General features: G+C 36.3%; 6 protein-coding genes and 1 non-coding gene across 8 annotated transcripts; 2 read left to right on the forward strand and 5 right to left on the reverse strand.

Moving 5' to 3' along the window:
• Positions 1 to 15,655: 15,655 nt before the first annotated feature.
• Positions 15,656 to 25,511, reverse strand: LOC120274611 (the record flags this gene model as incomplete). The annotated part of the gene is given in 7 exon segments (XM_039281153.1): positions 15,656 to 16,369; positions 16,789 to 16,985; positions 22,689 to 22,843; positions 22,846 to 22,999; positions 23,001 to 23,337; positions 23,633 to 23,745; positions 24,957 to 25,511. Coding segments are annotated over 7 exon segments (1,893 nt in total), but the record flags the coding sequence as incomplete, so codon positions are not given.
• A 17,598-nt stretch (positions 25,512 to 43,109) lies between these two features.
• Positions 43,110 to 46,921, forward strand: LOC120274819 (guanine nucleotide-binding protein subunit gamma 1-like). The gene is made up of 4 exons (XM_039281353.1): positions 43,110 to 43,290; positions 45,966 to 46,018; positions 46,154 to 46,198; positions 46,595 to 46,921. Exons 1-4 carry the CDS (start codon positions 43,213 to 43,215, stop codon positions 46,677 to 46,679), a joined length of 261 nt encoding a protein of 86 aa, XP_039137287.1. The 5' UTR covers positions 43,110 to 43,212; the 3' UTR covers positions 46,680 to 46,921.
• A 1,862-nt stretch (positions 46,922 to 48,783) lies between these two features.
• On the reverse strand, positions 48,784 to 49,530 carry LOC120274612 (agamous-like MADS-box protein AGL61). Its single transcript, XM_039281154.1, has one exon. It carries the CDS (start codon positions 49,528 to 49,530, stop codon positions 48,784 to 48,786), a length of 747 nt encoding a protein of 248 aa, XP_039137088.1.
• Positions 49,531 to 54,225: 4,695 nt separating this feature from the next.
• Positions 54,226 to 79,613, reverse strand: LOC120274863 (iron-sulfur protein NUBPL). Of its 2 annotated transcripts, XM_039281404.1 has the most exons (8): positions 79,456 to 79,613; positions 79,237 to 79,360; positions 78,173 to 78,295; positions 77,778 to 77,875; positions 75,727 to 75,853; positions 74,681 to 74,766; positions 62,336 to 62,461; positions 54,226 to 54,433 (listed from the first exon to the last, which is right to left on the reverse strand). In XM_039281404.1, exons 1-8 carry the CDS (start codon positions 79,525 to 79,527, stop codon positions 54,263 to 54,265), a joined length of 927 nt encoding a protein of 308 aa, XP_039137338.1. In that variant the 5' UTR covers positions 79,528 to 79,613; the 3' UTR covers positions 54,226 to 54,262. The 2 variants fall into 2 exon arrangements, with proteins under 2 accessions (XP_039137338.1, XP_039137339.1); XM_039281405.1 differs by lacking the exon at positions 77,778 to 77,875 and having other exon boundaries at positions 78,183 to 78,295.
• Positions 79,614 to 92,621: 13,008 nt separating this feature from the next.
• On the forward strand, positions 92,622 to 92,727 carry LOC120275027. Its single transcript, XR_005541053.1, has one exon. It is a non-coding gene; the product is annotated as a small nucleolar RNA R71 (small nucleolar RNA).
• A 3,623-nt stretch (positions 92,728 to 96,350) lies between these two features.
• On the reverse strand, positions 96,351 to 99,226 carry LOC120274502. Its single transcript, XM_039281042.1, has 2 exons — positions 98,686 to 99,226; positions 96,351 to 97,168 (listed from the first exon to the last, which is right to left on the reverse strand). Exon 2 carries the CDS (start codon positions 96,906 to 96,908, stop codon positions 96,366 to 96,368), a length of 543 nt encoding a protein of 180 aa, XP_039136976.1. The 5' UTR covers positions 96,909 to 97,168; positions 98,686 to 99,226; the 3' UTR covers positions 96,351 to 96,365.
• A 10,844-nt stretch (positions 99,227 to 110,070) lies between these two features.
• On the reverse strand, positions 110,071 to 119,204 carry LOC120274714 (CWF19-like protein 2). Its single transcript, XM_039281243.1, is given in 12 exon segments — positions 110,071 to 110,548; positions 110,550 to 110,747; positions 112,732 to 112,944; positions 113,204 to 113,552; positions 114,158 to 114,237; positions 114,570 to 115,127; positions 115,201 to 115,407; positions 116,376 to 116,527; positions 116,603 to 116,957; positions 117,046 to 117,157; positions 118,963 to 119,035; positions 119,142 to 119,204. Coding segments are annotated over 10 exon segments (2,286 nt in total). The 5' UTR covers positions 117,091 to 117,157; positions 118,963 to 119,035; positions 119,142 to 119,204; the 3' UTR covers positions 110,071 to 110,419.
• Between the last annotated feature and the right edge of the window lie 24,975 nt (positions 119,205 to 144,179).

A 144,179-nucleotide genomic window follows, 5' to 3' on the forward strand; every position in this document is an offset into this window, starting at 1 on the left:
AGCTTTTGTCGGCACAGATCCGGCGTGCCCTAGGCTTGACGAGGGGACCTTTGGAGAGGACGAGACTACTCCATAAGACCATCGACACGACTACCTAGGGGGTTTTCCTATGGATTATTTATTTTTACTTTTGATTTTACTATTTATTGTATCTTGCTCCATGGAGAACTAAACCCCTAGTGGGCACTTGGATTTGTGAACCCTAGGATGTATTTGTTTCATTAACCTTTTATTATGATTTCCTTAATTGATGTTTTAATTGAGTTCCAATTTTGAATGCTTGTTGAATGATTTCTCCCTTAGAGTGACACTAGGGTTGAGAGTTCACATTGGTAATCCTTGTGAGTGAGTGACACACCACGAAGGTTAGACAAAGCTAGATTGGAGAGGGTCGAGAGGTAGCGGAGCGTCCCCTTTCCCCTCCGCCATGATTTATCCTACCTCCATTTCCTAGAGTTCTTTGCAATCACAATAAAGTGAAGTACTAAAAGAGGAACTCCGTTGGGGCTTAGTTATGAGAGCAATAGAGTGAAGCATTGAAGTAATCTTTAGTATCTGGGGCTTAATTGTGACTAGACGCCTTTTGCCTAGACCAAAGGGTTAGGTCTACATATAGGAATAGGGTTTATCACTTGGAATCCCTAGAGCGTCTTGCAACTTTGCACAGTGTGAGGTGTTGAGACTGATCGATTTCTCCGCTGGGGCATAGTGTAGAGTTAGTCACAGCTAACACCGTGTATCTTAGGATGTCCATGACTCATTGAGCATTAGTTAGGAAACATATTAGTTGGTTTTGCACTTGAAGCGATAATCCTAGGCGGAACAATATCCGAGTACCCCACTTCATATCGATTGTCTTTCCTCTCACTTATTTGTGCCTCTCTTTCTTATTTCTTTTATTTTTGTCTATATTGCATCTTATCAACACAATCATTGTTTCATCTTCGCTTGGTTAAGTAGAAATCTTGGTGTTTTTATTCCCTACTCCCTGTGGATACGATACCCACTCACCTGGAATTTATTACTTCAATAAACACGTGCACTTGTGGGTCACACGCAAGGGGTGTGTCAATAGCCAACTTGGGAAAAAAATATCATATGTTTATATATAACAAACAAGTTCATAGTGCATAATGTATTAAAAATCATGTTCATCATCATCATCATCATCATCATCATCATCAGATTGTTCATTTTCTTCATCATCTATCAATTCATCCTTTTCGCTCTAACCCTCTAATATGGGTTGTAATATATCAGATAAGTCAACAACAAGGTGTATGCCTTGTGGGTCAAAAAATGAGAAATTTCTTCCATAACATTGACGCCTGTTAAGGATTGAATTTCCTTCATTTGATATATAGATCCATACTTTTCTAGCCAAGTTGCCTCAACCATTCTCCTAGCTTTAGTCTTAGACACAGCCAACCAATCAACCTTATCCTTTTTTGTACTTGTGTAGTCAATGTAGTTCACTTGAATAGCTTGTTGTGCCAACACAAATGGATCATACTTTCGATAAATCATTTTCCGATTAATATCAACCAACTTATATATAGGATGAACTTTGGTGCCATTTATTGGGTCAAACCATGTACACTCAAAAAAATGACACAATTCCATCTACTACCATGATACTCAAGTTGGACTATATCTCCGAGTAAACCATAGAAATCAGTAGATGAATCATCAGCATTGGTCCCTTGTACACAAACACCACTATTCATGGTGGTCTTCTCCATGCCATGTGTGACAGTATGAAAGTTATAACCATTAATAAAAATATCCCGGCCATGTTGTTGCTTTCTTAGATGGACCCCAAGCCAATCTCTGCAAGAGAGGATCCGTGACTTGATTGATCTCATTTGCAACCTACATCCCAAAAATATTTGTGAAAATTTTCACTAATTTTTTATGTAGTTTCAACATATTCGTATCATTACTTACGGAACTTTCAAACCACTTCGCAAAATGCTTGTCAATCGCCTTATCGATAGCATCAGCGGGGGTTACCTTGTAGATAGTTGACAAATATCCTAAGAATATGTAGTGCACTAATAGTTAAATATTTAACACGTTGTATGGTTATACATTTTAATAATTGACAATATCTTACTTGTAATATGGTTGTACTTCCAGACAACTTCGCAATATGTATGTATGTGCTACATGTAGCTCATTTTTTGATAGCCACCTGATCTTTGGACAACCCTGAGCTCGACCAATGTAATTGAATATGGAGAAAGGTGGGAAAATGTCATTACTCACACCCTCATCATTTCGTCGCAATCTCCTCCTCCTACATGATATGTGAGGTTCAAAGTAATGCTCTTCAAAAATGTTGATTTCCTACGCAATATATGCTTGATAGATTGAACCCTTAACATGTGCTTTATTCTTTAAAGTTTTCTTTAGTTCTCGAAGAAACCTACAGATATAAGAATGACTTACCGTTATATAAACTAAGCCTAAAAAAAGTATATTGTAGCATTGTAAATTAGATTATGGCTTGTATTACCTCTCAAAAGGATACATCCATCTATATTGAACAAGGCCTCCAATTCTAGCCTCATAAGGCAAATGAACAACAAGGTGCTCCATAGAATCAAAAAATGCCAGTGGGAAAATCTTTTCCAAGTTACATAAAATCACTACAACCTTTTTTTCTAAATCAAAAAGTTTGTCAATGTGAAGCACAGCAGAACATATAGTCTGGAATAATAAGCTTAATTCTGTCAGTGGATTCCAAATAAATGATAGCTCCTCTTTAAACTCAAGCCACGAGGTATATAACAAGTTCCTTGCACCATGGTCATGGATCAACACACAATTATATATATATTTGTATTATATTATTTATGTCCATGATTCAAACTCTGCACTAAACTAATAGTATTTCAAAATGAGAGCTGGGGTGCTTTGGGGTTGGCCTTAATCTAATGTGGTGAAGAAAATAGTACATTTAATCTAGCATAACTCAAAACATGAATTTTGTATGTACTGCCACTTTGAATCTCCAAATAGGGGTGGTATCTTGCAAGACATTCTCTATGGGAAACATACACAGTATTCTAAAAACCCTAATGTTGTTGTATATGAGCTTAATTGGTATCGAAAATAACTAAGACAATGAAAGGTTTTACCATGGATTGAGGGGTCATCCTCAAAGTAAAAGCTGAAATGTTCTTTGCTGAAGCTTCAGATATTGTTCTGAGTTCCTAAAGGAAATAATGTGATTTCTGGTTGTAAGGATGTGATGCAACCATTGGTGGTAGCTTCCTAATTTAAGGGGGATTGGTGTTGCACCTGTACAACAGGATAAGAGAGGAGTAAATTGTTTATATAAAAAAAAAAGGAGTTTTAATTTGAATAAAATTGGAAGCATTATCCCCACTCGGATAAGAAGATTATATTTGAATTTTGGGCTTATGAGGCTAGAATTTTGGGCTTATCCATGCTTAAAAAAAAAGAAAAGAAAAGAATTTCAATATTAATAAAAGCCCGATTCTATCTCTAATCAGGCTAAAAAAAGGTTTGATTCTAATTTTAAATAAAATTTTATGGTGATAAAAATATAATAAATAAATAAAAATGATTTTAGAGACTCAAATTTAATCCCAATTCAGATTATATATATATATATAATAAAATTTAAAATTTGAGTTTAAATAAAAAAATTTGAGTCTTATTTGGATAATGATGTCAAAAGAAAGTTTAAAATATATAGGATGGATAAGAATTTAAAGAGAAAAGAATTAATGATCAAATTCAAATTAAAAAAAAAGGGCTCCGGATATTGGAGAAAAAGGAATCAGGGAAGTTTTTTTGAAAAAAAAAAAAAATCTAAACAACCTATTCCATGTGCATAGTGGGCCCGGGTCTCTTGGCTTTTGGTTAGAGAGGATGTATGGATGAGAGAAAAAGGGTGATGAGGGACATCTCTTCTTCCATGGTGGGACGGGCAGTAAAAAAAAGAGGGAAAAAAATGAAGGAGCATAGTGATGCATGAAGAAGGCTCTCTTTCATGGTGGGACCGGGATGATAAAAAATTCATGGATGAATGAGAAGTGCTCTCCTCCATGGTGGGACCGAGGAGATAAAAAAAAAAAGAGAAAACAAAAATTCATGGATGTTCTCTCCATGGTGAGACCGGGGGTTAAAGGAGAGGAAAAAATATCAGCATAGCCATGCATGGAAGAAGGCATCTTTTCTCCATGGTGGGACCGGGGAAAAAATTTCATGCATAAAGAAGAAGGCATCTCTTTGAATGGATCCCAATGAAGCTCCTGCCAAGGTCGCCATCGTCATTTCCAAGCTTGGCGGCTACTCTACCTTCATCGCCAAAGGAGGAGAGGAACCACGCATGATGGCATGGAGGCTCTTGTATGCATCGTTCTCTTTTTCTTTCGGAATGCTACCACGAAATAAGCTGGAGAAAGCCAAAGACAAGATGGAAGACAGCAGCATGGTGGTGACGATATATGGCTTATGCCACTGTCACCACCTTGGCAGAACCCAAGAAGCCTCGTCGCTGGTTCTCTTCTCCGATCCCAAATCTCAATCTTCATCCCATGGCAGTGAGAAGATCTATGGCAAGAAACAACATTCGATCATAAAAAAATATTCTTCAAGATTTAATGTCTTGCCATTCGTTGAAACCCTTATCATGGTTCGTCAATGAAGTTCTTCATCAAATTGATCTGTCGGCATTTTGATGTTTCCCCAAACAAAAAAAGAGAAGAAAAAGATTGATTGCTCCACCACGATAAGCAAGAAGATGCTCATAACTCTAGCACAAATCATGAGGTAGACCTTAAGAGATTAGTCAAGTGCCTACAGCTTCAAAGAGGTAGATATTCTTATGAAATTCCATGCAAAAAAAAAAATAATTTCTAACTACATCCATGCAAAATGTCTGGAAATATAATCTTCATTTATTCCCATGTTAATCTTTATCATAGTGGAACCCACCCCTTAGATTGTTTTATGAACCATGCCCTCTTTAATCAAATGAGAAATGAATAGTATATCATGGTAGTATGCCTTTGTGTATTACATGCCATCATGCTTTCTCAATCAAAACATCCATCTCATGTCTTGGCCTTTAGATTTGGCTAATGTTTCAATATAATCCGAGACAAAATGTTATCGTTCGATATTTGGATTCTTTGTTAAAGAAAAAAAGAGAGTAGGGGCTCTGTTACAAAATTCGGCAAAAAATTTGTAGAAAAATTGGGTTTCATTGCAAAATCTATGAGAGAGATAAAAAATGAAATAATTGATGACATATATGCAAAAATGTAAAAATGTGTGAAAATACGAAAGCTCGAGGGTTTAACTGCAAAAAAATAATAAATATGAAAAATATGAAAATGTGAAAGTTTGGGGGTTTATTTGCAAAATTTGATAAAATGTGATAAAAAATGAAAAGTTGGAGGATCTAAATGAAAAAAGAAAAGAAGAAAGAAAGGGTTTTTAGCGAAGATAAGGGGTATTTTGGTAATTTCACAAGACCCCCCTAAGCTTACCGTGATGTCTAATGCATGTCGACTGCTCTCCTCGAGAGGGTCTCTTCATTGCCTCTTAATAGTCACTGAAGTGGATGGGCTATTGAAGACTCTTAAAAATGCTATTGAAGATTCTTAAAGACACTCTTGAAGCTAGTTGTGATGTCCAATGCATGGAGACTGCTCTACTCAAGAGAGCCTCTCCATTGCCTCTTGATAGTCACGGAAGCGAATGGACTGTTGAAGACTCTTAAAGATCCTCTTGAAGCTAACTGTGATGTCCAATGCATGGTGACTGCTCTCTTCGAGAAGGCCTCTCCATTGCCTCTTGACAGTCACATAAGCTGAAAGAGTTGGTAAAGACTTTTGAAGAACTCTCTTGAAGCTCGCTCTAATACATGTGATAGCTCTCTTTGAGAAAACCTCTCCATTGCTTCTTCACAGTCACACTGTGATGTCCAATGCATAGCAACTGCTCTTCTTGAGAGGGCCTCTCCATTGCCTCTTGACAGTCACAGAAGTGGATGGGCTATTGAAGATCATGTTTAAACTCCCTTTGAGCTCATGGACCCTATTTAAGGTCATTTACTCTCTTAGGAGTGATGAGAAATTTTCAATACCCTTAAAACTCTCTTTGAGCTCATAGACCCTATTTGAGGCCATTGACTCTCTTAGGAGTGATGAGAAAATTTCAAGATCCTATTAAACTCCCTTTGAGCTCATGGACCCTGTTTAAGGCCATAGACTCTCTTAGGAATGATGAGAAAGTTTCAAAACCCTTAAAACTCTTTTTGAGCTCATGGACCCTATTTGAGGCCATTGACTCTCTTAGGAGTGATGAAGAAATTTCAAAACCCTTAAAACTCTTTTTGAGCTCATGGACCCTGTTTGAGGCCATTGACTCTCTTAGGAGTAATGAAAAAAAATTCCAAACCCCTTAAAACTCTCTTTGAGTGCATGGATCCTGATTGAGGCCATTGACTCTCTTAGGAGTGATGAAAAAAAATTCCAAAACCCTTAAAACTCTCTTTGAGTGCATGAATCCTGTTTGAGACATTGACTCTCTTTGGAGTGATGAAGAAATTTCAAGACCTTCAAAAGAAAAGCATTCTAAAACAAATGGAAAAAAAATCAAATCAAAATCAAGGCATTAAAAAAAATGATGGATCAACAAATGAGCTCAACAACCTCATGGTTAAAGCGTTGAAGAGTGCACAAGTTGCAAAAAGCTTCCCAAGCATAAAAGCCAAAGCTCATGAAAAGTCAAACAAAGTTTGTGATTCATCAATACAAAGAATTCACAACTTAAAATCCAAATCAAAGTCTAAGATGCAGAATCAAATTCCCAAGGAGCAAGTTCAAAGTCTAAGACCCAAGTTTCAAACAAATCAACAAATGAGCTCAATAACCTCAAAGTTAAAGTGTTGAAGAATTCACAAGTTGAAAAAAAAAACCTCACAAGCCTGAAGGCCGAAGCTTATAAAAAAATCAAATCAAGTTTCAAATCAAATCCAAGATCCAAGTTTAATGTTCAAGTTTCAAGTTTTAAACAAATCAACAAATGAGCTCAATAACCTCAAAGTTGAAGTGTTGAAGAGTTCACAAGTTGTAAAAAGCCTCACAAGCCTAAAGGCCAAAACTTATAAAAAAAAATCAAATCAAGTTTCAAATCAAATCCAAGATGCAAGTTCAATGTCCAAGTTTCAAGTTTCAAACAAATCAACAAATGAACTCAACAACCTTATGGCTAAAGTGTTGAAGAGTTCACAAGTTGCAAAAAGTTTCACAAGCCTGGAGGCCGAAGCTTATAAAAAATCAAATCATGTTCTAAATCAAATTCAAGATGCAAATTTCAAATGAATCAACAAATAAGCTCAACAACCTCAAAGCTAAAGCGTTGAAGAGTTCACAAGTTGCAAAAAGCTTCACAAGAATAAAAGTCGAAGCTCATGAAAAGCCAAACCAAGTTTGTGATTCGTCAATACAGAGAATCTACAAGTTGAAATTCAAATCAAATCCAACATTCAAGTTCAAATGCCCAAAATTGAAGTTTCAAAGTTCAAGATACAAATTTTAAATAATTAACAAATGAGCTCAATAACCTCAAAATTAAAGTGTTGAAGAGGTCACAAGTTGCAAAAAGCTTCACAAGCATGATAGCCGAAGCTCATGAAAAGTCAAACCAAGTTTGTGATTTATCAACATAGAGAATCCACAGCTTCAAATCCAAATCAAATCTAAAATGCAAAAATCAAATGTCCAAGTTTTAAATAAATCAACAAATAAGCTCAACAACCTCAAGGATAAAGCGTTGGAGAGTTCACAAGTTGCAAAAAGTTTCACAAGCCTGAAGGCCGAAGCTTATGAAGAATCAAATCAAGTTCCAAATCAAGTCCAAGATGTAAATTCAAATATCCAAGACACAACTTCGCCAGTTTCAAAGTCATGTTCAAGATGCATATTTCGACCGTTGACGAAGACCAAAAGTCAACAAAAGTCAAAGTGCGATTTTCGGCGAAATAGTCAGAAGAAGATAAAAGGCTACAATTATTGTTACGTCAAGATTATTAAATTCTGAACTTCTTGTACTTTCAATGAAATCTATGAGTTCATGGATAAAATTCATTTGTCATAATTTTGTTTCTCTTCTTCACACTTATTTTCTTAATCGGAGGTACTTGCGATAATGTCCAGGATAATTAACGTTAGAGGCTTGCCCCTAATGGAAGTCATGAACCCACAATCCCTTGAAGTCTACAAAATATTAAAATTTGATTTGTGATCCATGTTTTTTGACCGGTCATATCCTAATCAAAGGCCGGGTGGAAAGAAAGGAGCCCACACAGATGAAATCAAAAAGTCACTGGAATCCAGCAGTGAATAAGAACCTTTTCAAAAGTTAGGGAAAAAGACCATCTAGGGTATAGGTACAAACTCTTGCAAACAAGGTTCAACAAATAAGAAAATATGGGCTATTAATGGCAGCCAAATACAAATGCAACCAATATGCAAAAACTTTATAAATCCAAATTGCTTATAAATATTGTATAATAATATATGAACTTGACAACAGTGATTGATAAACTAATCCACCAAACACAAACCTGGACAATGTGCATAACGCTCTTCAAGAGAAAGATGTGTACCCGTCACCTGGAGGAAGAAAAAACATGGATAAAACTCAATAAATTGAATGAAGTTACGCCAATTCAAAACATCAAACATTCTATCTTTATCCTTCATATGCAAACATTGCAACTCATGCAAGAGCAAGAACAATTGCTAACTCTAAAGAAATCAAAGAAAATCTATTGGAAATTCTATTCCATTTAAACTGGATAGGGCACTTGTTGACCATTGTTGTTGTTGAAGATGTTATACACATCCAACACTTGGTTGGCTGAGAAACTGGATGAAAATCTAAGAACTAGAACATTTTTAATAGATTGAAAAACTTAACTACAATGAATCTTGCAAGAAGAAAAGATGAGAATCACACTAATTGATGAAGTTGAAGGAAACATAGCGCAAATTAGTTGAAGGAAAATGCTATCAAAGAATAGATTTCAAAGACAAAACACAAACCTGGACACTTTGGTGGTGCTTATTCCATCGAAAGTGAAGGGAACTCCTCGCAAGCTCCAAATCCACCCGCCGACGAACTATAACCAAAAAACCACAGCTAAGCTCAAAATCCATGCCCCAACACCACCACCTTCACTATGTTTGATACCCCAGAGAGGAAAACAACCAACTAGAAGCCAAGATCTTCCACTATCCCGCCACTCCTCTCAAAAAAGCACTTCAACAACTCCAAACACACAATTTCCTCCAAGATCTCCACCGATCTCGAACTCACCACCCAAAACTTCCTTCAACGACGCCGTCCATAGCACCCAAACCCTAGACGTAGGCAACTACTACACCTGAATATGCCAAGGAAATATGCTAAGGAAATAGTTCAGCTGTGACAGGGTAGAAGGAACATGATCGTGCGTACTTCGACAAGATTTCCAAGATTTTGGCTTGTTCTTTTGCCGGACAGCCACGGGGGCGGCGAGTCGGTGCCGTCGACAAGGTTTCCAGGACTTTGGCTTGTTCTTTCGCAATAGTGTTGGGTTGGGATTTGGTGGTAGGCGGTGAAATTTTGAGAGGGTTGGGAAAACAAGACCTAGGGTTTCACTTTTTCCCATAACCAATATTATTATTATATATAATAATTTATTTATTTATTTATTAATAAATATATATATTTATTCCTTAATTTTTAATAGAAATACTAAAGAATTATAAATCTTTAATTTGTTAATTAATTTATTTATTATAAATTTTTACATATAAATATTATCACAATTATATATATAAAAAATTAATATCAAAACTGATCATGATAGCAGGATAGTTGCTCACACATCTCACAACTTTACTCCATCTGACGCCTATGGAATAGCCTCGCACGGTTCCTTTGCTCAACGCCTGCACAATGTTGAAGAACTGTTTGAGCGTCATCATAAGTCGTCGCCATGTCTCCATATACTCCATACCTCCTGCGCAGTTGCTGCATGTGTCTTGGTTCAATATTGTACCTTTCCATGTAAATGTCTTGCAGCTCTGATGCTATGATCATGCTCAAGTCTCTGGTGTTCATGCTTACCACCAATTGAGTATGTGGCACCAAGATATGTGCTTGAGCTCTCTCCTGTCCAACAAGTTCCAGACTAGGTTGATCCATCAGTGCGGGGCTTAAGGTTCCTTGTGACACTTCATGAGCTAAACTTTGCTCTTTAGTAGCAATGACGGCAACAACAACAGCAGTAGCTCAAGCTTCTTCTTCTTTCTCCCTCCTCTGCTCCTTCAATAGGTACATCTCCACTCTTTGTCTACTAGACATAGGTGAAGCTTCCCCTCATTGCTATCTGGATGCCATGGCTCTCCAAGTGATTGGTGATAATAGAACACAACTTTGGCTATAGCTCAATTGAAAGGCGAGCCCCAACATTGAAGGTCATGAAGTCCACAGCTTCCTTCTGTGAGTAAGTAGGTAGAGCGTTTGTCAGGTAACTTCGCAGTATTGAGCTTTGATGCTATGAATAGTATGGGAGCACATCTTTTAACTTCTGAAATGCACGTAACTCAAGATTTAGTATTGTCATACCAAACACGTACGTAGATCAAAACATTAGGCCTCTGTCCTAACTAGAAGGCCTAAAAGCAAGACGAAAGGACAATGATGAAAAAGCAAGGCGGGAGTTTTGCAAATTTTAAATTATAATATAAAAAAATATTATAAATAGAGTATAAGTATTATAAATATGGAATATCATGTGTATAAGTAATTAAATTATGCAAGAAAATTCTCATACATCTTTGTGAAGCATAGTAGAGAATTTCTAAGAAAAATATTATGCATGAAAAAAATTATTTTTTTATTGTGGGTACGTAATTATTATAAAAAGAGTATAATTATTATGAAATTATTATAAATAGAGTATAAGTATTATAAATATTAAATATCATGTGTATGCGTAATTAAATTATGCTAGAAAATTTATACTTATCTAATTTTAAATTATAATATAAAAAAATAATTTTTTATTGTGGGTGCATAATTATTAGAGTGCAATTATTATGTAAGTATTATAAATATCGAGTAAAATTAAGTTTTTGGTACGGTTTTGGGTTGATTGTGGCAAAAACCATGACAAATCCTTTCTTTGTCACGGTTTTTAGCACGACCAAGCCAACACCGTGCCAAATGCATGTACTCCATTTGTCATGAATTTTGGCACGGTTTAGGCTTGACCATGCCAAAAACCGTGACAAACACCATCATCTTGTCACAATTTTTGGCACGCCCAAATTTAAATCATGCCAAAAACCATGTCAAATGTCATGTACTCCATTGTCACGATTTTTGGCACGGTTTTGACTTGGGCGTGCCAAAGACCATGCCAATAACCGTGATAAAGAAATAAATAGTGTGTTTGTCACGGTTTTTGGCACGACCAAGCCTAAACTGTGCCAAAAACCATACCAAATGCATGTACTCCCTTATCAGTCCCGTGCCAAATGTCATGCCAAAACCATGCCAAAAACCATGACAAAGAAAGAGATGGTGTGTTTTGTCACGTTTTTTAACACGACCAAGCTTAAACCGTGCCAAATGCCATGTACTCTATTGTCACAATTTTTGGCACAGTTTTGACTTGGACGTGCAAAAAACCATGACAAAGAAAGGGATGGTGTGTTTGTCACGGTTTTTAACACGACCAAGCCTAAACCGTGCCAAAAACTGTGCCAAATGCCATGTACTCCATTATCATGGTTTTTAACACGGTTTTGACTTGGACGTGCCAAAAATTGGGACAAAGAAAGGGATGGTGTGTTTGTCACGGTTTTTGGCACGGTTTTGGCATGGGATTTTGTCTAAATTTTAGACGAAAACATAAATGATGCTAAATACCATGACAAAATTGCCACGCTTTGGTATTAGTGCCAAATATAGTGACAACTTTGTCACTGTATTTGAATTCGTGTCAATTTCCGTGACAAATTTGGCACAGAATCAAAACCGTGCCAAATTCCTGTTTTTCTTGTAGTGTATATAATAGGTCCGTATCACAACATGTGTCAATCAATGATCTGGATTTATCCATGTAATGTACTGGATAACAATCAATGGCTCAGATTCATCAAGAAAAAAAAATTAAAACCCTGGATCTATAAAGCCACTTTTTCTTTCCAAACCCTAAATCAGCCACCTCCTTCCACTTCCAAACTCTAAATCAACTGCCTTCTTCCAAACTCTAAACCTAAAATCAAGCCACCCGCAGCCGCCTCTTTCCAAACCTTAGTGCGAACTTCATCATCAATCAGACCACCCGCAGCCCCCTCCTTCCTCGGCTTTTCCAACTAAGGAGATGGCGATGAAGGCAATACGAGCTTTGATGTCCGCTATGGGCGAAGCTCTGCGAAGGATGTCAAACATTTTCCAAGTTCAGCAGTGTCTGGGCCATGTCAAGAGTTCTCCATTTCATTTAACTATATTTTACCATATCAAAGGCTGTCCTGCACCGTATCCGGCCGTGTCGATGACATATCCGTGTCCGACACTAGGGAAAATGATGTGTTCGTGTTTCCCAGTCTGGGAGTTTGTTTTGACATAAGTAGTCAATAAGTTTCGGCATTACCTACTAGGTCACCAATTCATTATTCGGATATATCAGCAAGCATTAAACCATTTATGTCAACAGACAATACAATCCCCGAAACAACAAAGTTGGTTACCAAAATTATTGGGTTTTGATTTTTGCATATGATACAAACCTGACAAAGAGAATCTAGCAACAAATGCACTATCGAGATGTTTTACACTGACTTCTTCACAACCTCAAACTTCATTCTTATCTGAACTTCAAAATCTTCAATATCGAGATGTTATCTATGGTCTTATCATTCAATCTTTACATAAACATTCCACTGGGGAGTCTCCTTATACTCTACGCCATGGGTTATTATGATGGAAAGGTCGATTAGTGATTCTAAATAACAATTCCATAGAGTAGTGGTTATTACATAACTTCCATGACTCTGTGATGGGAGGTCATGCTGGCTCTCTTCGCACATATATGAGACTGGCTGCCCAGTTTTATTGGAAGCATATAAGACATGATGTCCAATCTTATGTTCAATGCTACCTCATTTGTCAACAAGCTAAGGGTCCAACTACACCACCTGTTAGGCTCTTACGACCTTTGCCAATTCCTCAGCAAATCTGGAAGATATTACTATGGAATTTATCTGTGGTCTTCCTAGCTTAAAAGCTTTTTACTGTTATCAATGTAGTTGTGGATCGTCTATCTAAGTATGCCATTTTATGCCACTTAAAGTGGATTTTTTCCAGCACTTCGGTAGCAGAGGTGTTTATTTATTCAGTGCTAAAGTTGTATGGCATTCCCAGGTCTATTGTTTGTGATCAAGACAAAACATTCACTAGTCTGTTTTAGCAATATCTTTTCTCAAAGATGGGTACTTCAATTCAGTTGTCTTCTGCATATCACCCTCAATTCGATGGGCAAACAAAAGCCTTAAAAAAATGTGTTGAAATGTATTTACGCTGTTTTACAGCTGAGAATCACAAAACTTGGGTTGATCTATTACCTTGGGCCAAGTATTAGTACAACACCTCGTACGAAATGAGTGCAGACATGACTCCTTTTTGCGCTATTTATGGAGGAGATCCACCACAGTTGCTCACCTATAAAGCTTCAGTTGATGATCCTCCAATAGTTTCTCAGTTGCTACAACACAAAGATAAAATACTATCTCTATTGAAATCTAATTTGTTGAAAGCACAAGTTCGCATAAAGCGGTTTGCTGACGCTCATAGATTGGAGATTTCATTTGTGACAGGAAATTGGGTTTTTGTGAAATTAAAACCGTATTGCCAGCACTTTGTCTCTTTTCAATGGAACCAAAAATTGGGAATGAAATACTTTGGACCCTTTTAAATTCTCCAACGTAATGGCGACGTGGCTTACATACTTGAATTACCACTGAAACCAAAAATACATCCTGTCTTCCATGTTTCTCTTTTAAAGAAATGTCAAGGTGAACTGGGTGCCGCCTCGATTCCATTATCCTTCTTAACTTCTGAAAAAGGGCCTCTGATTCAACTGGCTACTATTCTACAAGTTCCCCATATATTTCGTAAAGGACAAAAGGTTTCGCAAATGCTAATTCAATAGCAGGGATTGGGTCCAAAGGATACAACTTGGGAAGATCTATCTCATTTGCAAACTCAATATCCATGGCTGGACCTTGAGGACAAGATCCTTGGTTATGCGGAGGGTATGTTACATTACCTATTATGGTGGTCAACAATTAGGAGAATGGTCAAACAGAGGATGGACTGGTGGATGGTCAAAGAAAGGATGGACGGATATGTGTCGACAAGGCCTGTGCAAGAGAAGGTTAAGCACAAAGCTTCACGGGTTTATTGTATTGGTGGGCAAACAGAACATTACAGCTAAAGAAAAAGAAGAATGGGGATTGACAGTGATTGGAGTATTGGGCCGTGGTTTCTCTCTTGCTTGAGAGCGAGGAGGTCTCAGTGGAGACCATGGATTTCTATGGAATTCTTTTGGTATTTCTTTTGAATTTCTTTTTAGTTGTAGCTGTAAATAAGAGGGAATTGTAAGGTGAAATCAGTGATTGATCCCTTCTGAATTTCTCATTATTGTTGTTTCGATTGTAATTGAGATTTTTTCCAAGATGAGCGGCTAAGCTATTAAGAAAGGTTGGGGCGTGCACTAGTCTCAGCAGAGCAAGTAGGGGTGAGACCCACACACATATGGGTGGTAGAATCACCAGTATACAATCACTACTCACATTCTCAGAAATGTACCCTCACCCATAATTTGCACTTTCACCACTTGTGAAATGTTCTAATGGTGACCTGACTAGTAATGAACTACTTAGTCGTTAGTGCTTGTAATTGAAATGTTAATCATGAATATTTTCTAGCAAGGCAAGGTACTGAATAATCAGTTTTATTGGAGAAATTAAACTACAATCGCTTGTTCTCAGTTGAATTGTGTATGAAACTTTGAATGGTGCTCATTCATTCTCTGTATTGGATATGAGGAGAGTTAGTCCATGACAAGTATCAGCCAAACAAGCGACTATAAAAGTCCGTGGTCTTTTTACCAAATAATCACATATAAATTAAAAAATCATCTTAAAATCCAACCGTTAGAATTTAAGCCTAACTGACTCTTAATCTATCAGTATCAAGTCTTTCATATAAGATATTCGTTTAAAAAAAAATAAAAATTAAACCTCAAAACTCACACAAAATAAGAACATAGACGTGTTAAAGTATTAACTCAACATTTATACACATTCTTAACTTTCCTTAAATGGAAAGTGTTTGCTGCATATTTGCCTAAAAATAGAACAAGTAGAATTCCAAGCACTGGACTCCTGAACATAATGTTTTATCCCACACAAAACACACTGGACTCCTGAACATAATGTTTTATCCCACACAAAACACGCATAGCTTTATCTGTGATTCAGTGCACAAACTCTTCAACATTATTACCCTCAATTCAATCAAGGTAAAAGGTCTTCATATAATCAACAGCTGAACAAAACATCATATTCATTAATTGCTTGAAGAAAACCCAAACGGAACAGAGTTCCAAGTTTTTAAGTAACACTAGTTCCGAGTTTTTTAGTAACACTGTATCCTCCAAACCTTCCAAATACAGGTTCCAAATATCCTACAAATCCAAAGTTGTATAGTGCAAAACAGAGAGGAAATAACATAACTATATATATACCAGAGGATGAACTGATGTAGTATGCATCCGGTGCTAGATCCTTATCATATAAACAACATACGAGCGAATACTCATGTAAGGTGAGGGAATACCGATCAAAACCTGTATGCTCTCACTACATTAATTTACTTGTATTAGTTCTGTGATTTATCAGATGGCCTTTTGACTGCTCGGAGCTGCACAGAATTTTCATAACAGTGCTTGAACCCAAAATGTGGGTACTTCTCATACCAGGTCTCTTGCTGCACATGTGTATCCCAGTGTTCGCCAGAGCTGCTCTTGCCATATTTGTGCACCCATCCGGAGCCATTGTGCTGCTCACCCCATGTGCGGTTCCACCGCTCGCAGGACTTCCCTTCCCACCAGGTCTCACCCTGCTTCACGCCAGAGCCACTAGAATCAAAGTGCTCATCCCACTTGTCTCCCCATTTCGACCACCCATCACCTTCTGAACGCTCTGCCCACTTGTCAGTGTATTTCATGCTACTACCTTTTCCATCATACTTCTCGCCCCACCTACGAACAAACCAACCAAAAGGAAATAACATATATTAATAGCTATAGCCGAACAACACTGTTTGGTGAAGATGTAAAAGTTTTGAAGAGGAAGAATTTGTCTACTTCACTAGCGAAAGTTGTGAAACATAAAGTTCTGTAAGAAAATAGAAAGAGGAAAATAGAAGAGTAAAAAACTATAAAGGTAGATACTAAGTTGACCCCATAACTCAGTTTTGACATTCACAACATTCCAATATCATATGAGATTCAGTGTATTTAAATTTAAGCCTACAGGATACCAGTTCCAGATCATAAAAAAGAAGTAGCTTGGTATGTGCGTGAAATGTTTGTTGTATTTGAAGTAGTAACTTTTACCATTTGGAAGGCAAGAAGTTTAATTCAGAAGATATCAAACAGAGAAGTTCAAGAAATCTTACTTTTCATGCCAAACATGAGCGTGACCAGCCTCTAAGGGCGTATTTGGATCTATGCAGCACCATTTGTGGGCCCATTTTTCAGCTTGATCAGAAGCATCATAATGCTCCCACCACTTCTCTTGCCACTCATTGCCGATTTCATTCTTTCCCCACTTGTCTGCGGTTTTCTCCATATGTGTAAGCCCAGTCCTTAGATCCTGGAAGTCAGATAAATCCAAATTATAGGCCTCACTACAATCAGTTGCAATACAGAAAAACCACATACTATCTTTTTATGTTAAGACATACACAAACAAATGCAGTGCTGGACAAGCTAATGGAGTATTCCAGTTATCAAGGGGTTTGTGCTGTTACTGAAAAAGCTTGAAGCCTTGTACACATTTACAATCATGTTGCAGACCTTCATTTGCTTTCTTGAAGTGGTTCTCACTGACAAGAAAGTCATGAAGGTTTCTTTAGAAAAAGTGAGCCTCAAGCTTTTGTTGCATTTTCAATCTAAACCAAGCTGGATTCTTATCTATGAAAGAAGAATTCATACTTCACTGGTACTCAAGACTACATTCTCAAAAAATCAAAGAAATAAATGAACTAGGAGCTATGAACAAGGAAACAAAGACTGGTAAACTACCGTGCTATAAGCAAAAAGAATGAAGATCGAGAATGAGTGTAGAACATGGTATAAAAGTCTACAAGAAGACCCACTACAAGACAACAATAGGAGACCATGAGTTGGGTGAAGAAGCTAAGCATGGCAATAAATAATAATATGAAAATGATATCCTAGTTAAGGAAAAGAATTAATTATATGTTGGCCGATATCTTAATTTGAGGAAAGAAACAATCATATGTTGGTCAGTCTATCAATACGGGGAATAAACCAAGGAGAAATGAATGAGGCTGCATGCAAGGGAAGAAATCAAGCTGCATCAACACCGTACCTAATTATAGGGGGGTCCACACAGGGATCTCTATGCAAAACTATGGATATAAAAAGAGAGTAACCCTATGTGGTTTGTCATTCAAATTTTCAAAATTGTTGTAGCAATTGTAGTTTTTTTTTATTTCCTGGTAGTGAAAAATTTGCATTGATCTTGTTTCATGGTATAAGCTTAAGTTTGTACCTTAGACTAATGTTAATTAAGGGTTCCAACATTAGTGCTTTCATTGAGAGGTGCAATTTCGGAATTCCTTGTAAAGAGCAGACTTTTTCCGCATACCAACCATTAACATCAGCAATCAACAACCCGATGACAGGGGATAGACATATAATCTGGTAAGGAGCTTGAGACACTTGAAGTCCAAACTATGGAGGAGTGACTTGAAGAAACAAGGCAGCAATTTCAAGCCATGTTGAAAGCGATCCAGTTAACCGTGCAAGCAATATGTAAGCAGCCATACCAGGGGATAGACATATCCTCTGTCAAGGAGCTTGAGAAACTTGAAGTCCAAACTATGGAGGAGTGACTTACCCAGAAAATGAGGCAACGATTTCAAGCCATGCTGAAAGCCATCCAATTAACTGTGCAAGCAATATGTAAGCAGCCATACAAGAGCAATCACAAAGCCTGGAGTAAACCATCCAGGCCTTGCAAGTTCATCTTCGAAATGAGTCAATGAGCATTCATGTTAAGGAAGACACTTTAAAAGAGAAGATAATGAATGAGATGGAGGAAGTCGCCAATAACAATCTCCATGGGCTATAAATGATGAGCATCAAGTCCACCAAGACCCAAACTAAACGGTAACCCAAACCCCTGAATTTGAGTGCGAAGAGCCCAGATTTGAGGCTTTTGTGAGCAACCCTAACAAGAGAAGTATCTCAAAACTAAACCTTTGAAATTTTCCTTACTTTTGAAGGCCAAGACTTAAAATTCTGGATTACTAAAGCACACCAATACTTCAGATTTTATCACTTTGAAACATAAGAAAGTGCAACGAACCACTTACACCTTTAATGGAAATTACTGTCAAAGTCAATTTCAGACGTGAGAAGTGTTGGAAATATAGTCCCACATCAGTTGTGATAGAAGTGTAATGGATTTATATATAGGTATAGGGGTTGAGCCACTAAGTCTTGAGATTTTTTGGTGTTAAGACCCCCAAGCCCATATAGGGCCCACTAGTACCAAAAATATAAAATCTAACATGGTATCAGAGATCCAGGGAAAAAATGATCCTTGTAAAAAGATAGTTATAGTGGGACCTAGTAATAGTGAACCTAGTAAAAAGACCTCAGGTGTACAAGTCTGAGTAAGTTCAAATTGAAAAAAATGACCCAATTGAACTTGAGGGAGAGTATTGGAAATATAGTCCCACATCAGTTGTGTGATAGAAGTGTAATGGGTTTATATATAGGTATAGGGGTTGAGCCACGAAATCTTGAGACTTTTTGGTGTAAGACTCACTGAGATTAAGTATAGAGCAAGTATAGACCCACTAGTACCAAAAATATAAAATCTAACAAGAAGGATGTGACATGGCAAAAATTCAGGATAGAGGTCATGAAAAGGTTTAGTATGTCGGTTTTCATTGGTGACAATGGTACATGCAAATTTGTAACAAAGCATATAGAACTGCATAGTCATGAGAAAATATAAAATAATAGAGTTTAATGCTTCATAATCACCATTGCATCACAGCCACGCAATTAGGAAGACTGAGTAATTGAGGCAAATGTAGGACTGAGTAAGTGAGGCAAATGTAGGAGCCGAATTCCAGTCCTTACCTCCAATGTTTAAACTATCATACAAGAACATTGGACCATAATGGAGGAGCCCAAGATTCTACCCCCAAAAAGGGTGTTTGACCACTGAATTATATCAAAAAATGAGGTTATCTTTATTAATGTACCATCTTACCAGTATGCTTATTTCTAGAATATGGAGATTGAGAGACAAGTGGACATGATGATGTTAAACAAAGTTTGATCTGCCCTAGCCAAAGACTTTTCAGCTACTTAGTCTTACTAAAAAAAAAGACAGCACATCACACTTTTGCACTGATTACTGGAAGCTCAATAAATCAATCGTGAGCGACAAGTTCTTGATCCCTACAACTGACGACATGCTTAATGAATTAGGAGGAGCTCAATTTTTTTCCAAATTAGATATGTAGGGTGGATACTGTCAAGTTCGAGTTCATGAGGATAATGTGCACAAGATTGCTTTCTAGCCTACTTAGACCACTACGAATATTTGGTGACGTCATTCAAATTAAGCAACGCAGCTGCTACCTTGTAAGCAGCTGTAAACAACAAATTCTAGCTATTTCCCAGATAGTTTGTACTGATATATTCTAATGACATTCACATGTATTGCACCGATTAGGGTACTCATATGCAACATTATAAACAACTGTAGAAGATACTAGGATAGTATTTATTTTACATAAAATTAAGTGTGCTTTTTCTCCAAAAAGAGATGGAATACATTGGCCAAAAATTTTCTTTTGCAGTGGTAGAAGTTGATGATCAGAAGATAAAGGCAATGAGGTGATGGTCAATTCCATAAAATGCCATATATGTATTTTTTTCTTTTTAATGGCTACTACAGGAAATTTGTCAAGAATAATGGAACAATTTTTAAGTCATTGCCTAAACTACTCAAGAAAAGGGAGTTTCACCAGGCAGATGAGACCCTGAACACTTTTGAAGCCCTCAAGGAAGCCATGTCAACCACCCTGGTATTTGCCATGCCAAACTTTGATGTCAATTACAACTATAAGCCACACTTCAATGTGAGTGCTTTTAGAATAAGAGCAATATTGACACCAAAGTCAAATGTCCTTTGGCCTATATATTATCAAAAGCCTACGTTCCATGAGAAAGAATAAAGTATCTATGCTTAGGAGATTTTAGCAATCATTGAGGCCATACAAGCATATAAGGCCTCCTTGATTAGGTGAAAATTTTTTACATCACCAACCAGCAACCAATCAAACATCTTATTTTCCTTTCTACAATGGTATTTCAGTCGGGGACTGGAGTATGCAATGAAATACCATTGTAGAAAGGAAAATAAGATGGCAAGACAATCCCCAATTGACAATGAGTCTGGGGTCTTTTTGAAGAATCTAGGATAAAATTAAAGCTGTCAGTGGAGTAGATACATAGGCCCAGGAAATACTGACAAAACTAGAGGTTAACCAGGCTGTTTTTCTAGGGTTTAAGTGAAGCACGGCTTAAGCTAAGTTGTGCTGTAGCAAGGAGGTACCCACAAGCAACTACCATGCCACTTCCATGATTTTGTTGATCGTCGACTTTCAGGGGAATATCCCACTTGGATGCAAATCTCTTGAAATTTCTATTGGCCAGGATTCCGACAAGATGTGCTACGATATGTCAAGAAACGAAGTAATGTGCCATTTACCGGTAGATGACACATGACTCCCAGAATCCTGGCGGTTTACTCCAACCATTGTCAATCCACAATAGCATTAGGAGGATGTCCCCGTGGACATCATTAAGTAACTCCCAAATTCAAAAAACTACATAATCATTCTGGTTCTCATTGACAAATTGAGCAAATATGCTCAGTTTATGTCCCATCTCACCCTTATACCATGAAGGCTGTAGCCATTTCTGGAAGGAATTATGGATTTATTCAAGATGCAATAGGCTAAGTAAGCTATGGTTCAACCTTTCATCCTCAGACAGATCAACAAACTAACATGACAAATTGAAGTTTGGAACAATACTTTAAGTGTTTTATGCAAACTAGACAAAGAGAATGAGTAAATTTCTTGCTTTGGCTAAGTGCTGGTATAACACCATATGCCACAGGTCCACTAAAATGATAGCATGTGCAAGTGTATGGCGGTCCTTCTCTAACACTTGTAGGCTACCCCGGCCCTGATAGGTCTTCTCCCCATGATCTTGTTGAACAGAAATTGAAGACTCGTGACTAGATTTTACATGAGTAAAAGAATCAACCACAGAAAGCTAGAATGGCCAAAAAATCATGCAGACCAGTGAAAGCGAGAAGAATAATTTCAATCGAATATGTAGACTTGAAGATACAAGCCCACCAACAAAAATCCATATCTCTAGAGACTGGAAAGAAGCCAGTTAAGGAAATTCTTTACAACTTATAAGGTGGTAGGGTAGGTTGGTGTGGTATATACAACTTGGAGACACCAAAAAGACAAAGAATTCATCCACTTTTTCATGTGTCTTGCTTAAAACCAAATATAGGAGATTCTAGCTTGATTTTTCTTAATTTTCCATAAAAATATACAGACGATCAAGTGTTGATATTGATCTAGTTGGAAAAACAGTGGGTTAAAAGAGCATCAGGAGTGGAAATCAAATAAAATGGGAGGTATTGATTTTGTGGGAAAAATTGCCAAGAGATGATGCCACTTGGAAAGATTTTGAGACCATTAAACTCCAGTTTCCAGATCTCACCCTTAAGGACAAGAGTGCACTTGAAGAAGGAGGAAATGCTGATCATGGTTTAAAGGTCTACAAAAGGACACCTTACAAGATTTAACAATAGAAGAAAATAAGTTGAGAGAAAAGGCTAAGTATGGCAAGAAATAATTATTTGATGAATGGTATCCAACTTAGAGAAAAGAAATATCATACAATGAATGATATCCTTATATTTTTTATCATTTATTCTTTTCAAAAATGTCATAGCTATTGTAGTTTCGTATTTTCTAGACCCAATAAAGTTGCACTGGTCTTGTTTGAGTTTATATTTTGGATTGATCTTGACAAGGGATTTCAACAATCAATAACAGAACAACGGAAAAAAATACTATAAAAAAATGGGGAAATGGTTATAAATAAAAAGCGATAATTGTTGCATCTGTAAAAGGCATGCCCATTGGCCTGATGATATGGCAATAGTGAGCAGCAATTAGAAAAAAACAATGATAATAGATAATAGTGGCGTTACCTGCCACATTGATTCCCTCCAATATTCACGCCAAACATTACCGGCAGCATCACGACCACATTTCTCAGAACCAAGCTCTTTATAATCAAATTGATCAGAAGCCTCCCAAAACTTATCTTCCCATTCAACAGATCCATCGGCACTAACTCCCTTGTCAATGTCCACCTGCAAACCACCCCATCTGGTCTTTGTTCTTTACCTGTTTCTCTCCACCATTTTGAACCATCTGGGTTTACCCCATGCAATGATGCCTCATTAGCCTTACCAAGTGCTTCAGCAGCCTCTGTTGCATTCCTTGAGAATAGCACCTCAAAGCTTATGTTCATTACTTGCAGAAGAAAGATCCGAATTAGAAATTTTGCTATCTGGTTTCTCAATGCCCATGAGTGATTGAAAAGGTGGTAGAGGAGGACTATGTTCCTGTTCTGAACTCTCAAATGGAATAGCTAAAAAAACTCTAAAAGCAGGTTCTTTCTCCAGCAATGAGCCAGATGAATTTGGAGATGAACTTGAGCTTCTAGCTGGTTCTAAAGTGAGGTCTTCCTGTGGTGTACTCTTGGTGTCAGGTGGAGGTGACCATGACCAAAAAAATCTGGACCAGGAGTTCTGGCATCTGATTGAGCAGGAAATACATTGCCACCCTGTAAACCTATCAATAATCATCTCAAAAAGTCATAATATAATTTATTCTCAGACTTCGGCCTAAATAACGCTGAAGAAATATCAGGCAGCAGTACAAATCATGGGGGCTCAGGCAACAAAGCGATAATAAAAAAATGATAATGGACTGTTGTTATTTTAAGACAGTTTTGCACCTAGTTAATTTGAAGTTGAGCAGTCTAAGGCAAAGTTTCATACATGATTTTGTTTTAAGTTGAGCATTATAAGACAAAGTTTTGTACAAGATTGCGTGAAAAACAAAAGCATCCGTGTAAGTGAGGTACATGAGACTTGCCTCATAATCAGTGTGCTCAAAAGTTATCAAAAGAACTGAACCAACAACACTCAACAATGAAAATACAAAATACTTTCCAAGCATATCACAAACACAGTCTAGCTGTCACAATCAAATGCCTGATACCCATAACAGCTTAAAAGTATCCAAATAGTAGTGACTATGTTTTCATCAACACTGAGAAATGCTACCAACTGGGGGTGCATAATTGAAAAGCTATTGTGGAAAACTCAATGATAAAATAAGAATGTCAAACTATATGATCAAATAGCAGTTAAATAGTATATATTATCACAAAAATGTGAAGAAGAAATTCATTACAAGGAAAAAAATAATACATTAGGATTAACAAGTGCTAAAATCCAATAGAAGACACATGTTACAGTGGATGAATGCTAGAAGCATGCAAGAATCAAGATATATAGCATATACAAAAAAAGAACTTCCACGAATTCTTTGATTTATGGAGTATACTTCTAAAAACTCCCAGGGGGGTGGTCTCTTGTATTTAACTAATGTCCTCTTCTTAAGGATGACTTTCCGGAAGGAATAATTAAATTACTCAAAAGGAGAAGGGCAGACAACTTCAAGAATTCACTCAAGAACACTTCTTTATCATGGATATCAATAAAAGGAATAGAAAGATCAGATTAAAAAATGAACACAATAAACAATAAAAAAACAAACAACTAGAACGATTTAAAATACTTGTGCCAAATTCCATGTTGCTTACTCAGATGCACATAGAATAAGATTCATGACACTCTATTTATCAAATAATTCAACAACTATCATACCAAATTAAAAAGTAATAGCTTAATAAATGACTTCTAAAGTCAATTTAAGCTTCATCTCTTGGATGAGGCTTGTGAACATATCCAGGTACCTAATTTAAATTGTCACCCTTCATTCTTGAATATCTATTTGTACCATTACTAAGATAAAAACCATGAAAATAAAGGATTTTTCATTACTAAGATACAGGGAAGTATGATGCGTGAATTTTTCAAACAATTACGATTAAAAATTAAAATGTCCACATAAAAGCACATATACGATGCACACTGTCACCCTTCATTCTTGAATATCTACATAGAACAGACAAACCCAAAAAAATTACAGTAATTATCAGATGGAGAAGAAATGCACGAATTTCATAATAATTCAAATATATATTCAAAAAATCAAACCATATACCAGATGGCGGGGGGCGTCGGAAGATAGTTTCTCCGCCGGCGGTGACGTCAAACCCACCGGAATCCGATCCAGAAGCCGCGGCAGGCTTCGGGAGAGGATCTTCATAATAATCGCACGCGCAGCGCGATCGCCGCCGCCGCACGGTCAATGACTTGAAGCCGCTGCACCCTATCCCTCTCCTCCTTCGGCACTTCAAGAATCTTATTAAACATCTCCGTCTTCTTCACCAACGTCTCCTCGCTCTCACCATCACCATCGTCATCGCCGGCTTCCGGTTCAAAAGAAAGCCTTTGGAAGTCCTGTGACATGCGGTCCCGTTCGACGGCATTCTTCCACATAGAGAGGTAGGAGTCATCGGAAGACGAACGCGAGGGGCGGAGGGAAGGGAAGCGGGGGTTCAAGGTGCGGCGATGGAGGTAGGGAGCGGAAAAATGGAGGGGCGATAGAGAGGGAGGTGGTGGGTCGCCATGGATGGGGAGCTTGGAGGAGATTGAGAGGGTTTTATGCGGGAGATTTGTGCTTAGCTTTGGATTGGGGAAAAGAAGAGTTCTTGAACTTTTTTTTTTTTTTTCTCTTTTTTTTTTTTTACTTTTTTTCTTTTGTTTTGATCTTTTTGAGTTTTTGAAATTTGGAGTGAAGTGGAGCGGAAGGGAAGGAGTGTGAGAACCGGGAAAGATGGGAGGGTTTTTGGGAAGTGGGAGGGACACGTGGCAGTGGAGTCAGGTGATGTATGGGTTGTTGTTTCAAAAAAAAATGGTATGATAGAGTCACGTGATCTATGTGGTTGTTCATAAATGGAAAGATTACCAAAACAATATTGGGTTGTTTTCAGCTCATGAAAGTGCACAAATTTGATTTCTTGAAAAAAATTATGGGTAAATTATTTAAATAGTTATTTAACTATTAAATTATAAAAAAATTTAATTAAGTAATTTAATTTTAAATTCACTTTCAATTCGATCATCCAAATGAACTCCATTAACAATGTATTGATGTGACATGTTATATCATGCACTCTAGAGGTGGGCACGGGCCGTCCGGAAAACCGGCCCGGCCCGGAACCGACTCCCGCTGGTTCAATGATCCGGCGGGCGGTTCATTGACCATGTAACAGCCCGTCTTGTAGACGGGCGGTTACGAATGAGAGTTTTCCCAAACCCGTGACCCGTGAGGTTAACCCGCAGGGTCAAAACCCGATTGAGCCGGCGAGCCGGGTCAAGCCCGGTTTAATGTTTTGGTTATGGGATTTGAGCGTGATCTTGGACTTGGATAGAAAGCCACTACTTGGCTACGTTTGTTTCGATATTTATTGGAAAGAATTATATATAGATAGATGTAGGGATATGGATCAAAATATTTTATATATTTAATTTATAAAAAAATTAAGAAACCATATAATAAATTAAAAAGTATACTAAATCAATTAGTAAAAATATCAATGTATCAAACAATAAATTTTTCATAAATATTTTTTTAAAAAAATAATTATTTTGTTAATTGTCTTTTTAGCTCATAAAGTATTAAATCTCTACATATACTACACTCTTAAATTCTCTTAAATAAGCAGACTTTTTATTTGTATCATATATATTAGATTATTTTTGTTTTCGATTTATAAAAATAAAAAAATAAAAATTACAAAAAAATTGTTTTTAAATTATGTAAATCAATTTATAAAAAAATATATTAGTAAAAAATATCTTTTGAATAATATGGTTCACACCATATTATTTTGATTATAACTTTTTCAATATGACATGATAAGCACAATAATAACCCTATTATCGGGAGACCAAAAGTAAAAATCTAGAGCCAACACTAATTATAATAAATAAATAAGTTGATGATAACTTCAATTTAAAAAAATAAGAATACTACTTGATATATACGTTTTTTGTTGCACTTAAAAAAGGTGTACTTAATAATTTAATTTGATAGATAAATAAATTAAAAAAATGTAGCTTTTTATCCTTTTTAAAAATTATTTTGATATGTCATAAAAATTTTTTTTAAGTTATTATAAATTATTTTAAATTTTTTGTTGTTTGAGATTAAATTTAAAAAATATTTTGTAACTTCTTTATATTTATTTATGTTTTAAATTAAGACAAGAAAAAAATTTGTAGAGCCAATTGGTTAATGTTATTTTTTTCTCGTATGAGAGGTCACAGGGTTCAAAACCCCATCTAGACACAATTTTTGGGTTATTTAGAAAAACCCGCCGGTCAAACGGGCTGGCCCGGACCCGCGGGTTCTGATAAGCCGGGCCGGGTCCGGTTCATTCACAAAATGGACCCGGCCAGCGGGTCTCTCCGTAGCAGGCGGGGTTTCAGATGAGCCGGACCCGGGTGAGTCGAGCTCAGCGGGCACGGTTAACCGGCCCGTGCCCACCTCTAATGCACTCTTACCACGTAAACAAATAATCAAATTCAATAAGACAATAAGAGACATTGTTGTAACTTGTCTGATAAAAAAAATTTAAAAATCAAATTATTTTTTATTTATTTGACAAGAAGGACCAATTACATAAGTTGATTATTTTCAAAATAAAGAGAGTTTTTATCCACGTGGCATGCTGATGTGGTAATAAGGCATGACATGCTTTGTCACGTCAACATACCATTAACGGAGTTAGCCTACGTGATCAAATTAAATGCAAATCTAAAGTTAAGATACCCAATTGTGTTTTTTTATAATTTGGTGATTCAAATAGAAGTAACCGAATATTTGGGTGGCTATTTAAATAAGTGAAAATTGCCAAAAAAACCTTCTAAGTTTGTAAAATTGCCAAAAACACCCCGTTAATTTTCTAGATCCCCTAAAAACCCCCTCCTTTTTAAATTCTATGTTTTTCAAACCCCCAAAGACTGTAACGGATGTGAATGGAGTGAGTTTCAAATTTTATGGATGAAAATGCCCTTGCAGTGAGGGAGTCGTGCTGCCGACAGTCTGCAGTTTGAGAGGAAGTGGGGTGGGTTTCAGTAGGGAGTAACCCCAGAGGCAATTTATTGGAGCCGTTTACTTGCTTTTTCTCAACTCGGCGTCTTGATTTTCCATTTCGAGCTGTCTCCGAAGTTGTCTCTACCGTGAAGCCTCTGTAATTAGCATTTCATCGACTTTTCCCTTTCCACGGTATCTTGAAGGAGAAGTCCCCAGTGACTAGTTGGCATTTCATCGATTTTGCGATCTAAGGTATTGAGTATGATTTTTATGTTAGCGTTCATTACTGAAAAAAGATTTTTCGGTTTTGTTTTGTACTCACTGTTTTTGTTGGAAGATATTGAAGTTTTCGAGGGGATTTCTAGTTTGGGGGTTTTTTGTTAGTCTTGCGGGAGATTTCTCGGCTAGGGTTTTGTTTTGTTTTGTATTTTCGTATGTATACACTATCGAAATAGTTTTTTTGATTGTTATGATTTGTGTAATATTTATAATGTACATTTCCCCTTTCGTTTGATATGGTTTGCGGATTTTACAAATGAGGTTGACGTTTAAGAAAATGAGATGTTCTGAGTTTTAAAAATTTGTTGTCTCGTTTAATAAAATGGGTCTTTGTTTAACATTTGATATCTCATTTAATAAGCGAGAGGTTATCGTTTAAAAACATTATATTTCGCTTAAACTTTTTGTCAATCTGCATGTTGAATGTGTTGTTATTATCGCGAGGTTTGTGATTATGACGAGTCGACCCTAGTTAATAGGGCGATGCTATTTGAGCACTGAGTGGAGACCTTAGTGAATTGAAAGATAACATGACCCTCGACATGGGGAGATTATTCGAAGGACACCGTTTGCGGTGATTTGAGTGGAAGCTATATCTGAGAGAGGGTCCTTCTTGATTCTCTTTTGCGAAAGATGCGATGGGCGCTGATAAATTCGAGGATCGGGAAAGCTGCTTTGAGTTTGGGGACCTCAAGATGTGGCCCTCGTTCTTGAGTACCTGCGTTGCGATGGCGGCGCGATGCGTCTTTCGAGAAGAAGAAAACCGGTCGGCGTTCGAGAGGGAGGTATCTATCAAAACCTACGAGAGCACGGAGACTCCGTCAAGCATTACAGTACAATTTGTTCGACGGAGGGAGAAGAAGATAATTTTTGTCAAACTCGATGGTGTACCTCATGGAGTGCGATCCTCTTCCCAAACACATCATGCTCGGTTCGAGCTGCGATCGTTGATTATGTCGATGATCTACCGACCCGTGGGAGGCGATCTGAGCGTAGGGCGCGACGCGCAAGTGGCTTATGGAGGATATTCCACAATCGCTGCTGAGTGCAGAGATAGATCTTGTAGGGAAGAAGACCAAACAGGAGTACATTAAAGGTTGCTTTCGGTCGCTTAACGTGCGGTTTTCACGGGTGACCGGAGCAGGGGAAGAAAGTCCGTTTTAGCGAGATCCCAAGGATCTTTGTGCTACGGTGAAAGTACTGAGGAGCAATGACGGCGGTGAAACTCGACTTGTCGATCGCTTCGATGGGAAAGAGGTAATAAATCGTGAGACGATGTTTAACATAAGTCTTTAATGTTTAAACATATTATTTAGCGTTTAACTTTAGTATTTATCGTTTAAAACTTATTCATACTAGTTTAAATATTTTGTTCTCCGTTTAAATATATTCTATAACGTTTAAATATATAACCACTCTGTTTAAATATAGTTTTTATAGTTTAAAAATGAATGATTTCAGCTAAAATTGTTTTGGTTTTACATATGTTAGTTTCTCAGTTGGTTCAGGCGAATCTTTGAAGAAGAAATATTTATTGAAGCCAACCGACGGATGGATCTTGTGCTCGGAACCACTTGCTCGAGGCGGGGATGAGAAGGCGACCTACATGCGCTGCGCTCGGCCTAGATTCTCCTACTTCCGACCTGCACCACGCCGCACGCGATCCTCGGCGTCAGGGAGCCCTCCCCCGCGGCGATTGCAGCAACCCCCTACCAGCGACAGCGGCGGTCCCGATTGTGACGGCCGCCCGACTCATGAGCCCCCTCCGTCGCGTGGCGGCCCAAAGCGACGTTAGCGAAGATGTCGTCGCAACTCTTATGCGGGCGTGGCGAATATTGATGAGCGAGTTTCCTCGACTAGTCGCTCGTGTTGAAAGCGGCTGGAAGGGCGTTCGCAAGCCATTGCGCCATCCCTCAAAGAGCTGAAAGCATCCGGGACGAGCAGGCGTGGAATGTGAGCGACGACGACATCATCGAGAAGGTCGTTTCAAGACGGCCACATTCGAAGAGACTTGCGAAAAGAGGAGAACAATATTGCCTCTGTCTCCACGCCTGGGGTGACGATGAAAGCAATAGCAACACCATCGGCGGCTGATGCTGTTACTAAGTCTGTCGTTGTTGATGACATGGCCATGACGGTGGAGGACATCGTAGATGATGTGGCCGTTCTCGTGGTTGAGAAAGGTCGTTAACTCTCTTCTTAATGAATCGATGGACCCGGTGGAACCGGCTCCGAGATCGCGGCGTCAGAATGGACGCAATCGCTTCCGGATCGAGAACAAGCTAAGGGTGTGTCTCCCAATGATGTTGTCGTCGTGGCCACGGTTGAGGAAGATCGTTGAATGCATTCTGAGTGGCCGACGATTACCCGCATAGAGCGGGGACACAATCCCACCACAACTAGAACCGTGTAAGGATGTTCTGCGGTTGATGTTGTCGCCCGTCGTTCCGCGTGAGCCGGTACGATCCTCAACAATGACTAACCATGTAAGGATGTGTGCATGGTTGATCTGTCATCGTGCGTCGTCCTCGCGTCGAAAGAAGATCTTTGGTGGTCGTGGAACATGCAGTGAAGTGCTGCAGCGGTGCCCACGAGACCCGAGCCCGAGCAACGAGGAGATGATCGAGGTCGATCAACAATGGGACGAGACGGTTTGAAAAGCTTTTATTCCCAATGGGTTGGCTGTCTCGTCTTAACAAATCTGACGAGGAGTTGATGAGGATCTTCCTCAGCTGCTACTAGACGGAGTAAGTCTAAAGTTTTTATGATAGTGTTTAAAGTTTTTATTATAGTGTTTAACGATTTTCTAATAGTGTTTAATGTCTTTATGTGACCATTTAATTTTTCTACTTAACGTTTAATTATATATAATATCATTTAACAATTGATAATATCATTTAAACATTTACAATATGGTCTTATTATATCATTATCGTTTAACCTCGGCCATGACGTGTCGGAAGAATAGCGTTGTCGGCCTCAGCAGGACAAATGTATGCGTTGCTTGAGGGGAGGAGATGGTCACGAGATGATGTGATGGGCAGCTTTCGTGTCATGTACTGAAAAGTCGCTAGCAAAGAGCCGTATCCTTACAAGAGCGCCTCCATCACGCGGGCCCGACTAGCTATTTATGTCAGCGAGACGAGCCTTTGAAACAATTATAGCTATGGTCGGGGATGCGTGCATGAACCTACACAGTTCAAAATTGTCGTCCTCCGATAATCATGAATGGCAGCACTTCCATGTCGATCATCCTTGACAATGATAAACAAGAATACATGCATTATTCTTCATGTCCGGTGCGATAAAGGCAGCGTTGGACATGGTAAGTTCTTTAATTATGTCCGATTAATAGTGTTAGGTATTTAATCAGTATTCTAATCTCAACTTGCATATCTCGACAGGGAATCTTCCGAGTCGGTGACGGCAAAGTACCCACTCGTGCACGACATGGAAACCCCACGCCAAAAACAAGGAAGCGTCGATTGCGTACGTCTCGTCATGCGGTTTATCGGCAGTACTTTGGGGTGAGAGTTACGACTACCCATGACGGACGTTCCTTACCTCGAGATTAAGGTATGTTAGCGCACACGTAGGGGGAGGCGGCAGGGCGTCCGTGAGAAAGGGGGTCGTCGCTAGCGAGGGTTAAATTTTGTGACCAGAAAGAACATGTCTTGTATATCTCGATGTCGATTTTGTTTTCGAATGTAAACTCGGACATTCGATTCGTTGTTTTGGTTTCGGGAAGAACATGACTTGTATATCTCAATGTAAATTTTGTTTGTTTTCAATTGTAAAGCAAGTTAAATTCCATTCAGTTTCATTTTATTGTTTAATTTACGTTGTAATTGTGTACATTTTCGTTTTATTGTTTAAATATACCATATATCGTTTAAACATCGGGTTTTGAAATATTTCAAATTCTGATTGTATCCGTTTAAAAATAACACTGCATCTCTGTTTAAATAAATGCATTCATTGTAAAAGAGTAAGAGTTTTAAATATGGAAAGGTTGTCCATTAATACGCGATGTTTCCACAGTCATCGTCGGCTTATTTCCGATGCTTAGTCGTGACTTGATTTCATTGCAAGATCTACGATTGTGACGGGATCCATAGCGGTCACTGCGATGTAACTTCGCGGACGTCAAGCGCTGCGACTCGATCCTCTTTCGTCTAGGCCGCCCGGGTTGCCTTCTGAAATCGCGGGCGATCATGAAAGCGAAAGCTCACGATTTCATACGAGGCATGTCATCGTCGGGTATGGGGAATATAGCTTCCTTATCGCCCGATTAGTAATTGTCGGCGGTGAAGTACCGCTAATAAATCGATGGGCGTTGGTATGCTACTGCGTTAGTGCGGCTATGGCGTGTTTACGAGGGATACCATAAACTGCCACAGCCGACATGAACAAGTTCGATGGCGAGATCTCGAGAGTTTACTGCTTTGGTCGATCGCCCAGTAGCGATCGTCGACAGCTGACGACCAACGAAGATTTCGGCTATCCTCGACAATGATCTCTATCTTGAATGTATGTACGGCGTAAGTAGAGTCTCCCCATTTGTTAGACTTGCTCGCGCGATTTACATAACATGCTAGCATTAACTTGAACTGGCAAATAAGGTTAAACAAAGAAAGTGATGGTTAAATAATTAAGTAAACATGTTTTAAACATTATTGTAAATATTTAAAGCGAAAGCATTAATATTTAAAAGTCGAGACGAAAGTAGTAATTAAACAAAGAATGAGAATGTTTAAAAGGGTAACACTAAATGTTAAGTGTAAATCAAAATTCATGAGACCTTATGGAGTCGAGCATTTTCAGTCGCGTGAAAATGGCGAGCTTCTTTGATCCAAGCATTGAGCGACTCCTCGACGTTTGAATACATCTCACCCAGCGATCACCTCTGAGCGAGATAATTTGACAATGTGCCATATCCGATTTATTAATCGACCCGTTGATGAGCTTCGGTGATGTGGCTGCGAGTTCGTTCACGGTATCATCGAATTCTTTGGCCGTGGATGCCACGCGATGCGAAGCATATCGACCCGACGCTCCTCCCTCAATGCCTTCCCAAGTGCGACGTTGGCTTTTCGTAAAATTGGCCTCCAAATATCGAAGACAATATGCGTGTGGCGAAGAAGGGAAGACTCGCCAGATGCGTTTACAAGGCCCTTCGACACAATCGACACGAAGGTAATTATCTCATGATAATCTTCTTCCTCGTATAAAGCATCGCTAACTTAGATATGAACCAGAGTCGATTTGGCGTCGGTCTGCGATTGTCGACTATCACAGAAAGGCGGCGTGGAAAAAAACCATTGTTTCCGTCTTTCCTGTGGCGCGGTGAGTGTGCCGGATATTTTCAGGAGGTGGGTACCATCGAAAGCGACGGTGACCGCAAGCCCTCTTGAATCACACAATACCTTGTTGAGAAGAAAGAATACGCGTTTAAAAGCGATCGCCCGTCTCTTTCCACGATCGCTAGCAGCTGCAGGGATTTGTCTCGGCCGCACTTATCCACATACAGCAACGGTCATATGCTGGAGATGTCGACTGCTGAGTCGAGGACCACGGGCGTGCTCTTTTTCCCAACCAAGCACGCCTTGTATGGTATGTGGACACTATGTTCCCGCATAGCGTGTCGTCACGAATATCGATGGCCTTGTCTGAGGGCGGTCCGTGAGCTTCCAGATCACTCGTGCGCTAACCCAGTTTTTGGGCGCTTTCGGATGTGGCGCAGAACCTATACCACCACCGCGAAGTGTGTGAGCGGGTTGATTGTCTTGATTACGAAATTATTTTGTTATACTCTTTTGATCGTGAAAGGCGGCGGCGACAACCATCGGCAGCATTCTGATCACTCGATGTTTTTCGTTCTTTATGAATTTGAAGTCAATTCCGTTTGATTGCATGATTTGACACATCCACGAAATGTTTGACACGTCAGCGTTGTCAATATCCAACGACACTTCGAGAATGATCGGCGAGGAAGGAAGACATCCACCGTCGAGAGTGCGTATGAGGGATGAGCGGGGAGCGCTCGCGAGTCGAATTCACCTTGACACTCGATCGAATGAAAGATCGATATGTTAGCGGAGAATATAATGTTTAAGTGATAATGACAATATTTAAGCGTTAAATTAAATACCTAGCGATTCTCAGAACACATGGCAGGCTAGATGCAGATGTTAACCGTATCGGACGTATTTAAACACTAATGAACCCAAACAAGCTGGAACAAATAAAGAGAGGAACTTCTGACGGGTAAAACTCGTTTTCGTTAGAGATCGACAATGGGCGCATCTTACATCCGAAACCACAACGAGATCAACTTCTGACACATTTGAAGATGGAGTGCGGTGACAGATCGACTGAGAGTCGACATCGTTTTCTATTGGATGAGCGGTTTTATATCCAGTACGGTGTGATGAACTTAACCACGATAAGAGAAACTTGAGGACCCCAGTCGCTCACATCTCTCGGCTAGCACCAGCTCGAAGTCGGGTCAGTGAGCGTTTAGCACTCTTCCTCCCGTTGAATCTAGCGATACCACCAAAAACTCTCCATAATATATCGGCCGAAAACCAAATCGTACTGAAACGAAATGAAATGAAGAACAAAAATAAAGGCGAAGAAGATATAAGCAACAAGCAAAGGTCGGATAGGGCGAAACAAAAAGTGCATATATATATATATATATATATATATATATATATATATATACATTTGTCGCGATGAAGACCAAAAAGTGCGTAGAGGTTAGACTAGGCGTGATGTGATTGGGCGGTATTTTTCCCTCCATCCCGAGGCGAAAAAGAGAAATATATGTCATTGTCGCGATGAAGACATATTGTCGTCGCTCGAGCAGTGAGTATCTGTTTAAGCGTCAAGCTTTTTATGTTTAAAGCGGATACATATAATGTTAAAAATAGCGATTTACTGTTTAAATAAAGTATATATCATGTAAAGTAATACTGTAAACCGTTTAAATATAGTTATTTAAGCTGTTTAAAAATATATGTTATTGTTTAAATTGAGATACTTTTCATTTGACGTCACGTTGAAGATGGGTATCTCACTGAGTCATTTTCGTTTAAACATCTTTTACGTATTTTTCTTAAACTTACCGTTATCGTTGTTTAAAGATTAAATTGAGTATTGTTTAACTTTTTCTATTGTTTCTGATAGCGTTCTTTTGTTTTCCCAAATTGTTTTTACTAGGTCTCTGTTTTAAATTTTCGAGTTCACATTCGAAAATAAAAGCTTGTTTCGTTTATTTATAAAACATTTACAACATTACTACGTTTTTCTCGGACTTTGGACACTCACGACTCGACCCTCGTAGAGAGCGAAACAAGTGTGCATGCGTTCGAATACTCCACGGCGGTTCGCATAACATGCTCGTCAACTTGAACTGCATGGCGTACAACATTAAAAAAGGTTAAACAAATACGTTCATGGCGATACATTAGTCGATGTAATGGTTGTGCTGTTTTGGCGTAATGTTCTTAAGCGGTAACAAAAAGTCTCAGTGATAAATATCAACTCCGTCTTAAAAGGATGTTTAATGATCTTCCTCTCCAGAGATCCTCCATGATCAGCATGATAAGTGAAATCTTTCTTCTTTACCCAAGTCGAAATGCCCGCAATTGCTTGCCCGACGATCCCATTGGAGAATCCTGCATTCGAGCGATTATCACGGGGAATTTCGACTTTAGGCGAGAAAAAGATAGTTTAACGTATGTTGCGTGATTACGTGATCGAAATATCAAGATGAGGAGGATCGTGAGACATACTTTAAGATAGATTTGATATTGAATTTTCGTCGACTCCGTGCCAAATATCATACACGAGGCGAGATGAGGAGGAGCGGGAGGGAGGAGGATGAGGATGAGAGCGACAAGGGTGGTTCTTCCTTGTCTTTATCTTTGTGAAGTCCACTATGAAGTTGGCGCTTCATATCAGAAAAAGGGAAAAGCGCGGTGGACCGAGATTGGTGATCGCAGCGAGCGGGTGTTCGGATATTTATGTTACCATGCAGCGACAATTAATGTAAATCGTTAATTCTTATGCTGGCGAGAGTGACGATAACCTTGCCACCTCACGCCACTCTGGCCATGGCACTTGGGTTCGAGCGAAAAGATCGATATTTTACGGAGACTTTGAGTATTTACGCGTTAATATGAATAGTTAAGCGGTAAAACACATTTAAAGCGGAGACGACAATTATTAAACAAATATGTAACATATTTAAGCGAAATAGCAAAAGTTAAGCAGTATTTAAAAATATATAACTAGATAACCATAAGCAGGAAGAACTACCATAAATGACAAGAACTTTACAACGAAATGAACTCATTTTCGGTATGATTCGATCAATGGCCATCGAAATGCATCCCGACGACAAGATGGAGCTACGACTCATTTGAAGATGGGTGCACTGACCAATCCGATGGAAATCAACTTAGGTTTTTACATTGGAGAAACCTTACCGTCTGACGATAATTAATTCTTATCGCGACGAGTACGATACTTTACACTGTTTGCCACCTGCTGCTGCCGACGCGAGTTCAAAGCGAAAAAGATCGATATTTTATCGCGAGACTTTTGAGTATTTTGACGTTAATATGAATAGTTAAGCGAGTTAAGGACAAATTTAAGCGGAGCGACAAATATTAAACAAATATGTAATATATTTAAGCAGAAAAATAGCAAAGAGTTAAACAATATTTAAAATATATAACTAGATAACCATAAGCGAGGAAAGAACTACCATAAGCGACAGAGAACTTTACTACGAAATGAACTCATTTTTCGGTATGATTCGACAATGGCACGTCGATCTGTCTACGACAACAAGATCGATTCTGACTCATTTGAAGATGGAGTGCACTTGACCAATCCGATGGAAATCAACTTTATTTTTACATTGGAAAAAAACCGATTTATATATTTTTGGGTATGATAAACTTCACCCTGGACTGGTTCCTGAAACAAATTTACAACTATCGTTACCTCGAAAACCCTCAAAAATAAACACCCTGAGAATGGTCGAAAATGATAGTGGCGAAGAGATTCTCACGTATTACAAAAACCGGCATAGCGAAGTAGAACAAACCAAATGAGGAGAAATGAGGAGAAGAACAAGATGCGATGCAACTTAGGAATTGTTTATCGAAACCAAAGCGGAAAAAGCCCTTGAAAAGGTTGGACGTGATGTGATTTGGCGTTTTTTCCCTCACCATTTTCGAGAGGCAAAAATGAGATTTCACAACATGGACCCATTTGAAGTGAGCGGTGAGGGGTAAAAGAAGTTAAACACTAACGGAAGGGCTGTCCGGAGTATGTAAAAGTAGGAGGGGGTTTTTGGAAAGTTTTGAAAATAACGAGGGGTGAACAGTAATTTTCTCAAAAATTTATCCAAAAATTATTATTAAAAAAAAGTTTATATAACCACCGTGTACTCTGGTCTATTAAAAAAAAATTTCCGAGTGCTCTTCTTAATAGAAGCTCACTCAGCTTATATGAAGGTACAGCTATGTTTTTGCATGTGCCCCCTTTTACCACATATTACAAAATCTGAAATTATTGTATACATATACCTTTAAAATCCAAATTCAAACATAAATATTTTTTTTAACAAACATGAGAAACACTATTAAATACATGTGCATAACCAAAAAATTAATTATTTACTCATGCATCATCTGGTGGTATGAAGATTTGATCTCTCATATCGAGTATCCTTTTTTTATGCCACTTTATTTGATGAGTTTCGAACCCATATAATTAAAATTCAACAATCATCACCTTTACAGAATGGGGGCTACTGTTGTTAGACAAAAATCCATTGACATGATTAATCCTATATTATCAATTTAGTTTAAATAAACTAAATTGAACAATTATTTTATGGAATTATTATTATTATGATTATTATTATTATCAGCAAATTATAAAATTTTCTTGGGTTAAATAAAAATTCCACGTCGGGACTTCGGTTGCTCCGACATGACCTTAGCACTGTCGTTGTCTCGTTGGTTGAAAAACACCGCATTTGTCGATGTCTCATTGGAAGGTGGTGGCACGTCGGCTGCCAACTCATCGGGGATATTATTCTCACGCAAAAGACCTCAGCTCTAGAATGTGAGAAGGCAACATGTATGGGAATTGAGGAAAGTGTGATGAAGGGCCAGGATTTGCCTAATCTCATTAATATGGGCACAAGAGAAGCATATGAGACCTTAATGTGCATGGGAAATGAGAAAATCTTGATAAACGACCAAGATTTATCCCAAGTCTATAAAAGCAAAATTGGGCCTGATATCTCAGCCCAACATGAGGAATTTGAGAGCACTTTGCCAGGCCTACATGCATCTCCAAAACTGAACCCGGAGGCTAGCAATATTAACTACTGCAACCCCTCCTTACATCCCCCTCAAAATCTCAACCTCCCTTTAGGGTTTGATTGGGTTTAGAATCCAACGTCATAGAGGAGGATATTCTTGTGTCTGTGCATGATATTGCTAGCGATCGACCACAGTGGAGCTTGGCTCTTGTTGTGAGGTTGGTGGAGCTCAGCTCTCGCCGAAGGCCGATGGAAATTTCGGTGACTATGGAGCTTGGCTCCTGTGAGATGGAGGGTTAGGCATGAATTATCCACTCTGGCCGGTGGGAGTTTATTCTCGCCATATCTGTAGTTCGTCGTCCTATCTTTGCATTGTTTCATCGTTTTCGTGGATTATTTTTAACATCTAGTGGATGTTTTTATTGTTTTTCTTCTTTTTAATGAATGTGATTTATCCACCTTTTCAATATATATATATATATATACACATCTTCCAACGCAAGAGTAGACTTCTCTATCTGAAAATGGAGCTAATTTGGAGATAAGGTTTTGGGTAACATTGGCGTTTACGTTTATTTCATGCATGTTGTGGAAACTGGGCAAGTTCAGTCTTTTAAGTTGGGCAAGGCCCAATTCTCTTGATACAATTAAATTTAACAACCCAACTTCTTTCTCTTGTAAATTGTTCCCCATCGGAAAATTAAAAAAAAAAACTCTATATTTTTGTTATTTTTTAAAATTATTATTTTTATATATATATATATATATATGATTTCTTCTTTGATCTTTTAAATTTTTATATATGTTATTTTTATAAGAGATAATTTTTTTTTGAATTTATGTGTAAAAGTATTTTTACTGTCTCTGTTTTTCTTTGCTAGGGTTTTTATTCCGTAGAGTTTTTCCAGGACAAAGTTTTTAATGAGGTAAAAACTCTCGAATATACTAAGGATTATATATTTTTTTTTTTCTTCACTAGATTTTTATTAAGTTTATATCCATTAGGTTTTTTTTCTTATTTAAGATTTTAATGAGGTGTAGTATCTAAAGGGAAGGGGAGTGTTATGAACCATATACATCAAGCCATCACCAAGCAGCCCATGTTTGGTTTTTCATCACTCATTCATGTGTTCCACATCTAGCCATCTATGTGGAAAAGTCTCATCTACCCATGGGTTGTTATTATTCTCCAACTCTTAGCCTTTATATATTCATTATTTGTGAAGGATTGTGAAGTAAAAGCTTAGAATATAGGATTATAGAATTCCTCTGATTTTCTTATTTCATTATTTAATTACATAAATTTGGTATTTACCTTTTATTCTATTTATTTATTTCTTTATCTGCATATAAATATATATACTGTGAATTATATTAGTTTCTCAAGTGTAAAAAGATTTTATGAGTAAACCTCCTGATGCATATGAAATATTGTTAAGTTAAATTTATTAGATTCTTTACAAACAAGTCTATTTTATTAAACCTCTCTTTGAGAAATTGTCTATTTACTATTAAGTTTTTCTTCTTCAATTATACTCAAATGTTAAATTATAATTTTCAATTGAAAAATAAAAAATGATTTTAATCTCTAAATTATAAAAAGAAGAATATTTAGTATGCTTAAATTGTCATAAATCTCCAACCAATTCTAATTTATTTAGGTTTATTTAATAAGGCAATGAAGATGACATGGGAATTTGGGTTTTGTTTTTATAATAAAATGTAATGATTAAGTGTAATCATGCAATTATATTATATTAATCAAACATGTAGCTGGCACTGGAATCTCTCCTTCCAGACAACAACCAAAGAAATAAAGAAAAAGAAAAAAAAAAGAAAAGGAATTTTGCATATTTACCCTTACAAAAATACCAATTCCATTTGTATATTACACATAATGTTTCTTAAATTTTATAAGGATTTTCCATAAATGTGTCTTAATTTTTTATACTATTAATTATTTATGGTATCTAATATGTGTACACAATTAACTATTTTTATAGGGTTAAATATGCAAATTTTTAAAGAAAAAAATAAAAAGGATGTATGTATAATTAACTGTTTTATAAAGACATATATGTAAATTTGTCCCTTCTGAAGAAAATTTATGAATGACCCATTGAATATATTTATATTCAAAATATCCATTATTTATGGTTTTCTTAATATATATATATATATATATATATATATATATATATATATATATAATCAACCACTTTTATGAGGGTATAAATGCAAATTTTCTTAAAAAATAAATAAATAAAGAAAAGCACAGTAGTTGCCTCCTCTGAATAAAATTTACGAGAGGCCCCTTAAAATTAACCAATTTATATAAGGGTATATATATATATATATATATATATGCAATTTTGGAAAGTAAACAAAAACAAAAAAAAAAGAAAAGCAAAATTGTTTCTTATTAATAAAATTTACGAAAAGCCCCTTGATGTATCAATGCAAATTAACTTAAAAAAAATAAAGAAAAGCATGGTAGTTGACTCCTCTCAATAAAATTTTTGAGAATCTCTTTGAATTAACCAATTTATACAGAGATACATATGCAATTTTGGAAAGTAAACAAAAAAATAAATAAAGAAATAAAGAAAAAGCATAGTAGTTGTCTCTTCTAAATAAAATTTATGAAAAGTCCCCTGATGTATTAATGCAAATTAACTTAAAAAAAATAAATAATAATAATAGTTGTCTCCTCTAAATAAAATTTTCAAGAAGCCCTTTGAATTAACCAATTTTATATAGGGGTAAATATGTAATTTTGGAAAGTAAAATAAAAAAAAGAAAAAGCATAGTAGTTGTCTCCTCTAAATAAAATTTATGAGAATCCCCTTGAATTAACCAATTTTATATAGGGGTATATATGCAATTTTTGAAAATAAAAAAAAATTGTGTCTTATGAATAAAATTTACAAAAAGCCCCTTGATGTATGAATGCAAATTAACTTAAAAAAATAAAGAAAAAAAATAGTAGTTGTCTCCTCTAAATAAAGTTTTGGAGAAGCCCTTTGAATTTATGAGAAGCCCCTTGAATTAACCAATTTTATATTGGGGTATATATGGAATTTTAGAAAGTAAACAAAAGCAAAATTGTCTCTTATGAATAAAATTTACAAAAAGCCACTTGACATATCAATGCAAATTAACTTAAAAAATTAAGAAAAGATTAGTAGTTGTATCCTCTAAAAAATTTTTCAAGAAATCTCTTGAATTATCCATTTTTATATAGGGCTATATATATATATATATATATATATATATATAATTTTGGACAATTTTGTCAGACCCGGACCGGCCCGGCCGGTTCGTCCGAAAAACCAGGGAACCGGCCATGTGGTCGGCCCGGGTATACCCCATTGAACCGGGTATGGAAAAACCCGGTGTTAATCCGATGACCCGGGCGGTTCAACCGGGAACCGGTTGACCCGGCCGAGTCAATTGGGTCACAATATTAGAGTTTTTTTTTACAATATTTCATAATTTATTATTATTTTCTCATTAGAAACTACAAAATCATGTATATTTATTAATATTTTTTTTAATTTATAATCAATAAATAGAATTACAATATATATATATATATATATATATACATATATATATACATATACCAACAAAAAAATTAGCATTTAAAAAAATAAAAATTTATTAATATGTTATGTAAATACGAAATACATTCTAAAAATTTAATTTATTAAAAAAACATAAAACAATAAATGAGTGTTATTTTTATTATAAAAATATAAAAAAATAAAAATATTTCTAATTAAATAAAAAAATATAAGAAAAATTTAAAAACAAAAATAAAAATCTCAATTGAAATTGGGTAAGATTTACATAATTTATTAATAAAATGTATCATCGATATAAAAAGATAAGAATTAGTAAATTAAATTTCTTATCTATTACGACAAAATAAACCAATAAACAAACAAATAAATAAAAAAACAGCAGGAGAAGTTTCGATAATTATATATATTAATATATTAAATTTGTAAATATTTAAAAAAATTTAAAAATAAATGACATAATTAGAAAACATTAGTGCATATAAGGTCATTTATCAATTTAAATATCAAATTTGAGTAATTTTTTTATATTATAATTATAGTTTTAATATTATATTTGTTCATTATTAATTATTATAATATTTTTTTTATTTTATTATTGATCCCGGTTCAACCCCGGTTCGACCCGATCAAACCCATTGACCCCTGACCCTGGTCTTAACCGGGTCAATGCCCGGACTGGGTCTGACAACCTTGATTTTGGAAACTAAACAAAAAAAAAGATCATAGGGCCTGTCTCCTCTAAATAAAATTTATGAGAAGCCTCTTGAATTAATCAATTTTATACAGTGGTATAAATGCAATTTTGAAAAGTAAAAAAAAATAAAGAAAAGCAAAATTGTCTCTTGTGAATAAAATTTACGAAAAGCACCTTGAATGTGTCAATGCAAATTTTCTTAAAGAAAATCATAGTAGTTGTCTCTCTTTTGAATAAAATTTACAAAAAGCCCCTTGAATTAACCAATTTTATACAGGGGTATATATGTAATTTTGGAAAGCAAACAAAAATAATAACAATAAAGAAAAGCAAAACTGTCGCTTATGAATTAAATTTACGAAAAGGCCCTTGAATTTATTTATATGCCATTATCATCCCTCTTTCTTCCCTCCCTTCTCCAAAAGGAAGAGAGCTCCTCCATTTTGGCTTCAATGGAGGCTTGCAGTCTTGGCCTTCGGTTTTGAATCGAAGGGAGTCTGAGATCCAGAAGGAAACCAGCGATGCAAGCTGATACTAGAGGGAGGCATTGGATCTCCGCCGAATTGAAGCGGCTTGAGCTGGAAGCTCGATTCCTCGAGGTGATTCCTCTTTTTTTTTTCTTTGATTTTTTGGTGAATTTTTGGAATGATTGAAGGAGTTCTGTGAAATATATGTTTATATGATCTTCATCAATGCATGATAAATGTTGATGTATTTGTGGTTTTTTTTCTCCTTTTGAGTTCTTGGTGATATTTTTAGCTAAAAATTTGAAATCTTGAGGGTTATTAATTCATTTCTAGTTGGAAATAACATTAGGGTTTGATGATAGATCAATCCTTTTTTTTTTTTGTTTGGTATTGTCAATATTAGGGGCTGCATAAGCCTGAATTAATAAAAAGTTTTGATCTTGAATGCATGATGATAATGCTTTTTGCTGATGGAAATCATGGAATTTGAAGTTTTGAGTTTCATTAGTACTTTGTAAATGAGAGTAAATGTTTGGGACAATGGTTTTTTCAGAGTTTTTGAGGCTTTGTATTTTTACTTTTTGTGAGATAAATCTATTTGAATGAATGGAAAAATTCATCAGTACTTTATAGACTTATGAATCTAAAAATTCGTACTTAATTGGAATCCAAGTGATTGCTTATTTGAATTTTTTTAATAAAATTTTTTGGGAGATCAATCTCTGCTAGTGTTTTCATTTCATTATAATATTCAGGGACTACTGAGATGGTTTCACTTGACCATTTTAGGCTCTGTATTTTTCCTAATACCCGAATAGTCTTCTATGCAACTTACAAGTTTTGAGGGGAAAAGATATTTGTGGGGGAAAAAAACCATAAAGAGTTGCAACTTAATGTATGTCACTCAAATGAAATCATGCACTTTCTCCCAAGCCATAAACTATCTAACAAATATAAAGTTATATATATGTGTGTGTGTGTGTGTGTAGATCCAAAGTATTAGATGAATTGGAAGTATGATCAGATCGAGGAGTTAGTGGGAATTGGGATGAATGGAAGTAAGGTTAAAGTACCAAATGTTTGGAGTACTGCAGTTAAGTCACCTCAAATCCTGACACTATGTTTGGTTGTGTTTATTGGATAAGAGGATTCCTTTTTCCCAATTTGTTTACAGGGATTAAATTTTCTCTTTTCCTACTCAAAACTTCTTCGTTAAATTTAAAAGTGATATGATGTTTGATGATTTTTAATGGTGATTATGTCAATTAATTTTCTGATCAAAACTATGAAATGAGTGATGCTGTAATGGAGGGTTTAAATTTCATATTACTGCCACTCTCTACAATTATTCTGCCGTTATTACCACTCCATCTTGTGCTGTTTGGTTGTATGTTTGAGAGAAAATGGGTGTGACCTGATTTTTACCTACTTATGCCACCACCAAATGTCACCTAAAAGGCTTATCTTAAACCAAGGGACCAGTTATCTGTTGTTGAGCTCAGAATAAAAAAAATTGTATTACACTTATGTGAGTTTTCAAGGAAGCTTTTTGCCCTTCACTATTTTAACCCTAAACTTTAAACATGTCATCTGGTACTAAGCGATGGAACCCTAGTTACTCTTAACAATATTTGTTAATGGTAATTCAGGCAAAGTGGCTTTTGCTACCCTCATTCTTCCTTTATTGGAGCTTGATATAGATTGATCAATTAGGTTGAGGATTAGCATATTGAAACTGGATTTGGTATTTATCGATTCAACCATAAATTAGAGATCTCAAGACTAATAGATTCACTCACCAAACCCCGTGGGTGGATTAGAGAAGTTAATGTGGTGTGTGCATATACAAGAACTCTATACAGTTCTTTACTTTAGCTCTGGAAGCATTTTTCTACTGCCTAAACATGCCAATGTTCTTCAGAAAGGGCTCTCTACCCCGTAAGTTTGGCATGTAACTGAAAGCGACCCTAATGGAATACCATGCCAGTTTGAAGTAAGTACTCTGATTTTAGAATGAAGTGGCTGAATGTTGCTCTTCTAGTTTATATTCTATCTCATTCACATCCAAGTTTAGTTGGTTTTACTCTCTAAACATATTGTTGATGATCAACTAAGTACACATATGCATTGACTCTGGCTTGTGGTATGATTAAGTTCTTTTCATCCAATTCAGTTTCATTCTTTCAATGATTATTTAGGGTTGCTTGACATCTAGGTCTGTGTTCTGGACTTCAACAACATTAGGTATAAGTTAGGTTCAGAATGAGAAACAAATTTATTTCCCTTAAACTTTTGTAACAAGTTTCCTCTTTCTCAGACCCTAAATTCAATACCTGTTTTTTGACTGTATGGTTGTTGCTTTTAGTCACAAGCAACCTAGTTGTTTCAACTTTCAAGAGTTTTATTATTTTATTATGATTTTTAAATGCTGCTGATGCAATGAATTTCACCATAAATATATATTATGATTTTTTTATTATGATTTTATTATTTATATGTCAACTAGCAGCATTTTTCTGTTGTAGTACCTAACCTGTTGATAAATTTATATTATCATATAACAAATGCATCACTTGTACACTGACTTTGAGCTGGGTGGACTCTTATCCGCCATCAAAAATTTCAAACTCACTGCTTATTGAGAATACATGCATGACACTCCAAAATCTAAAAGGCGACGCTATCGGTTCAAATTTGAATCTAGTCCTTAAAAGAGGACATGATATTGTTGTTTTAGCCATCTGAGTTGAGTTCCTTTCTTATTTGGTTTTCTCCTGACTAAAATATTTGTAATGGACATTGAACAGGAAGAACTGGATTTGATTACGAAAACAGAGAAAGTTTCAGCATCATGTGAAGAGTATGTCATGAATTAGCTATTCTAACAAACAAATACATACCTATATATGCATAATATTTACACTTGTTATTGCAATTTATTACTCACATCAACGGAATAACCATGAGAAACTTACTTTCAGTTTTGTGTTCTCAGATTTTTATCTAAAGTAGAGAACAAGCCTGACCCACTGCTTCCAGTGTAAGCTCTGCTCTCTTCTACCGCCAATTGCTTCGGCATTTCATTTAAATTTAATAAAATTGATAACTAACTTAAAAATACACAGTAATACAAAAAAAAAGACTTCACTATAAAGTGACAATCAAATATGTTCTGCAAGAAAATTATTAATTAGACAAGGTCATGGACTTATTTTCAAGAATCTTAAGCTTCAGAATATGTTCTAATTGTAATCAATAATTTATGATTAGCATGTTTGGGTCTTAATCTATGTGAAATGCAGGATTAGCTTAATCCGTGTTAAGACTTATTACTGTCGTATAAGATCCCTAATTCGAAATTAGTGGCTTAATCATACCTGCATTCTCTGCGCAAACATTTTAATTATCGTCTAAATTCTGTATGTCCATTTTGCAGAACAAGTGGACCTGTAAATCCAAATTGGGATCGGTGGTTCGAGGGACCTCAAGATTTGAAAGGTTGCAGATGTTGGATTCTTTGATGTTGATCATCATCAAGAAATTCCGGCAAACATATATCTTTGAGTGTATTATATCAACAGGATTTTGAAAGAAAAGAAAGAATTATAATGAGAGAAGAGATGCTTAATTATTGTTTTCTTGTGAAACTTTTTGTTGATCTTATTTCATTCATTAGCCTCATTCTTTTTTTCCCTTAAGACATATCAATGTATAAACACTGATTAAGTTCTGTTCAGTTGCAATTACACTGAATTTTTTTTTATTTTTCTCTGTTATATTGAAGGATTTGAAGTTACTCTTGTGATTTGAATTTTTTTTTTCAATTTAATTAAGAGAAGGTTTTAAAGTAGGGAAGCTGAAAACCAGAATGACAATTTTATTTTCTTTGTCATATATATGAAAAAAGAATTAAAATTTATTTTGTAATAATTTGCAATATGTCAAATATAGTTCAATAATATACATGTAAACACATCAACATTTACATTGTTTTTCTTCTTAACTTCATACCCAAATATATTGTTTTTTTGACCAAGAATTTTCACTCTTTAAAACTCTTATTTTTCAAATGAGTTTTTCCTAAATGCAAAACCAAACATCGAAATAAATAAATAATAAGTAATAGATAAAGATATAATTTTAAATATATTAGGTTTCTCAAATAACATGGATGCTAAGTTGATATCCCTGTTATTATCCACACCATTCTCTCTTTTATAAAGTTCAATTCAAACCATATAAACTCTTAAATTCTAAAAACTAAACATTATAAAACCCTAAAATTTTAAATTCAAATACTATATATAAAACCATATACCCAAACTTCTAATACCTCTAAACCTTAAATATTAAATCCTAAATCTTAAACGGTAAACCACACAAGAGTTGCGGTTTATCGATTAGGGTTTAGGAATGAGTTTCCAGTTTATCATTTTTGGTTTAGGGTTTAGATGATGAATAGAAATTAGGTTTTTAAGTGAAAGATTAGAAAAGAGAGAGAATGACATAGATTCTGATATAGATACCAATTGTTTGGCACGAGCTTCATTCAAAAAAACTATTTGAGAACCAATTACATAAAAATGTCATTATTATTAGCTTAAAAACACAACAATAGACAAGACATTTATTAATAAAATTCAACAAACTACAACATAGCTAAATTTAAATCCAACAAAAAAAAAATAGTAACATAAAGAAAAAAACAATTTATTCATTAGTACAAAATAAGAAGCCATTTCCAGAAACCCTAAACCTCCATTTTAGAAGGAGCAATATTGATTGTTTAGGGTAAAAGATCATAAACCCTTAAAGCATAGAAAAAGCCATGACCATTAATAATAAAAACATTCCACCAAGAAGAAGCCATGGCATTGTCATAAAGCCAAAAACCTAAACATTTATTAAAAATATGCCATGGCCAGCCATAGACACTTGGAACAAGCCATGGCCATAAACCCTAAAACTTTAACACACTCAGAACAAGCACAAGCAATGGCCATAAACACTAACTCTTAACAGTTAAACACAAAAACATAAGCCATAAGTATTCATAGCCATATATAAACCTTAGACCCTTAACTCTTGGAACAAACCCTTCACAGTTGAAACAAGCCATGGCATAAACCTTAAACCCTACACTGAAACACTTGAAACAAACCATGGTTGTAATTTATAAACCCTAAAAAACTCATAGAAAGTCATAGCTACAAACCCAAAACCCAAAACCCTAAACCCTTACCACCAGGAACAGACCATGACCATAAACCATAAATCCTAAAACTTAAAAGCTTGTAACAAGATATAATACCGCAAACCCTAAACACTTGTAACAAGCCATGACCCTAAACCCTAGACTGTTTAACACTTGGAACATCCCATGGTTATAATTTATAAACCCTAAACAACACTTAAACACTTGAAACAAACCATGATTATAAACCCTACAACAATCATAATATGCCTTAGCCACAAACCCTAAACCCTTAACTACACCGGGAATTAATAAACCATGACCATAAACCTTAAACCCTAAAAATTAAACACTTGTAACAATCCATAATACTAGAAACCCTAAACACTTATAACAAGCCATGACCATAAAACTTTCCATAAACCCTAAACCTAGAAGAAGCCATGTCCATACCCAAAACCATGGTGATGATGAGCACTAGAAGCAGCAGCAGCAGCAGCAGGGATGAAACTATAAGCAGCAGCCTCCTCATCACCATGATTAATCCCAAAAACTCCACCACCATGAACAAAACCACCACCACCACCGCCACTAGCAACAGCAAATCCATTATTAATTCCATTACACATCGAAAACAAGTTCCTCGCCGCCACCGCCGTCTCAGAGTTAATCCTCTCAGCTCTTCTCCCCACACTCATCTTCAGTTCCTCCAATGAACTCCTCAAATGCACCAGCTCCTCCAAATCAAGTTCCTCCGCATTTGCACCCCATAACAATCTTTGTGGTTCATCACCATTGTTCCTCTTAATCGTCTCTTCTTCGAGCATCGCCTTCTTCTTCTTTGCAGCTTCACTGAGCCCAACAAGCTCAGTGGTTTTCCGGTTGAGCTCTCGCATAATGACACCATGCCTTGGCTCAACATAATTACTAGTTGCCATAGAGTTTGCGAGGAATCGATTGGAAATGGAGTCGACATGAGGGTGACCAAAAGAGAAGGGCTTACCGGCCGGCGAGAAGACGATGAGAGCCACTTCGGCACCGCAGAGAATGGACAGCTCATTGGCTTTCTTGAAAAGACCGGCACGGCGTTTGGAGAAGCAGACTTGCCTTGATTCTTCATTCTCTATCTTCTTTATTTCTATTCTTTGCCTTCCCATGCTTGTCTTCTTCTTTGCCATTGATCAAAGAAATTAAACAGAGTTTCAGACCTTTTGATATAACAAGAATGTATGTGTGTGTACATATATATATATATATATATATATATATATAATTGGTTGTGTTTTAGCTTTCATTAGTAATTATGAACAATATTGTATATATATATATATGTATATGGAAAGAGAGGAGAGTAATGAAGATTGATTTCCATTTATGAGCATGCATGCATACGTTTTGTTAGGCATTAATATTGATTTAATCATTTAAAAATGAAAGAGAGGAAATTAAGTAATTATTCGTTTTGTTAGAAGAGTAATATATTATATAATGATTGATTAGTAAATTTTAAGGAAGGAAAATGTTTGTTTTATTAGGCATGCAAAAGTTTATTTTTGGTATCAATACTGAAATGATTGATTGAATTGATGAATTGAGATTGAGTTTATTTTATTTTATTTTTTTAATAATAATTTGAAAACATTGTTTGCATCATTGCATGATGCTATAAAAGTGAGAAATTACTGATAGGCCCTCACAAAAATTATTTTTGTTTACACAATTCATATTGATTTTTGATTTTTGATATTGATTTTTTAATTTTCATTTCCCCAAAATGATCAAATGGAGAAATGGTAAATAATATTTTATTTATTTTTTGTGATATTTTTAATATATTATATAATGATTGATTAGCATGAGTCATGGTTTACTAATTTCTAAGGAAGGAAAATGTTTGGTTTATTATTTTGTTTTCATTAATGTGGAGGTGATGTGTGAGTGTATGCATATATGCAAGTTTATTTTTGGTATCAATACTGGAATGATTGATTGAATTGATGAACTGAGATTGATTTTTCATTTTTTTAATAATAATTTGAAAACATTGTTTGCATGATGCTATAAAAGTGAAAAATTGTTGATAGGCCCTCACAAAAATTATTTTTGTTTACATATCGTTAAAAATATTCTTATAAATAATATTATTAAAATTCATATTGATTTTTTATTTTTATTTATTTTCTTTTTCCCAAAATGATTAAATGGAGAAATGGTAAATAATATTTTATTTATTTATTTTCTGATATTTTTTAGTTAAATTTTTGTCAAACAGGCATATAAATAGAAATGAATTAGGGGGTATATAGGTAAATATAGGTTTTATAAAGGTGCACTAGCAATTTCACTATTGTGCAAGGGTAAACAAGGAAAAAGAAACCTTTATATATATATATATATATATATAGTTATTGAGTTTGGATTGATTGCATGATTTATCTTGAACTTGTTTTTTTTTAATTTGATTGGTTGCTTTGATTTGGAAGTCAAGTATCTAGTGTTTGGCAGTGCAAAGAATAATCTTCTTTGTTTGGTAATAAAATAGAGATATGGGGTTTATACTTATTTTGGATATCAGTCCAAATCTAGTATTTTTCGAATTCTACCCATCTCTTAATATCTCTAAAATAACACTAGCTTAATGACATTTTTGTATGGATTTTTAAGATTGATACTACCAACTCTTTTATTTGGTTGTACTTTTTGTGTAAACTATATTAAATCCAATGCCCATGTGCATATGGGTTAATATGCATTGTTATATTAAATAAATTTTGCTGTTTTAAGTTTGATTAGTTGCCTGATTCGAAGGTTAAGTATATATATATATATATATATATATATATATATATATATATATATATATATATATATATATATATATGTATATAAATTGAATAGCAACTCGAATTCAGTGCTTGGTTTCTAAAATATAATCATAAAATAAAATCATGAAATGAAAAAGTTAGCCCAATATATATATATATATAAATCTTTTACATTTCCAAGATAAAAGGCCAATGTGACACTTCTTTTTATATATTATTTATATGACTATCTATTTTTTACTGATGACAGCTTAAGAAGAATTGGTAGATGCTAATTATTTCCCATTGTTTGAGTTTTTTTTATTTGAGTATTAAATTTGTTACATTTCTTTGATTATGGGTTTTCTTCCAAAGAAAAGTCATTTATTTGCTTAAATTATATAAAAATTTTCAAGAAAATAATTAATCTAATAAAATTGTTGTTTTGGTTTGATTCATTTGAAGCAATTTGGACACCAGCACCTCTCAATTCCAAATTTAAACCCAAATCATGTGTTTAATTTGATTAAAAATTTGACATTGAGATCCTTCAATTAGTAAATAAAATTTGGATTTTGATCCGTACCAAATTTTGGATGAAGGTCAAATCCCATATTTCCCTCATTTTTTTAATAATATTTTTGACCTTTAAAAAAATGGATTTTGATTTGTGAAAAAATAAACAAAATTTGTGTTTAATAAAAAATAAATTATTATATTAAAATATAGGATGAATAAGTGCCCTAACAAAGAACCACATATGGATATGAGCAAATTGGGTAAATATTATGATTGACCTAGTTGTAGAATTTAAATAGTTTATATATATATATATATATATTATATTGAATACATAACTAGTAGATAAAATATAAAATTGTCACAATAAATACGGTAATATAATACCACCCCATGATACTGTGAAAGGCACCTAAAATTAATAGTGACGATGATACAATTTTTTCACCGTTTATATTGCAGCAAGATGCCCTTCCAACGATGAGTAATGCTCGAAAATACGATTTCAAACCATCTAACACAACCTGTTGCTCCTTAATACCAACAATTGTCTGCCAGACAATTAGAAACCAAATGCACATGATTAAGGAAGCAAATCCGACAAATCATGTTTTTACAGTAATGTAGCATTGCTCTAAACTAAATACGAATAACAAAGAGATAAGAGTAATGCTATTTGCACCTACGAAAAACTAGGTCTATCGAAATAGACTTCCCAATTCACTGATAGCAATTATTTTTTTCTTGAGATTAGCAACATCAACGATACTTAGTACAAATAGAATTACCCGAACATGATCAACTATTGGAAAGGAGCATTATTAAAGCAAAACTCATATATGGAATAAGGTTTCTCTGTTAGACACATTGACAAGATCAAGGAACTGGATGTGCTATAGAATTTACTTTTTATCTTTACATGTCGAAATATTTTCTGAACATACTTGTGGAGAGGACAGATAATTAACTTAATGTTCAAGCTTTAAAAAAAAAAACTTGAAAATAATACAAAATACGAAAAACCAACAGAGAAAGTTCTCATTAGAAACATACTGTAGATGTGTTACTAAGAAGATTATCTTATCAGTAATTGAGCAAGAATTTTTACACAGGAAAATGCATGATTATTGTGGCAGCTTCAAGAATGATGCTATATGAAATATATGATCAACAAGTTTGATAGTTAACTGATCCTTTGATATTTCCAAAGCCATGATGAATAAATATGTGATAAATTGACTCTTAATGGTCTTATCTTCCTCTACTGTTTTACCTGCTTCAGTTTCCTGATCATATCACCCTAGATTAGGACTTCTTGTCTGAGTGTATTGCCAAAAATGTTTTATATTTAGCTCCCCATTGTCTCTAACTTCGATTCAACTTTTTCTATCCATATTCAAACAAAGGATTAAAAATGATCAGAGGCATAAAATTTTATCCAAGGAAAGAAACATAAAGCATTTACCCTCTCTCTCTCTCTCTCTCATTTTTATTGTTAGTTTTATTTTTATTTGTTTATTTATTAATTTATATATTGAGAAATGTGGACAAGCCAAGGATTTGAAACATTAATCTTTGAGCTGGGATGGAAATGAAGTACCAATTCCCCTATTGCAGGGGTGGTTCAGTAAGACTTCAAACACATGAATGGAACAACCAGTTGGCAATTAAATGGGTTTGCTGGAGGTTCTGACGAGTATAAGTTCATGCGAAAATGAATAGCCATTTAAAAATTTCCCTATGTTGAAGGTCAGTTTCATGTAGGAACAAATAAGGTTTAGCATAAAGAAAGCATCAAGGGCATGAATGACAAAGTGCTTTGGCTTAAGTCGGTTCTATATCCAAAATAGCTCGTGATATAAAAATGAAATTACTGACATGCATTTTTGTCATTCCATTGTTATGAAGACTTATTTTTACTAATATACAGCACATTGAACATTCTGGCAACAAATGTTTGGAACTAATCACAAAAAAAGAATAGCTCACTATGACAAGTCCAAAAAGGTCAAAGGTCAAAAGCAGTAGCCAGCAGAAGAAGAACATTATATTGTCATATTCTTGGGAGTTGATATATTCACTCCATGTTATTTGTGCATGGTACAAAGTTTGGTGAACTAGAGTTCCGATGCATCACAAGATTGAATTTTTCAACATTTATGGTGTTTCAGTGCCTATTATGATTATCCAAGGGTGAACAAGCAAAAAGGTCCTTGGGCACAAGTATAACACAAACTTTCAATCACGATCTTATGGGATGTAGCAGTTATATCAAGTATTTACCAAGTTAATATACTAAACTAATGGGATGAAGCAGTTATATCAAGTATTTACCAAGTCAATATACTAAACTAATAAGCCTCTTCCCAGACCAAATTCCACCCATTTAGAATTAACTAGAGCAAATGGACAAAAATTTAGTCTGGTGGTCCAAATTGATCCTTAAGAAGAAAAACTCAAGAACCACAAGAATTATTTACTATATGGAAATTTAAAAAGAACATAACAAAAAACAAATTTGGGATATAAACCCAGCAAGCAGTAAATTACCTTAATCAGACATGCGAGAGAAAAGTAAGTGCACTTTTCACAAGGAGATTTGTGGACCAATTTGCCGAAGTATTGCCAACTTTTTGAGTCTGTGGACCACTTTATGAGCAATGTCAATGTAAGCTTTTGCAGCAAGGGAATCAGGCGATGACATAACTATTGGACTGCCTTCATCTGAGCAACTCCTGACTTGAACTTCCAAAGGTATCTAGGGTGGTATAAAATAAATATTTTGATGTTTGACTATAAAGAAATAGATCCAGAAAACAGTAAACAATATCGAGCAACAAAATAGTGAAGCAAAACTTAGTGAAGAGACGTGTGAAGCAAAACTTAGCAATAAAAGAGGAAGATGAGAACTTGAACAAGGAGATAAGTCATCTCATGTTTGGGGTACCAACTATAGCCTTGCGGCATCTTAGAGTTACGTAAATATTTATGTCACCTACTTCGGGATATCATCACGATCGTCATGTGCTTAGCCCGGGCCCGAGGGCGTGACAATTTGATTGGTATTAGAGCTTCACTTATTTTTTACTTCTTTTTTTTTTTTTGCCTAAACATGTGTAACGGATCCAGTCAGTGTTGAGCATAGTAATATTGGTGCATAGCATTTGCGGCCTAAGTATATTCTTTTTGAAGATTGTGGTCTAACTTGTCAGCACAATATATATGCATGCGTTGTTGAGCTGCAATTCCTGTTTCCATACTGTAGTCTATATTAGAAGTTTAGCAAGCTCTCAGTTGTGACTCGAGCTAAGTTACCTATTTGATACCTTAGTGGCCTAACGACTTGGATAGCATTAAAAAAAATTTATAAAGTGTAAGATAGTCTCATCTACAATAGTAAAAATTCATTTCCTGAGTTGGGTATTGTGCTCGTGATCCCTATGTATGGCAGCCATATGTTATGGATTGGCATCCTGGCAGTTGTTTAATGCTGAGAGAACCACTTTAAAAATTGATGGTTGACCAATCGCTTGTTTTAGCCGAGGCAGAGCAACAGAAACACCTTCATTTGGCCTAGTTATAGAATGGATGTAAGAAGTCTTGTTTGGTAGAGGTGCTTGTATATAAGCTACACATGTTCAATGCGGCTACATCTACAACGGCTAGTAGTCAAATTTAGAATTCTTAAAAGAGTATTTCCCATCCAAGTTACGAACCAATTGAGGATAAGCATCGTTAAACATAGTTTTGGGTATGGAAGTTCATCCGTGTAAATTCTTAAGCTGGAAAAAAACAACTGCACTAGCACCATCCTATTCTTAAAAGATGTGCCATTGCATGGCAGCAGTTCAAGCACTTGATTCTAGGAGGTTGGACCTTGGACTGTTGGTTTTCTCCAAATGTAATCATTGCCTTTAAATAGAGGAGGTGCCAAGATTTCCCTTGCACTATCATCCGTAAAGTTAAGCGTTAGCTTATCTCCCTCACCAGGGAATCAAGACGATCAGGTGAACCAAGTACAATAGGGATAGGGTAGAGTGCTACTCTTTGAAGGAACAAAGGAGGAAAAATACGGAGTAAGCTCAGACTGCTTCTCAGGCGTCCTCTAGCCTAGTCCCAGTAAATCAGCCTAACTTAGAGCCTGATGTTCAAGGGCAAGCTGTGACTCATGTTTGTGCCATTAACCTATTTAGTGGTAAGCATGAATACCTAGGATTTCAGCTCTATAATCACTTTCAAGCTGTAAAACATTTGCATGGAGTGATTCCATTTAGAGCCTAGATATATGGTGAAGTTACCAAGGAGATATGGAGTTCCTGAGGATGTAGAGATAGTATATGGTGATGCCCAGGCAGTCTTGCAATAACGGGCAGCATTGGAGCAGAGAAAACCATGATAGGGGCTCTGTTGGAGATGTTAAAAAGGGGCTACATTTGTAGAATATTTTAAGCATTAGATACTGAAAGATAGAGCTATGAGAATTTATATTTGGTATGCAAAGAGTGGGTTTGTTATCTTTGGATGTATGTTTCATTTGTTTAATGCAAAATGGGGCTTCGTTTTATCTTAGTGGTTGGAAAAAATTTTATCTTTATATTCTTACGTCTAATAGTAGAGGTGAAAAGGTATATTCATAAATGGTAAAAATTTGTTGGTTGCAAGGGAATGAGAAAAAATTATTGTACCTCCTAGTTAGTGTAATCCAAGGAAATCAAGAGAACAGCATAAGAGAAGCAACTAGATGAACCGAGTTTTAATTTTGTACTAAAAAAACTACTTTTAGCACTACTCAACTTCTCATCTCACCACTATCTCCAACATCCATGAAGACATAAATATAGCACCAATAGACCGAGCTTGCCATCACAAGCCACACTAATATAATATGAGTATATACTAGAACATATTAACACCAAGCATTCATTCCACCCTCCAAATTTTCTATCTCACTTAACTCATAAATTTGCACTAAGATTACACCAACATCCATGAAGACATAAATATAGCACCAATAGGCCGAACTTGCCATCACAAGCCACACTAATACAATATGAGTATATACTAGAGCATATTAACACATGCCAAGCTTCAAGCATTCATTCCACCCTCCAAATTTTCTATCTCACTTAACTCATAAATTTGCACCAAGACTACAACTACAGTCATGAGTTAGTATTCAAGCATATATTTCGAACATTCCTTCACAAACATATCTTTTGGGTAATACATCAAACACCTTATAGGCATTATCCCAATGACCAAATTTGACATACAAAACTAACACAAGCTGCTAGCTAATATAATATAGTAAGTCCATAACAATCTTTTGTCAATATCAATATTCCCCCCACATTCACCTTCAATTTTTACAAGTTATACAACAAACACTTCACTCTTCACGGCATTTCATTGTAAACTTGCCGTTCAATGTTTAGACCATTCAATTGACTCCAATTTTGATGTTAAAAGTCCCATTACAAGTAAGCCATTGACATTAGCTTCATCAATATCATTTCTAATATTGCTTCTTTCCCTAAGTATGTACATGCAAGCTAAGAAATACTCATCGTTACCAATCCCATAAGGTTTTACCTTTAAATTAAACACAGAGTCAATTGAAATTCAAAGGAATAAAATGAAATCAACCCATAACCCACTCACCCGGCCTTAAGCTCCTCATCTGTTTTTTTTTCTTCTTCTTCTTTTTCTTCAAGCCTCTCATCTTCTAAAGATCTCTCCTTAAAAGCTTCAACCATCATCCCACAACATTTCCTCAACCTTGCAATTGTTATCCTCTCTTTAAATGCTTGAATAAACATAACGAACTCTCCTAGATTTACAGTAATCACCTATAGCAACAGAGCAACAGCATCTATCTACAGTAATATGGTAATATATGAAATTAAAACTACAGTAATGGGCAATAAAGATTGAGGCACTATAACCAAGCCCTTAAGAAAATTTTGTTCTTGAAATTTCCTTAGCAACTCTGACCTAAATTTGTGTGGGTTCCTTCAACTCTCTACCAACCAGACTTACTTAAGAAAGTCTCATGTATCCACTGCTAGAGGGTTCGCCTGACAAACTCATAATGCAATCTTCCTGGGATAACAACACTTTCTCATCATTTGAGAGTACTTGGTGAAATTGAACGATTTCCAATGACTAACATCACAATTAAGAGTTAGGTCTATCATCCTAAGCCTTTCCAATAGATTGAATGCAGGTGCATGGTAATATTCACCATGCCTCTGCTGCGTCACTCGGATTTTTCACAATCCTTCTTATGTCAGAGTTATACATATCATTTCAGCTATACACATGCATCTGCCAACTGCCACTGTTTAACCTAACCCTTTCCAAGGTATTTATTTCCATATGGCATAGCATGCCTTTCTACACTCCATCTAGAACTTTCTTTACACTGATAACTTAAAAGTTATAGGTGCAACAATATAAAAATCAAGGGACATCCTAGCATCTCCTCTATTTAAAGCCAATCATTACACTTGGTCCACCCTTTTTCCTCCAAAAAGTAGCTCTCCACCCTTTTCCTATTATACTTGGTCCACCAAATTCTCTCGATTCCATGGCAAGGAAGATAAGCTGACACTGAACTTTCTGGCTAATGATGCAAGGGACATCCTAGCATCTCCTCTATTTAAAGCCAATCATTACACTTGGAAAAAACCAATAGTCAAAAGTCCAAACTTCTAGAAGTGGGTGCTTGAATTGCTGCCATGCAATGACATCTTTTGAGAATAGGATGATGGTAGAGCAGGTTCTTTTCCCTACTTGAGAATTCACATGGATCAACTTTCATACCCAAAACCATGTTTAACGATGCTTATCCTTAATGGGTATGCAATTTTTTAAGCATCATAAATCCAGATACAAGCCGCTATATCTTAGAAGCATCTCTACCAATAAAAAAATTACCATATGTTTAAGCATGACTTTCTACATCCATTCCTTTGAACATAAGAATTGAGATCAAAACTTCAATTGAATAAAAAGATGATTACACATTAACTTCCATAATCTCTAGGAATAAAAAGATTATTACAACCTTCCTTAATTTGATTTCCCCTAAGCATTATTACATTTTCAACATCATCATATTAACCTCCAACACAGAAATATAAACATCTACAATCAACACTTCAATCAAACCTTAATCGCAGTGTAAATCAAGCATGCATATACATCAAATAATAACTATGTGCTCCTCATTTACGTACACCTACACCTATGTAAAATGATATATATCTTGGATTTCAATTACAAGCGCAACCTTATACACTAACCATTAACCCCAAATGCCATTAACAATATCCATATTCCAACTTCAATTCCATACTTAAAACATAAGAAATTTCTCAAGCATAAATGATAACCAAACAAACAGTAACAGTGCTACTCTCACAAAATAAGTACAATCACATGGACATATTTAATCTCAACATTTTCAACCGTTCTAACTCAAAATCAATTCAAGAATCATAAGGACTATAGTAAAACATCACTAAATTCACTTCCAAAACATAAGACACAACGGTGTACAAGCATGGATATAAATATAAACCGCTCAAAATACATATGCAAACATGTAATTCCTATCACAAATGCAAATATTTGGCCTCATGCCATTCTTTCAAGCTTGTATGCTCCGGTCCTTACATCTCTTCACTCTTATCTACCCTTTCTTACAAGCTTACAAATTCGCCATCAAACATAAACTTCCAATCAAGCCATTCAATTATTTACAACCTCACCAATATTTTCTTTTGTCCATAATAACCCCACGTCCAAGTATATATACAGCATTCTAATTCTCTTTTTCCACTACCACCACCCCCCAACCCCCTTTCTTTCTTTCTCCCTCACTAGCTCAACACCAAGGAAATCAAGACAAAAACATGGGAGAGGCAAGTAGATAACCAACTTCTAATCCGCTCGGTGCTACAGTAAAAATCTACAATATCAACAATCCAAAATCATTCTCTAGCCTACGAGATGTAAAAGCTTTTAGCACTACTCAATTTCTCATTTCACCACTATCTCCAACATCCATGAAGGAAAAATGGCATCAATAGAAAGTAACTTCTTTAATGAAGTTTAAATATCATATGTTTGTGTGTCACTTGCAGACATAATTAGGGGTTTAGAGTCAATAATGATCTTGGATGATATACTTAAATGTTTCTTAATTTTGAATAATTTGTATTAGTGTTATTCAAATTTGTATAAATTTGGACATGAAATTGTCTCTATCTCTCTATGTTTCAAGTTAAGGCTCTAATGAGGTGCTTTCATGTTGTTTTGGTTGGGGGATAAAACAAAGGAGAAGTGATGAGGGTTGCTCTAAAGGGGATATTTAATTGGGGAATAAAAATATATTAAGGGAATCATTTTCAAGTATTGGGTCATAGAGAGGATATTTATTTTGAACTAACCAAAATTTGACTTAGTTAATACTAATAAAATTATTTTTTAAAATAATAAGTGCTCACTCATAATAATAATTATTTAAAAATTAATTATTAAATATACTCATATAAATAACTAGATCTTTGTAAAAAATAATGTAAAATGCTTGTAAGGGTTTAAAATTGATTTTGAAGACATAAGTCACCTAACTAGCAATAGATTGGAGGTTTAGCACCTAGGTGCCAGCAATGGGTCATCAAGACCCAAAATTGAGAGTTGGGTGTGTAGGCGCCAAGAATTCGTCCATCTAGGGAGTAGCACCTAAATGCGGGGCAATTCTATATTTTATGAGAAACCAATTTAACGGACCCTTTAGGTTATTTTTGGAGAAAATATAGACTTTGGAGGGTTATGAAGGATAAAGAAACTAATCTCGAAGGAAATTAGAGCCAAAAATAAAGCTCATCATGGAGGATAGAAGCCAAATCAATAGGAAGGTTGGATTGAAGCCCTGAATCAAGTTTCTTCTTCACTTACTTCATCTTTTCTCTAATTCGTGAACATTATTGATGTTTGTAATGAATCTACGTTACAATGATGAGGATGATGTTTTCTTTCTCCAGATGGAACTAACTTGTTTTCTCGGGTTGCAATGGATCTCAGGGTATAGTATGCGACGATGTATTTCTAGATTTCTTGTTCTTAATGAAGGTGGTTGTTTATTCAATCTAGTTCTTAATACTATCTTGTTGCTTGATCACCCACTAGATTGATGTGTAGCCTTTGATGAACTTTGGAAGGGGATTTGATGAATGCACCTAAATTGGAATAACACTTATCAACATGTTTGAATTTTAACTGATTATCATAGGGATATAGGCAACTAATTAGGGTATGATAGTCTTATAGGAGATCGAGAAGCCCCAAAAAGTGTAATTGGCTTCTCAACAAGCAACATACTCGATATTTTAGCTAGAAATACTGAATTTGCATATAAACTCCAAGTGAAATTGTAATCGTAGGTGTTCTTTGCATTGCCCTACCTTGAATCACCCTCCAAGTCTAAACCTCATATTCATATCTTCTTTCAATGTGTTCCTTTGCAGGCCAATTAATCAATTGATCGGATAATATTGGGGAGCATTAATTTCAGTACTCAGCTGCTAGTAGTGCAATTTCATCATTAGATCAACACTCTTTTTACATCCATATTAACTGTAGCGATACAAACATTTGCATGCAGGAAATTATTTTCGCAACAATTGTTATCTTTGTGAGTGTGTATATTTTACAAGCTAGCTTTTAATTTTTTTTATTTCATTTTTATATTATTATTATTTTTGTCCTGAACCCAATTCAAGTTGAATGGCAAAACTTGTAGAAAAAGGGCACTCATTTTCACTGCAGCAATGGACTTATTAAATGGAGAATTCCATTCTTCTCCATTTCCAACCTCCACCTAGCACTAGCTATTCATCATAGCATCATAAACCACATCAATTAATTTGATGGTAATTGGGTAATAAAGCAAGCCATTCATGTAAGCAACCAGGTGTATTTAGATATGCTATGTCAAAAGCAGAGTTCAAACTCAGGAAACATAAGGCATTGCATTTTCAAGAAATTGCTCATAATTCATCCTATAGACTCCAATTCCAACAGCTATGTAATACTAGTTGTTCAGCTTAATTTTTAATTGCAATAAAAAATACATGTCTCCAATCTTCAATAATGCAACTTGTACTTTATTAATCTAGCTCCCACATTTACTTTTTCATTCTTTTATTCCCATTATAGGTTTTGACAGAAAAATAACTAAGTACATATTCATCAACAAGAAAGCTTTGGAAACATAAGAATTGAGATCAAAACTTAAATTGAATGTAAATCCCTTTTAAATTTATTTTTTCAGTTAATTTCTGGTTTAAAACAATAAACGTTCAGAATAAGACTGTTCTTCAAAACATAACTACCATCAATTTTTTCTTATCTCACCAGAATTCTCACATATTACTAATAGGGAATTCAAATCAATAGTTACATACAGGAGTTATTAGTGACACCTCCGAACAAGATCACACCACTCTAGACTAATGTTGAATTGAGTTCAGCCAAATATCATTAATAAAGAATGCTGTTGACATTTGAATATCCTACCGCAATAATTGCCAGTCCTGATAACATAAATTTATGTTCATATTTCAAAAGAATAAAAAGTTTGATTAGTTACCTCACCAAGGAAATCCAGATTCATTTTGTCAGCTGTCCTCTTGGCTCCTCCATGCCCAAAAATGTCAGATTTCTCTCCACATTTTGGGCACTTGAAGAAGCTCATGTTCTCAATCAGTCCTAAGATCTGTGAATAAGTTATTACATGAAACTAAAATCAATGTTATGTAGCAAAGGCATCCATCACACATTTTCAAGTTAATAATACTCAATAGCACTAGAATTTGGCATTTCAAAAATAATGCTGTCAAACAATCATTCACCATGTTCAGAAGTATAGACACAGGTAGAATTAATTTTCAAAGTCAAACTATAGTACCATCAATAAGTGAATTCCTACCTTGTCTCTAGTGATGCAATCTCCTCAACGTCGGGACCATACTTTAAAAAAAAAAACCACCCAGCACATATAAATCAACAACAGCAGTCCTTATTTGGCTTTGACTTTCCTTTGGATATACATTCTCTATTTTGAGTAGTAATTCGATTAATTTATGTTGCATACTATTAGAAGGCCTTTGAGCTACATTATTATTTCGCATCAATTACTTTGAAGAATATATATATACATATATATTTTAATTAAAATAACCATCATTCTATACCCAATGCTTGAGTTTTAAGTTGGTAAAGTCAGTTACAAACTATCAACTATGAATTATGTTCCAAGTGTTTACATTTCTTGCAATGCTAAAAGTTGATAGACACACTCAACAATTTCAGACTAGCACTGTATTTTTTTTATTGAGGATGAGATGCACAATTAGCATATTTATAACATGAACAGAATAGCAAAATGAGCTCTATGCAAACCATTCTTAAATTCGGGTACCATTTGGGTGGCATAAGAATTGACCTTTTATTTTCTAGGTAGTAATTTTCCGACAAAAGCAGGTCATCAGTATTCAAAGTTGGAATAACGATGTTCTAACCAATTTATATTGAAAGCTGTTAAAATCTTCCAGCAATCTTCATCCTTAGCATTGTCATGCCAGATACATACAAGGTTTTTAAAAGAGTGTGAGGTGTGTGCCTCAAGGCGAGGCGCAAAGGAAATGCATCAAGGCATGCGCCTTGATCTTTAAAATTAAACCTTACACCTCAATGTAAAGAGCCGCATGCACTGAGGCTTCATGCTTCAGTGCATTCCAAGTGCGGCTCATCAAAAAGAAGGAAAAACACAAGGACAACACACTGCCCAAGGAAACCATGGCATCATCTTTTTGAAAAAAAGTATACATATATTTCAAAATCATTCCAAATCATACAATTTTTTGAAAAAAAAAATATTTATATATTATAATTAAAATGAAAAGAAAACAAAACATTGAAAATAATGTCATGGCACAGCTTTTAAGGTGCATACATGCCAAGTCAAAACAGTTTATAAATGACAACATTTTCAAAGTTTACATCAATTAATAAAGTTTAATTATGATTTAATGATAAATACTTCATTTCTAAGGGTAAAAAAAAACAAGATCAAAAATAGAAATGTATACACATTAAAGAAAATAAGGGAAGTAGGGAAGTACAATGAGAATGATTGTGATCCACTTGTTTATGAAGATATTCCATCCGATAATGAATGGATTGTTGGTGATAATGTTGATGTTGATGATGACGTTGAAGGTGATCATGAAATAGAAGTGGAAGAAACTGAAGGAAGTTCACAACTTCCATAAAAAAGAAGAATACAATCCGAAAATTCAAAAGCTAGTGGTATGCCCTTTTCTTATAAGTTATAACTTATCAATATTATCTAAATTTTCAGAATAATTTTTTTAACTCTATTTTTGTCGCAAATATAGACAAAGTGAAAACAACAATGTTGATGGATGAAGAAATGAATTGGGATGATACTGAATCTAATGATGATGGTGACGATGGTGATGGTGATGATGATGACAATGAAGATGGGAATGAATAATCTTTATGAAATGTTAATATTTTACTCTTAGCCTTTGGCTGTATACCAAGATCGATGGTTTTTTGCTATTAACTATCTTTCTACATAATTTATGTTTGGATGTATTCTTATGCTATGACTGATGAGTTTGGATTTATAATTTAATAGTTTTTGTTTAAAAATAACGGATTACACCTCAAAACGCCTCACCTCACAGCTGAAAAACGCCTCGAAACCCGCCTTTGGTTTTTAAAATACTTGGATACATACAATCAATGTCGTTAAAGGTGTCCACCTAGACACTATGAAAGCAAAGGGGCTGATCAGTTCTAACTATTTTAATTTGGTCCAACAAGATATAGTAAAGCCCAACGCAACTAAAAAAACATCTGGTATAATGAACAAAACTTTCAAATTCATTATGTGATCAAAAGCCATAAATAATTCCATGTGTTCGATAATTTCTTGATCATCTGTTCATGTACAAATCTATCTCTTAATTGTCTACGAGTTTAAATTTTTAGATTGAATATTTTTGAGTTTTGAAACATGTATTTCATTTGGTTGACTTCATTTAGCAGTTTTTGTTAGTAACTATATTTGAGCGAGTTACATATTCAACAATGACACCTTAAAAAATTATTCATTTTTTGTTGAATTCTTTGCTACCTAGGTCACTAGGCCACCCTTTACAATAGCACTCCCATTCTAAAGCAAAAAACATCTAAGTTGACAAAACCACGAAATAATTCACTAGTTCATTATGCAAATAAAAGTTGAATACCATCTCCAAAAGATTTATGCAAGTGGTCTAGTAAATTCCTAGTACCATAGGTCTACATCATGACTCAGAATTAAGTCTTAACTGTTTGCCTTAGTTTTAAACAAACCAATGCAGCACGTTTAGGATCCGATCCTTAGTATGTATTTTTCTTGGTGAAGTGCTTTTAGTTGATGAAAGTAGGGAAGGGATAAGTTAAAGTTCGGGATGCGGAGAAACACTATACAAGCTAAGGGTTTTAAATTAAGTAGTGTAAAGAAGGAACATTTGAAACATAACTTCAGTTATAAGACAAGTAGAAATGAGGAAGGGGTTCGGATGGATGATATAAAGATTGATACAATGAGAAATTTTTTATGCCTAGGCTCTATCATCCAAGATGACAAGGAACTTGTAGAAAACATCACAAATAGGCTTAAAGCGGGATGGGTAAAACAAAGGGGACCCTATAGATTTTTTATGAGATCGTAGAATATCTTTTAAATTGGAAAGTAAATTTTATAGGGCGATTATTAGTCTTGCTATGATGTACATGTCAGAATGTTAGGTGGTTAAAAAACAACATACTCAAAGAATGAGAATGTTAAGATGATTGTTAGTGACAAGTTAAGAGAGAATCGTTTAAGACGGTATGGACATGCCCTGAGACAACTAGTAGATGGCCCCCATAAGGATGGTGGAAGCGCTTCAAATAGATGGTCGTAAAAAAGTTAGGGTAGACTAAAAAGTGTCTAGTAGAAACTTTATGTAATAGTATATTTAGCTCTTGATAGAACAATGTGGAAGGAAAAATTCATGCAGTTGACCCCAAATAGTTGGGACTAATTGCATTGTTTTCCGTATGTTGTGATGAATATACACATCAAGTCATCAGCATCCTATTTCTCACATTGTGCTCTAGATTAACATACCTCCTATAAGCCACGCCTTATTAAAGTTACTCTAGTATAGTCCAACTTTCATTTCGAGAAAATATCTCATCATTGGAAATAAATCAGTAAACTTGTTCAAGAAAAAAATCACAAAGGTGGCATTTGGTGAATGGACAAACCCAGGAGTTAAGGGAACTACCACCAATCCAAGAATCTTTGTTTTCTTTGCCTTTCTGATAACCACATGTCTCAAAGCACTACACCTGCTAACTTGGACAACTTATCCAATCATATGTCAATTGGTAAGTAAAAGAAAATGTGAAGATGCCCTATTGATTTCAGCCCTATACTTATATATTTACTTTGGTCCTTGACAAAGAAGATAAGAGCCAGAATATTCTCTTAATTATGAAAAGGGTGAGTAGTTTGCCCTTGTTCCCCATCCCCACCACACCATCCCAGTGGGTGGAAAAAAAAAGAATCTTTTAAATCTTTGGGCCAAAAGGATTATTTGCATTTTCAGCTGTCAAAATGAATTTTTAGTATAGCTAAGGGACCCAAAGCGGACTTACACCTTAAAAATAATATATATATATATATAGTGTTACTAGGATCACTCCAGATCACGATACATTTGCGTTCCTAGAACATTGGGGACGGGAACCAATTCGAGAAAGTGACGTTCCATAAATTCTAAGAGTTGGGGCATGGATAGGACCTTCTACGGTGACTTGTTTAGTTTGCAAAGCTTGCTAAGCGGCGGTGGGGGATCATCCACGCACGTTGCTGGAGAAGAGAACGTGAAACCACCTTGAGGATGGCCGTCTCAAGGTTTACCCCGGGGGAAGCCCCCTTGAGGCCGGTGGAAGGGATGGAGTGGAGGGGGTGGTGATCCCCAAGTAAGAAGAGAACCAAACTGGTGAAGAACTCAAAAGTGATGGATTCCTGTGGTTAGAAAACCTTAGCAGAGGATGAGACAAGATGAAGGAAATCTTAAAGTAGACTAAAGCTCTCTCTCACGTCCGAAAGGAGCAGTTAAAACATTATGGTATATTTTAACTGAAAAAACCCATAAATTAATGTTATTTCCAAATAAATGTTGCCTTTTTACGCATTAATCCATGTTTTTGTGAAAATAACTAATAAAATTGAGTTCATAAAATAATATTATTTTAAAATGAAATGAAAGCTGTCTCTTTGATATAAAGTGAAATGATGTGCTTTTTTTTTTAAATCAAAAGTAGAAAAATACTATTATTCCTAGAAACTAGAGCTTCTCCTTTACCTCAATTGTCATCAATTGTCATTGCAATTGATTTTCTTTGAAACTACCATTGTCACGATAGCTAATTCATAGTAAATCCTTCTCATTTTCCCTTTTGCTTCTATGTTCAATCAACTGAGTTACAAGCATACTGTTTTTCTTCTTCCTCTTGCTATCGACCTTACAATCTGATAAAAATGGTGTTTGGTAAAAGAAAAAAGGAGTTGATTGATGAAGATCATGTGATTCAAGTGACGATGATACCCCCAAAAATAATCCACTCTCAAGGGATTCAAGCAACTAAGCAAGCAACAACTCATGAGCCACAAGGAGATGATGCCAAACCGGATTCCAGATCCAAGCAACTTAGCAAAACTTTAGTTTTGCATAATTTGCTATAAAATTTAGATCCTAAATACTGATTTTAAAGATAATCTATGTAAAACTTTAGAAACCAGTGAAATGAGCTTTTATGGTTTATTAAGCTTTAGATTAATTTTAAAATTTATAAAATGAGCATTCTATGATGTTTTGTTTCAATGTTCATGTCAATTAAATCAATTGAAAGTCTAAAACATTATTCATAAAAAACTTGTTTACATGTTACCAAGATTTTACAAAATACATAATATATGCTATCAGCGATCCGAAAAGTATTTTGAACCATACCACGATCCGTAACATCATACCGATGAAATATACCCCTTTCATACCATAAAATTTTTAAATTGCGATCCACAAACCCATTTTCGTACCACGTTCATGGTAACAATCCTCCATACGTCTACAATTTACATTTTCTAAAGAAAACCCATGTGAAATTTTGATATTAATATGAAAAGTGAATTGTAAATAGTTTACAATTTAAATTGCTACATTTTATCTCGCTATAATAAGTCAATTGATAAATTGCTTCACTTGCAAAATCAACAATTTTTACTACCTCCACCTAGATTCTACAACAATATTGTGTTTGGTCACATTTATGATTAAATATCACTGATGTCTGGGAGAAAATACTATTTGAATGCCTTGAGATATGCAGTTGAGATGTCTAAGAAGAAAATCATACCTTGACAATATGGTTGGCTATAGCCCTCATATAGTGTTTGGCTAGCGTAAGGTATAAATAGCTCGTCTTAGGAGAAACAAAGATGTGTTGCCTTCATCTAATGTTCGGCGAGAACCTATGGCATAAATAGATTTTCTCTAGAGTCTGTCTATTGGCATAGTTTTTTTAGAATGTGGAAATAGCATTACACTTTCTATGTTTTCAACAGAAGTGCAACAGCATAAAAAAGAGTCACATCATGACTTCTAGTGTTTATTTTGCAGATAGTGAAAACATTTCAATGTATAATTTCTCGATAAAATTTGGACATAAGGGAAGTGTTGTCATTTCCACCACTTCAGACTAAAACGCTCCAAGATGGGTCTATTTTTTCTGAAGTGAAGAGCTAGGGAAAATACTTGACAAAGAAATAGGTTGAAGCACGTAGGCCAAACCACCCCTAACCTTTGTCGCCCACTTGAACAGGCTCTTACATAACAACTTCTTGTGGTGAATGTTACGTACTTGTCTCGGATCTATTTTTCTCTCACACTTAAATGATGTAGAAAATTCAGACTTCGAAGTTTTGTGATTCTCCTATATCTTGCCTTGTCTAGGTAGTGATCTAGTGTAGGTTGGATAAACAGTGGATATTATATCTTGTAACTTGACAAAAAGTCTCAAATTAAATCCAATATCACAGCTAAAATATAATGCATTATTGCAATTTTCAATCTTCAACCAAATATTATATAACAAAGACACACTGAGAGATGTCAACTTCCTAGATACCGCACAACAAAGGAATAACGGCTTATTTTAAAGTAGTCTTTTCTTTTTTTATACATTAAACTATATGGTGCTAAAACCATTATATTTGTCAAAATGGACATAGGGCCATCAAATCAAGGTGTTTTGCGTGCTAACTATGTATATATCTTTTTTCAAAGATGACCTTTATTTATTGCCCTGCAGCACCCAAGGGCAATTTCCATTGTCTCTCTTGGTGCTAAAACCAGGAAACCCATCTCCTTGGCCAAGATTCGAAAAGAAAAGACCATGGCATAGGAGAATTAGATTCCCTCGTCAACTCAGACTTGACTCACACTTTACTAGCTGCAGAAACATGACAAAGATATCAGTGGCCACTGTTATAAAAAAATCACGTGAAGCCAATAATATCAAGGTTGCGATTTCCTCCAAGAAGGAGAAAGATGAATTGGTATTAGAGCTCGTCTTTGAGGACATCTCAACCTCTTAATGAACTACCATAGTTGCAATATCAAGCTATAAATTTGATACACCAAGAGAGACAATGGAAATGTTGGGTGTGAACGACTAAGTCCATGCATTTCTTTTTTCCATTATTAACCTATAGTGTTTATAGAGGGATTTTAACCCAAAAGCGATTTGGTCAATGATAAAGTCGCAAATGATCTTATCTTAATGGAATCTTTCATAGTCTTGGTGTTCATGGAGTTATTTAATGGCCTTACACTTGGAAACAGTAATCTAGACTAGATGTTGCTCAGGGTAGAGGCCATATTCATCCCAATCCAGTTCAAGAGAAGTGATTGTTAAATAAATATCAGATGTAGCTCTTGGTCATTACTAGAATACGAGGAAGCCTCTTTGGTTGCTTCAACTGATGACAAAAGCACTTGAAGATTACTAGCTGGGTAGATGATCTGTAGAAACCTATACTAGTGCAGATGTAGCTTCAGAAGAAGCTCCTGCAACTAATATTAGTCCATTACTTCGAGACAAATAGCACACCTAGGAGAGTTCTTCTCCTGCAACTGATATTAGTCCATTACTTCGTGACGAATAGCACACCTAGGAGAGTTACGAATACTATAAGCAAGGTTGTGACTCGTATGTCTTCATTTTGACTTTGTTGTGAAGTGCCAATCTATATTCTCGATCCTTCTGTAATAAATGCTTTAGATGTTGTCATCAGTACAAATTTTGATGAGTCTGGCGGTCGTAGTATATTACTAGATAGTATTATTTTTTCTATAATAGTAATTTCTTTGTGCAGATTGTCTTAATTTTGATATTAATCTCATTAAGTAGCTTTTGGGCTTTGTAAATAAGTCTTTGCCAATCGCATATCAAATTTATAGCTTGATATTTCTATAATAGTTTTTCAAGTTGTTCCATGGCCTTCTTGAGATAGAAAATCTGCAAGGTAGTCCATCTCTTCAATATCAAAATTATACTGAGCAAAAAAAGTCTGTCATCGATTTAATCGACATCGTTCATGATGCTTTTCCTCCACAATATGGCCATGTTCATCATTACTGCACGTGATATCTTATTGATAATTTCCTACAAGCTTTCAAAAGTAATTCTACTATAGATTTCAAGGCAGCACCAGCCATATCCACATGAAAATTTGATGAGTTGGTCAGCATATTTACAGAAAGATATCCCATGTTCACCTCATGGTTTAAAAAGGCGATTGAGGCGTACGCCTCGAGGCGCGCCTCAAGGCGAGGCGGTGACGGCTTGCCTCGAGGCATACGCTTCCATAGCCGGTGGTGAAGCTTACGCCTCAACCGGGTGAGTCGCTCCGCCTCAAGGCTCAAGAGGCGTACGCCCCTCAAGAAGTAGAAAAAAATGGCTAAGAACTAAGAAGGGGACGGTTGTTGCGGAGGTCGGAGAGGATGCGGACACTAAGGATGCGGTTTCAGTGGTTGCGAGCCTGGCGTCTTTGAGCGGGTGATGATGGTGACGACGTGGCGTACAGAGATCCTCGAAATCATTGATTCATCATCAATGAACGGGTGGTGGAGGCTAGGGTTTACAAACTTATCATTATCAAACCATTATCAACGGATGAGATTATTTGAAAAATAAAAATTAATTATATAATAATATATCAAAGATGTTAATAAAAATTATTAAAAATATTAATAATTTAAATAATATCAATCATTATCATTATCAATGGACGGTGGAGGCTAGGGTTTTTACAAACTTATAATCATCAAATCATTATCCATTAATTAGATTATTCTAAAATAAAAATTAATTATATAATATATATATTAATAATATATCAAAGATGATAATAAAAATTATAAAAATATTTAATATGTTTATAATTTAAATATTAATTTAACACTAATAATTAATATAAATTAACCATAATTTAAAATTATAAAAACAATTTCTTAGTAATTAAATCAACTATGAAGTAAGTTTAAGTTAAAAAAAAATATGAAAAACTAAAGACAATGAATCATTTTATTATGAATTTTATGATTATTTAGTCTATATTATGAATTATTATTTTATTTTTCAAGTTTTTGTTGAGCCTTACGCCTCGGATCGCCTCGAGGCTTACACCTCGCCTCATAAGAGCAAAACGCCTCAAGTACGGCTTTTGCCTTTTTAAACCTTGGTTCACCTATCTACTGGTTCTAAACCAATTTGGACAGTTAGCACATGATGTTGGTAGAAAATGCCATCATAGCACCAACTTCTCAGAAAGTTTCAACTCAGTTTATATAGGAGCTTGTAGCACCGTATCATAATGTAATTCTTCAAAAACCGTGAGCATGGACTTGCTATGGATCAAACTTTGACAGCAAAGCAAGAAGTAAGGCTTTGTGATGATGTTGAGAACCGCAAATATGCAAGTGTGCCATATTTCAACCATAATGAGTTCCAGGTTACAAAATGTGTCAATGATCTTGTGAACTAATCATTAATGAAATTACTTCCACATATAGAAGCTAATTGATTTTTCCATGTTGATTCTCATGTATACATAACTTGAGGGTGTGCAATCCTACCAAAGCAAAAACATTCACCCAACATGTAATGCCCTCCTTGGTACACAGCTTATTCATATAGTAAACATATGCTCCATGCTTTCATGCAGTCCCAAGTTATAAATCTGGCAACTTGTGCCAGGACCAAGGATATTCCACCTATGGGACCGACACACCACCGGGCAACCAAAGGTGAGGCATAGACGCACGCACGTGGATAGGAATCCAGATCCAAGTAGACACAATGCTCTTCGTGTAAACAACCTAAGCACTATGCAACTATTTGTCCGACACAGACACATATATGCAAACAAGATGTAAAGACAGTGGTGGATGTACCTTTTATTTGTACTTAAATGTAACTATTGTTCTTATAAATACAAACATGTTATTCATGTAAAACGTTTCAAAGGATCAAAACTAAAGATTTCTCTCATCAGTCATAAAAAAATTTAAAGAAAGCTATGTTTTTCTTCTTATATGTTATAACCACCCTGAATACAGAAATACTAGTCTTCCTATAAATATATATTTAAAAAAAAAAAAAGAACTGTTCGGTATATCATACGCAGACAACAGTCCAAAAATTTGAAAAAATAAAATAAAATGCAGGTTGTTTGGAGCATCATACTCCAAAGTCCAAACAAGCCAAATTTTTTTTTTAGAAAAAAAGGAAAGGGGAGGGATATTTAGTCATACGCCAATACAGCGAACAACCAGAAGAATTACAATATATATATAGATATGTAAGTAAATTAAAGAGAAGGTCAGCTTTGAATAAAAATATTCCGCCCAGTGAGAATAAGGTGAATGGGCACCATGCATCTTGGTTTGATGGCCCTGAGGCCATATATGTTAACTAAATAAAGGGTCAACTTTAACAAAAGCCCAAAGAATAAATATTCTGATTTAAGAAGTGTACCGCAGAACTTTGAATATGAGGCTACAAGTTTGGGTGATTAATGCTGTAGGTTCGCTAAAGCCAAAGTTAGTCAGGAAGCCTCATTTGGATGATACAAGTTTAAGCCAGGAGAATCATAGTAAAATAGGTGTGAAACAACTGCTATGAATTGTCCAGGTAAAAGAATAAGGGGCTTTGCTTGCACGCCCCTGCAAAAATTGAAATTGCTTATATGCCCCTATAAAAATAAATTTTGCTTATGTACCCCAACAAATCATTCTTATTTGCTTATATACACAAAATCTACATTTGCACAAAATCTGTAAGTTGATTTTCAATTATAAGGGTATATAAGCAAATAAAAACGTTATGTAGGTATTTACACAAATATGACTTTTATGACAATATATTAGTAGTTATCCACTTCTACATGGCTAAGAAAGCAATTTTCTCTTTAAAAAAAAATGACTAAGATTTTATTAAAAAAAAAACTGTTTCTCACCTTTCGTTGTCTATAATTTTAGTACCACATGCCAAGTTCTGCATGCCCTCTAAATATCCAAATTGGCTTGCTAATGTTGTACCTGTTCCAAAGGACAGTCACTAGGCAGGTTTTTGGGACTCATCTATGGGGAGAGTGAAGGCAAAGCTCTGGAGTAACGCAGGCAGCCCGTATTTAAAGTGCCTCCTGCCGGATATAAAAAAATAGCCTGCAAATTTTCTTGCATGTTGGTCTTACAGATATCAATTGATTTCTCATATTTCTTTTTTGAACATTTTTAGTCTGACAAAGTAGTATAATAAACTCTGCAAGAACCAGCACAAACCTCTCCCGTTGACGCAGATCAGTGAGATGAATTTAAAATATTTAACAGTCCCATCTCTAAAAGTTCTTCAAAGTAGAAAAATAGCACTGGTATATGACCATTGAGTTTGTAAAATTGACAGCATATTGCTGAAACTGCCCATGCAATCCTCACAAACTAGAACCCACCAAATTTTTGCCAAACTCTCCTTGGTTCAAAAGACAATTGACCTATCCTTAACTCAATCTATAGGCCTTTTTTTTTTTTAACAAAATGAAACCTGTCAAATTCTAGTAATAATCTCATGGTGTTTGCAAAATATCATGCATGATAACTACATCAAAATTTTTAAATGAATGCTCTTACAAATTGAAAGATAGACCGGTTCAAGTTATTCATAATTTTAGAAGAAATACCAAAATGAAAAAATATAAAAGTATTAAGCACTTCAAATAGCATGCATAAGATAAAGCTGGATGGTTTTTTAGTGGCAAACTTTGAAGAACCTCTAACCAGCTAGCAATTTTCACAAATTTGAACATATAAAACAAAACTGTAGTTTGCAAAACAGGTGCCCTAAGCATGAAAATTGAAAATAATTGCCTGGTATCCACTATGTGTAGAGAATGATTGGCTCCTCCAACCTTAATTTGGTATGAACTACAAATCACAACAGACTAATATATTTACTATTTATTTACCAGAAGTTATCTTTTGCAAGTTTTAACATAGATAAACAAGACACAATGGACAAGAAAATGTTCAACAGGCAATCATAAGAGATCTTATATGCAAAGTTTTAATAGTAGAAGTATGAAGCATATTCTTCAATATTATGAAGACTAAAAGAGCAAATTTATCCACCTATAATGAAAACAACAAATAAAATATTTACTTGTGAGATCTACCAGAAACATGACTAATAAATCATTCAAAGAAATCAACTTATAGAGGGAGCATCTTGTAAAAAAGAAACATACAGGAACGTCAACTTTATGAAACATGAAGGCACCTCTCTGAGCATCAATTAAAGCAATATCCTGCGGAGTAGAAACAATCAAAGCACCTGCAGACCAAGAGAATCATGGTCAGAAAATCCAGAAAATCATACATGACAGAACTTACCAAGAGACAAACTTTATCATCACTTGCATATCTTTCTCAAGTTGTTCTTCAGTTCCTAGCTACCAAAAATTATGGCTACTGTTACTGCATCTAGTTTTTGAAAAGGAGAATCAAACGAATTATGCAAGAATCAGTCTTGCCTAACAGAATCATAAGTAACATATTAAGATGCCAAATCATATGGTTTATAAAGGGTTAACACAGAAGCTCCCTCATTAAAAGGATAAGCTACTCAATTTTTGTCAAATAAAAAAAACTACATAAAAAAGGAGAAAAATGTGTCAATGGCAATCAAAAGAGTGGTTCCCCAACTATGTCACTAAAGCACAAACAGCCCATCAAACATCTTCAAAAATACTAATTCAAGGCTGGACCGTGCAATGAGAGCCCAAGGATGAGATGAGACTGGGGTAACATTATCAGGTATCAGAAACAAATATTTTGGATTTAGAATTCCTCAAATATTGGCAATAACAATCAGCAAATTCATAATGTCTATGACACAAATTCACGTAAGACATCACATTCATTGAGTTATCATTTATCACCAGCTGGGATGAGGAATTTTGGGAATAAAATCACACAAAACTGATGAAGGAAGTAGCTAAAGAACAAAGCCTTCATCAAGTGTGTTATAGGATTTAGTTTATTTAATTAAGATGGTAAATCCTAGCAAGCATAAAAAATCTTGTGTCTACTTCAGAATAACCAAGATAATGAAAGCAAAAAAATAGCTAGAATTGTCAAATGGCTTCTCAAGAATTGTTTGCATATGCCCATTCCATTTAACTAGCTGACAAAAAGAACCAATAATTAGTGTTTCAGATGCAAGACCTTCATTCAGTATAATGGTTCAATTAAAAGAACGGGAAATTTGATGATTTAGATATTTGTAACAAACCAGATAACTGCAGCCTTTGAGAAATCGATAGCTGAGCGTCTCCAGTACCAGGAGGCATATCTATGACAAGAATATCAAGGTTGCCCCAGGCGACTCCCCTAGTCAATTTTTCCAGAGCACTCATGACCTGAAAAAGTTGAGGTAAAAAAAAATAAAATAAAATAGTTCAAGCATTACAAATTTAGACAGTGAATCAAAATCTTGATTTTCAGAACTCAATTTAAAAAGCTATTCACAGTACAGCATCCTAACTAAATTGTATATTTAGTTTTTCAGAAAAATTATGAAATGAAAGAAAGCATGTAAATATCTCAAACTCATAAACACAATCCACTCAAATGAAGTTTGAAAGGGCGGAGAAAGACTTGTATTTTGCAACATCAAGGTGCAAACATAACATATATCAACCTTGTGCCACATGTCAACCTTGGAAATTTTTGGATGTGGGGTTTTTTCCCCCAAAACATGCAAAGCTCATTAAAAACAGAGTATCTATATTAGTTGTAGAAACCAAGCTTTGCTAGAAGGCATGATATAAAGTTTATGTATCAATTAAATTAAAAAGAAAAATAATAGTAAAAGCTACAACCACAAAAGTCCTAGAAACATGTCATTAGAACTCAACATTCCCATCCTCAAACAACAATTGAGACAAGAAAATCCACAATATGATTAGACATGCAGTTAACTATATAATTCCTAACCTTTTCTTAAAAAGAAATGTTTGTAGTGAAAAAGCAATTGACTGTATCACTTTAGCATATTCTAGTGTGCAAAATAAGACAAATAATGTTAAAATTTACCATAAAGGAATCTAACTAAATTGCTTCGAATTTCAAGTTGACACAGAGAAGTCAATTATCATACAATAATATACTCAAAATATTAACCTGGTCTCAAAAACGTGATTTTGATTTCAGTAAATTAATCGATTAGCACAGAAATTGCCCATGTTTCAGCCAAATTAACCAGTTTTGCTTTGATCTCGCCGCAAGTACCAATTTAAGAAAAAACTTTGTTTAATTTTGCCTAACCTAAAAATTGGGATGCAATTTTAATTCAACTGAAACTCAAAACCACAAACCACAAAGCAACAAACTAGAAGCTGAAACTCAAAACCACAGAGCAACAAACTTGTACACTTGCAACTGATCTTTATTACATCAGATAAACTTTATTGATTTTGATGACAGCGGAAAATTCATTAGCAGATCAAGTGAACCAGAGATTCATTAGCAGTTGAGAGATCCAAATTTATCTATTCAAGTCCAAGCATACTACAGTAAATGATTTGGGACCATTAGTTATTCTAACAGTATCAAATAGCTAATTTATATAAATGCTTTTGAAACAAGAGATAAACAGTCAGATCACACAACAATATATATGTAAATCGCACCAGTATCCATCATTGATTAAGTAGTATTTTGTGTGTTGATAATATCAAATAACATAAAAGTGTATTTTGAAACAGCTGTTTTTTATCACTAAAAAATCTTAACATCTACTGTCTGATAAAATTTTAAGGATAATATATAGCTATTGCAATAAACAGAAGTCTAGACAACCTAAATAACAAGTCCAATACATATCATTATTTAATTGGGTAGATTACATTCATACAGTTTATACAAATGAAAGAGGATGCATCTTTTAAAAAAATGGTGAATTAATGCCCAAAAAAGAAAAATAATAAATTGTCACAGTCCATCATAAACTTGGGATCCAAATGCTAATATTTGATGGAAAAAGTAAATTAAAATAAAAGTGAAAGTGACCTTGAACTTTTAGTCCCTAAACTATATCACTATAGATATTTTGGTTTCTAAAGTACGAAAAAGCTTCAAGAACAATCCCTAATCTAAGAAAAAGTTGAGCTGTTTTGGTTCCTATTTTCTTTTGTTCAATTGTGGAATATTTTATGTTTTCAGGCATCTAAATGCGCTTCTATTCTCTCAATTATACCTGTACATTCAACAAAATAAACGCAAAATGATAAAGCCATTTTGCAAATTGCAGATATAAATGAATAAAACATGTTGCAAACAAACCATGGGACCTCTCCATACTATAGGAGCATCCTTGTCAACAAGAAACCCCATTGACATACATTTGACCCCATGATTTTCGAGTGGAACCATCTTCAAATCTGTCAAAATGAGGTGCTTGTGAGTACACTTTGTGAAGTTCTAATAACAAGAGTTATGAGTTGCTATAAGTGTTCCAATTTAGGCTAAACTAAGCTTGTGAAAAGAATTAATGAGTAATACATAAGTACAATTCCATCGTGATTTTGATCAACAAAGCACAATGGTAAAGACTCATATGTATGTCACAAGCCTAGGAAGTTCAAGTCACCTATCCCCAGTTATTTGCATGCTTAATTAAAATCAAGTAATAAAATTCACTGTAGAAAATATATTAGCATTCAAAAATAATATTGCACCTTCACTCACTTCCGGCTTTCTGAAGATGTTCATCATTGTAGGAATTGATGGACCATAAATATCAGCATCCAATAAACCCACATTCTGTTGGCACGCCTTAGCAAGAGCAACAGCTAAATTAACTACAACCAACGCAAGCGCAAAAAATATAATATAGTCAAAATACAAATATATATATATATATATATTAGAAGCATTGGCCAAATTGGAAATTCATAGAGTTAACTTCACATTTAAAGATCACGGAGATATATACACACAAAAACAAAAACATGAAACTCTTTATTTTGCAGATTCTTAATTTTTTTCAACAGTGAGAAAACATCTGACATCACAGCAAAAAAAGTCAAAACATTGGCATTACCTACTCTAGAAGTAATTTATCTTAGATTAAAATTTTACAAGAATTCACAAACTGCTCATATAAATAGTTCTCAGGGTACGAGACTCATTTTATCTATTTAGTTGCCCAAGTGAGCAAGGATACCTTCACATAAGTTGAATAGCGAAATAAAACTCATTTAATAAATTAACATGGCCACAACATTTAGAACTGCTCTACCTTATTAAAATTTTGGAACAAAAGGGACCAAAAAGAAAATAAAACACAACATTTAGAACTTTCTAACCTTATTAAAGTTACCGAATGATCAAACTTTCCTTACATATAACCTTAAGAACAGTGCTGTAAGTAATTTCATCAACCAACCCATCAAGTAAAATTTTCAAACTAAGGGGCATAAAAATAAATGAAGGGGCTTACAGGTATTATTACATGAACCAAATAATCATTAACTTTCTGGTCAACCAAAGTATACAATAAACTTTATAGGAGCTATTTACATGAAATAAAACAACTCTTATGAACTTGTTATAGTTATTAAAAAAGATCAAACTTTGATGAAACAGTGCAATAATAAATAATAAACATGACAACCGCATAATAAAACAATAACTTTAGAACAATTAGAGACAAATAATGTAGCTTTTGCAACCTGAAGCCAAACCGAACCCTAACCCTAACAATCAATTCCAGACAATAACAAAGATACAAGAGCAAGACCTGCAGTAGTAGACTTGCCAACTCCACCCTTGCCAGAAGCGACAGCAATGATGTCTTTGATGCCAGGGATCGAAGGCCCTCCTTTGAAAGCCATTGCACTATGTTCTCTCAATCCATTGAATCCCTGACAAGAAAGAACGATTCTTGAATCGATCTGTGTGATTTTCGATCCATATATGGAAAAATTCAGGAGGAATTCCAAGGGTTTGAGAAGAATACCGAGGAAATCGGAGAGAAGGACCGAAGCAGCGGATTGAGAGGAAGCAATCTCTTGAGTCCCTTCACCACCATCGCTGCATTGGAGTGTTGTATGGATTCTCGGAGGAACTGGGTTCAACTTCCCAATGAGCTTCAACAAAGAAAGAAAAACAATGAAGAGGAAGGAGAAAAGGGAAATTTAAAACCCTACTAAGTAAATTAAATAGTGCTTTTATTTATTTATTTATTATTATTATTATTTTACTAAAATAAAAAAAATGAAACTTTATCAGAGACTTATAAGTAATTTTCCTTATTATTTATAAATAAAATTGACATTAATTGCAATTCATTTCTAATCTTTTGGAATAAATTAGAATTTAAATTTTTTCAGTGAAATAAAAAAGTTATTGCTAGAATTCTATTTATAATCATCTTGTTTATTAATAGGATATTAATAAAATGTTAATAAATAATGTTATTTTTATATAAAAAAAAAGACTAATATTTTATTAGAATTAAATATGCCATTAATCTTTATTAGTATTTGAAGATTTTTAGGAAAACTTATGTTAAGATTATTATTTAATTAATAGTTATATTTAATATTTATAAGCATACGTCACATCTTCTAGTATAAGTCTACTTCTAATATAACTCATTTAAACACAAATCTAAAACTTGTTAGGAAACCACTTATGTCAATAGGAAGTTTTAGAAAAATCTTTTTCAAATACTTATATATATATATAATATATATATATATATATATATATATATATATATAACCTATGCTTTATTTCATAACTTAATCACATGTTGAAGAAAAAATAAAAATGAAACTTGATGCATTACAACTGCCTCCTTCATAAACAACATCAACCACATTAAGGTAGTGTTTGGTTAGATGTAGTTGAAAATACAGTAGATTTCCAATTACAATGTAGTTGTAAATTCTGGAGTTAAAAATGCAAGAGAGTCAAATCTGGTGTTTGGTTAACTGTAATTGAAAATGCTAGATTTCAAAATTTTGTGTTTGTTTGGAAGGATTTGTAAATCTGGATTTTGAAAACATGTGTTTGGTTGGATGTATTTGTATGATATAAACACCCTTGGTGAGATTACCCCCACCTTAGGTCACCATTAAATTTAATTAATTATAAATACACAAACCAAAATAATTATGCATATAATTACTTAATTTAATATAAAATTATGTTTTCATTACATATTATTGTTATTTTTAAAAATTATAAAAAATATATTACACTATTTATAATTTTTTATATTGATAAAAATATAATAGTAACCATTTATTATTAAGATAAAATAATATCATGCCTTTATTTTTATTTTTATTTTTATTTATATATATTCTTTTCATTTTATTTTTATTTTTATTGTTAAATGTTTTTTATATTAAATTTGATTACATAAATATAAAAACAAAATTTAATACTTGACAAAAGTACAAATAAAAAAACAACTGATTTTTACCCACAATCATCTGTTCATCAAACTCTTAAAGAAATTTTAGCAGCATGGTCGATCCTAGGTCCAAACAAGAGTGCATATATACATATTAACAATTATTATCCATACATTCCTCTGTATTAACAAATTGAAGAGATATTAACATCCATCTCCATCAGGTCCATAACATCCCTCCAAACTCATATTAAATTCATAACGAACATCCACTAGTTCAAAGAGTCCATAACATATTAAATCCATAAACATCACACTCATACCATTTGCTAATAAACTACATACATCCATGAATTTCAAAGTTAGAGATAAACATAAATAAAAATAAGATAGGTACATTGAAGAAGAAATATGATAAAGATGGTAGAATATAAAGGGAATGAGATGTCCACCACATGCGAGGCAATACACCAAGCTTGATGAATTCATGCTGAAAAAAACATAGAGGATAAAAAATAAATCATAGATAAATACGAGTGGAAAATGAACATAAGAATGATAACATTTTGTAATGAAGACTTGCTTACCATTTCTACATTTCAAAGGTTCCGACCAATGGATGCAAAGAAATCTTCCGCCCAAATCTTGCGGAAATCATCATCCATTCCAAAGAACATTCGACCTCTTGCATCATCTCCCATCAAGTACTGGTATACCATTCCAACTTGTCGTATGGAGTAGCCATACTTTTGCAGTTTTTTACATTCTGTCAAAAGCTCTTTTGCAAAGCTCAATGACCGGCTAGATTTAACTGACTCAAATGCATCTTTGATTGTGGTGGCTAGTTCACGGATTGCATAATCTTCAGTGTTTGCCTTACGCTTTGCTTTTCCTTTCTTTTTTTGTTGTGGGCTTGTTGCTGACATGGGTTCAGAAGGGCTGCCTCGATTTTGGGTCCCTGGTGAGGCATTGCCCTGTGCATTTGTCTCTCCAAAAGCCACATCATCATAATTTTCATTATGGTGAGACTCTTCCTCCTCTATGTTGAAACCCATTTGTACACCAATAGTATTCTCAAACTGAATAGCATGACGACCAATGGCTTGATCATTGCCACATATAGCTTCTATTAGGTCATAATCCTCGATCGGTTTGTTCAAATATAACTCATCTTGTGCATGGACCTGTATGTGAATGAATAAATCTTAAAATTAGTAATTAACATTTGAATAATGTATAAATAAATATGCAATATAACAAGTACCTTAACATGATCTCTATACTCTGCCTCACCCATAACAATCATTTTAAGGTTGTTATCCCAACCCATGCCATTCATTTCTTTCAATTTTTTAATTCTTGCCCACCTTCTCCGTATTGTCCTAAGATGATTACCCACATTAGCCTCTGTAACGGTCACCCCAAATGCATCTCATGGCTCGAATAGCGGCATGAATTGCTTGTGGCTTAAACCCTTTATCAACTTTTAGTCCTTGTTCAACTTGACTAGCCATAAATCTTATAAAATAACGGCTTTCAGTTGGTGTCCACCTCTTATGTCCCGATGTCACTGTTGTGGGCTTCTTAGCTGATGAATTTTGGCTATCCATTTCTACATTGTACCCTTCCATTCTGTGATAAAATTTGATATGCAACAAACAATGACAATTGTTAATTTCACATAGTATGTGAAGTAGTAAATTCATAAAAGCAACGAAAAATATTACTCGAATTAAGCAAGTACTAAAATAATCTAGTTGTGTAATAATAGATACCAATATCAAGTTACACATCACTATTTTTATATAAATACTAGACAATGTTTAGTGCAAGTAGAGAAATAAGTATGCACTACAAAGTCATCATACAATAAGCAAACAATAGAAGAACAAATGATTCCTTAAGTTGTCATAATTATATAGATATATAACTATTTGTTGGCCCACATTTCAGCTGCAATTTGGTCATGACGAGCAGCCCATTCTTGTGCCTCTTCTCTTTGTTCCCTAATGGTGGTTTGTGATGTCTGTTGTGGTATCCAGTCTTCCTCAGAGGGAATAAAGCCATCTTGGCCATCATTGAGGATGTAATTATGTAAGATACAACATGCCAATACGAGTTCTGTTTGTATCTTAAAAGGAAAAAAAGGCCTAGATGAGATAACTTTAAAACAACCCTTTAAAGAACCAAATGTGCGCTCAATGGAGGTACGTGCATATGAATGCCTCAAATTAAAAAGCTCCTTAGGATTAGTAGGTGTTCGAGAGCCAAACTCCTTTAGGTGATATCTTACACCCCTATAAGGGGGTATAAAACCAGGTCTTGTGGCGTATCCAGCATCAACCAAGTAATACTTCCCTAATTACAAGACATAAAATAAATTGATAAGTTTAATCATTACATTTGAATTATTCTCTAGCATTTTTATCCATAAAGCAAAGAAGTTAAATACCTTCTGGGACTTTTAACCCATTAGGTCTCTCAAGTGCATCGCGAAGTACTAGAGAATCATGTGCTGATCCTTCCCAACCAGCAAGAATGTAAGTGAAATGCAAGTCAAAATCGACAACTGAAAGAACATTTTGTGTTGGGTAAGGTTTTCTTCCCCGAAATGCTGCTACTTCAGATGTTGGGACAGAGGCATGAATATGTGACCCATCTAAGGCCCCAATACAATCCTAACATTAAATAGTTTATGTTAGATTTAATCTTATGTAATTATATGTAACTTACATCTAATATAACAATACCTTAAAGTAGGGATATAGCTTGCTTCTCGTCGCTATATATGGTTGGATTTGTGTACTTGGTGACCGCACGTATTCATGGCGCAACTCACCAATAGCATATAACTGTTGCACAACCGCAAGCGCACGGTTTTGCCAAGTAGTAAATAAGTATCGATCCCACGAGGACCAAGTATTGATTACCAATCTATTACAACAAGAGATTATCTAGACAATTAAAAAGGTAGGATTTAGGAATAACAAGAAGCAGGGAATAAAACACAATCAAGGCTGAAGGAACACAGGGTTGTGGATCTTTCTTCAGATTAAAATAGACTTAGGTTTGGGAACTTACCACAAGGTATAACATGAATGATGTCTTTGGATCTAAACTAGATTTGGGCAGATCTCTTGAAGGGCATTAATCCTAAGCTACTTGTCACTCTCTTTCAAGAGATAACAAGTTAGGCTTGATCAAGGCTACCTCCTACTTTCGTGGTTGATAAACCCTTCTCAAAAACCCTCGAACAAAAAAGCGATGATTAAGCAATGAGCCCTCAAGAGCGCCTTTCAGCGAGTTCGGGGTGATTAATGAGGTTCCAAGACCCGAGGTTATCCTTTCGGGTTAACCTATATCTCTAAGATAGCAAGCAATGCTTTCACAATCACAATTTTTGACACAAATCAGAAATCAACTCAAGAAATCTACCATTAAGCATAAAAGATCCATACAAAATGTATCAACATATCAAACACATAACATCTCGGGCTAATCCCAAACCTAAGAAAAGTTCTACTCACACACCATCTCAGTTACAAAGAAAAAGATAGGAAGAGAAGAAAGTCTGCAGAAAGCAGCACAACAAGCTGAGAGGACTCCCTATGATGTCTACAAGGTTTTATCTTCAATTTCCAGCTCTCCTCCCTTCTTCAACTCTCTCCAGGTCTTCAGATCTTCCTTTTTCCCTTTCCAGCCGCCAGCCCTTTTCTCCCAGCCTTCCTTGTTGCCCTGAAGTCACATTTTGATCCTTTTATATCCAAAAGATAGAAGCTGGGCCCCAACCACTTTACAATCCACAGGTACTTCTCGCAGTACACAGGCAGGTTGTGGATTTCCCCAGTCTCCAGTTTCAATTCCTGCTTCCTACAATTAAAACAACTAGAAAGAGTAGTTTGTACAAAAAGAAGGGGAAAATAATAATAAAGACTAGGAAAAATGCATGAATACTATCTAAATGCATGATGTTAATAATGCAATTTATATGTGCAACAAACTCCCCCAAGCCTGAATTTTGCTTGCCCTCAAGCAATGCTACATTTAAACAACAAGACAAGGGAAGTTAACAGAATTCAAATGATGACATTATCCAGCACAAGACACAAGCATAACTGTGAATAAAGTTCATAAAGGTCATGAAGTAGTTGATTGTCATTCACAGGACAGACTGTACACAAGCATTACAAAAGAAATTGATTCATCTCATATGCAAGTGGTCATGAATTTGAAGACAGGATATATAGATGCAATAAATCTCAGAGACCTCATGGAACTCTCATACACAATCCATAAGCCAAGTTGCTTATTAGAGGGATCAATAGGATTTCTTTAACACTTTTCTTTTCTTTTCTTTTCTTTTTCAATTCTTTGTCCAACTAACGTAGGATGTGGTGATCTTTCTCTCTTTTTTTTTCGAAGGGTGCACATGCGGGTTAGGCACAAAAGCCACCCTTCTACTTATTACATTCCTATATAGATGCGCTCATGTCTCGATAGCAAATAGCCCATGAAAACAGAGGAGTGCTGCCATAGACCACTTTTTGACTCAAAATTCAGAAGATCACCTATATCATTTCCCTTTTATTTGAGAACTCAACTTAGGCAAAGAAAGTGCTATGGGGTCACAAAATCTCAAGAAGAATCCATTACAAATGTATATACTAAATTAAAATGCAAGATTAAAACAATGAGATTAGCAAAGTTAGACTCATGCAAATGCGAGTGTGCAGTCCAATCACTATTAGATAACAACAACTATCCATGCTCTTTTTGTGTCATGCTAAACAATTCATCATAAGATGTCTGATGGCAATGGCAAAAGTCTTTTTGTTTTTGTTTTGCTGTGTTTTTTTTTTCAATTCAATTCAAGATAAATATGCAAATGCAAGTGTGCATGAAGGGATGCATGAAAAGATGCAATGCAACTACTAAACTAACTCCCCCAAGCCTATCATTGGCACTGTCCTCAATGTTAAGAAGTTAAATAGCAAAAGGGTAAGCAATTGGGGAGAGTGAAACTAACCATGCTACTGTAGAGAAGGGAGATGGCCTTGCGCGACTAGCCACTCGTAAATTGAATCGGTTTGCTGCTGAATTTGGTATAAAATTGGGCACTGTGCTTGTTGTTCAGCGAAAATGGTGTCGAGGGCAGTCATAATGCACGCGAGATTATCTGCAACCTATAGAACCTGCCGCGGTGGTTGTGGAACTTGTTCTACAGGGGAATTTCTAGCATGTTGTGGTGCAGGAGGGTTCAGGCCAGGAAATCCCCAGTTTTCGCGGTGATGGACAGTGGTTTGCTCAGGGTCGGGAAGAGGATAACGTGGTGTCCCTTTGAGAATGAGGTAGTGGACATCAGCTTCTTTGACGATCATCTTCATAGCAATGCAAGCTTCCATGTCCAACTGAATATTGCCTGGGACACTCTGAAATGGAGACAGGTCACAACGGAAAGCAAAGGCAATAGGAGTGATGAGACCGCCAAGGACAATGTCACCCGAGGAAGCCTTGCCAACCTTGGCAAATTGACGAGCTAAATGAGCACCAGTGTCTAAAGGTGTGTTGTGGAGCATTGCCCAAAGGAACAAGAGTTCGGATTATCTAACTATGGCCTCCGATTCACCACGACCAAATAGAGTGAGAACCATAATACGATGAATGTATCGAAACAAGGGTTCCTAAGACTGGTTGCCCTAGCAGTTGAGGGTTCATATTTGGGTTCATTGGTGAGGATGTGCCAAAAGTTAGTGGCATCGAAGTCTGTGGGTGTCCTATGGTCACCACCAGTTGGAAAACCGAAAATTTGGTTAAACTGGGCCAGATCTAGCTTATAATCTTGGTTCAGGAGTCTAAATGTGATCTCGCCCTCCTCACTACCTGGACCGTAGAGGACATGGACATCAATAGAGCTTAAGAACTCTAGGGTCAGGCGCTCATAGGTAGGAAACTTCATATTAACAAATGCAGTCCACCCTAGGTTATCTACCATCCAATAGACATCATCAAGGATACCCAAGGTGCGGAGGAGAGTGTCATCAATATACCTGGTTGGGATGATTTTTCGTTTGGAGAGAACCTGGTACCTGTTCTTTTAGAAAGCATCCTTGAAGATGATGTTGTGAGTGGAGGCATCAAGCAGCTGTTCAAGGGAAGGGTGGCTCACCAGAGGAGGTTGCGGGGGTCGATCCTCGGAGGCTGGGTTGCGAGACTGTAGGCGTCGAGTTCTCCGGTCCGCATAATGAAGGTGCTTTGCGATGGAACTCAGGGTGAGGTGGTGAAAAAAAAACTAATGTGGAGGTGAGGAGGTTTTCAGGTTAGTGGTTTGAGCTTTGGGAGAAAAGTAGGGGTTGTGGTGAAATGAGTGAGTGCTGGAGATGGCTGAGGAGATGAGAAGATGAATAGTTGATGGAATGGGGAAGTCATGAGGCTGTCTTGGTTTTAGGAAAAAGGCAATGTGGAGTAAAGGCAAGGACAAAAAGGTTATGGGGAAAGGCATAAGTAGTGTTTAGGTCAGTCTTGGGGCGAGAGAAAAGATAATGTGGGTGGGTGGAAAGTGGAAGATGGACGTTGGGATTGGGAGCAGAAAACTGAAAAATTTGGAGGGAAAACTGTTTCTGGACTCTCCCAGTCTTTGTACGATCCACACCTGTGTTCCCTGAAGCACTCCGGTTGTGTTTCATACCAGGTAAACCTGACGAGTCTGCACTAGCTGGTGGTGGTCTAATCTGTATATTTGAACATTAGATAGGCTGAGAAGAAGCTCTGAACCTGCAGAAAACATCTGAATTTGAATCAGCTAACATAATTGAAAATTTGTATACACAAACAGAGAAATAAAACAAAGACTGAAAATTTAAAAGAAGAGCAAAAACTCGTTTAAGGTCACGAGTGCGACCCCTTTTTATTCATTTATCTAGTGATGGGAAGGGTTTGGAGGAGCATAAGTTCTCCCTTCCTCAATCAGCTCTCCAACAGTGTAGTGCTGCAGCCTCTGCCCATTAACCTTAAATGTGCATGTTGTCTCACTGTGAACTTCAACAGCGCCATATGGAAATACCTTAGTCACTCTAAAAGATCCTGACCATCTTGATCTTAATTTCCTCGGAAAAATCTTGAGTCGTGAATTAAAAAGCAGGACCAAATCCCCTTCTCAAAATTCTCTCTGAAAAAAATCGCTTGTCATGCCACGCTTGGTTCTTTCCTTGTACATCTTTTGAATTTTCATAGGCATCCAATCTTAATTCTTCTAGTTCTTGTATTTGAAGCTTCCTCCCTATCTCCAGTTGTCTTTCATATCAAAAATTAAGAGCTTTAATCGCCCAAAAATGCCTTGTGTTCCAATTCAATCGGCGGATGACGGGCCTTGCCATAAATTAAACGAAATGGTGTCATGCCAATTGGGGGTCTTGTAGGCTGTTATATATGCCCATAAGGCATCATCAAGTTTCAATGACCAATCCCTTCTTGTTGTTGAAACTGTCTTCTCAAGTATGTTTTTGATCTCCCTATTTGAAATTTCAGCCTGCTCACTTGTTTGAGGGTGATACGGTGTGGCGATCTTATGGGTTACCCCATACTTTCTAAGGAGGCTTTCAAATTTTCTTTCTATAAAGTGTGACCCTCCATCACTTATGACAGCTCTAGGAACTCCGAATCTTGGAAAAATTACCCGTTTGAAGAGCTTATTTACAGTCCGAGCATCATTTGTTGGGGATGGCATAGCTTCAACCCATTTGGAAACGTAATCCACAACCACAAGAATATATCTGTTGTTGCATGAAGATGGAAACGGTCCCATGTAATCTATTTCCCAAACATCAAAGACTTCCACTTTAAGGATGTAATTAAGAGGCATTTCATGTCTTCTTGAGATGTTTCTTGTTTTTTGACAGCGATCACAAGAAAGCACAAATCTCCTCGTGTCTTTGAAAAGTGTTGGCCAATAGAACCCAGCCTGAAGTATTTTGGCTGCTATTTTTGAAGAACTGAAATGGCCACCATAAGACGAAGAACGACAATGGAATAGGACGTTTTCTGCTTCATCTTCGGGGATACATCTTCGAAGTATTCCATCAGCACATCGCTTGTAAAGAAGTAGTTCATCCCAAAAATAATGTCTCAAATCTGAAAAGAATTTTTTCCTCTGTTGAAACTTCAGATCAGGTGGCAGAATTCCACAAGCCAGGTAGTTTACAAAATCTGCGTACCATGGGGCTTCAATTGTGGAGATCCTCAGCAACTGTTCATCAGGAAACGCATAATTGATAGCCTGCTCATTCTCTCCATTCTTGTTCACATCCTGATGTAACCTTGAGAGGTGGTCAGCTACCACATTTTCTGCACCTTTTTTATCACGAATCTCGAGATCGAATTCTTGAAGAAGGAGAACCCATCTAATTAGTCTTGGCTTTGCATCTTTCTTGCTTAGGAGATATTTGATCGCAACATGATCTGTGTATACTATCACTTTGGAGCCAACGAGATAGGACCTGAATTTGTCAAAAGCAAACACAACCGCTAAGAGTTCCTTTTCTGTTGTGGCATAATTGACTTGCGCTTCATCTAAAGCCTTGCTTGCATAATAGATTGCGTTCAATTTCTTTCCTTTCCGCTGCCCAAGCACAACCCCTATTGTGTAGTCACTTGCGTCGCACATGATTTCAAAGGGTAACTCCCAATCGGGTGGCTGAATTATTGGTGCAGTGATCAATGCCTTTTTCAACCTGCAAAACGCATCCAAACAGTCATGATCAAAATCAAAAGGAACATCATTAGCTAACAAATTAGTTAAAGGTTTTGTAATTTTTGAGAAATCCTTTATAAAGCGCCGGTAGAATCCTGCATGTCCTAGGAAACCACGGACTGCTTTAACTGTGGTCGGTGGCTGCATTCTTTCTATGACTTCCACCTTTGCTTTGTCTACTTCAATGCCACGTTCGGACACCACATGTCCCAGCACAATACTGTCCTGTACCATGAAATGGCACTTCTCCCAGTTAAGGATGAGGTTCATTTCTTGACACCGTATAGCACCTTAGACAAGTTAGCTAAGCATTCATCAAAGGTCGTGCCATACATCGAAAAAGTCATCCACAAAAAAATTTCCATGATGTTTTTCAATAAAAGTCTCGAAAAAAATGGTCGTCATGCAATGTTGAAAAGTGGCGGGAGCATTACAAAGACCAAATGGCATCCTCCTATAGGAAAAAGTGCCGTAGGGGCAAGTGAATGTGGTCTTGTGTTGGTCACTAGAATGGATAGGAATTTGGTAAAAACCTGAAAATCCATCTAAGTAACAGAAATGAGAGTGTTTAGCCAACCTTTCTAGCATTTGATCTATAAAAGGGAGTGGGTAGTGGTCTTTTCCTTATTGCCTTATTTAATTTCCTATAATCAATGCATATCCTCCAGCCCGTGACTGTTCTAGTTGGGATTAATTCATCATTTTCGTTTTTCACAACGGTCATACCTCCTCTTTTGGGAACTACTTGCACGGGGCTGACCCACTCACTATCGGAAATTGGGTAAATCACACCGGCATCCAGCAATTTGAGCAATTCTTTCCTAACAACTTCCTTCATATTGGGGTTTAATCTTCTTTGGTGCCCAATGGAAGGTTTGTAATCAGGTTCAAGTAGAATTCTGTGCATGCAAACTGAAGGTTGTATTCCTTTCAAATCATCTATGGTGTATCCTATGGCCCTTTGGTGTATTCTAAGCTCATGGAGAAGTTTTTCATATTCCATCATGCTTAGATCAGCATTAATAATCACAGGATATGTAGAATTGGGTCCAAGGAATTCATACCTGAGAGTGGATGGGAGAGGTTTTAGTTTTACCTTGGGAGCTTTATAGTCTTCTGGGTTGTGTATTGTGGAAACTGGTTCCAGAATTCCAGTTCCAGCTTGTTGGTTCTGCAAGAATTTCTTGGACTGCAACAGCTGAGCACAATCTTCGCTCTCAACATCTTCATTGTCTTCCAGCTCCTCTTGTACCAAGCACAACTGGGCGGGGTCTTTGGAAATGTGTTTTGGTAGCTCCTCTTTGAGAGCTCATTCAAGTAGATCAATCCTACAACATGAGCTTTCAACAAAAGAGTGTTTAACAGAGTTAGCCAAATCAAATTCAACTTTTTCTTCACCAACAGTTAAGGAAAGCTTGCCATTTTTAACATCAATAAGTGCCCCTGCAGTTGCCAAGAAAGGTCTTCCAAGAATGATTGGAATTTGAGTGTCTTCCTCCATTTCTAATACTACAAAATCAGCGGGTACAAAGAACTTACCGACTTTGATTGGGATGTCTTTCAAGAATACCTATAGGATGTTTGACAGATCGGTCCACGAGTTGCATGGAAATGGTTGTCGGCTTCAACTCTCCCATGTCAAGTTTCTTGCATACCGACAAAGGCATCAAGCTTACACTTGCACCAAGATCACATAGAGCCTTCTCAAAAGTTGCTGTCCCAATCTCACATGGAATCGAGAAGCTGCCCAGATCTTTAAGTTTTGGAGGCAATTTATTTTGAATTAGGGCGCTGCACTCTTCTATTAGTGCCACTATTTCATACTCCTCTAATCTTCTTTTCTTAGACAAAATATCCTTCAAAAAACTTTGCATATGATGGCATTTGTTGCAAAGCTTCTGTGAAAGGAACATTGATGTATAACTTCTTAAGAACTTCTAAAAACTTTCCAAATTGCTTGTCCAACTTGGCCTTGGCTAGTCTTTGTGGAAATGGCACTGGTGGCACGTAAGGTTTTGGGGGTGTGTATCTTGGTGCCTCATCAACTTTCTCTGCATCTCCACTATTTTCTTCAGCCACTTGCTGTTGTGTATCATTTTTTTCAGCTGAATTCACCCTAATGTTTTCATTTTCAGCTTGCTTTAACTTGGGATCTTCTAATTGTTTTCCACTCCTTAGAGTTATAGCTTTGCAGTGCTCACTTGGGTTAATTTCTGGCTTTCCTGGAAACATCCCTGGGGGTCTGGATGAAGAGCCAGCTTGTTGGGCAATCTGATTTTCCAGCATTTTGTTGTGGGTAGCCAAGGAATCAACCTTATAAGTAAGCTGCCGAATTGCTTCATTCATGACTTGACCTTGTTGCTTGAACTCTTCATTTTGCTTGGCTTGTGTTGCAACAAAGTTCTCTAGCAAAGCCTCTAAATTTGATATCTGCACAGGTTGTGGATTGGAAATTCTCTGCTGGAATCCTGGTGGCTGTCTAGGAGCATTAGAACTGAAATTTTGCTCAAAATGAGGTTGATTGTTTTTTTGTAAGAAAAAAATTAGGATGATTTCAGCCAACCGGGGTTGTAAGTGTTAGAGAATGGATCATTGACGTGTCTCGCTGAAAGTCGTTTAGATAATTCATTTGCTCCATGGATGGTTCTGAAGATGGGGTTGCGATCAACTGACAGTTTGTAGCTAAGTGTCCTATAGAACCACAGATTTCACATGTGACATTGGCGATAGTTGGAGCATTTGCATTCAGTTTGTCAAATTTTTGAGTTAGAGCATCCACCTTGGCTGCAATTAGGGTTTAAGGCCTCCACCCTCATGTCTTCCTCGCAGGTTTTGAGTTGTGTTTCTTTCACTTGCCCATTGGCAGTGGTTGAGAGCCATGTCTTCAATCAAATTATAAGCATCATCCACTTTTTTGTTCATCAAAGCTCCTCCCGATGCGACGATCAACCCGAAAATGCGAGAGTTATAGTTTAATCCATCGTAGAATGTTTGAACAACCGACCATTTCTCCAAGCCATGGTGTGGGCATAGTCTCATAAGTTCCTTGAATCTGTCCCAAGCCTCATACAACGATTCACCATCTTTTTGATAAAAACCAGTGATTTGGTTCCGCAACTGGGTTGTTTTGCTTGGCGGGAAATATTTAGAAAGGAAAATTTGGAGCAATTGATCCCATGTTTTGATAGAGCCTTCAGGTAATGAGTGTAACCAAGCTCGAGCCTTGTCCCGTAATGAGAAAGGAAAAAGCCTAAGTCTAACTGCATCTTGTGGGACTCCATTGAGCTTAACAGTGTCGCAGTATTCAAGGAAAACAGAGAGATACAAGTGTGGATCCTCTACTGGTGATCCTCCAAACTGATTCTGCTGAATTAATGACATAAGTGCTGTTGCAACTGAAAATTGTTTGCTTCAACAGGTGGTCTTGCAATGCTGGATTGCAATCCTTGAGCACTCGGAACTTCAAAATCTCTCAAAGTTTTACTGTTATCTTCCATGTTTGATCCTTGTGAGGACTCTTTAAGCTTTTCTTTCCTTTGATATTGAAGCCGGAAATCCTTCTCAAATTCTAGATCTGGTTCCAAGAGACTTCCAAGACTTCGATTTCTTTGCATAGAATAAGAATTAACCTGCAAGGAAACAAAACAAGTTAAGTGAATTGGACTAATTGGGAAAAATAGAGAATAAAATGCCTAGTCTAACCAGGTTGCAAATCAATTAATATCAACACTATGGTCCCCGGCAACGGCGCCAAGAACTTGTTGCACAACCGCAAGCGCACGGTTTTGCCAAGTAGTAAATAAGTATCGATCCCACGAGGACCAAGTATTGATTACCAATCTATTACAACAAGAGATTATCTAGACAATTAAAAAGGTAGGATTTAGGAATAACAAGAAGCAGGGAATAAAACACAATCAAGGCTGAAGGAACACAGGGCTGTGGATCTTTCTTCAGATTAAAATAGACTTAGGTTTGGGAACTTACCACAAGGTATAACATGAATGATGTGCTGGATCTAAACTAGATTTGGGCAGATCTCTTGAAGGGCATTAATCCTAAGCTACTTGTCACTCTCTTTCAAGAGATAACAAGTTAGGCTTGATCAATGCTACCTCCTACTTTCGTGGTAGATAAACCCTTCTCAAAACCTGAACAAAAACAGTGATTAAGCAATGAGCCCTCAAGAACTGCCTTTCAGCAGGTTCAGGGTGATTAATGAGGTTCCAAGACCCAGGTTATCCTTTCAGTTAACCTATATCTCTAAGATAGCAAGCAATGCTTTCACAATCACAAGCTTTGACACAAATCAGAAATCAACTCAAGAAATCTACCATTAAGCATAAAAGATCCATACAAAATGTATCAACACATCAAACACATAACACCTCGGGCTAATCCCAAACCTAAGAAAAGTTCTACTCACACACCATCTCAGTTACAAAGAAAAAGATAGGAAGAGAAGAAAGTCTGCAGAAAGCAGCACAACAAGCTGAGAGGACTCCCTATGATGTCTACAAGGTTTTATCTTCAATTTCCAGCTCTCCTCCCTTCTTCAACTCTCTCCAGGTCTTCAGATCTTTCTTTTTCCCTTTCCAGCCTCCAGCCCTTTTCTCCCAGCCTTCCTTGTTGCCCTGAAGTCACATTCTGATCCTTTTATATCCAAAAGATAGAAGCTGGGCCCCATCCACTTTACAGTCCACATGTACTTCTCGCAGTACACAGGCAGGTTGTGGATTTCTCCAGTCTCCAGTTTCAATTCCTGCTTCCTACAATTAAAACAACTAGAAAGAGTAGTTTGTACAAAAAGAAGGGGAAAATAATAATAAAGACTAGGAAAAGTGCATGAATACTATCTAAATGCATGATGTTAATAATGCAATTTATATGTGCAACAATAACACGTGATTGAAGTACCTACTAACGGTCTCCCCCGACCTTAAGAAATTATGTGCAATAACACGGTTTCGTTGATTGTGTCCTATGGTGTGCAAGAACATTAATAATTGTTCCTCCACACTCATGTGTAATGTATCACGCAAAAGGCATTTTTGACGCAATATTGAGCATAGGTTGAAAAAAATAGACTTCTTCATGCGAACCATGTTGATGCTAGTAGTGTCATTTCCATCTATCAACCTAGACAAATACTTTTCCCTTATTTCTAGCCTTTCGCGTGATGGTTCTCTACAAATTCTTTGTCTTTTCTTGCGAAGCAATAATAATATAGCATAGGCCACAACTAAAACAGTTACTTCCAAGAGGTACAGTTCATCATCATCCTCGAAATGATCCATCTAATGTAAGATTGGTAAAAAATAAATAATTTCAGAATATAAAACAAATATAAATATCATAATGAATAATGTCAGTATATCACTATTTTATAATTAAATTAATTACAAGCCATACTTTGGCCACTCACACCATGTATAAAAAGAAGCCTTGAAATCGATTATATTTATCATAAAACTAGTTTAGAAACCATTTTACTAACATTACCAATCAAATTAGCATAGTTAATCAACCATAAATTAGTACTAGTAAGCGTACATGCATGGAACAATGTCCCATTTTATGACAACTAATGCAAAGTCACAATATAAGTTTAATTTGTTTGCCAACATATTTCAAGCATTTATTCATCATTGTGTCAAATTTTATCATTAACATGTATGAACAAATTCAAATCGACAGATAAAACTTAAAAAAAGATAAGTAGATCAAAACTAAATTAATCGACATTGTAGGGAAATTAATCTTTATCATTATATAAACTTCAATACTAGGAAAGGAAAAGTCATTAAATTTTTACATAGATCAGGGACCATATTAAAATAAGTTTAAATGTTTAATTACAACTTACAAGTGCGTATTTTCAAAATAAATAAATAAATAAATCACATGTCCATACATCTTTAAATTGTCTCATTTAGGATATTTAATTGCTTTATTTTTTCAATGTTTTCACAAATATTATTATTTACTCTTTACTATTAAATTAAATTATATGATGTAAATCTTATCCCTTTATCCTTTATTTATATTTCAATTCATATAATTTTAAAACATAATTTTGAACGTACTTGAGTGATAAGATAGTAGAAATTACAACAATTTTACACATTTTTTAATCATTACACTAAACCTTATCAGTAACGTGTATTAACCAGTTCATTACAAAAATTATTTCACCTTTAAAAAGGTTTACTATGCAAATAAACACTTCAACATCTTGATCACGAAAATAAATGAATAAATGAATAAATAAAAATATCAAAAGTGTAAGCAAATCTTTATCCATGCATCAATATCACATTCCTATCAACCATGGAAGTAATAATTAAATGTGGAAATTGCCAAAAAAACCCTCTAAGTTTGTAAATGTGGAGATTTTGAGACCATTAAACTCCAGTTTCCAGATCTCACCCTTAAGGACAAGAGTGCACTTGAAGAAGGAGGAAATGCTGATCATGGTTTAAAGGTCTACAAAAGGACACCTTACAAGATTTAACAATAGAAGAAAATAAGTTGAGAGAAAAGGCTAAGTATGGCAAGAAATAATTATTTGATGAATGGTATCCAACTTAGAGAAAAGAAATATCATACAATGAATGATATCCTTATATTTTTTATCATTTATTCTTTTCAAAAATGTCATAGCTATTGTAGTTTCGTATTTTCTAGACCCAATAAAGTTGCACTGGTCTTGTTTGAGTTTATATTTTGGATTGATCTTGACAAGGGATTTCAACAATCAATAACAGAACAACGGAAAAATACTATAAAAATGGGAAATGGTTATAAATAAAAACGATAATTGTTGCATCTGTAAAGGCATGCCCATTGGCCTGATGATATGGCAATAGTGAGCAGCAATTAGAAAAACAATGATAATAGATAATAGTGACGTTACCTGCCACATTGATTCCCTCCAATATTCACGCCAAACATTACCGGCAGCATCACGACCACATTTCTCAGAACCAAGCTCTTTATAATCAAATTGATCAGAAGCCTCCCAAAACTTATCTTCCCATTCAACAGATCCATCGGCACTAACTCCCCTTGTCAATGTCCACCTGCAAACCACCCCATCTGGTCTTTGTTCTTTACCTGTTTCTCTCCACCATTTTGAACCATCTGGGTTTACCCCATGCAATGATGCCTCATTAGCCTTACCAAGTGCTTCAGCAGCCTCTGTTGCATTCCTTGAGAATAGCACCTCAAGCTTATGTTCATTACTTGCAGAAGAAAGATCCGAATTAGAAATTTTGCTATCTGGTTTCTCAATGCCCATGAGTGATTGAAAAGGTGGTAGAGGAGGACTATGTTCCTGTTCTGAACTCTCAAATGGAATAGCTAAAAACTCTAAAGCAGGTTCTTTCTCCAGCAATGAGCCAGATGAATTTGGAGATGAACTTGAGCTTCTAGCTGGTTCTAAAGTGAGGTCTTCCTGTGGTGTACTCTTGGTGTCAGGTGGAGGTGACCATGACCAAAAATCTGGACCAGGAGTTCTGGCATCTGATTGAGCAGGAAATACATTGCCACCCTGTAAACCTATCAATAATCATCTCAAAAAGTCATAATATAATTTATTCTCAGACTTCGGCCTAAATAACGCTGAAGAAATATCAGGCAGCAGTACAAATCATGGGGGCTCAGGCAACAAACGATAATAAAAATGATAATGGACTGTTGTTATTTTAAGACAGTTTTGCACCTAGTTAATTTGAAGTTGAGCAGTCTAAGGCAAAGTTTCATACATGATTTTGTTTTAAGTTGAGCATTATAAGACAAAGTTTTGTACAAGATTGCGTGAAAAACAAAAGCATCCGTGTAAGTGAGGTACATGAGACTTGCCTCATAATCAGTGTGCTCAAAAGTTATCAAAAGAACTGAACCAACAACACTCAACAATGAAAATACAAAATACTTTCCAAGCATATCACAAACACAGTCTAGCTGTCACAATCAAATGCCTGATACCCATAACAGCTTAAAAGTATCCAAATAGTAGTGACTATGTTTTCATCAACACTGAGAAATGCTACCAACTGGGGGTGCATAATTGAAAAGCTATTGTGGAAAACTCAATGATAAAATAAGAATGTCAAACTATATGATCAAATAGCAGTTAAATAGTATATATTATCACAAAAATGTGAAGAAGAAATTCATTACAAGGAAAAATAATACATTAGGATTAACAAGTGCTAAAAATCCAATAGAAGACACATGTTACAGTGGATGAATGCTAGAAGCATGCAAGAATCAAGATATATAGCATATACAAAAAAAGAACTTCCACGAATTCTTTGATTTATGGAGTATACTTCTAAAAACTCCCAGGGGGGTGGTCTCTTGTATTTAACTAATGTCCTCTTCTTCTTTTTTTTTTTAAGGATGACTTTCCGGAAGGAATAATTAAATTACTCAAAAGGAGAAGGGCAGACAACTTCAAGAATTCACTCAAGAACACTTCTTTATCATGGATATCAATAAAAAGAATAGAAAGATCAGATTAAAAAATGAACACAATAAACAATAAAAACAAACAACTAGAACGATTTAAAATACTTGTGCCAAATTCCATGTTGCTTACTCAGATGCACATAGAATAAGATTCATGACACTCTATTTATCAAATAATTCAACAACTATCATACCAAATTAAAAAGTAATACTTAATAAATGACTTCTAAAGTCAATTTAAGCTTCATCTCTTGGATGAGGCTTGTGAACATATCCAGGTACCTAATTTAAATTGTCACCCTTCATTCTTGAATATCTATTTGTACCATTACTAAGATAAAAACCATGAAAATAAAGGATTTTTCATTACTAAGATAAAAAAAAAAAAAACAGGGGAAGTATGATGCGTGAATTTTCAAACAATTACGATTAAAATTAAAATGTCCACATAAAGCACATATACGATGCACACTGTCACCCTTCATTCTTGAATATCTACATAGAACAGACAAACCCAAAAATTACAGTAATTATCAGATGGAGAAGAAATGCACGAATTTCATAATAATTCAAATATATATTCAAAAAATCAAACCATATACCAGATGGCGGGGGGCGTCGGAAGATAGTTTCTCCGCCGGCGGTGACGTCAAACCCACCGGGAATCCGATCCAGAAGCCGCGGCAGGCTTCGGGAGAGGATCTTCCTTAATAATCGCACGCGCAGCGGCGATCGCCGCCGCCGCACGGTCAATGACTTGAAGCCGCTGCACCCTATCCCTCTCCTCCTTCGGCACTTCAAGAATCTTATTAAACATCTCCGTCTTCTTCACCAACGTCTCCTCGCTCTCACCATCACCATCGTCATCGCCGGCTTCCGGTTCAAAAGAAAGCCTTTGGAAGTCCTGTGACATGCGGTCCCGTTCGACGGCATTCTTCCACATAGAGAGGTAGGAGTCATCGGAAGACGAACGCGAGGGGCGGAGGGAAGGGAAGCGGGGGTTCAAGGTGCGGCGATGGAGGTAGGAGCGGAAAATGGAGGGGCGATAGAGAGGGAGGTGGTGGGTCGCCATGGATGGGGAGCTTGGAGGAGATTGAGAGGGTTTTATGCGGGAGATTTGTGCTTAGCTTTGGATTGGGGAAAGAAGAGTTCTTGAACTTTTTCTTTTTCTTACTTTTTCTTTTTGTTTTGATCTTTTGAGTTTTTTTGAAATTTGGAGTGAAGTGGAGCGGAAGGGAAGGAGTGTGAGAACCGTGAAAGATGGGAGGGTTTTTGGGAAGTAGGAGGGACACGTGGCAGTGGAGTCAGGTGATGTATGGGTTGTTGTTTCAAAAATGGTATGATAGAGTCACGTGATCTATGTGGTTGTTCATAAATGGAAAGATTACCAAAACAATATTGGGTTGTTTTCAGCTCATGAAAGTGCACAAATTTGATTTCTTGATTATGGGTAAATTATTTAAATAGTTATTTAACTATTAAATTATAAAAAAATTTAATTAAGTAATTTGATTTTAAATTCACTTTCAATTCGATCATCCAAATGAACTCCATTAACAATGTATTGATGTGACATGTTATGTCATGCACTTTTACCACGTAAACAAATAATCAAATTCAATAAGACAATAAGAGACATTGTTGTAACTTGTCTGATAAAAAGTGAAATTCGAGCCCTTTAAGTTTGTAAAATTGCTAAAAACACCCGTTAGTTTTCTGATCCCCAAAAACCCCTCCTTTTTAAAAAGTCATGTTTTTCAAACCCCCAAACCCCAGAACGGATGTGAGCGGGAATGAGTTTCAAATTTTTGGGACGAAAAATGCCCTTGCATGGGGAGTCGTGGGCTGCGACCATCTCCGGCGATTTGAGGAGGAGTGGGGGTTTTCCGTAGGGGTAACCCCGAGAGACCAATTTATTGGAGCCGTTTAATTGCTTTTTCTCAACTCACGTCTTGACTTTTTCCATTTCAGCTGGCTCTCGAAGTTGTCTCTACGGCACAAGCCTCTGTAATTGGCATTTCATCGCCTTTTCCCTTTCCACGGTATCTCGAAGGAGAAGTCCCCATATGAACTAGTTGGCATTTCATCGAGTTCTGATCTAAGGTATTGAGTATGGTTTTTACGTTAACTGTTCGTTACATAAAGAAAGATTTTTTCGGGTTTTGTTTTGTGCTCCCTGCTTTTTGTTGGAAGATATTGAAGTCTAGGGGATTTCTACTGGGGTTTTTGTTAGTCGCGAGGGAGATTTCTCGGCTAGGGTTTTGTTTTGTTTTGTATTTTCGTATGTATACACTATCAAAATAGTTTTTTCGATTGTTATGATTTGTGTAATATTTATAATGTACATTTCCCTTTCGTTTGATATGGTTGCGAGTTTTACTAAATGAGGGTTGACGTTTAAGAAATGAGATGTTACTGCTTTAAAATTTGTTGTCTCGGTTTAAAGTATTCTCGTCTCGTTTAACAAAAATGGGTCTCATGTTAACATTTGATATCTCTGCTTTAATAACCGAGAGTTTACCATTTAAAAACCTTATATTTCCGCTTAAACTTTTTGTCAATACCGCATGTTGAATGTGTTGTTATTGTCGCAGGGCTTGTGATTATGGCGGTCAACCTAGTTAATGGACGATGCTATTTGACACCAGTTGTGGAGACCTTAGATGAATTGAAAGATAACATGACCCCTCGACACTGGGAGATTATTCGAAGGACACTGTTTGCAGCTGTCATCGAAGTGGAAGCTATATACCAAGAGAGGGCCCTTCTTGATTCTCTTTTTGCAAAGATACGATGGTCGCACCAATAAATTCGAGATTGGGGAAAGCCTGCCGAGTTTTCAGACCTCAAGATGTGGCCCCTCGTTCTTGGTCTGCGTTGCGATAAGCGACGCGATGCGTCTTTCGAAGAAGAAAATCGGTCGGCGTTCAAAGGGCGGTATCTATCAAAAACCCTACGAGACACGAGAGACTCCATCAAGAGCATTACGGTGCAACTTGTTCGACGGAGGGGAGAAGAAGATAATTTTTGTCAAACTCCCTAATGGTGTACCTCATGGGATGCAGTCCCTCTTCCCAAACACATCATGCTCGGTTCCGAACCGTATCGTTGATTATGTCGATGATCTACCGACCATGGGGCGTCACGCATGGGCGTAGGCGTGACTGCCAAGTGGCTTATGGAGGATATTCCACAGCGGACGCCTCGAATGCAGAGATAGATGTGCTAGGGAATAAGACCAACACGAGTACATTAAGGGTTACTCGGTCGCGCTTAACGTCGGGTTTTACTGAGTGACCTGGAGCGGGGAAGAAAGTCCGCTTTGGCAAGGTCCCAAGGATCTTGTGCTACGGTGAAAGTACTTACCGGAAGCAAGCGACAGTAGAAACCAGCTTGTCATCGCTCGATGAGAAAGAGGTAATAAATCATGGACAATGTTTAACATAAGTCTTTAATGTTTAAACATATTATTTAGTGTTTAACTTTAGTATTTACCGTTTAAAACTTATTCATACTGGTTTAAATATTTTGTTCTCCGTTTAAATATATTCTATAACGTTTAAATATATAACCACTCTGCTTAAATATAGTTTTTATAGTTTAAAATGAATGATTTCGCTGAAATTGTTTGGTTTACATATGAAGATATATTTATTGGGGCCAACCGACGGATGGATGCTATTGCTCCGGAACCACTTGCTTTAAGGCAGAATGAGAGGGTAGCCTCCATCGCTGCGGCCGACGCAGTTCTCCTACTTCCAGACCCTCACTACGCCAGACGCAATCCTCGACGCCGGAGAAGCCCTCCCCCACCCCGGCAGATTGCAACAACCCCCCTACCACGACAACGACAGTCCCCCCGATTGTGGTAGCCCCCGACCATGGCAGCCCTCCCGACTGCTAAGCTGCCCAACCGGCGACATTAGGCGAAGATGTCACCGCGACTCTTATGCAGGGCGTGCGGATATTGATGATCGAAGTTTCCTCGACTGTCGCTCTTGTTGAGGCACTGGAAGGACGTTCACAACCTACTGCGCCATTCCTCCAAAGAACTAAAGCACCCGGGACGAACGAGGTGTTGGAATTTGACGACGACGACATCATCGGGAAGGTCATTCCAAGATGGCCACATTTGAAGAGACTTGTGAAAAAGAGGAGAACAATACTGCCTCTGTCTTCACCGCCGGCTGACGATGAAACAATAACAACACTATCGGCGGCTGATGGTGTTACTGAGTCTGTCGTCGTTGATGACATGGCCATGACGGTGGAGGGACATCGAGATGATGTGGTCGTTACCGCGGTTGAGAAGGTCGTTAACTCCCTTCTTAATGAATCGATGGACCCGGGTGGAACCCGGCTCCGAGATTACGGCGATCAAAGATGGACACAATCCTTGCGGATCAAGAACAAGCTAAGGGTGTGTCTCCCAATGATGCTATCGCTGCGTGGCCACGGTTGAGAAGATCGTTGAATCATTGCTGCGTGGCCGCGGTCGACGAGTATCGCAACGAGCGGGACACAATCCCACCACAAATACAACCATGTAAGGATGTGTCCGCGGTTGATGTTGTCGCCGTCGTCCCCGCATCAAAGACAGGCACAATCCCACAACAAGAACAACCATGTAAGGATGTGTCTGCAGTTGATGCTGTCGCCGTCATCCTCGCATCGAAGAAAGATGCTGCTGGTGCTAAACACCGTGAAGGTGCTAAGGCGACTGCCCCTATGAAGACCCCGACCGAGCAACGAGAGAGTTGATCAAGGCCAATCAACAATGGGACCGAGACGGCTCGAAAAGCTTTTTATTCCCAAAAATGGGTTGGCCTGTCTGCGTCTTAACAAATATGAGCGTGGAGTTGATGAGGATCTGCCTCAACCGCTCTATGGATCGGGTAAGTCTTAAGTTTTTATGATAGTGTTTAAAGTTTTTATTATAGTGTTTAACGATTTTTCTAATGGTGTTTAATATCTTTATGTTATCATTTAATTTGTCTACTTAACGCTTTAATTATATATAATATCATTTAACAATTGATAATATCATTTAAACATTTACATATATGGTCTTATTATATCCATTTATCGTTTAACCTCGAAAGACCGGTCAGTGGAAGAATGACATCTGTCCCGCACCACGGGACAAATTGATACATGCACGCTTGAGGGGAAAGAGATGGTCACGAGATGATGTGATGGGACGCTTTAGTATGCATAATACAAAAAGTCGACGAGCAAAAGAGCCATATCCTTACAAGAAGCGCGCTCCATCACCCGGACACTTGCTTACTGTTTATGTCAAAGCGTGACGACGCGACATGAAACAATTATGGCTATGGTCGGGGATCTTTGTCTCGTAACCTCGCATCGAAGTTCAAATTGTCATCCTCCCGATAATCATGAATGACCACTTCCATGTCGTAGTCCTCAACAATGATAAACAAGAATACAGGCATTATTCTTCATGTCCGGGGTACGATAAAGACGCGTTGGACATGGTAAGTTCTTTAATTATGTCCGATTAATAGTGTTTGGTATTTAATCGGTATTCTAATCTCAACTTGCATATCTCGATAGCGGAATCTATTCGACAATTGTGTCGATATGGAGTTCGGCGAGTCGCCAACGGCAAAGTACCCACTTGTGCATGACATGGAAACCCCACGCCATAAACAAGGAAGCGTCGATTGCGCCGTCTACGTCATGCGGTTTATCGAACAATTACTTTGGGGTGAGAAGTTACGGCTACCGCAGCAGTGACATTCCTTACCCTCGAGTTAAGATATGTTACTCGCATACTTAAGGAGGGGAGGCGTACCGACGTCCATGAGAAAGGGGGTCGTCACAAGCGGGTTAAGATTTCCGAATCGAAGAACATGTTTTTGTATATCTCAATGTCAATTTTGTTTTCGAATGAAAACTCGGACATTCAATTCATTGTTTCCGCTTTCGAATAACATGACTTGTATATCTCAATGTAAATTTTTGTTTGTTTTTCAATTGTAAAGGCGAGGGTTAAATTCCATTCGGTTTCATTTCATTGTTTAATTTACGTTGTAATTGTGTACGTTTCCGTTTCATTGTTTAAATATACCATATATCGTCTAAACATCAGTTGAAATATTTCAAATTACAGTGTATCCGTTTAAAATAACAATGTCTCTGTTTAAATACATTCAATTCATTGTAAAGAGTAAGAGTCTAAATATGGAAAGTTGCCCATCAATACAGCAATGTTTCCCATCGTCATCGGCTTATTTACAATGCCTAGTCGGCGACGATTTGCATTGCAAGATCTACTGATTGTGACCGGATCCATGGCAGTGGCTGCGAATGTAACTTCGCGGACATCAAACGCTTGCGACTCGATTCTTTTTCGCTCTAGGGACGCCCGAGTCGCCTTTCGTCGCGGTGATGCGTCAAGCGAAAGCTCACGATTTCCGTGCGAAGGCCTGTCATCGTCGGGTATGGGAATATAGCTTCCTTGTACGCCAGTTTGTAATTGTCGACGGTGAAGTACCCGCTAATAAATCGATGTACGTTGGTGTCTATCTGCATTATTGCAGCATAAGCGTGTTTGCAAGGGATACCATAAACTTGCCACCTCTCGACATGAACAAGTTCGATGGCGAGATCTACTGAGAGTTCTCTGACTGGTCGATCACTCGTAACGATCATCGACACAATGACCAACACGAAGATTTCGGTACGTCCTCAACAATGATCTCTACCTTTGAATGTATGTCTGGGCATAAGTAGGTCTCCCATTTGTTCGCTTGCTCACACCGGTTACATAACATGCGCATCAACTTGAACCTGGCAAATAAGGTTAAACAAAGACAGTGATGGTTAAATAATTCATAAACATGTTTAAACATTATTGTAAATATTTAAATGAAAGGATTAATATTTAATGTCAGACAAGTGTAATTAAACAAAGATTGAGAATGTTTAAAGGGTAACACTAAATGTTAAGTGTAAACCAACATTCGCAGACCTTATGGAGTCGACCATTTTCGTCACCGGTAAATGATGAGCTTCCTTGATCCAAGCATTGAACGACTCCGTGACGTTTGAATATATCTCACCCCAACGATCACCTCTGAACAGATAATTCGACCAATGTGCCATATCCGATTTATTAATCAACCAGTGATGAGCTTCGGGTGATGTGGCCTGTAATTCATTCACAGTATCATCGAAATCTTTAGCCGTAGATGCCCACACAATGCGGAAGCATATAGACCAGCACTCCTCCCTCAATGCCTTCCCAAGTCTGACATTGGCTTTCATAAAATTGGTCTCCAAATGTCGAAGACAGTATGCATGTGGCGAAGAAGGGAAGACTCTCGCAATTGCGCTCACAAGGCCCTTGGACATGTCCGACACGAAGGTAATTATCTCATGATAATCTCCATCCTCGTATAAAGCATCGCCTAACTTAGATATGAACTAAGTCCAATTGGCATCGGTCTCGTTGTCGACTATACCGAAGGTGACGTGGAAAAACCATTGTTTCCATCTTTCCCTCGTGGTACCCGATGAGTGTACTCCCGATATTTTCCAAGGAGGTGGGTACCATTGAGAAAAGCAAGACGACCCGCAAGCCCTCTTGAATCCCACAATACACGCTGCGAAAGAAAAAGAATGCACGCTTTAAAACGATCACCGCCTCTTTCCACGATCGCATAGCCGCTCAGGGATTTGTCTCGACCACCTTATCCACATACCAAAGCAAACAGTCATAGGCGGAGATGTCACTCGCCGTCGAGGACCACCCGGGCATGCTCTTTTTCCCAACCAAGCTCGCTTGTATGGTATGTGGACACCATGTTCCCGCAACATGTCCTTCTGAATGTCGATGGCCTTGTACTAGGAACGGTCCTTGAGCTTCTGAATCACTCGTGCGCTAACCCTTTTTTTGGACGCTTTCGGATGTGACGCCGAACCTATGCCACCACCGCAAGTGTGTGACGGGTTGATTGTCTTGATTATGAAAGTATTTTTGTTATACTCTTTTGATGCATGAAGGCGCCAACGGCAACCATCGGCAGCGCATTCCACAGTGACCCGATGTTTTTCGTTCTTTATGAATTTGAAGTCAAAATTCCGTTTGATTGCATGATTTCGAAGTACATCCTTGAAATGTTCGACACCGTCAAAACGTTGTCCAATATCCAACGACAGCACTTCAGAATGATCTGACGAGGAAGGAAGACATCCCACACTGTCAGGGTCACCATGGGGATGAACGGGAGCACTTTCGCAGAAATCAATTCTCGCCAACACTTCGATCAAAATGAAAAAGATCAATATGTTAAGCGGAGAATATAATGTTTAAGTGATAATGACAATATTTAAACGTTAAATTAAATACTTAAGCAGTTAACTAATAACGTAAACGACTAGTACAAGATGTTAACCAGTGACGGACATATTTAAACACTAATGACCCCGCACAACCGGAACAATTAAAAGAGAAGGAACTTACAATGAGTAAAAACTTCGTTTTTCATTAGGATTCAGCAATGGCACATTTTCCGTCTCGATGACAAGATCAACTACGAAAGACATTTGAAGATGGAGTGCACGTGACACATCCACTGGAAGTCAACATCGCTTTTCTATTGGGCAAACCGTTTTATATCCATCCGGTGTGATGAACTTAACCCTCGACAAGAGAAACTTGAGACCCCATCGCTCACATATCTCGACTAACACCAACTCCCAAGAAGTCCGAGCCGTGAACATTAGCACTCTTCCCTCCCCGTTGAATCTAGCAATACCACAAAAAACTCTCCATAATATATTAGCCGAAAACCAAATCGTATACAAACCAAATGAAATAAAGAATAAAAAAATAAGTCAAGAAGAAGAAGAAGAAGATGTAAACAACAAAGCAAGAGTCGAGATAGGGAAAACAAAAAAAGTGCATATATATATATATATATCATTGTCGCGATGAAGACAAAAAAGTGCATAGAGGTTAGACTAGACGTGATGTGATTGGGCGGTATTTTTCCCTCCATCCCAAGGGCAAAAAGGGAAATATATGTCACTGTAGCGATGAAGACATATTGTCATCGCTCGACATGAGTATCTGTTTAAACGTCAAGTTTTTTATGTTTAAACAGATACATATAGTGTTTAACATAACGATTACCGGTTTAAATAAAGTCTATATCATGTAAATAATACGTAAACCGTTTAAATATAGTGATTTAACTGTTTAAAATATATGTTATTGTTTAAATTGAATGCTTTCACTGACATCGCGTTGAAGATGGGTACCTCCTGGGTCACTGTTTAAACATCTTTACGTATTTTCTTAAACACCGTTGTCATTGTTTAAAGAGTAACTTGAGTATTGTTTAGCTTTTTCTATTGTTTACAATGACGTTCTTTTGTTTCCCACATTGTTTTTACTAGGTCTCTGTTTAAATTTCAGAAGTTCACATTCAAATAAGCTTGTTTCGTTTTATTTATAAAACATTTACAACATTTACAACATTTACAACGTCCTCTCGGACTTTGGACACTCACGACTCGACCCTCGTATAACAAAACAAGTGTCTGTACATTTAAATGCTCACAGCAGTTGCATAACATACGCATCAACTTGAACCTGCACAACGTACAACATTAAAAAAAGGTTAAACAAACACATTCATGAAAACGACTATTAATCAATGTGTCATGGTCGGACTTAAGCGAAGATCCTGATAGTTAAACACAGAACGTAATAGTTATACACTAACGTAATGTTCTTAAACGGTGACAAAAAGTCTCAAGTGATAAATATCAACCCCGTCTTAAAGGATGTTTCCTGATCTCCCTCCTCTAGAGAATCCTCCACAATCATGCAATACGTGAAAACTTTCTTTTCTTACCCAAGTCTAAATGCTCGCTTAATTGCTAGCCCGTCATCCACTGCTGGAGAATCCTATGCATTCAGGCAATTATGCGAGTATTTCGACTTGGGCAGGAAAAGATAGTTTAACTTGTTACGTGATTACGGCTGATTGATTCTCAAGATAAGGAAGGAGGTTCACGAAACATCCTTTCAGATAGAGTTCATCTTCGAACTTTCGTCTGACTCCAGCGAATATCATACACAGGAAGCAGATGACGAGGAGGAAGAGGAGGAGAGGGAGGAGGATGATGAGGACGACGAGGAGTGGTTGTCCATGGGAAGGGTTCTTCCTGGTTATTTATGGTGTGAAGTCCACAAGCAGGCTGACTCTTCATATCCTAGAAAAAAGTTAAACGCACAGTGGACCGACATTGACTGATGATAACGAACGGGTGTTCGGATATTTATGTTACCGTGCATAAGAATTAATGCCGTCATTAATTCTTATGCAGGGGATACCATAACCTTGAAACCTGCCACGTGCCACCTGCCAACAATTCAGATCAATCAAAAAAGATCACCGTTTTACGCAGAGACTTTGAGAATTTACACGTTAATATGAATAGTTATACATGTAAAGATAAAGTTAAACGGAGATGACAAGTATTAAACGGAGATGACAATTATTAAACATATTAGTAATATATTTAAACGGATAATAGCAAATAGTTAAATATTATTTAAAATATACAAATAGATAACCATAAACGAGAAGAACTTTACAACGAAATGAACTCGTTTTCAAACGGAGACGACAATGGCACATGCTCTGCCTCGACAATAAAATCTACTACAGCTCATTTGAAGATGAAGTGCACTTGACCAATCCGATGGAAATCAACTTCATTTTCTGTTGGAGAAACCGATTTATATATTTCGGGTATGATAAACTTCACCCAGACTACCACAAATGAGATGCCGTAATAAACACCTACGGAATGGTCAAACTGATAGAACGAAGAGATTCTCACCCAGTATACGAAACCGCAGAATCGAAGTCGAACAACTCAAATGAGGAGAAATGAGGAGAACAACAAGATGTAATGCAACTCCTAGGCATTGTCTATCAGAAACCAAGCAGAAAGCCCTTGAAAAGGTTGAACATGATGTGATTTGGCGCTTTCGTTTCCCACCATTTTCAAGGCCAAAAATGGGATTTCACAACATGGACCCATTTGAAGTGAACGGTAGGGGGTAAAAGGGAAGTTAAACACTAACGGAAGGGCTGTTCGGGATGTGTAAAAGTAGGAGGGGGTTTTTGGGAAGTTTTGAAAATTACAGGGGGTGAACAATAATTTTCCCTAATTAAATCTAAGGCAATATAATAATAATAATAATAATAATAATAATAATAATAATAATAATAATAATAATAATAATAATAAACATGAAGCAAATCTACACAAATCTATGCAGTAGTAAAAGAAAAAAAGAGATAAAAACTTGCAAAATAATAAAGACATTAAAAAAAGGGAAATATTTAAGGTTAAAAATAAAAAAAGATAAGACTAACCAAATAATGTAAGAATGAGATCGATGACTGTTGTTTTGCGAAGATCTTGATCTGAAAAACAATAAAAAGATTATATTTTGCAAGAAAATAAAAATAAATAAATAAACTTGTAATTAAAAAAAAACCCCAAAAAAGGTAAAGAGGAACCTAGGAGTTTGTGGTAGATTTTTTGTCGCACAGAGGAAAAGATTAGCTGTAATGGAGTTCGAGAGAAAGCTCTGGAGATGTGCTATGGTGGGGGAAAGTGGTGGCTTGATCGTTTGACCTCTTCATTTTGTATCACGTGACACCACGTGCGAGACATTCTATCAAAATCCAAAATGCAGGAGATTGAACTACGCCCGATTTGGACGTAGTTCCAAAACTAAATCCATGTCTATTGCATTTCTAACTACTTTCAAATTCTCAAATTCAACGAAACAAACACTAGATTTTCAAGTCTTTTGTAATTACAATCACATGTAGTTTTATATCCGGCCAAACAAACACACCCTAAATTGCAAATTCTCATTTTAATAAATCCAACAATGACATGCATGAGATCACACTTGATTCTTCATCTTGATACCCAATTAAACTGATAGCATTGATAACATTTGAGTTAAGAGAAATGAAATACCAACCGGTCATCTGCCACAAATATTTACTAGTATTTTCTCCTTTTTCTACTTTTGGCCAATATATATATATATATACATACACATTTTAATCCATTAAAAAAAAAAAGACTGGTACATCACTTAAAACTTGTACTGATCATGGGAAAAGCAGTGGCTTGCATTTGGTTCAGCCACATTCATCATCATCTTCAAATGCATCCAATCTTCAACACTAATTCATTGACATTCAATTTTTTATGAGCTTTATGGAGAAAATTAAGCAAGTGAATGCAAAACAGCAGCAAAGATGGTCAGTCGAGCTGTTTTGTCCAATCAAAAGGTTCCCAATCCCGAGCAAAGTTCGCAGCTGCTTGCCTCTGGTTTTCCAAGGGCTCGGACCTCCTTCGTCGGTGCATGTCTTCCTCTGGCAGTTTTAAAAGGACCTCTGATAACATTCAGACCGAAGCTGCTCTTGAAATTGTTGTCGTCATCAATCACATGAACAAAACCTCTGTCAAGACCAAACTCAACATGGAAATAAGCAAAATTTTCAGGAATCACATTCCGCAGATTTCCAGTTGTTTGGATAAGCTTCTTCATTTCATGCTGTCCCCATTCATCTTCAGCTTCATCAATTGCCTAAAAATTGATCACATGCTATCAGATAAAATTTACATGGATATTGAAGCTACAAATTTCGCATATCTTGTAATACTCTGTGAGACAGTAACAAGATGGCACTTTTAACTATGGTTCAAGATTTCACAACAAAAAGGCTAGCTACAGAAAACCTGAATTTTTTTTTTAATGATTTACCAGAAAAGAGATTAAACGTGTGCAATTACTACTCATATTTGTAAAGAAAAAGAAAGCACTGATGATTCCAACAGTTAGACTGAAGTCGATCCTTCTTCATTCAATATATCGTTAATTAGAGGATACAATAAACCTGTTAAAGTGAAGAAGCCAATTAAATCACACCTCATGTGCCACCCATCCATCCATACCCTGTTGATACTTATGTCTGTCCCTCTTCAATTTTTTGTATAATAAGCAAAATGTATCAAAGGTGAGGAGCTCTTCGACCATCAAGATCCTTGTCACAATGCCATTGCATCAGTCTTTAACAGGCTATGGTAACATGATCCATTGTGTCTTCTTAACAGGCTATCGTCACACGATCCCATTGTCAAGCTATTGTAACATGACAAGCAAGAAAACAATAACATATTCATCTACATGAAAATTAATACCGACACCACACTGTAGTTGGGAATTATCAATATACTGATAATTGCTAGCTCTTCTGTAGACCACCTCAACATTCTAAACATTTGATGCTTATATAATGTACAAATTAAAACAACAATGGGTAACTAATTGTACCTAAATCCAACCAAGAGACCCTAATGCATCTATCCTAATACAATTAGGCCAGATCCACTTGTAAATTCTACTGATAATTAGTATCAGAGAAGACACCATACCTTGGGATATCACTATGCTTTTTCCAAAAATACTCTCTTCTATCCTTGTTGAAATGACTCTTGATTGATTTCCCTTCTTTCTTTAGTAGACTAAATTCTAGACTGATTTAAACAAGAACAAAAAAATTAGATCAATAATAAATGTCCAGAAAGTTTCTCAAGATATATACCATAACAGCATGCTGTGTCATCAATTTCCATGCCTAATTTTGAAAACCAGTACCTCAGTAAAGGTTATATCCATTAAGGTAGGCAGCAGTGCAAGACCTTGTTTGACCAAAAATAACCTTATGACTGAAAGTAATGACCTTGTTTTCCAATGCAATGTAAAATCAACAAGAAATATAGCAACTTGGACCTATGGCTTTGATTCATACCACAAACATTAGAAACTTTTATTCATCTTCATAAATAAATCTTCAATTTCAGCCAATAAGTCAAACCAAGACTAATCATTAACTTAAAGGGGGGAGAACTCAAAGCTTTGATCGTTGCTTATTTGCATCTACAACCACTTCAAGCCTTCAAATCCAAGCTTCGATCCTTTTACTCAATCTTCCTCTTTTTTCTTCTCTTCAAGCCTTTCTCTCTTTTCCTTCTCCAAACCTTCTTCCTTTGCTTTTCTTGAATCAAGCCTTTTGTTTCTTATTCAAATTGTTGACGAAGGGGAAAAATTAATTTTTCACATATTGTTAAAGTTATCACATGGTTAGCCATCGGTTGGGGGCTCTAACTAATTATCGAAAGGTATTTGCAATAATAGTGATGGTTTGAGGGAGTTATATGCAATTAAGAAAAAAGAAAGTTATCCACAATTACAAAAATTTAGGGAAGAATAGGTGGAAAACCCTTTTAAAACATGCAGAAGCACACAAAAATGCAATTCACCAAACCAAATACAAAAAAAAGGGAAAACAGAAAAGGAACAAAATGCTATCGTGTCCTAGTATAATGAAACAGCCATAAAAACTCTTTGTGGCAGTCATGAGAAAAAACAATGAAAAGAAAACGCATAAGAAAGAAGCACAAATAAGTTTTGCAGGATGCACCATACATATGTAATTTATATGCATCACTCATAGGCTACTAATATCAAGATATACTATCAAAATAATCTGTCTGTTAGTATAACTGACCTTTTTAAAGTATAAAGGTGCCTGCTTGGCAAGCTGACTTGGTATAGGAACACATTCAATCAAGCAATGTCGCTGCTGCTTTGTCAAACCAATCACAGTTTCCATAAAGACCACCTCCTTATCTTGATTTGCAAACATCCTTATAAGGCACTTTTTGAAGTTTCGTATTTCCTCCAACACATTTTTGTCAACAGTTCTAATTGCAGACTCATGCTGAGAAAGAGAAAATATTGGATGAATGATGAACTTTTGATGCAAAAACTTAAATCATATATCCTGGAGTCAAAGATAATTCAAACAGAAGTACACAATATTCACTAGTGGAAGGATAGCTCCAAACACTACAAAATCTTAAAGGAGAAGAGTTTGTAGCTTCTGCAGAAGCATCCTTATGTATTACTGATATATTATTTGATATATGTAAATAAAGGAGAAACAAGGCAGCCAGACAGAACATTCGATAGTAGCTTACCTGCATTGGCAAAATACAGCAATGACCTTGAACAACAGGTTGCCATTGTGGTAACATCATGTATGTGAAATTCGCTATCGAAATGACAAGATGTTTTGGCCGTGATGGATTTTCAAAACAAAATTGGCAGCGCTCATGCTGGGTCAAGATGCGTTTGGCAGAAGATCTCTCATTAGGAACCGCATCCCTTTTATGTTTACGCTTTCTACTAGGTTCACCATCAAAATCATATTCATCATCTGCCCTTTCAGACAAGCTATATTTTTTGTTTCCCATTATTTTTCTTGCCAAATGCAGATCAGCGTCCTCCTCCCTCTTGTGCTCCTGGGATACACCATGCTTTATGTATCTGTAACCAATAAAAGCAAAAGCCTAAGAAAGAAGAGGAACATTGTTTTTAAGAAAAACAATATAATTAAGACTACTTCCCCTCAAGTAAAATTCACTATTATTCTTAATTAGTAAAATTTTTAAATTCATCATGTTGGTCAAGCATGTTGTGGCAATGACAATAGCACATTATTAAAAATACAAATTAGGTCTAAATAAACTGCTACATTAAAACTCTAATTTTTACCTTTCAATAAGCAAATTTGTATATCAAATGCATTCAAATAGTATATCATATATTCTCTGAGATGGAGAAGAAATGATTACTCAATTTGCACATGGGGTAAAAAATAAATAATATATTTTGGAATTTCAAATATATCCAAGATATGAGTAAGTCAAATAATTTCCATAAACAAAGGATACTGCTACTACATTATTACCTTAAAGTATTAGCTGTAGTTACACCTTACAGATTTAAAATTTTATGGAGATGAAGGAAGATTAGATATTGGTTGTTAAAATAAATCTAACTAAAGTTGCTTGAGACTGATTTTTCTGTAATATTACTATTTGATCCAGATTTTACAACTGAACAAACAATTTAGAGGTTAGTAAACATACCTGCTTGTGCTTCCATTACTTTCCTGTTGAGTCATTTTACTACCAATGTCTTGCTGCTGAAGCATAGTATCCATCTCCTTCTAGAAAAGCAGAAAAAGACATTTAGTTAGTATAACATTCTGATTTTATTTCCAGATAATACAAATGACAACAATAAAAATAATTTTAATGCACTAAAACAAACCAGTGTGCATATTTAGAAGAAATTAATTTCCACTTCTTTAATCATCAACAATGCACTAAAGTTGTATGTTCAAAATTATACTGCAACAATGTTCTCATGATCAGAAAGTGTGGATGAAGGCATTATGACAAACAAATCTGTCCAGTAATTTCATGTCACTCAAATTAACCTGGATAGTAAATAACACTAGTACAGGAGGAAGAAAGCCTTAGAAGAAAATTATCTCACCGAAAGCTTTTCCGCCTCATCATGCTTTCCCTTCATTCGAAGCTGCAATATCTTAGCAGCTAACTGATTTGCACTCAGAACTTGGTTGTTAGCCAAAGATGACGCACCAGAATCCTTAGAGTTTGCAGAAAGTACATTTTTGTCCCCATTATCATTTTCTGATACACTTGCACGAGAATTGTCACAAGCACCTTTAGATTGGAGGAAAGTCTCCATAAAACTTCCATCATTAGCGAACTTAGTTAAGCCAGAGAATGCTTCAGCAATAAGGGATGTGCTTTCTGGCTGATCTTTCTTCTTTTTCCAGGGTAAAGAATCATGTTTAGGTTTCCTCATCTCAGGATGCCTGGAAGATACTTCCCGTAGATACCCGCGGCTATGATCACGTACTTCTTCAGCTCCTTTCTCTGACTCATTGCCAGCAACAGTGTCTGGTTTGTCCGTCTGTCCCCTCTTCCTAGCTCTTATAGATTGCAAATGAGCATGAGTAGGAGCAGCTCTTTGAGAATCCACTGATGCGGCCAACTGACTCAATGAACCCCATCGTTCTTTAACAACCTATAAAAGAAATAAATTGAGCATTGAATGGCAATAATCCACTCCACTTTGCTGTGTATGACATAATTTATACCTCCGAAAAGTTCTGCCCTTCACGAGCAGCTTGCTCTTTTGCACGCTTTAATGCTTTCAGTCGCCAGCTTGCACCACCATCACCAACAACAGAAGAAGGAAGAAGTTGACCTGCGCCAGATTCTGAGGCAGCTGAATCCTCTGGATAACCACTTCCATTATTTCTAAGATATGGATTCAGCTCTTTGGGATTTGCTCGGTTGACCTGCTGAAAAAAGAAGATAATAAAAACTCAAAGAACCAGTATATTCATGTAGTATATTCACACAGTATTGAGCTCATTGACTTTGAAATTTATCATAACCACATTCATAAGCCACTTGAATACATAATTACACATAAAACCAGCCAATGGCAACTGAAAAGGCCAACTTACAGTTAAAATACCAAAAAACATTGTTGTGATTGGCCAAAAAAAGCCATAACAATTCATGCTTCACCAAAGTTCACATAAATTTTAAACAAGATAAATTCTGTTGCTGGCAGCTAGGATGAGCATTTGTTCTCCATTGAATTTGTGCCTTTGTACAATCATTATGTATCAGGGTATCCAAACACTTCTAGAAGAAAGCTGTCTCCAAAAACTAAAATCATTCACAATATGCATATGTCCTGGGCTTACACAAAGAAAAGCAGTGAACAACATATAGTGGAGAACTCATAGACACAGAATCATTCACTCCACCAGAAACATTATTCACAATAGTACATGAATCATAAGTCTCAGATCCCATACTTAAAATCCACGTTAAGAAATCACATGCTTCAAAATTAACTGCATGGTTTTCAAAATTTATCAAGGATCCAGATCTTAACCAATAAGTATTAATGCCACATGCCAAACAAGATGCTCTTGGAAATGACCCTTGGCTGACAATTTTCCTAATTGTAAACAACAATAGCAATGCTAAGAAAATCATTCTTTAGAGAAAAGAGAAAAATAAAATAAAATAAACAAGGACTAAAATGGTGCTCGGATGGAGTCCGGCTATCAAAATAAGTTTTCTTGAATCATACGTTATCAATCAAAAACCTAAAAAGCAAATAACCTCCTTCCACTATAAAATTTAATAAAATTCAGGTAGAATTTGGGATGTACACTCTGTGAGCAGACACACGGTAGCAACACACAGTTATTATTAAAGAGGAAATATCTGAAACAACAAAAAAGCAAACCTCTTCAACTTGAGGCTTCTCCAACGCTTCTCCAACTTCCTCAACCTTCTTCTCTGTTTTGCTAGCAGATCTCAGCATCCAATCCAGCCCCATCTCCTTCCTTGCAAGCTTATTGGCATTCCGTGAATCAAATTCTCTAGCCTCATCATCATCTGCAAGTGTAATACATCCAATCAAAACTATTTACACAACTCAATGCTTCCAAAGAAAGCCAAGAGCTTGCATACCTGAGAACTCCTCAAAATCCCTACTTTCTTTCTTCTTCTCCCTTTTCAGATCCCTATGTCTCTTCATTTTCTCATGCCCGTCTGATGACGAATAAGAATCATCCAGCAAATCCTTATCTCTCTTCTTTCTCCTCCTCTCCTCCTCTCGATCAGAAAAGCTATCACCTTCCCCCTCCGACGATCCAGAAGAACCCTCATCCGAGCTGTACCTTTTCTTGAGACTCTTCTTCTTCTTCGTCTTCTTCACCCGCTTCTCCGACCGTCTCCTCTCCTCCTGCTTACTCCTACTACTTCCCCCCCTCTTATTCTTCTCCTCTTCCGAAAAATCATCTCCAGAATCCTGCTGAGGCTTGCCCTACATTGATCAAAACAGCAAAAGGATTAGGGACAGAGAAATCACCAGAAAACCAAGAACGCGGAAGAGAATTGGGAAGAATAAGCACGGTTTGAAGCTGATCTCGTGGTATGAATTTCACGCCGGAGAGCATCTCGGAATGGGAAAGCTCCGACGAGACTCGGTGACCGAGGATTTGATCTTCACAAGGTACCCAAGCACTGCCAAAAGCCACGAAAGGGTAACATTTTTTCAGAAAAACCCAGTAAAATTTGAAAATAAAGTTGTACAACCTTCCTTGAAAATTAATTTGTGATATGATACTCCCTTTGTCCTCCTATAAATGTCTCATAGTTATGTGTATTTACATACTAATTAAAACTAGCCATTACATTGTGTATATCTAATGGCATGAAATATCATGTACATGTGACCCTATCATAGTTCATAAAATTCTATTATGTTTTTTAAATTTATATAAATAAAAAATACATAGCACTTACCTTTGCAATATGCTTCACTTGAATAAATGCCAAATTGCCAAAGACTAACCAAACAAGTCAAGTTAAATTTATATATTTTGTATTTGGCCTTCCAATATCCAATTCAAGGTCTTTTAACTAATCATATTAAACTATGAAATTTCTCACACTTTGCCAAAAAAAAAAAAAAATGTGTTAAATGTACTATATAGCTTATTTTAAGCACTGAATATATAAGTTACCAATATCCAATTCAAGGATATTAGTAACTGCAGGAGCTTGTTGAATGGGATCATAAGAGCAAAGTGGATGGGAAAATGCATGCGTGCGGACATGATGCACATGTTAGCATGCTTTTAGGAGCAGCAAAGATACTGCAAGATCTCTGAGATACATTGCTGGTAAAAATCGGCTTTTATTAAATTATGATGCAAGCTATTTTGAAGTGAAAATAACCATTTGGTTTAGCTTTAACTAGTTCTATTGTTCAATTCAATTTGAAATTTGGAAACTGATCATACTAATTCAGTTTGCTTTAGGTTTGCGATTTTAGTAAAAAAAAGAACTGAACCACACTAGTACTTTAGACATTGGTTTGGTTTTACAATGACTAAGAAAATGCTGAAGAATAAAATTGATGATAACAAAGAGGAAAGAATATGCTTTAAAAGCATGGTTATGAAAACATGTTAAACACAAGACAATAAACAAGAAAAGCTAGAATACGAGCTCATGTTAAAACAAAGTTCAATTTTAACTTATATATTCAAATCCTATTTGATAAATCATCAAATTAACATTTGAGGAGTCATACTTCTGCTATCAACCATCAGAATTAAATCTAATGACCCAAGAAATAATTGAACCTTATCAAGTCTTGGACAGATATATTGATGAAGGAATAATAAAAAATAAGCTCAGCTAGAATTCAAGTACATTTAACTCAAAGAAATAGAATGAGGAAACTTCAAATAGAATCCTGGAAAACTGAAGATAACAAAAGACACAAAGCTATAACACTTCCAATATCCAATTCAAGGTCTTTTAAGCACTGAATTAATGTCAACAAAACTTACTAATATAGCTCACACTTTGCCAAAAAAAATATATATATATTTTTTCAACATGTTAAAAGAAATAATCAAAGAATGATTAAGGGGGAAAAAGGCAGGGGAATAAAGACCAAGCAGAGGACCTAATTTAATTGCCCTGATCGATCCAATTGCAACACGCATGGACCCACATAGACTTTCTTTTTTTTGCTTTAGACTTTCATCCTATAAACAATAATAGCATCACTTTTTAATCAAGAAACAGAGGGAAGAACACCATGATTCACAGCCACCATAAACCAAGGATCAGTTTTAACCAACAAAAATTATGGATTAAATAAACAACATAACAAAGAAATCCAGCAAGAACAATTGTTCGCTTTCAGTAGAGAATCACGCAATCAAAGAATAACAAAGTATATCTACATTTCCGGATAAAATACCAATTGACTCATCCTATCATCAGCCTAAGCTTCAAAACCAAATCAATACCTTGATTTCTCTGAATGGAATCAATAGGCTCTTTGCAAGCTTTGAATCAAGCCCTAGCAACTTCTCAGCATACCTGAAGTTCCGGTTCGTGGCCGCAAGAACAAACATAGCACAGATTCAAGAACAAAAATAGACAAAAAATACAAGAAAAATAGCAAAAGGAAGGTAAAAACAAGTACCTGGAGCATCAGCCATAGGGATCCCGACCTCGGCTACTGATCGTGCAGGGCAGCGCCCCTCACCGTCCCTTGGTACCACGTTATCTGCGATGATGGGGGGCTTCGGCTTGTTCTTAGACCCCGCCGGACGGCCACAGGGGCGGCGAGTCGGTACAACCAAGGTTGAAGGCTCGTCGGCTTCGGCGCTAGCTTCCTTTCTCGTTGCCGAGGTTGAAGGCTCGTCGAATGGGCTCTTGGGTTGGTCGGCAGGTGGTGGGTGGGCGGAGAAGAAGACGGAAGGTAAAACCCCGGCACGGACTAGAACTAGGGTTAGGACTATGGCTTTCCCAAAAGAATGAAAAGCCTTAAATTATTATTACTATTATTATTATATATTTATTAAAAAAATATAAATATATAATAATAATAATAATAATAATAATAATAATAATAATAATAATAATAATAATAATAATAATAAGAAAGTGGAAATTGCCAAAAAAACCCTACAACTTTGCCAAATTGCCAAACAAACCCCCATAGTTTCGGAATACCCAAAAACCCCTTCCTTTTCAACTCCATGATTTTGAAACCCCCAAAGTACGTAACGGCATTAAACGGAGTGTATTTAAAATTTTATGGACTGAAAATGCCCTTGTACGGAAGTCGTAGTCGCACCCATTTCGCGGTGTGAGAGGAAGTGGGTGGGTTTTTCTTAGGCATTACAACTGCTTGTCTTCTCTCAACTCGCGACTCAGCTCAACTCGCTGCTCCAGCTCTTCTCTTCCCACCCGCACTCTTCTCTTTCCACCGGCTCTCAAGAAGAAGTCCCGTGCAAGTATTCGAGATTTCGCCACTTTGCTGCCTAAGGTATTCATTATGGTTTTTTTGTTAACTATTCCATATGAAGAGACATTTTTTTCGTTTTTGGTTTCAGTGATTTTGTTTTTGTTGGAAGACATCAAGCTTTCTGTGGGATTAATCTACTGGGGTTTTGTTAGTCTCGCAGGAGATGTCTCTCGCTAGGGTTTTTGTTTTGTTTTACATTTTCGCCTATGTATACGATCGAAATGGTTTTCCCGATTGTTGTGCTTTTGTGTAATGTTTATAATCTACGCTACTCTGCTCAGCTGATATGGTTGCAGCTTGTAAAAATGAGGTCTCCGCTTAAAACAATGAGCTTTTACCGCTTAAGTTAGTTCGTCTCGCTTAATTATTTGTATCTCTCGCTTAATAGTATACGCCATCGCTTAAAAATGATATCGCTGTTTAAGAACCGAGTGTTTACCGCTTAACAAATTACATTTCCGCTAACAATGTGCTATTATTGTCGCAGGCTTGTGATTATGGCGGCCAATCTAGTTAACGGGCGATGCTACTTGACACCCTAGAGTGGAGACCGTGGGTCGAATTGAAAGTTCACATGATCCCTCGACATCGGGAGATCATCCGGCGACACCGCTCACGCGATTTATCGAGTTGAAGTCAGTATACCAAGAGCGGGCCCTTCTTGACTCTCTGTGCAGTAGATACGATAACCGCACTCAATAAATTCGTGGATCGGGAAAGCATGCCGACTTTCAGACCAAGATGTGGCAATCGTTTTGCCTCGGGCTATGATGAGGCAGTCGTAGCCTGTAAGAAGAAAAACACTGGCCACTCAAGAGAGATATTTATCGAAGACGACGAGAGACACGCAGACTCCATCGGAGCACTCTTCAAAGAACTCGCTGGATGAGGGGAGAAGAGGAGAATTTTGCCAAACCATCGATGGTGTACTCTCCCGGTACAATCCTCTTCCCAAATACCTCCCGCCGTTCTCCTAACCGGATCGCTGATTACGTCGACGATCTACCCGAATGGGGCGCCACGCACGGGCGCAAGCGACGCACAAGCGGCTTATGGAGGACATACCACAAGCCGCCACCCGAGTGCAATCTAGATGCGCGGGAAGAAGCACTCAACACCGGTATGTTAAGGGTTGCACTGTAGCGCTTTAACATCCGGGTTTTACGAGATGATCGGAACCGGAAAGAAAGTCCGCTTTTTGCAAGATCCCAAGGATGCCGTGCTACGGTGAAAAATACTTACCGGAAGCAAGCTGACTGATAGAGACGAGTTTGTCATCTCTCAAGGAAAAGAGGTAATAATTCAAAAAAATATTTTGTTTAACTCGAGACGCTCACGCTTAACCATATCATTTACCGCTTAACTTTATTCATCTATCGCTTAAAAATTATAACTTACCGCTTAACTTTTGTTCAACTACCGCTTAAACTTTTTAGTTTAATGTTTAATTTGTTTGTTTCATCGCTTTAACACAATAGGTTATAACGCTTAAATATACGAGTTACATATGTAAATATAGTTTTAATTGTTTAAACCAAATAATTTCGCTAAGATTGTTCGCTTTACACATGCTAGTTTCGAAATGGTTCCACGAATGCCGTCAAGAAGTATTTGTTCGCCAACCGCCTCATCTGGATGCTATTGCTCCCGAACCGCTGTCAAAAGGCAAGATGAGAGGGCAACCTCTTCCTTGCGCTACCGGACGCCGCTCTCCCGCTGCCTGTGTCAAAACGCATCTCGCCGAGGCCGAGAAGCCCTCCCCCACCCCGCCCGACCGCGGGCTTCCCCCGACCGCGCCGCCCCCGAACGTGGCGCCCCGCCAAGACTAGGGCGAGGATGTCACCGCAACTCTCATGCAGTGCTTGCTGATTTTGATGACCGAAGTTCCCTCGCTTGTCGCCGGTGGAGGCATCGAAGGCTCATCACAACACAATCGACCGCGCCTTCCCTTCAAACAAAATGAAGCACCGGACGGATACGCTGGCCGGAGTTCGACGACGAGGACATCATCGGGGCGGCCCTTCAAAGACGGCCTCATTCAAGAAGCTTGCAAAAAGAGGAAAACAATAACGCCTCCGTCTCCACCCGCGTCTACCGACGATGAAATAATAGCAAAGACCATCGGGCAGCAGCACCACTCCAGGGCTACCGATGTTGTTAACGCTGATGACATGCCCATCACGCTGGAGGAGATCAAGATGGCGCCGAGTTTGCCACGGTGGAAAAGATCGCCGACTGCTGTCGACGACATCATGCATACGGCGGAACCGCAAGGCGATGACAAGGGCGATCAAAGATGGACACAATCCATGAAGAAGAACAACCGCACAACGCTAGGTCTCCCATCGATGCCGCCGCTGGAACTCACGTGTTGAGAAGGTCGCTGAGTCTATCCTCAACGGCGGAATTCACTTGGAACTAACGGCCGACCGCGCCGCATCGAAGGCGTATACAATCCCACAAGAACAAGAAGCATGTAAAGAAGTGTCTCCCGCTGATGTCGCCGTGTGCCCCCCATTAAAGGAAGCCAATAAAAAAGTAGAAGAACTTCGAAAGTCTTCATTCAAGAAAAAATACGCTGGCCAATCCCGCTCAATAAGTAATGAGCAGAGTTGATAAGGATCTTCCTCAACCGCCCCTATGGACAAGTAAGTTTGAAGTTTTTTTATGATATTGTTTAAACTGCTTTTAGTTACCATTTAAGTAGGAGCGTTAACGCTTAAAAATTTACGTATAACATTTAACTTATAAGTGATACCCTTTTAAATATTACTGCTACTGCTTAACCATTCAATATAGAATTTAAAGTTTATACTTTAACGCTTAATTTTTATACTTACAACATTGTTTACATGTCTTTGTTCCGCTCAACCACAAAGACCGTGCGGTGGAAGAACGACTCGCCACACCACACGGGCCAATCTATTCGACCGCTCGAGGGGAAGCGAGATGGTCACGCACGTATGCGATGGACGTATTCGTATGTATCTTGCAAAAGACGCATGAGCCGAGTGCCATATCGCTATAAGAGGCGCGCCTCCATCACACGGCCACTGGCCTTGTTCATGCTCAAAGCTAGGCGACGACGCACATGAATCCACGATGGCTATGATCGAGATGCCGCCAAGAACTTGCATCGAAGTGGACATCGCCATCCTCCCGATAATTATGAGTGGCCACTTCCATGTCGCCGCCCTGACAATGAAAAACAAGAATACTGTGCATTATTCTTCATGCCAAAGCGAAGAATACGATAAAAAAACGCGCTAGAAATGGTAAGTGCTTTTAATAATTTGTGTTTGTGTAATAGTGTTCGCAGAATAATCGGCATTCTAATATGAACTTGTATATCTCAACAAATGGAACCTATTCGACATCCGTATCGACATGGAGTTGGGCTAGTCTGGGCGATCGGCAGCACCCGCTTGTTCACGATAATCAAGCCCCACGACGTAAAAAAGGAAGTGTCGATCGCAGCTGGCCTATGCTCATGCGCGTTTATCGAGCAGCTACTCACCGGGTGAGAAGCTACGGGTACCGCAGACCGACGTCCCTTATCCGCGATTAAGGTATGTTTCCGTGATACTTAGGGAGGGGAGGGCTACGCATCACACCACGTAGGGGAGTCTTCGCAAGCGGTTCTTAGTCATTCTTTTCTATATTTGTATACACGATTCTTTCTTTAATAATCCGTATTCATTGTTTAACATACACTTTCAGATGTTTAAGTATATAGTTCATTGTGTAAATATCAACGTAATTAGTTTAAACTCCGCTTTTACTCGTAAAACCAACCGTAGGGGAGTGTACGCAAGCTGGGTCATAGTCATCAGTATAGGTGTAATAGTTTCAAATGTAAACCAGCTTTTAAATTCAATTCATTTTTTTCGTAAAAACACGACAAATTTTGTCAATGTAAATGTACATGTATCTAAATTCAATTAAATTCATTCTTGCTTTCGCTTTTGAGGTTCTCGTTTTGTTGGATGATATTGTAGTCCGGTAGGTACATTATCGGGTAGGGTTCTGTTTCATTTTCATTTTCATTATCGGCTAATATCAACATTCATTTTTAACCGTGATAATGATAACTTTTGCCCTTTTAACTTTCGCTTTTCTCGCTTTAAGTTTAGGTTTCTCTGCTTTAAATTTAATATTTTCTCGCTTAAAAATATCCTTATTATTTAATAATATCAATGTAATTACAACAAAAATATACTTAATATTTTCTCGCTTAAAAATATCCTTATTACTTAATAATCTCTTATAGAGTGTAATGTAATGTTCCGATTTTTATGCGCGACGGAGTGGAAACGCTGGGGGAACCGAGCGTGTATTACTACGCTGGGGAACCGCTAGCACCATCCCGTCAGACATTTTAAGCGGATACAAATTTATTTTTAAACGATAAAAAAATAATAGCTTAAAATGCAGAGAATAAAAATATTTAAAACGTAAGAGATATATTTAAATATAAAGTTCAATATTTAAACAATAATAAGAAGTATATACACAATGCCTAGTTTCGGCAATGTATTCATTCCACGATCTCGCGATCAGACCAAACGCGGCAATGGCTACAACGCAACTTGCGGACCTCTGACGCCACGACTCGATCCTCTTTCGCTCTAGGACACCCAGTGTTGCTCGTTTACAAAGTGTCGCAAACGCAGTCATGATTTTCATCCATCGGCCTCGTCATCGTCCCGTAGACGGGAATATAGCTTCCTTATACGCCATTTTTGAAGTCGAAGCTTCCTTCCACAAATACCCGTGTTTCTCGCTCTTCAGAATTTGAAGTCAAAAATTCCTTTTTGATTGCAAAATTCCTGCAAGTGCCTCTCGAAATGTTCAACGCCTTCAAAAACATCGTCCAATATCCAACGACAACACTTCACCTTGATCGGATGAGGAAGGAAGGCATGCCACACCCTCGTGCTCGCCATGATGTGGGAAATGTAAGCCCGCTGATTCTCGATTCCTCGCCAACACTTTAGTTTAAAACGAACACGATCAATATTTAAACAGAGACACAAAAATATTTAAACGATAAACATAAATCTTAAACGTGAACATTAGCATCGACACGGAAATATCGAGACCCCATCGCCACATATTTCAGCTAACACCGATTCCCAAGCAGTCGCCGTGAACATTAGCATTCGTCCCTCCCCGTCAGTATCTAGCAATAGCACAAAAACTCTCCATAATTTAACTCCAAGAGCTAAAAATCGAATACACCAAAATGAGTAAGAAAAAGAAGAAGAAGAAGAAGAAGAACAAGAACAAGAACAAGAAGAACAACATATCGAAGTCTTCTAAACTTTGTTTCGAGAAAAAGCAAGCGTGAGGCATTGAAAAACTATGCATAAAGAAAGTTATGATCGGGCGCCATCCACCTTTTGCAAGGGCAAAAAAGGAATTTCATATCGTGGACCCACTTCAACTTACCTGCGAAGGGTTAAAAAGGAATGTAAAAATATAACTGAGGGTCAGTCCGTGTGAAAAGTTGGAGGGTTTTTGGGAAGTTTTGAAAAATCACGAGAGTGAATAAAGAATTTTCCCAAAAAACAAATAATGATAAAACAAATAAATATATATATATATATATAATATAAAAAGAAAAATAATAATAATAATAATAATTAAAAAAATTAATTAATAAAAATAAATAAATAATAGAATAATAGAATAACAATAATAATAATAATAATAATAATTCATTTATTCTTTAATAAATAAATATTTTGCCGAGGTTGAAGGCTCGTCGAATGGGCTCTTGGGTTGGTCGGCAGGTGGTGGGTGGGCGGAGAAGAAGACGGAGGTAAAACCCCGGCACGGACTAGAACTAGGGTTATGACTATGGCTTTCCCAAAAGAATGAAAAGCCTTAAATTATTATTACTATTATTATTATATATTTATTAAAAAAATATAAATATATAATAATAATAATAATAATAATAATAATAATAATAATAATAATAATGAAGAAGAAACAAATAATGATAAAACAAATAAATATATATATATATATATATATAATATAAAAAAAGAAAATAATAATAATAATAATAATTAAAAAAATTAATTAATAAAAAAATAAATAAATAATAGAATAATAGAATAACAATAACAATAACAATAATAATAATTCATTTATTCTTTAATAAATAAATAGAGTAAAATTATTATGTAATTATTATAAATAAAGTATAATTATTATAAATATAGAATATCATGTGTGTAGGTAATTAAATTATGGTACCAAATTCTCATATATTTTAGTGAAGAATAGTAGAGATTTTGTAAGAAAATATTATGCATGAAAAAAATTTATGTTTTTTATTTGGTACATAATTATTATCAAAAGAGTAAAATTATTATGTAATTATTATAAATATAGAATATCATGTGTTTGTGTAATTAAATTATACTACCAAATTCTCATATATGTTTTTTGAAAAATAGTAGAGATTTTGTAAGAAAATGTTATGCAATAAACAAATTAAGTTTTTTTTATTGTGGGTACATAATTATTATCAAAAGAATAAAATTATTATGTAATTATTATAAATAAAGTATAATTATTATGAATATAGAATATTATGTGTATGAGTAATTAAATTATGCTACCAAATTTTAATATATTTTTGTGAAGAATAGTAGAGATTTTGTAAGAAAATATTATGCAAAAAAAATTAAGTTTTTTTATTGTGGTTACATAATTATTATCAAAAGAGTAAAATTATTATGTAATTATTATAAATAGAGTAAAATTATTATAAACCGTGCCAAAACCTGTGACAAATAAAGGGGTCATGTGTTTGTCACGGTTTTTGGCACAGTCAACCTTAAACCGTGCCAAATACCATGGACTCTATTGTCACGATTTTTGGCATGGTTTAGGGTTGACCGTGCCAAAACCCGTGACAAAAAAAGGGATGATGTGTTTGTCACGGTTTTTGGCATGGTCAACCGCAAACTATGCCCAAAACTGTGCCAAATATCATGGACTCCATTGTCACGGTTTTTGGCACGGTTTAAGCTTGACAGTGCCAAAAACTGTGACAAATAAATGTATGATGTGTTTGTCACGGTTTTTGGCACGGTCAACCCTAAACCGCGCCAACAACCGTGCCAAATACCATGGAATCCATTGTCTCGGTTTTTGGCACGGTTTAGGGTTGACTGTTCCAAAACCCATGACAAAAAAAGGGATGATGTGTTTGTCACGGTTTTTGACACGGTTAACCCTAAACTGTGCCAAAAACCGTGCCAAATACTATGGACTCCATTGTCATGGTTTTTGGCACGGTTCAGGATTGACCGCGCCAAAATCTGTGACAAAGAAAGGGATGATGTGTTTGTCACGGTTTTTGGCACGGTTAACCCTAAACTGTACCAAAAACCGTGCCAAATACCATGGACTCCATGGTATTTAAAATTCACTCAATCTAGAAATAGTTAATATATTTGTTAATTTTATATATTGTAATTTTTTTTAAAAATAATTATTATACCTATTTATATATTTAAGTTATTATATCTATCTTAATTTTATAAATATATTAAATTTTAAAAAAAATTATTATACATGTTTATATGTGTAAGTCATTTAAAAAATTTTGAAATAATTTTAATATATAAAGATATATTTATAAAATCATAATATACACCACTAAATATAATTTTAAGTTCTTTAATTAAGTATTTTTTTAATAAATATGTTGTTTTCAAACTTCATTCTATTAAAAAGGAGTTAATATAGTGTACAAGTTATATATTTTAAATTTATTATTAGTAATTAAAAATTAATATTTCATGACTAGATTTAAGAAAATTTATAATTACCAAAATTTATTCCAAAAAATAATTTTTTTTCAAAGAAAACATAAGTATTTTTACAAACGGATATGGAAAGCTGTTTGTAATTTACAAACAGTCAAAGATCCGTTTGAAAAATTACAAATGGATCCTCTTTTTTTTTTTATAATATTTCAAACAGATCCCCGTTCATTAGTAACATTATAAACAAATCCCCATCGGTTTGTAAAATTAGAAAGGAATCCTTGAATCTGTTTGTAATTTTATTTTTTAATTATAAACATTTTAGTTTTCCAAATTCATTTTATCTCAAAATATTTAATATATTTAGAAAATTTTAATATTGCAAGTTTTTTGAAAAACTTATCTTGACTGGTTCTATATTTATTATATCTTTTTAGAAAACTATTGGTCTTGTTTATCTATCTAAGTCATTTAAAAATTTACCAAATAATTTTTATCTTCAAAAGATATACTTATAAAATGAGTTAATAATCTATAAAAATTATACTAAAAGGAGTTATTATATTTTTAAATTTTATATATTTTAAATTTTTAATTAATAATTACAAATTAATATTTCATGAGTATATTTAAGAAAATTTATAATTAATTAAATTGATTCCAAGCAATAATTTTTTTCGAAAAATATAAGCACAATTTAAAAATATTGAACAAAATATTCATTAAATCCTAATCCTATAAATAAGTATCTCCATAATATTTTTTTAAAACAAATATTATACATATACATATACATACAAGTTATTTATCATTTGTCCAAATCATCTTAAATGGAAAAAATATTTTTAAATTTAGCAATTGACGTTTGTTTCCATTTCTAATTTACAAGTGGATTTATGTTCCGTTGCTAATATTAGAATCGGATTTGTTTGGTAATTTACATATGGAGTTACGAGCCGACGATTAGCAACGGATGACATTTAAGTTTCAAAATTTGAAACGGATGTAAATTCAGTTTGTAAAACTAAAATGGGTAATTCATTACTAATCGGTTGCTAATTAGTAACAAAACAAGTACATTGCTAAATTACAATTTCTAATTCAATAATTCAACACTTCTTGTAGTGTAAGGTCTCGCCTTGATCTCATCTCTCTCTTTTTCGGGATCTCGCTTATCGATTTTGCCTCAGATCCAACTCATTTTGCTGAGCTTTTTTATCTGATTCTTTTGATACAAGTCTTTTGTTATTTGATTGGTGAAACGAGGAATTATTGGTGTAAATCCTTGTTGATGCTAGTTGAATCTTAGATTGTTGAGGAACTCTATATTTTTTTAGTTGTTGATTTAAGGTTTAGTTTTAGATCTGGTTTGCAGATAGTGGAAATTTTGAGGTGATCTGTTTGTTTTTGGTTTGATCTTGTTAGGATCATAGATCTGTTGATTATTTACTTGGAATTTATGTTGTTTTTTTTTCTCTATTTGAACTGTAAATCATAAAATAATAATAATAAAAAAACTTTTCCATGGTGATATGTAAAGCTTTGTATTCACACATTGAATTTTTTTGTTTAGATGAAATATAGTTATGAATTCATCCTCTAATTAAATTGAGTTGAATATTGAGTCAGTCCAGCAAAGTTTTAAAAAAGAAAGCATGTTAGATTTCCAATGGGACAAGTTTTTGCAATGTCAAGGCAATATTTTGAAGCATGGATGCAGATTTGATAGTTTATGTGTCTTAAAAATGATCTATTTGGTTATCCTTCAATATTATACTAGATTACTGAGTGTCATTTTTGGGAAAATATTGGTTTTGATTCTACTCTTATCCTAACATTAAGCATCTCTGAATTTCTTTTAGACCACTTGGAGGTTACATTTTATAAACCTTTATTGATGTGGTTGATTGCTATTTTGTTGATTGCATGGTTAAACTATGAATTCCTTGATGAAATGGAGTATGATGTTGTATGAATGGGACAAGTTAAAGGAGATAAACCAATGCATTATACTGGTTCTCCTTTGCTTTTGATGATCCATTTGGTTTTATTTGGTTAGACTTCAAGATGATACTAGATTAGTGAGTGATGGTGATTTGAAATGGTGTTGATCAAGATTGATTTTGATATTTGTATGGCAAGGCATTTCTTTGATTTTATTTCCAGGGCTTCTTACCAAGATAGGTTTTTGATGTCCCTTGGTTTAGGGTATTCCTGTTTATTGTGCATGTTCTATCTAGAGGCATGCTCTTAATGGCATCTCTCCTGATATAATTACTAGACTTTGGGTCCAAAATAATCCAAAAGGAAATTTTGGTGATGATTTCTTGAGCTACTTAAGTGTCTTTTATGAGCATGATGAAGTTTTTAGGAAGTAGATCCTTTATACCTCACACTAAATACCAACATTATTCTTGATTGCTTTGTATTTCCAAAAAAAAAAATCAGAATCAATAAATCTCATTTAGTTGATGATGACACAAATATATTAGTCTTGATTGCAGTTTGTAATGGTATTAGGTTTAGTAATATCTAATTTAGTGAATGATGAGACAAACATTAGTATTGAGTGCTTTTAGTTGAAAAGCACTAGTTTTAGTAATATCTCTTTTTTTGAATGGTGACTTAAACAATAGTTGTGATTGCTTTGAGTTGGAAAAATACTAGTTTAATAATCTTGTTTAGGTATACCACAATGGAGATTTTTAAATCCATTGCAGAAAAATAGGTTGTTTCATTATATTTCATCAAGGAAAGTAAACTGAACTGTGTCATAAAACAATTATGACAAATTTTGACATGTTATTGAAGTTTTAGAATGCTACATATGCAATACTTTCTTTGCTTTTGGTGATTTATTAATCTGTGTATGAGTGGTGAGTGCTTCCGCTCATCTTTAATTTCTGAGTGCTGGGAGGTTTTACACTATTTGTATTTAGAATTTGAGTGTGTTGTGGTTTGCTATCATGAAACAATTGAATGCAATCCAGATTATGATGGAATGGACTTTTGTTAGCTAAATCTATAAAGATATTAGGCAGATTCCTATAGCCTCATACACACATAGTAAGAGACCAACAGAAGCAGTGCACTGTTCCTACTGACTTGGGAAAATTTTATATGATGATTTAAGTTGGATGTCCTATTCATCATAAGTGTTAATCTTTTCCTGAATATTCTGAAGATCGGATAATTGCCAGCTCTTTTGCCTTGCTAGATCATGACATAATTCATTTTCTTTGTGATAATCTATGGAAGCAATTTTTCATGCAAACTGTACTTTTGATGGTACTAGGAACTATTTTATGCTACTGCACAGTGATTGGGGTGAGCGGCTAAAAAGTCTTTAGTGAAGAGGATGGTGCATACAATTGTTGGGCATTTGCAGAAGTTTTTCACCCATCACTGTGATCTGCCTCCCAATGAAAAGACTGTAAGTTTGCTTTTCTTTTTTGTGCATAATTTGATTTTTATCATCAATCTTGTGTTTTGTTGTATTCTATAGGATTGGTTACTTAGGTTTATTTGGTCTGAACAACATCCTATAAATCTAAGTATAGGGCATTTAGTCCTATGTATTTTTTATGCTTGATCTACTTTTTGTCTTCCTTACTATTCAACGTTTGGTCTAGGTGTAAGACATTTAGACAAGGTCCAATTTACCAAGCTTATTGATAAGACCCATGTGGCAATCAGGTCGAAGATCAATGGTTCAGATGTAGATGCCAGATAATCACACATGTACCTTTGTATCTGATTAGATAATAATTACATGAACATGGTGATTCACATACCAGATAACCACATACAAACAAGGATACTCCTATATTTAATCAGATTGTTCAATTTTCATTCTTATATATAAATCCAGGTATCCCAATGGTCTCTCTCACAGAGATGCATGTATGCACACATCACTGCCTTATCTTCATCTCTCTGAAATATACATCTAGACACCTATTGGAATAAAGCACGGGAAATTAATATGCATATCCATATATGCTTCCATCCATCCTTGTATGTGTATTGCTTGCTTTTATCTGATCGTGCAAACAGACCTGTATTTATGTGTCATTGCATGTGGTATTATGCAGGTGTTCTTGTGTATGCAATGAGTGCAAATGTCGGTTAATTTTTGAGTGGTCATTAAACTATACTCTTCTTTCAAATTGGTCACTTACTTTTAATTTGTTATCACCGACAGGTCACCCGTATTTTTCCGGCCCCATTGTTAATGTGGCTACAGGAGAAGCCCAGTCAACGTCTTGATTCATGTCCACATCACTTAAGTCAATCCACGATGGATAGAGCCCACCACGTGGATAAGAAGCCATCAACGCTAGCCATCTTCATCATTCGTTTCGAGAGATGGCAACACCTTTGGGGTTTTGAAATAGCAAAAAAAAAAGGTTGAGATTGGGAAGAGGTTAGCAGAGAGAAGAGGATGTGGCGGCGTCACCATCGTCAATGACCTATGAGAAGCTTAGCCATGTAAGCATAGGGTTGAGAACCTGGTTTGGATATACAAATTGCTTGGACACCATTAATCCTTTCTTTCTCCTATGTATAAAACTTCATGTAGATCTGTATTCTTGGAAAGTATGATTAGGAGCACAAGCATCACGTGAGTGTTAAGTGAAAATTTAAATTCATCTATCAATCAAAATGCAAGATGTCTAGAATCTTAAACTGAGCCAACAGTCACTACCCTGGTAACTAAATAGGACATGTAATAGATGTTGATGCTAAGCTACTGATGTGATCGAAGCATGGTGTTAAGTTGGTGGGTGCTGCATCCTAGAAGAATGGTGGACCTCTCTACTAAAGCATGGATGAAGCTCATCAAGCATGGTGTGAAGGATGGAGAGCTTGACCAGTACTCAGACGTTTGACTAAGAAAAGAGTATGGTTTTATTAGTAATATTATATAGTATCTGTTTAAGGTTTTGGACCAATTAGTGTCAAGTTAGTGGGTTATGTTAGCCAATGAGAAGCGAGGTAAGTGTTTAACTTTTTCTTTTGTTTGCTTTTCATTATATATGGTAGTGGAGATGACCAGCCTGGGATTGGCTGTCAACTTAGTCAAGTATTCTTCTCTTGTTTTTATCCATCTTCTCCTTTGTGCTTTCCTCTCTGGTTCTCGTTCTTTTCTCTTGCAGCTGTAGCCATTGAAGATAGTTCACTGAGGTCGTGATCTCTAACATTCTGGTATCAGAGCGACGGGTGATCATGGCGAGCGAAGCACCAGTGAGTCTCACACAACATTGTGTCCCGGTCTTCAAAGGCGAGGAGTATGGGAGATGGAGTTTGAGAATGAAGACGGTTTTCCAGTCTCAAGACCTCTGGGAGTTAGTTGAGCTGGGAATGCCGAAGGATGAGGATGAAGCAAAAGCAAAGGAGAGCAAGAAGAAGGATGCGAAGGCCAGATGTCTCATACAACAAGCAGTAGATGGGCTGGTTCTTGACAGAATAGCAGAGGCAGAGACGGCTCATGACGCATGGGAGATAATCAAGAAGAAATCACAGGGTTCATCAACGATGGTGGCCGTGAGGAAGCAAGCGCTTCGGCAGAGCTTCGAGACTTTGCAGATGGGGGATGGTGAAAGTGTTCAGAGTTATTGGGCTCGAGTTGTCGCGATAGTGAATCAAGTGAGAGGTCTCGGACACAAGCTCTCGGAGGCAGAGGTAGTGTCCAAGGTCCTGCGAAGTCTGGCACCGAAATTTGACTTCGTGGCTGTCGCGATGGAGGAATCCAGAGACCTGACAACACTCACCCTCGACGAGCTCTGCGGGTCACTCCAAGCACATGAGTTCAGGGTTAATAGATCTGCAGGGAGAGTTGCAGAGAAGGCACTGTTTGCGAAGGGTGATTGTTCGTCAACTCACTTCAAGGAGAAAGGAAGCATTTCTACACCAACTGGGTCGAACTCAGGCCGGGGACGAGGAAGAGGCTTCTTCAGAGGGAGAGGAAGAGGCAGGATGTCCAGGAGCCAAGGGAGTGATTCTAAAGCTAATATACAGTGTTTCCACTGTAAAAAATATGGCCATATAAAGGCTGAGTGCCGTGAAAGAAGTAAACCTCCAGAGAAGGGATCATCTTTGGTTGTGGAGGAACGAGACACAAGCAATGTTTTCATTGCGAGTAGTGAAGCAGCTGTGACCTCGAGCTCAGTCTGGTTGGTGGACTCAGGATGCTCAAATCATATGACGGGCGAGAGGAGTCTGTTTACTAACTTGGATGAGTCACAGAAGATTACTGTTCGTCTCGGAGATGACAGGGAGATGAATGTAATTGGAGTTGACACAGTAGCTATCAGTATGAAGAATGGAGAAGTTAAGCAACTTCAAGGAGTGCAATTGGTCTCCGGGTTAGCTCACAATTTGCTTAGCATGGGACAGTTACTCACCAAAGGATATTCAGTCAAGTTTTATAAAGACAGGTGTATCATCACTGACGATTACACCGGGGAATTGATGTTTGAGATACCCAGGATGAGCAACAACATGTTCCCTGTGAATCTCTCAAAGATGGAAAGGTTGAATTTAGCAGTTAGTAAGCATCCTGTGTTTGAATTATGGCATCGAAGGTTCGGCCATTTGAATTATAAAAGTCTGGAGATACTTGCAAGAAAAAGAGATGTGTGTGGGTTGCCTAAACTCTACAATGTTTCACAATGTGAAGAGTGTGCACTATGTAAGCAAGCTAGAGGTCAATTCCCAGTCACAAGGACCAGAAGAAGTTCGTGCTGTCTAGAGCTAGTGCATATGGACTTATGTGGACCAATGAGTGTGTCGTCATTGGGAGGTAATATGTATTTCCTCTTACTTGTTGATGATTATAGTAGGAAGTGTTGGGTTTACTTTCTAACCAGCAAAGGTGAAGCCTTTGATCGTTTCAAACGGTTTCATGTAATGGTGGAGAGGGAAACGGGTAGAAAGTTGAAGGTAGTGAGAAGCGACCGTGGAGGAGAATTTACCTCTCATGCATTCAAAGAGTACTGCGAGGAGTTGGGGATCAGAAGAGAATTCTCGGCTCCATACTCACCCCAACATAATGGAGTGGTGGAGCACAAGAACAGGACTGTTGTTGAAATGGCCCGGTGTTTGCTCAGGGATGGCGGACTTCCAACTGCTTTCTGGGCTGAGGCAACGGCAACAACGATTTATCTGATTAATAGGTCTCCAACAATTGCTTTGAATGGCAAGACACCATATGAGTTGTGGCACGGGAAGAGACCAAATGTGAGCCATTTTAGAGTGTTTGGAAGCATTGTGTTTGCATTAACTCCATCACAGAAGCTTACTAAGTTAGAGGAGAAGTCAGTAAAGTGCATCTTAGTGGGTTACTGTTCTGAATCCAAGGCATACAGAGTGTTTGATCCTATAGCTTCCAAAATTATTGTGAATAGAGATGTGATATTCCACGAAAACTCAAGATGGGATTGGAAAGCTAGTGCAAGTGGAGCAGTGATCACATTGGGTGAGCTGAATCCCAGTGTAGATGATGAAAAGAATCATAGTAGTAGTAAAATCAGTTCAAGTATTGAAGTTCTTGACACAAGTTCATTGGAGGAGACCAGTGAAGGTTCACCACCAAGGAGAACAAGATCTCTGGCCGAGGTATATAGCTCATGTTCTTATGCTTTACATGTAGGTGATCCACAGGTGTACAAAGAGGCAGTGAAGCATAAGGAGTGGCGGGAAGCAATGGATGCTGAGCTAGTGTCAATCAAAACCAACAATACGTGGGAGTTAACCGAATTACCACCTGGAAAGAAGCCCGTGGGTCTTAAGTGGGTGTACAAGACAAAACTGGGAGTAAATGGTGAGATACAAAGATATAAAGCAAGGGTGGTAGCCAAAGGATATGTGCAAGAGTTTGGTTTGGATTATGATGAAGTGTTCTCTCCGGTAGCTCGACTTGAAACAGTGAGGATTCTTCTTGCAATTGCTGCTCAAACCCATCAGGTAGTGTATCACTTTGATGTGAGATCAGCTTTTTTAAATGGGGAGATCTCTGAAGAGGTATATATGGTTCAACCTGAAGGTTATGAGGTCAGTGGACAAGAACATTTGGTATACAGACTGAGGAAAGCTTTGTATGGGCTTAAGCAGTCACCAAGAGCGTGGTACAGTAAGATCGATACTCATTTTAGGCACCATGGATATAAAAGGAATGAAACTGAACATACTTTGTACAAAAAGGAGGATGAAAATGGAAAGTTCATTCTAATCAGTCTGTATGTGGATGACATGGTGTATACCAGTGGTTCTCAAGTTCTAATCGAGCAATTCAAGATGGAGATGACGAGGACGTTTGATATGTCTGATATGGGAGAAATTAAATACTTTCTTGGTTTGGAAATTCATCAAAGTAGTGAGGGAATTTCTATCTCACAGAAAAGATATATTGAGGAGCTTGTATTACTGATGAAATTGAAATACAGCAGGCCTATAGAGACACCAATGGCGGTTAATGAAAAGTTCTTACTTGAAGACAGTGAAGAATTAAGAGATGTTACATTATACAGAAGACTCATTGGGAAGTTGTTATACATCGTACACACAAGGCCTAATGTTTGCTATGCAGTAAACTTTCTCTCAAGATTCATGAGTAAACCAATGGTTGAACATCTCAATGCAGCAAAGAGAATTATGATATATCTTGTAGGGACAGCAAATTTTGGTTTGTTTTATCCCAGTGGTAGAGATAGATGCTTGGAAGGATTCACAGACTCTGATTGGGGAGGATCACTGAGTGACAGGACGAGTACATCGGGCATGGTGTGTCGAATTGGAAGATGTTCTGTCAGTTGGCCCTCAAAGAAGCAGGAGGTGGTTGCCCTATCGACAACCGAAGCTGAATACATAGCTGCAACTTCGGCTGCATGTCAACTTGTTTGGTTGAGAAGAATTCTGTGTGAGTGTGGAGTGAAATGTGAAGACTCTTCAGTGCTATGGTGTGATAATCAATCGACCATTGCAGTGGCAAAGAACCCAGCTTATCATGGAAGAACCAAACATATAGACGTGAGGTTCCACTTCATTCGTGGTCTTATAACTGATGGTTCGATTACTTTGAAGCACTGTAACACCGGTAGTCAGTTAGCTGATGTGTTCACCAAACCGTTGCCAACTGAGAAGCACCAGAGAATGAGAGCTGAATTAGGAGTGAAGATGCTTCAATCAAGGGGGAGTGTTGATGCTAAGCTACTGATGTGATCGAAGCATGGTGTTGAGTTGGTGGGTGCTGCATCCTAGAAGAATGGTGGACCTCTCTACTGAAGCATGGATGAAGCTCATCAAGCATGGTGTGAAGGATGGAGAGCTTGACCAGTACTCAGACGTTTGACTAAGAAAAGAGTATGGTTTTATTAGTAATATTATATAGTATCTGTTTAAGGTTTTGGACCAATTAGTGTCAAGTTAGTGGGTTATGTTAGCCAATGAGAAGCGAGGTAAGTGTTTAACTTTTTCTTTTGTTTGCTTTTCATTATATATGGTAGTGGAGATGACCAGCCTGGGATTGGCTGTCAACTTAGTCAAGTATTCTTCTCTTGTTTTTATCCATCTTCTCCTTTGTGCTTTCCTCTCTGGTTCTCGTTCTTTTCTCTTGCAGCTGTAGCCATTGAAGATAGTTCACTGAGGTCGTGATCTCTAACATAGATAGTACCCAGTAAATATCATGAAACACTGACCAGATTTCTTCATTTACATTATAAAAATGAAACTAATTTTAGCATTAAAAAATAATCATCTGCACTGTTATACACAACCTCCTTTCACACATTAAGGCCCTATATGTTGGTTTCAAGCAGAATGTCAAGTGGCAGCAAGTTAAACATGTTAAAAATGTTTAGAAGCTTTGCCATGTGGAATTTGTGTCTCAAAGTCTAGATGATGGTGACGCCGCCAACCCCTCTTCTCTCTACCAACCTTTTCCGTTCCACTTTGGTCTCAACCTCCTTTTTTCACTGGAGGATGATCTCAATTTTTTTCTATCTCAGAACCCCCAAAGGTGTTGCCATCTCTCGGGACGAATGATGAAGAAGATGGCTGGCGTGGATGGCTTCTTCTCCACGTGGCAGGCTCTATTTACCATGGACTGACTTAAGTGATGTGGATATGAATCAAGATGCTGATTGGGCTTCTCCTGCAGCCACATCAGTAATGAGGCCTGGGAAATATATGGGTGATATGCCAGTGATAACAAATTAAAAGTAAGTGACCAGTTTGATCAAATTAAAGCTGAGTGACCAATTTGAAACTAAAAATATAGTTTAGTGACTATTCAAAAAATTAACCCGTGCAAATCTTATTGAACATATATTGGTACTTTTCATTATTTGTATGGGAATTATAGTTAGAATAGACCTACAAGACAGGATAAGAGGCAAGATTTAGTTACTAAAATAGGATGGTGAATAATAGAATGTGATAGCATTGATAGAGGTAGTGTTGTCTTTAGGTTTAGATGTAGGTAAAAGTAAGATTCTTGAACCTAAGAGCGTATATATAGCTTCTAAACCATGAAAAGAGTGATTATTTTTGGTTTCTGGTAAAGAATATTTTTAAAATCTTGTATCAAAAGTCTTTTTTTTTTCCTTTTTTTTTTGTGTGTAGGGATCAAAATAAGTTCAAGTGCAAAAGTGGCAGCATAGATAGAATGGTGAAGTGTAGAATGTGTTAGCATAGATTGAGGTAGAGTAGTCTTTAGGTTTAGATGCAGGTGAAAGTAAGATCCTTGAACCTAAGAGTGTATAAATAGCTTCTAAACCATGAAAAGTAGAGTTGAGGATTACCTTAACTAGGTTTTTAATATTTCAGGAAGAAATTTGAGATTTTGGATACCCGGTTCTCGTCAAATATGGTTGAGGATTGATGAGGAACTAGGAGTCGAAATATTGCTAGCTTTGAATCTTAAAGCTTGATTTTTGGATAATTAAACTAAGAAAATATAGCTTGGTGTGTAGAGAATCATTGGTGTTTAAGAGGTATTTATTGGGTTTTTTTCTTATTTTTTATTCCCAAAAATATCTTTACAAGCAAGCTATTTATATTTGCTGAAAAGGGTTTGAAAAAAAAGTTCTAAATTACTCTCAAAATTAGCTAGTTTATAGTTGTTGAAAGAGTTACAAAAGTCATTTTAATCATTTAAAAAAACTTAAAAAATATCCCTTAGCTCACTAGTTAGGTGTTGGCATGACCCACAATAATTAAAATAGTGTTGGCCCATGTTTGTTGGGCCATCAGTCACGATCTGTGGCGTGCCACAAGCTGTGCTAGCCCTACAAATTGCATCCCCACGGCCTAGCATGGCCGTGGAGCCCCTGGTCAGCACGGCCCATTTGACAGAAATAACGTAGGATGGAATCATAAGTCTCAGATCACTTAAAATCCAAGTTAAGAAATCACGTGCTTCAAAATTAACTCGATGGTTTTCCAAATTTATCGAGGATCCAGATCTTAACCAACAAGATTTTAAGCCACATGTCAAACAAGATGCTCTTCAGAAATGACCCTTGGCTGACAATTTTCCTAATTGTAAACAATAATAGCAATGCTACGAAGATCATTCTTTAGAGAAAACAAACAAATAAATAAAATAAATAAACGAGGACTAAAATGGTGCTTGGATGGAGTCCAACTATCAAAATAAGTTTTCTTGAATCATTACGTAATCAATCAAAAACTAATACCAAATAACCTCCCTCCACTATAAAATCAATTAAATAAATTCAGGTGGAATATATATGGGATATACACTCTGTTAGCAGAAACATGATAGCAACACACAATTATTATTAAAAGGAAATATCTGAAACAACAAAAATGCAAACCTCTTCAACTTGAGGCTTCTCCAATTTCCTCAACCTTCTTCTTTGTTTTGCTAGCAGATCTCAGCATCTTATCCAGCCCTAACTCCTTCCTTACAAGTTCATTGACATTCCATGCATCAAATTCTCTAGGTATAATCACAAAAATAGTCCCTGTACTTTTCTCTCTCTTCCCTTTTGGTCCCTCTACTAAAAAATGCTCCCGACTAGTCCCTCTACTTTTGAAAATGTGCCCACTTAGTTAAAAATGCTCCCAACCAGTCCCTCTACTTTTAGAAATGTGCCCACTTAGAGGGACCAACTAGGGTATTATACCTTAAATTAAAAAAGATAATAAATAACAAAACTTAAAAACACAAACATATGAACTCTAGCCACTCCAAATTCCACAATTTGACCCAGTTTCATCCTCATTCCAGTCTTCATAATTAATGGAAGCAGAACCACCATTTACTTGAATAAAACTAGTAATACATGAACTATGTTACAAAAAAGAAGGAAAAGCAAGTTCCTGTACTAAACTTCAAAATCATTAAATTTATTCGCAGGGTTAACTGTAGCTTGTTGTCTTCACCATAGTAATGAGAAATAAAGACAACTACAACATTAGGATTGGGAATAATGTGGTATCATGTCATCAAACCTTCATCTCTAATAATAATAATAATAATAATAATAATAATAATAATAACCATTTCTCATCTCTTCCACCTTTTCTCTTCTTTCTTCAGTCGTCCTACTCTCACCACTCCCACCGTCATCGTCGTCATCATCGTCATCATCTCCACAGATGCTGTTAAACACAAGCTCTCACTACCGCACTGTATTCATCCTATTTTCGCCATCGAACACAAGCTATCACCACTCGCCATCGTCATCCTCTCACCACCTCCACCGTCATTACTCTCTCACCACCTCCGACGGCGTCGTCATTCTATTTCCACCATCGAATACAAGCTCTCACCACTGCCGTCGTTCTCATCATATTTACTGTAGTCCCCTCACCCCAATCCCTACATTAGTCTCTAGTCTTTGACTCCTTAGTGGAAAATCTCCATCCACAGAGAAGCACATAAGGTATGCTTTGTTTTCGATCTTGATTTTGTTTATTTGCTGGATTGATCGTCCATGTTTTGTTCATGAGTAATTTTTGAAATTAAACATTTATTTTTGTCTACGGATTCGGAAAAAGTGAAGAAGGAGCTGTCTCAATTGGTTTTACTATGCCACTTGTTTTTATATCTTCGGGTGAGTTTATATTTTTTTGAATTGATTTGTTGTAAGACCATTGTTTTTCATTTGCAGGTGGTGAGTTTTGAATTGATTTTGTAAGGTAAATAGGGTGATCCAATATGCGCAATGGATAATATGAGTAGTCAAAGAACATAGGAAGATAATCCAGATCTAGCAGACAATTAGATAATCACCAATATAAGCCAAAAATCATAAGCAAAATAAATAACACTAGGATTTACGTGGAAACCCACGAAAGAGAAAAACAACGAACGACACAATCCAAAGCAATCCACTATGTGAAGAAGAGGACAAAATACAGGAGAGGCTTACAAAGATATGAGAAGGAATCCAAAAAACAAGGAGTCTCACCGGAGAAGTAATCCGGAACAAAAAAAAAGCACTCCCAAACAAAACAAGATTCCTATTTTTCTAAGAAACTCTCTTCAAAACCCTAATTAATTTTGGGTGGCTAATATGTATATATATAAATAAATATTCAACACCCTCAGAAAAATAAAAATAAAATTAGGGTTATATATGTATGTATCACTCCAAAAATATAAATAGACCCTTGGGTTTTCCAAAAATTCAAGGCAAATCTTCAACAATCTTCACCTTTGCCTTGAATAGCTCTTTGATCTTCAAAATGACTTGCTTGATTGTGTCGTTGATGCTCCACTTACTTGGAACTAAGGCCAACCAACTTCAAATAGATGTAGAACTTGGTTAGGAGATGACCAGCTTGGTCAACATATCAGCTGGATTCTCTTAAGTGCCCATCTTCTTCACCAAAACTTTTTCTTCGGAAACAATATCCCGTATGAAAATGAAAATAGACATCTATATGCTTGGTTCTCTCATGGTGCATCTGATCCTTAGTCAGATGAATGCCACTCTGATTATCACAAAAAACCGATACTGACTTCTGACCTGGACAAAACTCTTCAAATAAACCTTTCAACCTAAGAGCTTCTTTCACACCTCGGTCGTTGCCTTGTATTCTACCTCAGTAGCAGACAAAGCCACTGTGCTCTGTAATGTCGCATTCCAGCTAATAGCTAGAAGGCGACATTGCAGAGCACAGTGTAGATGTGTCCCCAATGGTGAACACTTATCTGGTCATCGATCTCCTTTTGTCACAATCTCCATCATAGTCTGAATCTACAAACCCCATCAATTCGCTGCAAGATCTCCTAAACTCTAAGGAAATCCCAGTGATACCTTTCAGATACCTCAAAATCCATTTCACAGCAACATAATGCTCTTTTCCTGGATTCGACATATAATAGCTAACATAAGTAATTGCATGAGCAATATCTGGCGAGTGAAAATCATGCCATACATGAGATTCCAACTGCACTCGAGTAAGGGACATGTGACATGTACGCTGCATCATTCATGAACTTCGGGGACAAGTCTGCTGATAGTTTGAAATGAAAAGCAATAGGAATCCTTTCTGACTTGGCACCTTCCATGCCAAAACAATGCAAAACTTTCTCAATATGTTTTTGCTGAGAAAGAAACAACTTCCTACACTTACGGTCTCACCGAATCTCCATACCTAGGATTTTCTTTGCAGAACCAAGATATTTCATTTCAAACTCTATTGATAATAGCTTCTTCATTTTCACAATTTCAAACTTATCCCTAGTTGCAATCAACATATCATCTACATAGAGAAGTAGCACAATAGAGGAACCACCCTCTAATTGCTTCAAATAAACGCAACAATCATATTTAGATCTTACAAAACCATGCCCAACTATAAAATAGTTGAATCTTTTGTATCATTGTCAAGGTGATTGCTTTAATCCATAAGGCGACTTCTTCAGCAAGCAGACTTGATTTTCTTTGCCTTCAGCAACAAATCCTTCTAATTGATGCATATAGATTTTCTCCTCTAACTCTCTATGTAAAAACGGCCTTCACATCAAGTTGCTCCAACTCCAAATCGTGTATGACAACCAAAGTCAACAACATTCAAATGGAGATATGCTTCATAACGGGTGAGAAGATATCACTATAATCTACACCCTCAACTTGGATAAAACCATGAGCAACTAACTGACTTTTGTTTCTCACATCAGAGGCTCCCGAAATTCCATCTTTTTTCTTGAAGACCCACTTGCAGCTTACAATCCTTTTACCATGAAGACGCTCCACCAGCTTCCATGTTTGGTTTTTCTAAAGAGACTCCATCTCTTCATTCATGGCACCTAGCCACACAGCTGAATCAAGTACCAAAATTACCTCTGAATATCTTCTCGGTTCTCCAGAGACTCTAATATCTTCAGCTGCACTTAAGGTATAAGCAAGGACTGACTCGGTGAATCTACTAGGTTTCTTTATCAATTGCCTTTCTCTATCTCTTACTAAAACATATTCCTCATCCTCAGAATTTGAACTCTCCACTTGTGTAACACCAGAGTTTTTAATAGAATCTGCTACCAATATCTCCACCTCAATGGGAGCTTCTTCAACATTAGGATCAGGAGAAATAACAACATCTTTCCTGGAAAGCAACATCTCTAGCTTGTTGAACACAACATTTCTCTCAACAAGTAATGTTTTGAAACTCTAAACACTATAAGTGATAACCTTTCATGCCCAAACTATAACCAAGGAATATACATTTCAAAGACCGAGTGTTTAACTTTCCTTGGTTAACACGTGCGTATGCTGGACAACCAAAAACTTTCAAGTTTGATAAATCTGGAGCTCCACTTGACAACATTTCTTCCGATGTTTTCATATCCAAAGCAGCTGAGGAGAATGGTTCACCAGGTAACACATGGTAGAGATTGCTTCTGCCCAAAAATCCTTAGATAAACTGGCATTCAAAAGCATACATCTAGCCCTCTCCAAGAAGGTCCTATTCATTATCTCCGCCACTCCGTTCTGCTGGGGTGTATGACGCATGGTTCAGTGATGAACAATTCCTTCATTTTTATAAAAATCATCTCTGAGGAGACAAACTCCAAACCGTTATCCGTCCTCAATCTCTTAACTTTCTTCCTTGTTTACTGTTTAATCATAACCTTCCACTACTGAAGCTGCTTAAACACATCACTCTTTTTTTAAGAATGTAAACCCAAGTCTTCCTGGAGAAATTATCAATAAGAGACAACATGTAATGAGCTTCACCTTTTGATGGAGCCTGAGAAGGCCCCACAATCTGAGTGAATGTAATCAAGTGTTGCTTTGGTGGTGTGTTTTACTGTAGAAAAACTGACTCTTTTCTGCTTCTCCAAAACACAAAACTCACAGAACTTTAGGCTATAAATTTGCTTATCACTAAGCAAGCCATGCTTGCTCAACACTCCCATTCCTTTCACACTCATGTGACC

This window comes from Dioscorea cayenensis, chromosome 13 (assembly GCF_009730915.1).
Source record: "Dioscorea cayenensis subsp. rotundata cultivar TDr96_F1 chromosome 13, TDr96_F1_v2_PseudoChromosome.rev07_lg8_w22 25.fasta, whole genome shotgun sequence".
NCBI classification, from domain to species: Eukaryota; Viridiplantae; Streptophyta; class Magnoliopsida; order Dioscoreales; family Dioscoreaceae; genus Dioscorea; species Dioscorea cayenensis.

Coding starts and splice junctions, on each gene's coding strand:
- LOC120274502 (XM_039281042.1), bottom strand. CDS start 96,908: ATGGGCATTGAGAAACCAGATAGCAAAATTTCTAATTCGGATCTTTCT.
- LOC120274819 (XM_039281353.1), top strand. CDS start 43,213: ATGCAAGCTGATACTAGAGGGAGGCATTGGATCTCCGCCGAATTGAAG. Junction 43,291..45,965: donor TGGAAGCTCGATTCCTCGAG/GTGATTCCTCTT, acceptor GACATTGAACAG/GAAGAACTGGATTTGATTAC. Junction 46,019..46,153: donor GTTTCAGCATCATGTGAAGA/GTATGTCATGAA, acceptor TTGTGTTCTCAG/ATTTTTATCTAAAGTAGAGA.
- LOC120274612 (XM_039281154.1), bottom strand. CDS start 49,530: ATGGCAAAGAAGAAGACAAGCATGGGAAGGCAAAGAATAGAAATAAAG.
- LOC120274863 (XM_039281404.1), bottom strand. CDS start 79,527: ATGGTGGTGAAGGGACTCAAGAGATTGCTTCCTCTCAATCCGCTGCTT. Junction 79,361..79,455: donor CCTTCTCTCCGATTTCCTCG/GTATTCTTCTCA, acceptor CTTTCTTGTCAG/GGATTCAATGGATTGAGAGA. Junction 77,876..78,172: donor AAAGCCGGAAGTGAGTGAAG/GTGCAATATTAT, acceptor TCATTTTGACAG/ATTTGAAGATGGTTCCACTC.